This window comes from Labeo rohita, chromosome 23 (assembly GCF_022985175.1).
Source record: "Labeo rohita strain BAU-BD-2019 chromosome 23, IGBB_LRoh.1.0, whole genome shotgun sequence".
NCBI classification, from domain to species: domain Eukaryota; kingdom Metazoa; phylum Chordata; class Actinopteri; order Cypriniformes; family Cyprinidae; genus Labeo; species Labeo rohita.
The window spans coordinates 10,210,647-10,354,825 of NC_066891.1; the positions used below are offsets into that span (position 1 = coordinate 10,210,647).

At 35.4% G+C, this 144,179-nt stretch overlaps 8 protein-coding genes and 1 long non-coding RNA gene across 10 annotated transcripts in view; 4 read left to right on the forward strand and 5 right to left on the reverse strand.

Moving 5' to 3' along the window:
* Window positions 1-14,540: 14,540 nt before the first annotated feature.
* LOC127154919 (rhamnose-binding lectin-like) lies at window positions 14,541-26,764 on the reverse strand. The gene is made up of 16 exons (XM_051096796.1): window positions 26,697-26,764; window positions 26,589-26,612; window positions 26,399-26,464; window positions 26,190-26,325; window positions 25,977-26,086; window positions 25,801-25,845; window positions 25,407-25,524; window positions 25,195-25,304; window positions 21,406-21,500; window positions 19,775-19,897; window positions 16,311-16,368; window positions 16,204-16,227; window positions 16,031-16,087; window positions 15,662-15,797; window positions 15,427-15,536; window positions 14,541-15,055 (listed from the first exon to the last, which is right to left on the reverse strand). Exons 1-16 carry the CDS (start codon window positions 26,725-26,727, stop codon window positions 14,973-14,975), a joined length of 1,326 nt encoding a protein of 441 aa, XP_050952753.1. The 5' UTR covers window positions 26,728-26,764; the 3' UTR covers window positions 14,541-14,972.
* On the reverse strand, window positions 19,640-21,207 carry LOC127155161 (uncharacterized). The gene is made up of 3 exons (XR_007825538.1): window positions 21,162-21,207; window positions 19,775-19,897; window positions 19,640-19,666 (listed from the first exon to the last, which is right to left on the reverse strand). It is a non-coding gene; the product is annotated as an uncharacterized LOC127155161 (long non-coding RNA).
* A 13,390-nt stretch (window positions 26,765-40,154) lies between the features above and the next one.
* On the reverse strand, window positions 40,155-42,103 carry LOC127155155 (L-rhamnose-binding lectin CSL3-like). Its single transcript, XM_051097199.1, has 9 exons — window positions 42,050-42,103; window positions 41,942-41,965; window positions 41,732-41,797; window positions 41,523-41,658; window positions 41,310-41,419; window positions 41,134-41,178; window positions 40,756-40,873; window positions 40,542-40,651; window positions 40,155-40,321 (listed from the first exon to the last, which is right to left on the reverse strand). Coding segments are annotated over exons 1-9 (642 nt in total). The 5' UTR covers window positions 42,081-42,103; the 3' UTR covers window positions 40,155-40,319.
* A 5,620-nt stretch (window positions 42,104-47,723) lies between these two features.
* On the forward strand, window positions 47,724-52,537 carry si:ch211-66i15.4 (uncharacterized protein LOC560315 homolog). The gene is made up of 7 exons (XM_051096800.1): window positions 47,724-47,798; window positions 50,898-51,021; window positions 51,103-51,239; window positions 51,324-51,422; window positions 51,500-51,627; window positions 52,096-52,213; window positions 52,357-52,537. The coding sequence occupies exons 1-7, from the start codon at window positions 47,724-47,726 to the stop codon at window positions 52,420-52,422; spliced, it is 747 nt and encodes a 248-aa protein (XP_050952757.1). The 3' UTR covers window positions 52,423-52,537.
* Window positions 52,538-53,102: 565 nt separating this feature from the next.
* Window positions 53,103-57,825, reverse strand: taf8 (TAF8 RNA polymerase II, TATA box binding protein (TBP)-associated factor). The gene is made up of 8 exons (XM_051097197.1): window positions 57,624-57,825; window positions 56,936-57,095; window positions 55,565-55,663; window positions 55,369-55,431; window positions 55,144-55,268; window positions 54,893-55,040; window positions 54,654-54,796; window positions 53,103-53,749 (listed from the first exon to the last, which is right to left on the reverse strand). The coding sequence occupies exons 1-8, from the start codon at window positions 57,669-57,671 to the stop codon at window positions 53,609-53,611; spliced, it is 927 nt and encodes a 308-aa protein (XP_050953154.1). The 5' UTR covers window positions 57,672-57,825; the 3' UTR covers window positions 53,103-53,608.
* Window positions 57,826-59,718: 1,893 nt separating this feature from the next.
* On the forward strand, window positions 59,719-79,084 carry ankrd52a (ankyrin repeat domain 52a). Its single transcript, XM_051096007.1, is given in 29 exon segments — window positions 59,719-59,871; window positions 60,502-60,585; window positions 60,773-60,851; window positions 62,595-62,665; window positions 62,827-63,027; window positions 64,062-64,149; window positions 64,277-64,419; window positions 66,458-66,670; window positions 66,780-66,858; window positions 66,934-67,048; window positions 68,595-68,677; window positions 68,879-68,996; window positions 69,198-69,266; window positions 69,446-69,586; window positions 69,679-69,741; window positions 71,055-71,166; window positions 71,270-71,341; window positions 71,512-71,713; window positions 71,800-71,887; window positions 72,277-72,394; window positions 72,473-72,692; window positions 72,786-72,873; window positions 73,275-73,361; window positions 73,472-73,617; window positions 73,738-73,820; window positions 73,915-73,997; window positions 74,162-74,253; window positions 75,767-75,924; window positions 75,926-79,084. Coding segments are annotated over 29 exon segments (3,216 nt in total). The 5' UTR covers window positions 59,719-59,844; the 3' UTR covers window positions 76,019-79,084.
* A 6,157-nt stretch (window positions 79,085-85,241) lies between these two features.
* On the reverse strand, window positions 85,242-94,076 carry slc39a5 (solute carrier family 39 member 5). Its single transcript, XM_051096609.1, is given in 13 exon segments — window positions 85,242-86,226; window positions 86,387-86,577; window positions 86,661-86,741; window positions 88,437-88,583; window positions 88,664-88,721; window positions 89,564-89,683; window positions 89,771-89,940; window positions 90,041-90,218; window positions 92,319-92,463; window positions 92,690-92,913; window positions 93,293-93,452; window positions 93,894-94,004; window positions 94,006-94,076. Coding segments are annotated over 13 exon segments (1,806 nt in total). The 3' UTR covers window positions 85,242-86,076.
* Window positions 94,077-95,504: 1,428 nt separating this feature from the next.
* Window positions 95,505-107,528, forward strand: rnf41 (ring finger protein 41). 2 transcript variants are annotated; one of them, XM_051096610.1, is made up of 7 exons: window positions 95,505-95,651; window positions 98,003-98,102; window positions 101,354-101,469; window positions 103,376-103,647; window positions 103,855-103,990; window positions 104,133-104,236; window positions 105,286-107,528. In XM_051096610.1, the coding sequence occupies exons 3-7, from the start codon at window positions 101,380-101,382 to the stop codon at window positions 105,638-105,640; spliced, it is 957 nt and encodes a 318-aa protein (XP_050952567.1). In that variant the 5' UTR covers window positions 95,505-95,651; window positions 98,003-98,102; window positions 101,354-101,379; the 3' UTR covers window positions 105,641-107,528. The 2 variants fall into 2 exon arrangements, with proteins under 2 accessions (XP_050952567.1, XP_050952569.1); XM_051096612.1 differs by having other exon boundaries at window positions 98,007-98,102.
* Window positions 107,529-110,272: 2,744 nt separating this feature from the next.
* The window catches only part of dgkaa (diacylglycerol kinase, alpha a), a 39,657-nt gene continuing 5,750 nt past the window's right edge, over window positions 110,273-144,179 (forward strand). The window contains exons 1-19 of the mRNA XM_051096546.1: window positions 110,273-110,492; window positions 127,160-127,258; window positions 129,580-129,656; window positions 132,079-132,208; window positions 133,652-133,726; window positions 133,809-133,858; window positions 133,983-134,057; window positions 134,344-134,460; window positions 140,167-140,284; window positions 140,547-140,635; window positions 141,132-141,251; window positions 141,449-141,547; window positions 142,671-142,757; window positions 142,857-142,930; window positions 143,015-143,089; window positions 143,320-143,405; window positions 143,526-143,615; window positions 143,696-143,856; window positions 143,987-144,051. Coding sequence (XP_050952503.1) covers window positions 127,183-127,258; window positions 129,580-129,656; window positions 132,079-132,208; window positions 133,652-133,726; window positions 133,809-133,858; window positions 133,983-134,057; window positions 134,344-134,460; window positions 140,167-140,284; window positions 140,547-140,635; window positions 141,132-141,251; window positions 141,449-141,547; window positions 142,671-142,757; window positions 142,857-142,930; window positions 143,015-143,089; window positions 143,320-143,405; window positions 143,526-143,615; window positions 143,696-143,856; window positions 143,987-144,051 — 1,664 coding nt within the window. The 5' untranslated portion in view covers window positions 110,273-110,492; window positions 127,160-127,182. The remainder of the gene's footprint in view (window positions 110,493-127,159; window positions 127,259-129,579; window positions 129,657-132,078; window positions 132,209-133,651; window positions 133,727-133,808; window positions 133,859-133,982; window positions 134,058-134,343; window positions 134,461-140,166; window positions 140,285-140,546; window positions 140,636-141,131; window positions 141,252-141,448; window positions 141,548-142,670; window positions 142,758-142,856; window positions 142,931-143,014; window positions 143,090-143,319; window positions 143,406-143,525; window positions 143,616-143,695; window positions 143,857-143,986; window positions 144,052-144,179) is intronic.

The window sequence follows — 144,179 nt, forward strand, 5'->3', positions numbered from 1 at the left end:
AGAAAATGCAGCTATGAAAAGAGTCAGTCAACCACCTGAGTGAAACCATCAGTGCTGTCTACAGCTTATACTAAACCTCTGTTTTGTTTGGTTAAATGTACGATACTTGTATTGCCTTGGTCGTTGAACAAATGTCCGAATGCAGTCTCGGGTGAAAGTCTTGATGGTTAGGAGCAGTGGTGGTTTTGGAATCGCGATAAAGTTCTTCCGGGTCTGAAGAGTGATGAACTCCAAAGATGTTCTGACTCGATGGTGACTGGGAGTTTCTTCCCAAAAAAATGAAGAACCAAGAGCTGAGAGAGAGAGAGACCCAGCTGAAGTCCTGTGGTCTTTGGGTACTGGAAAGACAAGGCCTGGCACAAGCTTAGGGAGGTCCCAAAGAGTTCTAGCTCATCTTCTTAGGTTCTAAAAGAACTACTAACTGACTGAGGCTAGTCACTCATGTGAGACGAGTGAAGAAACTAAAAAGAAAACGCACAAAACTTTGTGGTCGAGAGCCACAGCTCTATATGTTCGGGCCTGTCGGGCCGCTGGGCACACCCTGTGCCGGCTCAGGCTCCCCGTGAGTCCTTCCACACAGGCAGCAATCAGAAGATTTTGCAGAAGAGGTGGGGGAAGACGAGAGAGAGAAGAAGCTTGTGGGATGCATTTAAGGTCTCTGGAGGCTGCACCTCCAGGAGGTCCAAGAGCCAATAGTGACTTTCACTTTTGGAGGGAAAGTTTACGACTCTTTGTCCCTGAGCATGGTATTTTGCATATGTAATTCGATTGGGTGTTGATGTAAAAATTACTGAGGTTTCTTAAAACACTAATATGTTGCATAGGTATCAACAGATAATATACAACATCTTTTAGATGATCAAAATACGAATTCAAAGAGACCAAACATGGCATAGGTGAGTTATACTACTAGTTATCTATCATAACAAATGCATATAATAGTGCACAATAAAAAAAATAAATAAATAAGGCAGTAATACTATACACAATGACCTGGGGCAGTCAAAATGTATGTTGGGACATGTGTAGTACATTTGTGTGAACTGGAGGAGAACATACTTTATACATCCACTAAAACCACCTGACATCACCAGATGTTGCATCATGTGTTTGAATTTGTATGTTGTCATTCATTAGAAGTGTGACTTAACTGTCCAAATGCTTTCTGGAGAAACTGTAAATACTACAAGCCTGTTACAGGCTAGTTCTTTTTCTGTCTCTGCTCCTGGCACACTCTTTATGAGGCATTGTTTGCTTTTCTATACCTACTCTACCAATGTTTTAGTAAAAATAATAATAATAATAATAATATTTAATGAATGGATTGTTTACATGCATCAAGTGAAATACAAAAAAAAAAAATACATTATAGATTATTCTACAAGAATCTGAGTTGTTGTTTTTTGTTTTTTACCAGATCTCTTGATTGCAGGGTAGATGGTGTTTTATTTTATTTTATTCAGTTTGATGTTCAATAACATTATAGTTACATACATTTACACAGATAAAAGTGTGTCTAACAGATTTATCTAACAGAGAGACTGAGAGAATCCCATAAAAGCACCTCAAATGAAAAAGGAAAAAGAAAAAGAAGTTATACTACACAAGCCTTTTTAGCATGATAAAGTTATTTTGTTTTGTTTTGCATTGTGACATTTATGATAGCCCATTTCTAAAGCATCTCTAAAGTGTCTAAATATTTTACTTCTTGAGACATTTTACTTCCCATTATTTTCATTTGTTGAAACATGATCATTACACCCTGCCTAATCAATGTGTAAGCTGTGAAATTACAGGTTTGTTGCAATCTTAAGTTTTCATTCTAAACCCCAGCATAGACTCTGCGTTAAAACAAATCACTGGAGAGTGAACTGATATTTCTCAGACCAAAAACAAGATTAGCAGCAACAATATCTATATATTTATGACTTTATCTTTAAATCTTTAATAAAGACTGTTTCCTTTTCACCCAAAACATTTAAAATACATTTAAGTAACAGGGTAGACACTAAATTATACAAAGTTGTGCATCACTTCCAGGTACTTATGGACACCGTGACAGGATCAGCGCGGGCATAATCTGCAGTACTTAATTGGCTTCTTCGCAATGCATCTAATGAAAGGTAAAAAACAAAGATTATTATTTGTTATCTACATACACTCTTAAAAATAAAGGTTGCCATAGAAGAACGTTTTTGTTTAAATGGTTCCATAAAGAACCTTTAACATCTGAAGAACCTTTCTGTTTCACAAGAGGTTCTTTGTGGCGACAGAAGGTATAAAAAGGTAAGAAAAAGATGGTTCTTTAAAGAACCTTTGACTGAATGGTTTCTTTGTGGAACCAAAAATGGTTCTTCTGTGGCATCACTGTGAAGAACCTTTTAAAGCACCTTTATTTTTAAGAGTGTAGCGTGTGTGTAGTGAAATAATTTTTGGATTAATAACTTTAAAATTTACCTTTAAGGACACAGACATGATACACCTCCAGGAATTTAAGTCCAAGCACAAGGATCAGAGAAAACTGAGTTCACTGCAGGAACAGAACAGCTCTTTCTTCTATCACACCTGGCCAGACAAAGACAGGATCTTGAGAACAGCTTCAATATTTCATTGACACAAATATTATATTTTTCTTGTATAAAATTTGATTGCAAACAAACAGTTTTTTTCTCTGCTATTGTTATTCCTACCAAGTGGACATTGTATGGAGGGATTTTCCTTGGAAGCATTGTCTGTTTGAGGTGGAGGCAGGTGGTATCCTATAAGTGCATGTTGTGCGATCAGTCCACCCGTAGTTGGCTATAATCACCTTTATTAATCCTAAAACTGACACATATAAATGATAATAATAATAGTAAATAAATAAATTCATTCAACCATTGATTTAAAAAATATTATGAGAGCTGTGGTAAAGTTTTGGGTCCAGGCTCAAGGTCTCCTCCTGATCCTCCTGTTCCTGTTCTCCTCTTTTCTCTTCCATTGTTTCCTATCTCTCTCATACTATCCAATTTGGGCACAAAAGGCCATAAATTTAACATAGAAATGACTGAATTACTCACTACAGTGGAGGCGCACAGATTGTCCTTCAGAGGCCACTGTTCTTTTTGCTTCTATTCCTATAGGGAGGAAACATGCAAGAAGATAATAAAATTCCTTAATTTTGTTCTGTACTTGAAAATCTGTTTTATTTATTGAGGTTGTACTTTATACATTAGTCAACTGCCATTCCTACCTTGTTGACACAGAAAGAGCAGCACTGAAAATCAAAAGAAACCAGCTGAAACACTGAATTGAACATTTAAAATCACTTAGGTTAAATTCTAAATCAATACTTACAACTGATCCAGCTTAGCTTTTGCACCAGCATGTTGAATGTGTGAACAAAAGGAAAACTCTAGACAGACCCATTATCATCGAAAATAACAGATAACAAATCTTTTGTTAATTGTTAACTTAGTTGATTGCACATTAAAAAAATGTTTTATGATTTGATATTATCCAATTTTGCCGCTTTATTGATCATATGTTTCATCACCTTTAATACCCAGCTGACCCAGACTTAATTTTTGGAAAAGTTGTTCCTGTTTTGGGATTTTATGATTTTGTGCACTCATTACTTCCCAGACTTTTCCAGGTAATACAAAGTGTTACGACAACTCTAAGAGATTGGCATGGTATATGGACAAGGCAATGGTGATGTATTTGGTCTTGGCAAAATAGATCTGCTACATTGCGGCTGCTGTAGAGCAAGTACAGAGACTTGCTGCTGCCAATACAGCAACAGACATGCTGTTTGCTGCACATACAACATACATGAAATTGCCCCCCAAAAAAGCAGGATACACAAGAAATTAACAATTCAAATAATATATTCATGCTGCTGAGTGTAAGACACTCAAAACAAGCAATTCTACTGCCAATATGTATTGCTACTGCTTCAAAAAGCCATTAGAACTGCATGCTTTACTATCATTGTGTGCCTGGGCTATCATGCTGAATGACTGAATCTCTGGCTCTTGTTATAATAAATGTAAGAATTATTGCCAAATGGGTGTTTTTATGAGTAGATATAGTTTTGTGATCTTTGGTTGGTCATAATCCTTAAGTATTTTATGAACCAATAAATCTCAAATATTATGTCCTTTATATTGTTCTTGAGTGTTGAGCATTCCTGATTGTTTATCTGCATGCTTTGATTGGAATGCAAATATTGGACATTTACTGTTTTGGCATGATTACAAATGCAAAAACAAATTTACAGTTTAGAAGAAACCTTTGAACAGATTGAAGATGTGTACATGTTTTCTTATTTTGCCTAAATATCTTTTTTTCTCTCTCTCTCATTTAGCACTTCAGAAGCTACAAAAGACACTTTCATGTTTCTTAGAAGACAAAATAAGTGATATTTACCCTGATCTTAAAATTCAGTTTACACCTCCCAGCTCTTCATGCAATAATTGTACTGGAGCATCAGTGAGCATTTGAACCTTCTGTAAAAGTTGCATATCCCTCAGTTGTCCTCAGTGTGAAAAGATGGATCTTATAATCACACAGTCACTGTTGGAAAGGGTTCAAATACACAAAAATGCTGAAAAAAAGCAGCAGGCAGTTCAACTGTTCAGGACAAACAAGGAACTCATGACTCAAGACTCATTAACAATGATCACTAAACAAACAAAAGGCACAGCTGTGGATCATTCAGGTAACAACACAGTATTAAGAATCAAGTGTATGTAATCTTTTGAACGGGGTCATTTTTACAAATTCAACTATCATTTTCACTTGTGAACTATATGTAAATGTCTTTTATGTGAAATATCTTATTCAGGTCAGTACTAAATAAAAAATAACATGTATTTTGTATGATCACTCTTATTTTGGTAAAATAATTAACATTTTGTCTTCAAGATGTATGTAACTTTTGACTTCAGCTGTACATGAAATTATGTTATGTGTATGCGGGCTTCCATGCTAAATGGCTTAACTCTAGTGGTCTATATAACTAGGTGTTCCTGGACTGTGGTAGTGAGGAATGAAGGGAGTCATGATTTGATTGGGAGTCATTTTCCAGCATCATCTCTGAGTCTTGTTATAATAAATGTAAGAATTATTTCCGTAAGCTGGGCCTTTTTATCTGTGGATATAATTTTGTGATCTTTGGTTGGCCATAAGCCTGAAGTGTTTTATGAACCAGGAAATCTCACATATTATGTCTTTTATATTGTTCTTGAGTGTTAAGCATTCCTGATTATTTATCTGCATGCTTTGATCATATATTGCACATTTACTGTTTTGGCATAAATGCAATAACAAAAACGCCTGCTGCATCTGATAAGATCTGTTCAAATTAAAATTCAGAGAAATGTATAAGCTTATCAGTGTCTAATATAATTCTTTACATATTATACTCCTATAAAACATATAACTGGCCATCTGTGTGTCAGACCCCTTGGACTGTTTGTGTTGGTTTTGCCCTTGTCACACCCCCATTTGGTCTGTTTAGTTGGTTTCTCCCTCTTGTGTCCATATATGGTCTTTCCTGTTCTGTTTCTTGTTAAGTAATTATTGGTTAATCACTCACACCTGTCGTTGTATTGTTAGCACTCCTTTATATGTTGGATTCTGTTCATTGTTCAGTTGTCGGATGTTAAAGTTATGTTGGCGTGTGTGGTTCCCTTCTGTGTCTGCCTGGAGTTACCGTTTGTGGATTATTATTAAAGACTTTTCGTTATATTCCGTCGTTGCTCGTCTTACTCTACACAGCCGTGACAGAACATCCGACCGTTATACTGTTTATACCGAATTTCCCTCTACATTTTATTTTTCCGTTTTTTACCAGTTTTTTCCCCATTGGACCTCGCCTCTATTAACGTTGCCCCAAGGAGGGGTAACACCTTTCTGGAAGGAGTTACCATCTTTATCTTCCAGGATGGCAGGGACCTGGAGGATTACGTGGAGGAGTTCGTCGGCACCTGCCACCGTGCCCTCTGTGATGACGTCTGCCTGATGGAGGGGTTTAGGTGTGGGCTGGACGATGACCTCTGCTTCGCCTTACCCAACGGAGATCCCTGCTGGACCTTAGAGCAATACATCAACCTAGTACTGTGTGCATGTGGTTCAACGTACACCCTAGGCGAAGCGGAGGAGGAAAACTATCCCCTTCAGCCACACCTAGCAGACGTCTCGCAACCAGACCCAGAGCCCAGCCAAACCACACCTCAACTCGCGGAGCCTGAGCCCGAGCCCACTGAGGACAGAGAGCCAGAGCCGAGAGCGACCGTGCCATCGCCAACGGGAGCGACAGTGCGAGAGATCACCACGGAGCCTGAGCCTAGCGAGTCCGACCAGGTGCGAGAGCCGACCACAGAGCCCACGACAGTGGAAGTTCCAGTTGGGCATGAGGGTGCTGAGGACAGCACCGCCCACTGCACTACTGCTGAGGGTAAGCAATCCCTGGATCTGGGACATTCTAATATGGAACTTGATTTGATTGGAACTTCCTGCCTGCCCTTAACCATCTGTCTACCTGGAACTATCTACCTGCTGGAATTTCCCACCCACCCACCCTCTGTTACTGCCATCAAGCAGCCCTGCTGCTTCTGCCATGCCACCGCCATTTCCTGACAGCCCCACTGCTCACCCTCAGTCCACCATCTCTGCCAGTCTCCATCGGCGTCATGGCTGGAGAATACCTCATCTCCGCATCCAGCCTCCGAATCCTGGGCTCCGCCTCAGCCCTTCGACCCAGCGGCTACACCCCGGCTCTCAGCTCCCTCGTCTCCACCATCGCCCGTCGGCCCAATAGCTCCACCGGGCTCCATCGTCCCTCCGGCTCCGCCTTGGTCGGTTGTCATCCCACCATCGCCTCAGGACTCCACTCCTTCGGCTGCGCCTCGTCGCTCCGTCCCACCGGCTCCGTTGGGCTCCTCCCTCCAGCTCCGCCTCAGTCCTCTGTCGCTCCGGCTCCACTGCGGCCCTCCGGATCTCCACCTCCGCCTCGGTCTCTAGAGCCTTGGGCTCTGCCTTGGCCCTCCGGATCCTCTGTGTTGCCCTGGATCTTCGGCTCTCCATCTCCGCCTTGGGCTCCCTCGGCCCCCTGGAGTCGTCAGCCCTTCCTCCACCATGGCTCCTCCCTCCGTCGGCTACCATCGTGGCTGCAGTCTGGGTCTCACCTGGCTCCTCCTGCTCCGGGTCCCTTCTGTCCCCTCCTTGGCTCCACCCTCCGTCAGACCCACCCTGGACACTTCTGTCTCCTCCTTGTCTCCTCCCTCCATCAGACCCACCCTGGACTTTGTTTGTCCTCCACTCCTTTGAGTCCGTCCTCCGCCTGAGCCTCCTCCCACACTGAACCTTTTGTTACTTTCCCCCTTTTTTTTTTTTTTTTTTTCTATGGCGTGAGGTCGTGCCTTCCGGGAGGGGGGTGTGACACTGTGTAGTGACTTTTGCTTTTGCCAAGGCGAAATAGGGTAGTGATGGGTACTAATGTCACAGATGATGTTATGATTCTTTTTGGATCATGTGTCAGTTAATGTGTGGTTATGAGTACATCACATAAGAAAGATTGGTGGGATCTCTAACTTGTAGAACCTCTCACTGTATTATCAACACAAGGAAGATGCAAGTTGTAATAAAATACATTTTATTAACAAAAGATAGGCAAGAGTAATCAACAGCTACTAAATGAATATCTAATGTAAGCTATATAATATCTAATGTAAATTAGAAAATCATATACTGATAATATACAACAATGCCAAGGTCTCTGGAAGAGGTTTGGAAGTGATATTTACGTTCTCTCTGGTTAAGTGAGCAGTCCAGTGGTGGTGTTCTTCTACTGGTTGCGCTGGTGGTAGTACAGTGGGGAAAGGAGCAGGAATCCGTTTCAACAGCCTTGAACATGAAGCGCTGTAGGATGCTGATCTCCTGGAACACTAAAGGGTCCTAAGATCTGGAACATGCAGATGTGGCCCTGGAGTGGGTGCTGAAAGTCCTTAGCTTGGAACACACAAGCAAATGTACCTGAAGTGAAGGTTTGCTCGCCAGAGCTTAACATTGTTGCAAATGCCTGTGTGTCTTCTGCCTCTCTGAGCTAGAGACTCAGAACTTGGTCAATCCGCTTCACCTCTCTAAGATGGAGACTCAGGATGTACTGTATCTGTTGTTGTCTCACTGGACGAAGACTCTGAACATAGAGTATCTCTTTCCTCGCAGGCTGGAGGATCAGAACGTGGTTGTATCTGTTGCTGCCTCAAAAACTGAAGACTCGGAATTGGTATCTGTTGTTGTCTCACCCTTGCGGGTCGCAGACTCAGAACTGGTTGATCTGTTAGTGTCTCTTGGATGTGCTGGAGACTCAGAACAAGTTGTTACTGTCTTTTCCCGCACTGGACTCAGACTCAGAACGACGAGTGACTTTTGGAAGGGTACCTTTATCCTCTTCCAATGAGGAGGAGATCGCAATGTGGCGCTTTTCCATTTCCGTGCTGTGATTGGTTGGTTCCATCAGAGTGGGGGGACACGTGGTGGCCCACCCTTCTTTCCTCCTGTGGAATTTATTTGCAAAGTCCAAACACAAAGTTAGAAAAGTGTCACTAAAGTTTTACCAGTGCGTTTCTCAGTTTCCAAACCATAACCCGAATGCATTTGGCAATGTTATGAACACATTAAGTCTAAACATGATGGGAAAAGATCGAACTGTCATGCATGTCATTCATTTGTCCATTAACAGCCAAATTTGTGTAAGATACACTACACATCGCTGTCACCAAGAATACTTATTTCTCTAAATAAGTACAAGATGTGTGTGTTGTAGTGTGCATCAGTTTTAAGGTTTGAAAACATAGTTATAATGGATTTGGATGGATCTCCATGATCTGTCGTTGTTTCACCCACTGCGCCCATCTGGAGGTCCTGAGGAATTTTTATTGTCGGTCACAATAAACAGTGCATTCTAATTATTTTTGGGATAGTCAACATCAACACTGTTGTATAAATGTACAGGCATGGAAAATAACGCTACAAACCAAACTGAAACCACGACCAGGGGAGCAGGTTGATGAGCTGAATAAGATATGTTGAATGTGTTGGTGTAACTCCAGAAACCAGATTGGGAGATACTTTAGGTGACTGTTACCCACTGAAGCTAAGCAGGGCTGAGCCTCGTCAGTACCTGGATGGGAGACCACCTGGGAAAACTAGGTTGCTGTTGGAAGAGGTGTTAGTGAGGCCAGCAGGGGGTGCTCACCCTGTGGTCTATGTGGGTCCTAATGCCCCAGTGTAGTGATGGGGACACTATACTGTAAAAAGCACCGTCATTCGGATGAGACGTTAAACCGAGGTCCTGACTCTTTGTGGTCATTAAAAATCCCATGGCACTTCTCGTAAAGAGTAGGGGAGTATCTCCGGTGTCCTGGCCAAATTCCCTCCTCTGGCCTTTATCAATCATGGCCTCCTAATAATCCCCATTCACTGAATTGGCTCTATCACTCTCTCTTCTCTCCACCTGTAGCTGGTGTGTGGTGAGCGCACTGGCGCCATTGTCCTGTGGCTGCCGTCGCATCATCCAAGTGGATGCTGCACACTGGTGGTGGTTGAGGAGACATCCCCCCCATATGATTGTAAAGCGCTTTGGGTGTATAGCAATACACAATGAAAGCACTATATAAACGCGATCATTCATTCATTCATTATAAAAAGATGCTGAACCACAGCTCCAGTAGCGTAGGTGCGTGGTAAAACGCATAGCTGTGACTTTTTGATTTAAATCCTACGTGGCACCTCATAGTTTGAATCCCCCTTTTTGCCGAACTTCTCCCTTTCAACATCACATATCAGATCGGAAAGGCGTTTATTTGAAATAAAATGAATATAATCGAAAAGTGTAAAATAAAGTCCCTCACGGGTGATGATTGGATTTAGGAGTAGGTGGGGGCAGCATCCATTTAATAATTTTAATAAAACAGATAATTTACGCTCAATTCGTTATTATTGCATACTCTTTTATAATGTACTGCAATACTGAGGTTCAAATATCTGCCACTTGCGCTAAGTGGTATAAAGAGCATCTAACTAATATTTTTGCAAAGAAAATAAAGTACTGCTATTTTGTATATGATCTCCCCATATTACAATGAAAAAGAATGTATAAGCTTTTATAAGTGTTTTTATAATTATTTAGCCTATAAAACATAAATAGACATCTATTTTTTATTTTAATCAATAATATGTTTTGTTATATACAGTAACATTTGCATCAACTCATTGTTGCATACTGTATAATAAGCTGTGCCATGTCATATGATTGTTCAAAGGACATCAGTGTGTGTGAAGGAGGGGAGGAAGATTTAATTTTTAATGCAATTTATTTGTATAAAGCTTTTAGCAATAACAGTTTCAAAGCGGATTTAAAGAAAAGAGAAACATAGCAGTGCTAATGAAAAGGATGTGCTGCTTCTGCTCTTCCAGACTGTCTCCATACCGACTGATGCAGTGTGTGCTCTGTGACAATGAGACAGAAGCAGTTATAGTTATAAAGTTTTCACTGAGAGTCAAAGCATACAATGGACCAACTTTATGAAGGTGTTGAAAACCAATTCAGACCTCAGAGAAAATTTTCAAATAGACGTTATCTTTATCAACAAACTGCATATTTGAACAATATACAAGTACATTCTCGACTAAAACCCTCTTAAAACTATATCCCGTGACACAAAAACAGTAATATTTATAAAATGACACTGGATTTGGGTATCTGCCATGACACAAGCTGTAAGAGGTACCACAAGCGGAGTGATACGATTACAAACTGTGAAACAGCTGTTGGAGTTCTGATACCACTCTAATATCGCACTCTTTAATTTTCCATCAACTAATTTTTTCGTCCAGCGAACATTCAGTATAATTTTATATCAACTTTAAGAAATGATATTTTCTTGGCCACAGAAAATAACTTTCTTAAAGTACTATTGCATTTAGAGCAGTGGTTTTCAAACCAGCCCTGGAAGCACCCCTGCCCTGCACATTTTGTATGTCTCCCTTATTTGACACACTCAATTCATGTTGTGCAATTTCTACTAACAAGCTGATGATTTGAATCAGGTGTGTTAGATGAGGGAGACATACAAAATGTGCAGGACAGGGGTGCTTCCAGGACCAGTTTGAAAACCACTGCATTAGAGCATGTAGTTCTGTAAAGGGACATTAATTTGCAAGGCAGAATCAGAATCAAAACTCATGTAATTTGTGCACAAGAGTTTTATTAACGAAGGACTAACACATAACTAATGTAAACAAACAAACATAAAGTCACTCATACATGGGAGAAGGGCAAGTGAGAAGCATTTAGAGAGACAAGAAAATGTCGCTATGAAAAGAGTCAGTCAACCAAGAGTGAAACCATCAGTGCTGTCTACAGCTTATACTAAACCTCTGTTTTGTTTAGTTAAATGTACAATACTTGCATTGCCTTGGTCGTTAAACAAGTGTCCGAATGCAGTCTCTGGTGAAAGTCTTGATGGCTTGGAGCAGTGGTGGTTTTGGAATCGCGATCACGTTCTTCCGGGTCTGAAGAGTGATGAACTCCAAAGATGTTCTGACTCGATGGTGACTGGGAGTTTCTTCCCAAAAGAATAAAGAAGAACCAAGAGCTGAGAGAGAGAGAGACCCGGCTGAAATCCTATGATCTTTGGGAAATGGAAAGACAAGGCCGCAAGGCCTGGCGCAAGCTTAGGGAGGTCCCGAAGAGTTCTAGCTCATCTTTTTAGGTTCTAAAAGAACCACTAACTGACTGAGGCGAGTCACTCATGTGAGACGAGTGAAGAAACTAAAAAGAAAACACACAAAACTTTGTGGTCGAGAGTCACAGCTCTATATGTTAGGGCCTGTTGGGCCCGCCGGGCATGCCCTGTGCCAGCTCAGGCTCCCTGTGAGTCCTTCCACACAGGCAGCAATCGACTAAAGAAGAGGTGGGAGAAGACGAGAGAGAGAAGAAGCTTGTGGGATCCATTTAAGGTCTCTGGAGGTCTAAGAGCCAATAGTGACTTTCACTTTTGGAGGGAAAGTTTACAACTCTTTGTCCGTGAGCATGGTATTTTGCATTTGTAATTCAATTGGGTGTTGATGCAAAAACTACTTAGGTTTCTTAAAACATTAATATGTTGCATAGGTATCAACAGATAATATACACTATTTTTTAGATCATCAAAATATGAATTCAAAGAGACCAAACATGGCATATGTGAGTTATACTACTAGTTATCTATCATAACAAATGCATATAACAGTGCACAGTGAAAAACACAAAAAAATACAAGGCAGTAATACTATACACAATGACCTGGGGTGGTGTGCGATAGGAAGGTCAAAGAAAGCTTTGTCTGTGAATGAATAGGAAAAAGTTCTATAGGCAATAGAAAAATTTCTATAGGCATTGTGTCTGTAAGTGCTGTTTCTGAGATATTCTGTATATTTGTTTCATAATTAATTCTTATAATTAACTCCATAATTTCTTGTATTAATGTATTTGGTATTCAGTTGAAATATGTAAATATGTTGTAATGTGATGTAAATTCATTTGGTGCACTTTAAACGTAAGGTGCGGGAATGCGTCACTTTAACGGAAATGACGTGCTTGTTAGACGCCCCCGATGGACTGATGATGAGCGGACGCATCTCAAGGCTTTGCTAAGTTTAAATACGTTTAAGTTTAAAACAAGGGCTGTCGTAAGTCAAAAGGTCAGCAAAGAAGACTCTCATAAACTCTTAAGAACTCTTTTTATGACAAGCGGCCAACAAGGTATTTGTTTCACATGTTCAATGTATTGGACGACTGTGTGTTGTGTAATTTCTGATGTCTTTGTACTATGCTCATTTACGAATATAGTTCTCACGGCGTTGTGACGTTACGGCGCAAAAGACAAAGAAGACAAACCCAAGAATAAAATGCCCGTTCTAAAGAACCAACCTGTGTCTGTGTTGTCGTGAAGAGAGCTACAGTGTCTTTCCTATGGGCAAATGTAGTGTGCTCTGCTTGCATTCCTTGAAGCAATAAAACCCATGTTATCAGATGGTCGCCCTGGCAGCTGAGCCCTTTTGGGGAGTTAGTTGCTTTGGGGGGGTTGTCTCCAGAACTCCAGCATATAGCTGGCTTGTTGGTTTTAAAGATTATTTGTTAAATGTAACAAATAACTGTATGTCTGATTGGTCCAGATGCTACATTATTGTGCTTTTTTATTGAAACTCTCACAGCAAAATTACAGTACTGTGGCTAAAACATGGTAAGTGTCATGTTTACTCTGTTTTAACTTCAAATTTCACAGGTAAACTGCAGTTACCAAGGTAAAAACATGATAAGTGTCATGTTTACTGTGTTTTAAGTTTAAATATCACAGTAAAACTGCAGTTACTGAGGTAAAAATATGGTAAGTATCCTGTTTACTGTGTTTTAACTTCAAATATCACAGTACAACTACAGGTGCTGTGGTAAAAACATGGTAAGAGTCCTGTTTACTGTGTTTTAACTTCAAATATCAAAGTAGAACTACAGGTACTGTGGTAAAAACATAAGTGTCATGTTTCCTGTGTTTACTGTGTTTTAACTTAAAATATCACAGTACAACTGCAGTTGCTGTTGTACTGCAACCTGTGGCACACATAAACTGATGGCAAATATCGCGATGTGTGCTGAATGAGATTTCATAGCGATGATCATCTCATGTCCTTCGCGTCTGTGTTTTGACGCCAAAAGTTTCCCATTAAAATCAATGTAGGTCCCAGTTCGTCGATATAGTGACGCCGAAGGGCACCTTTGACGTCTTCATAGTGATGTTCAAGGCCCTTGACTGTTCTGCAGTTTTTGACACCTTGGGAGTGAGAATGAGTTGCAACAGTTTACAAAACGGGTTTGTTAGGTTTTAAATGCTAAAACTATTTATATTGTTCAAAATGTATGTTGGGACATGTGTAGTACACCTGTTTGAACTGGAGGAGAACATACTTTATACATCCACTAAAACCACCTGACATCACCAGATGTTGCATCATGTGTTTGGATTTGTATGTTGTCATTCATTAGAAGTGTGATTTAACTGTCCAAATGCTTTCTGGAGAAACTGTAAATACTATAGGCCTGTTACAGGCTAGTTCTTTTTCTGTCTCTGTTCCTGGCACACTCTTTATGAGGCATTGTTTGCTTTTCTATACCTACTTCACCAATGTTTTAGTATAAAAAAATAAAATAAAATATTAATAATAATAATAATTAATGAATGGATTGTTTACATGCATCAAGTGAAATACAAAGAAAAAAAAAACGTTTTATAGATTATTCTACAAGAATCTGAGTTGATGTTTTTTTGTTTGTTTGTTTTTTTTTTACCAGATCTCTTGATTGCAGAGTAGATGGTGTTTTATTTCTTTTTATTCAGTTTGATGTTCAATAACATTATAGTTACATACATTTACACAGATAAAAGTGTGTCTAACAGATTTATCTAACAGAGAGACTGAGAGAATCCCATAAAAGCACCTCAAATGAAAAAGGAAAAAGAAAAAGAAATTATACTACACAAGCCTTTTTAGCATGATAAAGTTGTTTTGTTTTGTTTTGTTTTGTTTTGCACTGTGACATTTATGATAGCCCATTTCTAAAGCATCTCTAAAGTGTCTAAATATTTACTTCCCATTATTTTGATTTATTGAAACATGATCATTACACCCTGCCTAATCAATACGTAAGCTGTGAAATTACAGGCTTGTTATGATCTTAAGTTTTCATTCTAAACCCCAGCATAGACTGCGTTAAAACAAATCACTGGAGAGTGAACTGATATTTGTCAGACCAAAAACAAAATTAGCAGCAACAATATCTATATCTTTATGACTTTATCTTTAATCAAAACTGTTTCCTTTTCACCCAAAACATATAAAATACATTTAAGTAACAGGGTAGACACTAAGTTATACAAAGTTGTGCATCACTTCCAGGTACTTATGGACACTGTGACGGGGTCAGCGCGGGCATAATCTGAAGTATTTAATTGGCTTCTTCGCAATGCATCTAATGAAAGATAAAAAACAAAGATTATTATTTGTTATCTACATACACTCTTAAAAATAAAGGTGCTGCACATTGCCATAGAAGAACTTTTTTTGTCTAAATGGTTCCATAAAGAACCTTTAACATCTGAAGAGCCCTTCTGTTTCACAAAAGGTTCTTTGTGGCGACAGAAGGTTATCAGGCTTCAGATTACAAAAAAGTAAGAAAGAGATGGTTCTTTAAAGAAACTTTGACCGATTGATTCTTTGTGGAACCAAAAATGGTTCTTCTATGGCATTGCTGTGAAGAACCTTTTAAAGCACCTTTATTTTTAAGTATGTGTAGCATGTGTGAAGTGAAATAATTTTTGGATTAATAAATTTAAAATTTACCTTTATGGACACAGACATGATACACCTCCAGGTATTTATAAGTCCAAGCACAAGGATCAGAGAAAACTGAGTTCGATGCAGGAACAGAACAGCTCTTTCTTGCATCACACCTGGCCAGACAAAGACAGGATCTTGAGAACAGCTTCAATATTTCATTGACACAAATATTATATTTTTCTTGTATAAAATTTGATTGCAAACAAACAGTTTTTTTCTCTGCTATTGTTATTCCTACCAAGTGGACATTATATGGAGGGATTCTCGCTGAAAGCATTGTCTGTTTGAGGTGGAGGCAGGTGGCATCCTATAAGTGCATGTTGTGCGATCAGTCCGCCCGTAGTTGGCTTTAATCACCTTTATTAATCCTAAAACTGACACATATAAATAATAATAATAATAGTAAATAAATAAATTCATTCAACCATTCATTTAAAAAATATTATGAGAGCTGTGGTAAAGTTTTGGGTCCAGGCTCAAGGTCTCCTCCTGATCCTCCTGATCCTGTTCTCCTCTTTTCTCTTCCATTGTTTCCTATCTCTCTCATACTGTTCTATTTGGGCACAAAAGGCCATAAATTTAACATAGAAATGACTGAATTACTCACTACAGTGGAGGCGCACAGATTGTCCTTCACAGGCCACTGTTCTTTTTGCCTCTATTCCTATAGGGAGGAAACATGCAAGAAGATAATAAAATTTCTTAATTTTGTTCTGTACTTGAAAATCTGTTTTATTTATTGAGTTTGTGCTTTATACATTAGTCAACTGCTATTCTTACCTTGTTGACACAGAAAGAGCAGCACTGAAAATCAAAAAAAGAAACCAGCTGAAACACTGAATTGAACATTTGAAATCACTTAGGTTATATTCTAAATCAATACTTACAACTGATCCAGCTTAGCTTTTGCACCAGCATGTTGAATGTGTGAACAAAAGGAAAACTCTAGCATTCTCTTAAGAATGACACATGGTATTTATAGTAAAGACAGACCCATTATCATAGAAAATAACAGATAACAAATCTTTTGTTAATTGTTAACTTAGTTGATTGAACATTAAAAAATGTTTTATGATTTGATATCCCATTTTACCGCTTTATTGATCATTTGTTTCATGACCTTTAATACCCAGCTGACCCAGACTCAATTTTTGGAAAAGTTGTTCCTGTTTTGGGATTTTGTGCACTCATTACTTCCCAGACTTTTCCAGGTAATACAAAGTGTTACGACAACTCTAAGAGATTGGCATGGTATATGGACAAGGCAATGGTGATGTATTTGGTCTTGGCAAAATAGATCTGCTACATTGCGGCTGCTGTAGAGCAAGTACAGAGACTTGCTGCTGCCAATACAGCAACAGACATGCTGTTTGCTGCACATACAACATACATGAAATTGCCCCCCAAAAAAGCAGGATACACAAGAAATTAACAATTCAAATAATATATTCATGCTGCTGAGTGTAAGACACTCAAAACAAGCAATTCTACTGCCAATATGTATTGCTACTGCTTCAAAAAGCCATTAGAACTGCATGCTTTACTATCATTGTGTGCCTGGGCTATCATGCTGAATGACTGAATCTCTGGCTCTTGTTATAATAAATGTAAGAATTATTGCCAAATGGGTGTTTTTATGAGTAGATATAGTTTTGTGATCTTTGGTTGGTCATAATCCTTAAGTATTTTATGAACCAATAAATCTCAGATATTATGTCCTTTATATTGTTCTTGAGTGTTGAGCATTCCTGATTGTTTATCTGCATGCTTTGATCATATATTGGATATTTACTGTTTTGGCATGATTACAAATGCAAAAACAAATTTACAGTTTAGAAGAAACCTTTGAACAGATTGAAGATGTGTACATGTTTTCTTATTTTGCCTAAATATCTTTTTTTCTCTCTCTCTCATTTAGCACTTCAGAAGCTACAAAAGACACTTTCATGTTTCTTAGAAGACAAAATAAGTGATATTTACCCTGATCTTAAAATTCAGTTTACACCTCCCAGCTCTTCATGCAATAATTGTACTGGAGCATCAGTGAGCATTTGAACCTTCTGTAAAAGTTGCATATCCCTCAGTTGTCCTCAGTGTGAAAAGATGGATCTTATAATCACACAGTCACTGTTGGAAAGGGTTCAAATACACAAAAATGCTGAAAATAACAAAGAATTTGTGGGATCTGAAGGATTTTTCTGAAGAGCAGCAGGCAGTTCAACTGTTCAGGACAAACAAGGAACTCATGACTCAAGACTCATTAACAATGATCACTAAACAAACAAAAGGCACAGCTGTGGATCATTCAGGTAACAACACAGTATTAAGAATCAAGTGTATGTAATCTTTTGAACGGGGTCATTTTTACAAATTCAACTATCATTTTCACTTGTGAACTATATGTAAATGTACTAAATAAAAAATACCATGTATTTTGTATGATCACTCTTATTTTGGTAAAATAATTAACATTTTGCAGAGTCTTCAAGGTGTATGTAACTTTTGACTTCAACTGTACATGAAATTATGTTATGTGTATGTGGGCTTCCATGCTAAATGGCTTAACTCTAGTGGTCTATATAACTAGGTCTTATCATAACTGTGTGTCCCAAGTGGTTCTGTGTAGCACTGGTGTCCCTCAAGGAACAGTTTTAGCTTCGTTTTTATTTACTTTTTATACATCTGATTTCCAGTGCAATTCCAAAAACTGTCATCTCCAGAAATTTTCTGATGATTCTGCAATTGTTGGTTGTATTAAGGATCATGATGAGAATGAATATAGGGAGCTTTTAAAGAGTTTTATGGACTGGTGTAAAACAAATTGTCTTTGGCTTAATGCTAGTAAGACCAAGGAAATTGTAGTTAATTTTAGTAGATATCCTCAACAAGCAATGGCAGTGAATATACATGAGTCAGAAATTGAGATTGTTACGTCATATATAAGTATTTGGGTGTATATTTGAACAGCAAGCTTGTTTGGTCTGACAATACGACACAGGTTTACAAGAAGGGTCAGAGTCGCATTCATTTACTAAGACGACTGAGATATTTTGGTGTATGTCAGGTACTGTTGAAGACCTTCTACGATTCTGTAGTATCATCTGTGATCTTGTATGCTGTCACCTGTTGGGGAGGGGGATTGCTGGAGAAGGAGAAGAACAAACTCAATAAGCTGATTAAAAAGGCAGGTTCTGTTGTGGGTTGTGTGTTACCCACTATTGATGAGATGGCACAGGATAGAATGACTGATAAATTGGTCAGTATAATGAATCAAGATTGTCATCCTCTTCATGAAACGGTTCGAGCCTGTGCGAGTTCCTGTAGCTCAAGATTAATTCATCCTCGGTGCTATAAGGAACGATATAAAAAGTCATTTTTGCCAACAGCTATTAGATTTTATAATTAGTGTCACATTAGATGATTTATATAAAATCTTAAACTATATTTTTGTATAACATGGTGTAATGTGTAATTTGATGCTTGATAGCAAGGTGGGTTTGTATGAAATATGGTATTGTGCAGTATTTTTATTTATTTATTTTTTTTTTTTATTATTTTATTTATGTGATGAGCTGTGACATGTGACATGTTTCCCTTTGGGATTAATAAAGTAACTCAACTCAACTTATTCAGGTCAGTACTAAATAAAAAGAAAATAACATGCATTTTGTATAATCCCCTTTATTTTTGGTAAAATAATCAACATTTTGCATATTCTGCAAGGTGTATGTAAACTTTTGACCTCAACTGTATTAGAGACCTTCCAGGCACATTACTTTTTACTGAAACGTAACTAACGCAGTAGTGGGTGAAGTAAAAGAGCACAAGACACACGTTCATAATGGAGATGTTTGCTTCATCCCCACATTCTGGTTTAATTTTCAACTTCTTTTGAAACGATGCCTTAAAATGAACAATGAAAGACATGTAATACCGTCATTCACAAATGAGTAACAAACACACACAAATCAAAAGAAAATGTCACATTTCTGATGAGTTGTTTAGAACTGTAAAAACTAAATGATATTTTAAGGGAAGGCTTATCAAAACAAACTACCAAAAATAAACTGTAAGCTGTGTTGCACTTTAGGGAAGTTGCCTACTTGAATTCCCTTGAATATTTTTCAGATGTACAGAACAGTCTGTCATTCTATAAGAATCAAACGTCAGTAACATGATGGACCACTGCGCATTTCCAAATTGCAATTATTGAAGACTCTGGTTCCTCGTATGTTCGCTGTAACTTCAAGAAGCACAATGTGATTAGCACATGCTAAGTCATCATCCATCATAACCAGATGATGTAGAAGTAGCAGAGTCAAAATAACAGTTTTTATTTTTTCCTTCTCACTTTGGGCTTTTTGACTGGCCGAAGATATGGGTTGTCAATCATGTTTTCCTCATTGGCCTTCCCTGAAGGCACAGCACCACCAGGCGGCAGCACTACGTTCCCCTTATCTGCACTGTGGTCATCCTAGAAATTAAAAATAAAAAAATGATTCATTAAATGAGTCACTATTAAAATAAATGAATAATAAATAAATAAATAAATTAGTAGTGTGTGGCAGTGTTTTGAAATCAGGAGTTTTTTTTTTGTTTGTTTGTTTGTTTGTTTGTTTGTTTTGTACATCAAATACATTTTAAGCATTTTACATTTATTCCAAAATAATAAATCAAGGCTGTAACAATTTAAACAATATTTTATTTGTGAATTTATGTTCAGATATTCTTTTTAATAGTTAACTTTTATCTGTTTTTTTTTTATTTTTGAATCATCAAAGTAAAATCTGTAAATATTGGTCACAGACATGGAGATTTACTTTAAATTTCACAAAGCTGATAACTCACTAAAAACTCCCACAGATCATGTTTTCATGCCATTTTTCGTCTTATTTTGATGTAACAAGTTAGTCTTCCCGTTAACCCCATTATATTGTTCATTCAGACTGATTCGTGAATGTGGAACATGCACAAACACAAGGGGGGGTTTTTGGCATAAACAAATCACAGCCGAACATATCCATTCATATCAATCATATTGCACTTTCCCCCATTCATTCTCAATTACCCCCAGTAAACTGCACGCTTTAGGGGTCTGTTAAAACTCCCGTTGTAACTTTACCTGTTGGTTTCGCTGTTGGACAGGATTCTTTAGAAAAACGTTTATACACTTTTTAATGTTATATTTGTTTGTACTACAAATTTTCTCATCCAACATTTTGAGGAGGCACTGCCTCCTTGTAGGAAACGCCCCTGATAGATAGTGGCTATGTTCTTGCATAAACAATCTGACAAGAGAAAATGCATCATGCTTGCCTGAATAATGTTACTAGGGTTGTTCTCTGTGTCTGTCTGGTCGTCCTGCTCTGATGAATCTGTCTCCTCAAGTGTCTGAAGCTCGCAGAACCCGAACTCTTTCCTCGAGTAATCTGCTTCATCTCACGTTTGTCTGCAACATCCCTATCATACTGATGTAATATAGTTGTGCGTGCATATGAAGTAAGTGTATTTTGCTGTTCTTTATTTAAATCTGCCGATTGTTTTCATGCCGCGAGTGAAACTCATTTAGCGCTATTGCGCCATATGTTTGTGCGTGTTTACGGCATTATATAGTGGATTTGTCACCTTTAAGCTTGCTTTTATATTCATCATAAATGATGCAAGTAATTTCAAGTGTTTATTGTGAGATATGTCATTATTTTATCGTGTTATTTCGTGACTAATAACTTGCTGTTTACCATATCTTAAACCCGTGCCTCCAGTCACGTCTAGTGTAGTAATGGCGCCATCTAGTGGGTTGTCCTAGAATAACTGCTCTAATTATTGCACAGACAGGTGTTAAACTGCTTTAATTTGCATTTTATTTTATACTCGAAAGGATTGTTATTGCATGATAATTGTTTGTAAATGATATTTAAGAATTTACTCATGTAAGATTGTATTATATATTTTTGTATTCTGTTCTAGAGTCACAACTTTTACCATCAGTAAACGCTTTACTGAGATTCTGAAGTCTGGGCTGAATTCTTCAAGATGTCCTTGCACAGTTCTGACCGACTGTCTGCAGGGGTTTGAATCTACCCGAATCAGTGTTAAAATCTGAAACCTCAATTACAGAGACGCTTAATATAGAAAAACACATACAATGAAATGTTTGCTCTGTAATTTAAATTAATTAATTGCATAAATATTAAATAAATGTATATAAATCGGAACGGAAAACAACCCCCAAGGAACACGATTTCTACTGAAGGGGGCAATATGCTATTCAGCCAGCCCAGAAACCATAGGTTTAGAGTGGATAGTGTAGATTAAGTCAAAGCCCAAGAAAATTCATAATAATAATACCAGTAAATCAATTCAGATCGCTGCGAGGAAAATATAAGTATTATGGCTGAATGCCATGCTGAGATGCCATGCTGCATTGTACAATACAGCTCGAGTACCTTATTGCTTATAAGGTTATATTTATGTATATTTATTTATGTATTGGTTTGTTACTTTTTAAAATAAATTAAATGCTGTAATGTACAATAATCCTCATTCATCAAGCATCACACAAGTAATCACTGGCTGTTCATATTATGTGAATCTACAGCCATACTCAACTAAAAAATTATTAATGGCACTGCATTAGATAAGTATGTGTATATAGTCTTGGGCCATTAGTATTTTCACCAACAAAAAAAAAAACACTGCCATAATTGTAAATTGATATTTCCTTGTGACACACAACAACAAAACAGAAATAACTGACTAAAATAAAAACAACCTATATTTTATTCACAATAGAAAATAAAAAGAAACATATCAAATGTTTAAACTGATAAAATATGACAAAATAAGTTTTTGAATTTGATGGGCGCAAAATATCTCAGAAAACGTTGGTACAGGGCCATTTTTACCACTGACATATAAATACCACAAAAACATTTAAATAAAATATTGCTGTTAAACAATAAGATTATTGGAATGTATTTTACAAGAAAACATTTAACTAAATTAAAGCTTAATTAATCCAGATGTAGCAATAAAAAAAATCATGATCATAAACTAATCATAAGCTTTTGTTGATTGTTACCTTGGTTTATTGTACATTGCAATTGTTTATGATTCTATAGTTTCACACTCCCAGGGCTTTTCCAGATCATGTTGTGTGCTCATCCTGAACAGTCACGTAAAGTATTTCCCTATCTGGTTTCTGGAGTTACACCGACACACAATAAGCATTTTTCCCATTCAACATATCTTATTCAGCTCATCAACCTGCTCCCTGGTCGTGGTTTCAGTTTGGTTTGCAGCATTTTTTTTCCCCATGCCTTTACATTTATACAACAGTGCATTCTAATTCTTTTTGGTATAGTCAACATTATAAAAGATGCTGAACCACAGCTCCAGTAGCGTATGCATGGTAAAACGCATAGCGGTGACTTTTTGACGCGATCAACCTTGTGTTGATAAGAGAAGTTTAAATCCTACGTGGCGCCTCATAGTTTGAATCCCCCTTTTTGCCGAACTTCTCCCTTTCAACATCACATATCAGATCGGAAAGGCGTTTATTTTAAATAAAATGAATGTATTCGAAAAGTGTAAAATAAAGTCCCTCACGGGTGATGATTAGTTGGGTTTAGGAGTAGGTGGAAGTGCCATACATTTAATAGTTTTAATAAACAAGATAATTTACACTCAATTCGTTATTATTGCATACTGTTTTATAATGTAGGGGAGCGTGGGGCACAACCTAAAACTTTTTGAATTTGTATAAATCCACGTGGGGTTCAGAGCATAATTTTTTATCTATGTTTCTAACTTGTCTTGTACAAATATGTCGCTTTGTTTAATAATTACAGTGTATACGTTTTTCGTTATTTACCTCAAAAGAAAGTAAGTGAAAAGTGACAACATGCCCTGTATGTGGAGTACAATATAACATGACCATATGACAGCTTAAATGTTATCTGATTGAATGAAAAAAATATACACGACAAACTAAATTATTTGGTCAATAAAATTAAATGATTAACTTTTTTAAAAAAATAATGGCTTTTTTAAGAATTAAAAAAAAAATCTAATTTTTGAGGTTTACAATGAACACATCGCAACCATGCATGGGACGGCCCTTATCGCAAAACACAGCTATGCAGTATAGTTCAAAATAATGTAAGCAAATAGATGAAACACATTAAGACATTCAAAAAAACACTCCCTCCCTCCAAACACAGCTCTCATAGAACACGAGACACATAAACAAGCCAAAATGCTTTACATGTCTTGAAATAATAATTTCTCAGCATTAAACATCGATTGTGTGTCTTTATTTCACATGTTGTGGTTTCTTTTTAAAATCTATAAAAGTAAATAGTGGAAATTACATGGCTAATGTCATAGAATATCATAGTTTATTAATAGCGGGGCAGATTGTAACGCAGTGTTACAACTTTCACCATCAGCGCAACTGGAATATAAAACTGGTTAGTGTCTTCTGCTGACTTGCCAAGAATTACTAAACTATCTAAACTGATAAACAACAGATTGGTGATTAAAATAATAGCAGATTTGTCTCATTTTAAATGAATACTATAAAACTGAGAAGAAAAATTTACTTCAGCCAGAAATTTACTTTTACTATGGTAAAATAAATATTCAGCGATATCTTCAAAAGGCTTTTGAATTTTGGCGCACTTTTTTCTATGTGTAGTGTTGCCATGGCAACTAATAAATACCATAAATTTGGTTATGCTAGCATGTGTGAAAATATTTAAACCATGTGTGTTACAATTAACCCCGCGTTAGTTTGTGCCCCGCGCACCCTACTACAATACTTCACATATCTGACACTTGCGCTAAGTGGTATAAAGAGCATCTAACTAATATTATTGCATAGAAAAAATACAGCTATTTTGTACATAGAAATAGAATCTTTTGCTATTTGCACCTAGTGCACATAGCTGCTGCCAATAATGTAATGTTATAAATGTAGGCCTAAGAATTATTTCCATATTCTGGGCATTCTTATCAGTAGATAGTTTTGTGATCTTTGGTTGTTCAAAATCCTGAAGTGTTTTATGAACCAGGAAATCTCAAATATTATGTTTTTTTATGTTCTTGAGTGTTAAGCATTCCCGATTGTTTATCTGCATGCTTGCTGCATCTGATAAGGTCTATGATCTCCCCAAATTACAATTAAAAAGAAAGTATAAGCCTTTATCAGTGTTTTATAATTATTTAGCCTATAAAACATAAATGGACATCTTTTTTTTATTTTAATCAATAATGTTTTGTTATATACAGCAACATTTGCATCAACCCATTGTTGCATACTGTATAAAAAGCTGTGCCATGTCATATGATTGTTCAAAGGACATCAGTGTGTGTGAAAGAAGGAGAGGAAGATTTCATTTCAAATGCAATTTATTTGTATAAAGCTTTTAGCAATAACAGTTTTAAAGCAAATTTAAACAAAAGAGAAACAGAAATGGCAGTGCTAATGAAAAGGATGTGCTGCTTCTGCTTTTCCAGGCTGTCTCCATACCGACTGATGCAGCTTGTGCTCTGTGACAGTGAGACAGAAGCATAGTTATAGTTATATAGTTCCATTGAGTCAAAGCATACAATGAACCAACTTCATGAAGGTGTTTTAAAAACCAATCCAGACCTCAGAGAAAATAATGACTTGTGAAAATGTATCAAAAACTGCCATTTGTGTTTAATATAATTCCCATTACTCTAATAAATAAAGGTCAATGATAAGAATAAATGTTTTTTAATCACAAGCTTTTTCGCAGGAATACGTCACTTCCAGGTACTTATAGACGTTGCCACATGGATTGGAGAACACCTGATTTGAAGCATCTATATCACAATACCTCTTTCCATTGCACCTTACAAAGAAAAAAAAATCTTATTGCATTTCATTTTTGTTAATTTTGCATTGTATGATTCTTAAAGGATTCTAGTCTAAATAAATTACGTTTCTGCTCTACCTGGAACGCATGCCAGTGGTCTGAGGAAAGTAACAGACTGATTTTCCTGTTGCATGGGGGCAAGTTGAAAAATCCCGCCGTCCATAATTGGCGTGATGAACAGAAATAAAACCACTGTCTGAAACAGAAAAACTGACGTTGATGAACACTGTTTCAGTCTTTATATTTCAAAGCTTTGCATTTCATTAAATGTGTTATGTGCTGTTTCTATGTAATTATTTGTACAAATTTACCAGCTATTTCTGAATGAAAAATATCACAATTTTTTTTTACTTTGCTGGTTACATTTACACACACAATTTGTTTATTAATGAGACTGATAACTGCTTTTCACTACTGAACTGATACCTAAGGACTAAACATATGCATAAAAAAGAAGTGAGATAATTCTTACCACAGGCAATGACACTTTGGAAACTTTCACAAGTTATACTTTTTTCTAAAATTATTTAGGTGGAAAAAAGGAACAAGGGTCAGTAATATTATCAAAATGATTTACCAAGATTGTTAAGATTAATTGTCAACTTTAAAATTTAGGTTGAAAATGATGTGATCAATCCATTGACTTACGCAGTTGGCGACACTCATAAGACACTTTCAGGTATTTATAAGTCAAAGAACAAGGATCGGAGAAAACTGAGTTCTCTGCATCAACAGAACAGCTTCCTCTTCCATTACACCTGATTCAGGGACAATGACAAGTACTTGAAGATACAAAAGGGTTAAACATTTTTCCTGCTCTTGCAAAGTAATACAATTTTCTCTGCTATCAGTTAATCCTACCTAACACTCATTGTACGGAAGGATGTTTCTTGGTAGCAGTAAACATTTGAGATCTGCTGAAGTGGTTTTCCTTCTGAGCAAGTTGATATATCAGTCCGTCCATAGTTGGCATCCAAGATATGTATGAATCCAGAGTCTTACACACGTAAAAAAACCATGAGAATCATTGCTAAGTTTAAACAAACCGTATGTGAGACTAGATTACTCACCACATGTGAGATACGCATTTTTTCCTTGACAGACCACTGAATGTTTTGTTTGATCATCTGCACATGCTGTTCAAGTGAGAAAATTTGTAAAAAAAAAAAAAATAAAAATAATAAAATTCTTGAAATAAAGTTATTGAAAAGTCTGGCTTCATTAGATTTAACTGCATTGTACATTAATGGCACATCTTACCATGTTGACACAGCAACAGCAGGACTGTAAACATCAAACAGAAACAAATACTGTATTGAAAATACTGAACCTAACAAACTGAATCAAAGACCAAAAAACAGTACTTACAAGTGATACCGCTTAGCTTTTGCACCATCATGATAGATGACTTGTTTTCCTGTAAAATGCTACATTTATGTGCAGATGGTATTTATAACATTCACAGCAGATCTTTCATCATAGTAGTCTATAGATAACAAAGATGAGTTGCACTTAATAATCTTGATTTAGATCAAACAGGGTTCCCACGCTTCTTGAAAGTACCTGAAGCTGGTGTTCATGAAAGAATGGGAACCCTGTTATAAGGATCAGGGCATGATTACATAAAACAACACTTTTTAGCATGGATAAGCTATAGGGAAAACTTAACCCATTACAAAAACCACAACATCCAGGTTGCATTAATGACTTGATGAACAGCATATTCTTATTTGTACTGACATAATATATAGTTGTGAAAGGCAGGTTCCGTGAGTTGTGTCAAGTTTTGGTGCATGTTAAAATATGATAAGATGGGCAGGCATCTTGAGAGCTTACTCATTCATACTTTGACCACCAGAGATGTTTCATCATCTAGCAGTTTGTGTCAGACAAGGTTACTTCTAGTTTTTGCAGACAGTATGTCTTAATCTGAATTTTAACTGCACAAACTGTGTGCAAATTTGTAACACATGTAAATATGTATCATTGGTTGTTCATGTATCTACAGCCACGCAATTAATTTTAAAGAAATAGGCTATAGCACTTTTCAAGCAAAAGAATTCGCCAAAAAAACTGAATTGGAATATGGTTACATGCCAATCAGCTAATCAACTCAAAACACCTGCAAAGGTTTCCTGAGCCTTCAAAATGGTCTCTCAGTTTGGTTCACTAGGCTACGCAATCATGGGGAAGACTGCTGATCTTACAGTTGTCCAGAAGACAATCATTGACACCCTTCACAAGGATGGTAAGCCACAAACATTCATTGCCAAAGAAGCTGGCTGTTCACAGAGTGCTGTATCCAAGCATGTTAACAGAAAGTTAAGTGGAAGGAAAAAGTATGGAAGAAAAAGATGCACAACCAACCGAGAGAACCGCAGCCTTGAGAGGCTTGTCAAGCAAAATCGATTCAAGAATTTGGGTGAACTTCACAAGGAATGGACGGGGGTCAAGGCACCAAGAGCCACCACACACAGATGTGTCAAGGAATTTGGCTACAGTTGTCATATACCTCTTGTTAAGCCACTCCTGGGCTATGGAGAAGAAGAAATGGACTGTTGCACAGTGGTCCAAAGTCCTCTTTTCAGATGAGAGCAAGTTTTGTATTTCATTTGGAAACCAAGGTCCTAGAGTCTGGAGGAAGGGTGAAGAAGCTCATAGCCCAAGTTGCTTGAAGTCAAGTGTTAAGTTTCTACAGTCTGTGATGATTTGGGGTGCAATGTCATCTGCTGGTGTTGGTCCATTGTGTTTTTTGAAAACCAAAGTCACTGCACCCGTTTACCAAGAAATTTTAGAGCACTTCATGATTCCTTCTGCAGACCAGCTTTTTAAAGATGCTGATTTCATTTTCCAGCAGGATTTGACACCTACCCACACTGCCAAACACACCAAAAGTTTGTTAATGGCCATGGTGTTGGTGTGCTTGACTGGCCAGCAAACTCACCAGACCTGAACCCCATAGAGAATACAGGTATGTGCCAAAAAAATAGAATATTGAGGGAAAGTCCATTTATTTCAATAATTTGTTTCAAACAGTGAAAGTTGTATGTTATATTAGTTCATTACACACAAAGTGAAATATTTCAAGCCTTTATTTGTTTCAATTTTGATGATTATGAATTAAAGACAAAAAAACGCAAATCTAGTATTTCACAAAATTAGAATATTTCATGTGACCAATAAAAAAAGGATCTTAAACATATGTTGGCCTTCTGAAAAGTGTGTTAATGTACTGTATTATGTCCTCAGTACTTTGTTGGGCCTCCTTTTGCACTAATTACAGCATCAAGGCGGCGTGGCATGGAGGCGATCAGCCTTTGACACAGTTGAGGTGTTATGGTATCCCAGGTTGCTTTGATATTGGCCATCAGCTCGTCTGCATTTCGGGGGTCTCTGTTCCCTCATCTTCCTTTTGACAATACCCCATAGATTTTCAATGGGGTTTAAGTCAGGCGAGTTTGCTGGCCAATCAAGTAGAGTTATTCCATGGCTATTAAACCAGGTACTTGTAGTTTTGGCTTTGTGGGCAGGTGCCAAATCCTGCTGGAAAATAAAATCATCATCTCCAAAAAGCTTGTCGGCAGCAGGAAGCATGAAGTGCTCTAAAATTTCCTGGTAGACAGCTGCGTCGACTGTGGACTTGATAAAAGACAATGGACCCACACCAGCAGATGACATGGCTCCCCAAACCATCACTGACTGTGGAAACTTCACACTGGACTTTAAGCAACTTGGGCTATGAGCTTCTCCACCCTAGCATGTCTAGTCTCAGTTCGGCAGCCGCAATGGAAAGATATGCTAAAACGCGAATTTGTGATCTGAAACAATGGCCGCAGCACCTGAAGGGCTAGGGATAGAGTCACCAGATGTCCCGTTTTCCTCGGTAGTCACAATTCGTTGTCGATTAACTTAAAGTTAGTGAAAGCGGGATAGGCAGAATCGTGCTGATAGACACACACCAGAATTGTGCTCTCTCATGCAGGCTCCACTTCTTCTGTTCTCTGACAGCGCACGATCAATTCTCAGTGCTCAGATGCACATACAGTAGTCCAAATGTCTATTATGTTGAATATCTCACGTAAATTATGTAAGTTATGGCTTAAGTGAACATAAACAGGTGGGCAAAAACTGAATGTGTCAGTATTATATGCATGCCTTCCGTCTTAAAGGGACAGCATTCCTAATTAAATACCTATCCGTCATTAATGTTAACCAACAAAAGATGTTAAATAAATGTATAGCTTACATGTTAATTAGCTTACTGTATCTGAAAATGAGTTTAATTTGTATCTCTAGTGTATTTGTCTTACTGTGCCTCTTTTTCAAAAATTATAAATGATATATATATATAAATTAACAACTATAATTATAATAATTATATAATAATAAGTAAAAGTACTAATATAATGATAAGTACTCCTTTTTCCAAACTGTTAAAGGGATAGTTCACCCAAAAATAAAAATTGTGAATTTATTCAAGTTTTCCCAAATTCAATCCTTGATTCAAATTTATCATAAACTTTGATTTTTGTCTAAAGAACTAATGATTATTTTTGTTTGAAGACTAAAATAGCTACCAAAATAAATGCTGGTAACTTTAGTTTGACTAAAAGCAATGACTAAAAGTTGACAAAAATGCAATGACTTTTCGTCGGCTAAAACTAGACTAAAACTATGATAGACTCAAATGACTAAAATGTGACTAAGACTATTAAGCATTTTAGTCTCAAGATAAAGACTAAGACTAAATCAAAAATGCTTGTCAAAATTAACACTGGTTAGTGGGGAAATATATTTGGGTTGGGTTGCCAACTCTCACGCATTTGGCGTGAGACACACGCTTTCACGCTCTGACTCTTCCCTTGTTAATCTCACGCCAAATTGGCAACCCTGCTTGTGATTTTAAAAGTTTCAGCTTTCAAATGTAGTAAGTTTTAATACTAAATTCAAACAATAAATACTGTTTTGGCGCACTTAATGTGGCGTAAATCGTAAAATGTTGTGCTTCTGTTAACGCCAGAGCCGTTGAAAAACAGAGCTGCGAAAAGCGCTGATCTCGCCGGCGTCGCCACGCGGTCACGTGATTCACGGAGCTCTCCAAACAAAAGAGCGTTGACAGTATATTGGAATGTGTTTAAGTAGGATAGCTTCATTATACAGGTATTTGCAGCAATTTTAGTAAACATTAAAGCATATTATGCATGGATTTTTACGTCGATGACATTTACAGTATTTTATTCTGGAGAGTGATGGAGAGGCAACCCTTACGAAACCGAACATGGTTACTATAGTTAAACCATGGTAGCCACAAACTAACCATTGTCTTGCTATACTAACCATAGTTTAACCATGATATTTGTAGTAAAACTATGGTCAGTGCTTGAAGTGGGCCAGCACTTCTGTATTTTAGCGTTTTGCGTACGGGCACTTCTGACTTGTTGCCAGTATTCAGAGTCACATGGAGTACCGGTACTTCTTTTTTTCCCACTTCAAGCACTGACTATGATTATACAAATGGTAATCAATGCGCCAAAAACATGGGTACTACACTTACACTGTAATAAAAGCATGGTTAATTTTTGTAAGGGTTAATATGGTTTTCTTGTATTTAACCCTCAGATATTGCTTACTTATAATGTGACCATACAGCTTATCTATATTTCAGTTAAATAAATGTATTTTAGAAATCTATATTTTAGTTCAATAATGTTTAATATTTTAAGGAGATCATTTAGTACTAAATACTATTTGTCCAATAAGTATGGTGCATTAATGACTTTATATATATATATATATATATATAATTTTATAATTCTATTACGTATATTACAATAAGTGTAGTATTTAAGCTTAAATAGAGAAAAGGGTTTTGAATTCCTATGCAAAGAGGCACATTAGAGTCATTTTGTGGTCAGAAAAAAAATCATTTTCATTTGTGATGCCATGGTTTACCCACTAGATACCTGTATGGCTCTTTACTAAATATACATGTATCTAGAATATTGCAGGTCATACCTGCTTACTTATTTTTAAGTTTTTGATTTGAATAAATATTTGAAATGATTAAATACTATATTTATAAATGTGAAATTTAAAAAGTTATTAACTTACATCCTTTTTTAATGATACTCGTATAAGTACACAATATGAATGCAAGCAAATACTGAATTTAAACAGTTTAAAATGGTGCTAAAAAAAGCAGTCAGCTGCATTTTTATCCCCTTATCCACCTTATTTCTCAATGAGGAAGTAAGCTGTTTTCTGGTAATGTGTTAGACGTCCGGTTCATGATCCACCATATAGGGAAATAATGAGAAGAATATGGAAGTGCAGTAAATGGTAAAACATATTTTCAAAATATTCATGGGTTATTTTCTTTTTTCATTAGAATTATTATAATCTCATTTAATGTGTAGGATTATAATTCTGAAAAGTATGTCTCTGTGTTGTCTTGATACCTAATCAGGTGACCATGTCATGTGATAAATTGATTGTTTAAATGGATTCTGAGTGTGTTTGCAAACTGACACCCTGATGAAGGCAAGTTAGCCGCAACGCGTCGGTGCATGTTTTTAATTGTAAAGCCATGTGAATAAAGGCTTTTTATTTTTTCTACTAAGAAGATTTTCGAGTGCCTTGGTTTGTTGAGTTTTTTTGAAAATGGTAAAACAGTTTGCACTACAAACCAGTGTGTTCATAATTAAGATAATACATTAAAATAATATGGTAAGACACAGCAGTTTGTAATATCCAGCAGCAAAACAAGCTTTTTGTACAGCTAAACATAGCTGGAAGTGGATGAGACCGGACACAAAAAAAATTACAAATGGCTGCACCCACTCTTATGGGAAAAATAAGGTAAATATGTACAGTATATACATATATATATATATAGATATGAAATCGAGATCACCACCACCCATCACTGTCTCACTCCAAGCTGAACTTAAAAGTTGGCAACCCTGATTTATTTATTATTCATGTACACACGAAAGGGAACTATAATTATAGTAACATTTCAGCATGTTGAAAATTATTCATGTTTACGCAGAGAATATGATTAATTGTTTTCTGTTTTTGTTTTTTTAAAGAAAAGCCAGCCCTAAAATGTAGTAATAATCTGCGTTTTCATGAGAAACTGTCTGTATGTAGGTCCATATATAGTATAGTCCATTATACTACACTTTCTCTGTTTCTTTTTGCATTGCGACATTCATGATAGCCCTCATTTTACTTTCTGAGACATTTTACTTCCCATTATTTTCACTTGCTGACACGTGATCATTAAAAGTTGCCTAATAAATATGTAAGCTGTAAAATTACAGTTTTGTTATGATCTTAAGTTTTCATTCTAAACCCCATATTTTAATTTATTGTTTCGTCTTTTTGTCTCACTGAAACAAATCACTGGAGAGTGAATTAATATTTTCCAGACCAAAAACAAAATTAGCAGCAACTACATCTATAACTTTATCTTTAATCTTTATCTTTTTTCACCCAAAAGATATCAAATACATTTACGTAACAGGGTAGACACTTAATTATACACAGTCGTATCACTTCCAGGTACTTATGGACACCGGGACGGGATCAGCGTGGGCAGAATCTGAAGTGCTTATTTGGCTTCTTCGCAATGCATCTTATGAAAAGTAAAAAAAAAAACAAAGATTTTTATTTGTTATTATGTACACTGCATGTGTGAAGTGAAATAATTTTTGGATTAATCACCAACTTTAAAATTTACCTTTATGGACACAGACATGATACACCTCCAGGTATTTATAAGTCCTAGCAGGATCAGAGAAAACTTAGTTTGATGCAGGAACAGAACAGCTTTTTCTTACATCACACCTGGCCAGACAAAGACAAGATCTTGCACAAAATTAGATTGCAATCAAACAGTTTTTTTCTCTGCTATTGTTAGTCCTACCAAGTGGACATAATATGGAGGGATTTTCCTTGGAAGCATTGTCTGTTTGAGGTGGAGCCAGGTGGTATCCTATAAGTGCATGTTGTGTGATCAGTCTGCCCGTAGTTTGCTTTAATCACCTTTATTAATCCTAAGACTGAAACATATAAATAATAATAATAGTAAATAAATAAATTCATTCAATCACTCATTTAAAAATATCATGAAAACTGTGGTCAAGTTTTGGGTTCAAGCTTAAGGTCTCCTCCTGATCCTGTTCTCCTCTTTTCTCTTACATTGCTTCCTGTCTCTCTCATACTGTCCTATTTGGGCACAAAAGGCCAAAAATGTAACTTAGAAATGACTGAATTACTCACTACAGTGGAGGTGCATAGATTTTCCTTCACAGGCCACTGTTCTTTTTGATTTTGCTTCTACTCCTGCAGAAAGGAAACACATAAAAAGATAATAAAATTATTTAATTTTGTTCTGTACTTGAAAATCTTTTTTATTTAATGAGGTACTTTATACATTAGTCAACTGCCATTCTTACCATGTTGACATATAAGAGCAGCACTGAAAGTCAAAAAAAAAAAAAAAACAGTTGAAGCATTAAACTGAACAATCATTGAAGTTAAATTCTAAATCAGTACTGTTGAATGTGTGAACAGAAGGAAAGTTCTAAAGTAGACACATGTGCACATGGTATTTATAGTAAAGGGAGATCCATTATTACCTGTAAAAAAACAGATAACAAATCTTAAATTGTTATCTTATCTTGCAAATGTTTTATGATTCGATATATTATCCCATTTGACCATTTTATTCATATGTCTGATCACCTTTAAGACCCAACTAAGACTCAGTGTCTGGAAAAGTTGTTCCTGTTGTGGGATTTTATGATTTTGTGCACTCACACTCCCAGAGCTTTTCCAGGCCATGTCTTGTGGTCATCCTGGGCAAAGTGTTTTCTGATCTGGTTTCTGAGTTACACTAACACAGTTCTGTCACAACAACTCTTAAAAGCGAAGTCCACTTCCAGAACAACAATTTACAAATAATTTACCAACCCCCTTGTCATCCAAGATGTTCATCTCTTTCTGTCTTCAGTCGAAAAAGAATTTATGGTTTTTGAAGAAAGCATTCCCAATTTTGAACTTGCAAAATGCAGTTTAAATGCAGCTTCAAAGGGCTTTAAACGATCCCATCTGCGGAAGAAGGTCTTTGGAAAAACAAAAATTTGTATACTTTGTAACGGTGGTGGCCCCCAAGCATTAAAAAAAGAGTATTTTTAAAGTGAATTTGTTCAGGCGCCAGCCAGGATTAATCCTGACAGAATTTTAAAATAACCCAGGATAGCCAAACAGAAAAAAAACATGTGTTACAATGTTGAGTCACAGAAATGGGGAAAAACTCTGTCCCATTTCACCAGGGAAGATTTATTCCACAATGCAGAGTCAAAAAAAAAAAAAAAAAAAAAAAAAAAACTTGTTTGAAAAGGAACAAGAAAAAAAGAAAAGAAATAAAAATAAAAAACTAGATGAGTAAAGTTTGAGAACAAACTTTAAGTTGGCTTGAGAAAGCCTAGCCTAAAAGTTTGAAGCAGTTGTAAAAGTATGAAAGCAGCTAGCATGATTTAACACATTGCTTACATGATTTAATATGGTTTAGCATGATTAGCTTGTTGCTTGTATTTTTACAATGTTGTTAGCATAATTTGCAAGTTACTAGAATGTTGTTAGCATGTTTCGTGCATGATTAACATGTTACTAGCATGTTTCTAACATGGTTAACATGTTACTAGCTTGTTGTTAACATATTTCTAGCATGATTAGCATATTACTAGCATGTTGTTAACATGATTGGCATGTTGTTAACATGATTGGCATGTTGCTAGCATGATTAGCATGTTACTAGCGTATTGATAGCATGATTAGCAAGTTACTAGCACGTTGTTAGCATGATTAGCATGTTGCTAGCATGTTTCTAACAGGATAATCATGTTGTTATCATGTTTCTAGTATGATTAGCATGTAACTAGCACATTGCTAGCATGATTACCAAGTTACTAGCATGTTGTTAGCACGATTAGCATGTTACTAGCACATTGCAAACATTTTTCTTTCATGATTAGCATGTTTCTAGCATGTTGCTAGCATGATTAACATGTTACTAGCATTTTGTTAGCATGTTTCTAGTATGATTAGCATGCTAGTAACATGCTAGTCATGCTGGAAACATACTAAAAACATTAACATGAATAAAAACATTAACATGATTCTAGCATGATTAACAATTTACTAGCATGTTGCTAATATTTTTCTAACATGATTAGCAGGTTGCTAGCATGTTTCTAGCATGATTAGCAAGCTGTTAGCATGTTAACAAAAAATGTCATTTGCCCACTGGGATTTCCAAAAAGGCACATCCTCATGTTGTGAGTCTCTTGAAGAAAACAAAAATCAGTTTTATACTCTTTGGCAACAAAAAATGGCTTTCCATTTTAAATTGTTACTAGCATGTTGGTAGCATGATTAGCATGTTACTATCATGTTGTTATCCTGTTTCTAGTATGATTAGCATGTAACTAGCACATTGCTAGCATGATTACCAAGTTACTAGCATTTTGTTAGAATGGTTAGCATGTTGCAAGCATTTTTTTATCATGATTAGCATGTTACTAACATGTTGCTAGCATGATTAGCATGTTACTAGCATGATTAGCAAGTTTCTAGCATGTTGCTAGCATGCTTAGCATGTTACTAGCATGTTGTTAGCATGTTTCTAACATGATTAGCATGTAACGACCACATTGTTAGCATGGTTACCAAATTTCTAGCATGTTGTTAGCATGCTTAGCATCTTACTAGCATGTTGTTAGCATGTTTCCAGTATGATTAGCATGTAACGACCACATTGTTAGCATGGTTACCAAATTACTAGCATGTTGTTAGCATGATTAGCATGTTACTAGCATGTTGTTAGCATGTTTCTAAAATGATTAGCATGCTGCTAACATGATTATCCAGTTACTAGCATTTTGCTAGCATGATTAACATGCTACTAGCATGTTGTTAACATGTTTCTAACATGATTAGCAAGTGTGGGTTGCACACTGTGCTCCAAGGCCTCGTCTGTCCACAAGTCTGTGCCAGTGCACCCGGAGGTGGCAGCTCCTGCTGCAGAACCTCCTAAGGGGGTGGCGTCCACCAACAAACTCCCTGCCCGTCCTGTCACGGCTATGGAGGCCGTCAATGAACTCTCTACCCGTCCTGTAATGACTATGGAGGTCGTCATAGAACTCTCTGCCCGTTCTGTCACGGCTATTGAGGCCATCGGTGAACTTTCAGCCCATCCTGTTACAGTGATGGAGGCCATCACTGAAGTCTCTGCCGTACTGTCACGATGATGGTGGCAGTGTATGAACTTTTAGCCCTGTCTGTCATGCTTACGGAGACTGTTAATAGGCCCACTGTTTTCCCTGCCTCTCTCTTTGTTGCTCTGTCTGCCTCTTCTGTCCCTGTTTTCCCCAGGTCCTAGTCCATGCTGTGGGTGTCTGTTCCGCACTGGTGGTTTTCTGCTTTGTCAGCTCCGCCCTGGTGGTCTTCTGCTTCGTCGGCTCCGCCCTGGTGGGTTTCTGGTCTGTCAGCTCTGCTCTGGTGGGTTCCTGCTCCATCTGCTCTGCCCTGGTGGGCACCTGCTCTGTCTGCTCCGCCATGGGTGTCTTCTGTCCTGTTCTGGTGGTCTTCTGCTCCGTCGTGAAGATTTTCGGTCTCGTCTGCCCTGCTGTGGTGGTCCCTAGCTCACCCTGTTCTGCCGGTCCTGCCTCAGTCCCCAGGTCCTCCACATGGACCTGGCCCTCCAACCCTCGCCCCCACTCCCCTGGATTGTTTGTCGTTCGGAGCGTCCGGAATCCGCTCTTTTTCAATTCTATGTCGTAAATCTGGTCCGTCCGTTTCCCGTCTCCCTTGCTTCGTAATACTGTTATTGTGTAATTATTTGCAAAATGTGCTAGCAATTTCCGAGCAAACATTTAGTGTCAAGGTCATTCATACACATTCATACTTTGACCACAGACGTTTCTTCATATTGTGGCTTGTTTCAGACAAAGTTACTTCTAGTTTTTGTAAACAATATGTCTTAATCAGAATTTTAGATCTAAGCGATTACACTTCAACTGCACAAACTGTGTGCACATTTGTATTATTGGTTCATCATGTATCTACAGCCACACCTAAAATGTGTGAATGTCGCTAAATTAGATAGTAAACCAACTCAAAAATAATTTATTTAAAAAGAACTAGGCTATAGCACTTTTTAAGCAAAGCAATTCACAAAAAAACTATATATATACAGTAAAAGCAGTAATATTGTGAAATATTTTTACTATTTTAAATAACTGCTTTCTATTTTAAAATTCAGCTTTGAAAAGACTGGACAATTACATTTTAATTGTGAATGTAAATATATTCAAATAGAAAGCAGTTATTTTAAATCCTGTATTTTGGATCAAATAAATGTAGGCTTATAGAGATGGGAATTCTTTAAAAACATTTAAAATCTTGCTGTCCAAAAACTTTTGACTGGTAGTGTATATGGATCACTAATATAAATAGTTTACTTACCTTGAAATGTTTTAGTTAATCGGCATGTGGATGTTTAATGTATGAGATTCCACTGTTGTAGTTTTCCCTTCACTGAAGAACCCAATGTCTAAAAATAAGTATAAACACATTTAGTACACATTTAAAAAACATGCAAATCTGTCATAGCTTTATAAGAGAAATGGCTGTAATTAGAGGCTATTCTAATATATGCATAACAATATTCAATATAAATAAACCATAAAAACACTTTTAGTGTTATTACAATTAGTACTCGCTTTCCAAACAACTGACGCTTGCCCTGTTTTGACCAGCAGGCGTCGCCGTTGTGTCACGAACGATTCGAAGCAGTGAATCATTTTGAGAAGCAATTCGTTTAATTGATTCGAAACTTTGAAAATCTTCCTTTCTCCCATCACGTCTTTCTTTTGGGAAAAATTCATTATTTTAGACTTTTCTAAACAGAGAATTCGCCGAATTTGAGTGCATCTCTCTGAGCTGCCGCTGAGCTAACCTTACATGCTGGACTAAAGTTGAATGGTCCGTGCGGCGCGGTTCAAATGAACACCAATGTCTCATTTAGCATTAGCCATTTCCCATATATAAAGTTAAATGTGATAATCATTAGTGCGACCAAACAAACTGTAGTCAGAAACCGTACGTCTGGAACCCTTCATCAGCTGTAAAATAATACTAAACCTGTAGTAATGGTAGACAGTGATTTCAGTAACATAAGTAGTCCTATATACATTTCACCATACATTATTAACGTTAGGTTACTGTAATACATCTCTAAACAGTTTTACTACTTTCTGCTACTTTTTATTTACTTTATTACTGCTAGCGACCTAACTGGGACAGCTAAGTTAACGTTAACGTAACGTTATTCATTCATTTACAATCGAGCTCATTCTCCGCAGTAACGTTACAAAACACTGACTAAAGGAAACTACAACTTCGTTAAAAAACAAACATGCAACAACAAAAGTTTAATTTTGAAGTGCATTTCACGTTCTGTTCTTCTTATAAGTATAATATTATAAGAGTTATCAAAACCCAATTTCTTACCGAATACTGATGCAGCAGCAGCTTCTTCTGTTGTCAGTCACCGTCGTCCGTTAAAATTTGAACTGTCGCCGCGGGAACCAATTAAACCCAATGCTGGGTCATTATTAAAAACAACCCAACGATGTTTTAAAAAATATCCCAACGTTTAAGAAAATAACCCAACATAGTGACCCAATATGTGTAACCCATCTATTGGGTTAAAAAAATAACCCATCTATTTTTGCTTTGTATCAAAAGATAATGAGACGCCTAATATAGAAAACCACATACAATGAAATGTTTACTCTGTAATTGAAATTAATTAATTGCATAAATATTAAATAAATGTATATAAATCGGATGTATATAACTTGATGGGCGCAAAACATCTAAACAGGGCCATGTTTACCACTGACATATAAATACCACAAAAAATGTAAATAAAATATTGCTGTTAAATAATAAGATTATTGGAATGCATTTTACAAGAAAACATTTAACTAAATTAAAGCTTAAATAATCCAGATGTAGCAATAAAAAAAATCATGATCATGAACTAATCATAAACTTTTGTTGATTGTTAACTTGGTTTATTGTGCATTGCAATTGTTTATGATTCTATAGTTTCACACTCCCAGGGCTTTTCCAGATCATGTTGTGTGAACAGTCACGTAAAGTCACACCAATACACAATAAGCATTTTTTCCATTCAACATCTTATTCAGCTCATCAACCTTCTCCCTGGTCGTGGTTTCAAAGGTTTTTTTTTATTTGTTCATGTCTTTACATGTATACAAACATGCATTTTCATTCTTTTTGGGATAGTCAACATTAAAAAAGATGCCTACTGAACCACAGCTCCAGTAGTGTAGGTGGTAAAACGCATAGCGGTGACTTTTTGATGCAATCAACCTGAGTTTGATAGTATGTGTTGATAAGCGAAGTTTAAATCCTACGTGGCGCCTCATAGTTTGAATACGTTGTTCTTGAGTGTTAAGCATTCCCAATTGTTTATCTGCATGCTTGCTGCATCTGATAAGGTCAATGATCTGCCTAAATTACAATTAAAAAGAAAGTATAAGCTTTTATCAGTTTTATAATTATTTAGCCTATAAAACATAAATGGACATCTATTTTTTTATTCTAAGCAATAATATGTTTTGTTATATACAGTAACATTTGCATCAACCCATTGTTGCATACTGTATAAAAAGCTGTGCCATGTCATATGATTGTTCAAAGGACATCAGTGTGTGTGAAGGAGGGAAGGAAGATTTCATTTCAGATGCAATTTATTTGTATAAAGCTTTTAGCAATAACAGTTTCAGAGCAAATTTAAAGAAAAGAGAAACAGAAATAACAGTGCTAATGAAAAGGATGTGCTGCTTCTGCTCTTCCAGGCTGTCTCCATACCGACTGATGCAGCTTGTGCTCTGTGACAGTGAGACAGAAGCATAGTTATAGTTATATAGTTTTCATTGAGTCAAAGCATACAATGAACCAACTTTAAGAAGGTGTTTTAAAAACCAATCCAGACCTCAGAGAAAATAATGACTTGTGACAACTTATCAAAAACTGCCATTTGTGTTTAATATAGTTCCCATTACTCTAATTAATAAAGGTCAATGATAAGAATAAATGTTTTTTACTCACAAACTCTTGCGCAGGAATACGTCACTTCCAGGTACTTATAGACGTTGCCACATGGATTGGAGAACACCTGATTTGAAGCATCTAGATCACAAGACCTCTTTCCATTGCACCTTACAAAGAAAAAAAAAAATCTTATTGCATTTCATTTTTGTTAATTTTGCATTGTATGATTCTTAAAGGATTCTAGTCTAAATAAATTATATTTCTGCTCTACCTGGAACGCATGCCAGTGGTCTGAGGAAAGTAACAGATTGATGTTGCTGTTGCATGGGGGCAGGTTGCAGAATCCCGCCGTCCATAATTGGCATGATGAATAGAAATAATGCCACCGTCTAAAACAGTAAAAACTGTTTCAGTCTTTATATTTCAAAACTTTGCATTTCATCAAATGTGTTATGTGCTGTTTCTATGTAATTATTTGTAAAAATTTACCAGCTATTTCTGAGTGAAAATTATCACAATTTTTTTTTATTGAGCTGGTTACATTCACACACACAGTTTGGTTATTAATGAGACTGATAACTGCTTTTCACTACTGATCTGACACCTAAGGAGTAAACATATGCGTAAAAATAAGTGAGATAATTCTTACCACAGGCAATGACACTTTGGAAATTTTCACAAGTTATGCTTTGTTCTAAAATTATTTAGGTGGAAAAAAGGAACAAGGGTCAGTAATATTATCAAAAGGATTTACCAAGATTGTTAAGATTAATTGTCAACTTTAAAATTTAGGTTGAAAATGATGTGATCAATCCATTGACTTACGCAGTTGGCGACACTCATAAGACACTTTCAGGTACTTAAAAGTCGAAGAACAAGGATCGGAGAAAACTGAGTTCTCTGCATCAACAGTACAGCTTCTTTTTCCATTACACCTGATTCAGGGACAATGACAAGTACTTGAAGATACAAAAGGGTTAAAAATTTTTCCTGCTCTTGCAAAGTAATACAATTTTCTCTGCTATCAGTTAATCCTACCTAACACTCATCGTACGGAAGGATGTTTCTTGGTAGCAGTAAACATTTGAGATCTGCTGAAGTGGTTTTCCTTCTGAGCAAGTTGATATATCAGTCCGTCCATAGTTGGCATCCAGGATATGTATGAATCCAGAGTCTTACACACGTAAAAAGACCATGAGAATCATTGCTAAGTTTAAACAAACCGTATGTGAGTCTAGATTACTCACCACATGTGAGATACGCATTTCCTTCTTGACAGGCCACTGCCTGTTTTGGTTTAACATTTGCACATGCTGTTTAGGTGACAAAATTAGTAAAAATTTTAAAAATGTAAAAAGTAAAATTTCTTGAAATATTACAAAAAATATTGAAATAAAATTATTGAAAAGTTTGGCTTTTTTAGATTTAACTGCATTGTATATTAATGCACATCTTACCATGTTGACACAGCAACAGCAGGACTGTAAACATCAAAAAGAAACAAATACTGTATTGAAAATACTGAATCTAACAAATTGAATCAAAGACCAAAAAACAGTACTTACAAGTGATACCACTTAGCCTTTGCACCATCATGGTAGATGACTTGTTTTCCTGTAAAATGCTACATTTATGTGCAGATGGTATTTATAACATTCACAGCAGATCTGTCATCATAGTAGTCTATAGATAACAAAAGAGGAAATTACAGTTGCACTTAATCTTGATTTAAAATTTTAGATCAAACAGGGTTCCCACGCTTCTTCAAAGTACCTGAAGCTGGTGTTCATAAAAGAATGGGAACGCTGTTATAAGGATCACAGCATGATCACATAAAACAACACTTTTTAGCATGGATAAGCTATAGGGAAAACTTAACCCATTACAAAAACCACACATTAAACCAGGTTGCATTAATGACTTGATGAACAGCCTATTCTTATTTGTGCTGACAAATCTATAGTTGTGAAAGGCAGGTTCCATGAGTTCTGTCATGTTTTGGTGCATGTTAAAATATGATAAGATGGGCAGGCATCTTGAGAGCTTACTCATTCATACTTTGACCACCAGAGATGTTTCATCATCTAGCAGTTTGTGTCAGACAAGGTTACTTCTAGTTTTTGCAGACAGTATGTCTTAATCTAAATTTTAACTGCACAAACTATGTGCAAATTTGTATCGTTAGTACAGCCACACAATTCATTTTAAAGAAATAGGCTATAGCACTTTTCAAGCAAAACAATTCACAAAAAAGGGTTTTTTAGGTTTTAAATGACAAAACTATTTACATATATTGCTCAAAATTTATGTTAGAACATGTGTACCCCCTTGTGAACTGGAGGAATACAGACTTTATACATCCACTACAATCACCTGACATCACCAGATGTAGCATCACGTGTTTTGATTTGTATGTTGTCATTTAATGCAATGGCTTTCATTCATTTGAAGTGTGACTTAACTTTCCAAATGCTTTCTAGGCCTCTTTCTGTCTCTGTTCTTGACATGCTGTTTATGAGGTATTGTTTGCTTTACTACACTTACTTTACCAATGATTTAGTAAAAATGCACATGCAAACAACTACATTATTTATTTTAAAATGATCTCCAAAGTATAAACGTGTGTATTTTTCTCTTCAGGAATCTCTTGGTTGTTGTGACTAAGTGGATTCCAGGCTGTCAGTAAAAGTCAGATAAATATGTTTTAGTGCACAAAATTCATTTTTATTGTAGACAAATTGTTACAAAAGAAATAAAAATTGAAATAAAGACAACTCTTGCGTTGTTCTCTGACCAGATCTCTTGCTTGTTCTCAGTTAATGAGGTTGGTGCTGAGTTTCCTTTCAGAATAGATGGTGTTTTATTTCTCTTTAGTTTGATGTTCAACAACATTATAATTATACTTACGCAGATAAAAGTGTGTCTAATAGACAGAGAATCCTACAAAAATCACCTCAAAACAAAAGAAAAAGCTTTCAAACGTTCACTTTATACCTACTTGCCTAACAAACCCTTAATGTGGCAAAACGGACTAAGGTGATAAAGACCAAATTCAGTATAAACCTTATTGTTGACAAACTATATACCAGCAGATTTGAACGCGCAATAAGAAATGCATTAAGTGATATTAAAAGGACCAATTCTTTATAGGCAAGCAGAACACAGTGCGTTAAACAGACCTTTTCCTCCCGAAAAAAAATCAATATTAAAACGCATAATGTAGCATAATGGACAAAGACAATGATATAAAAGGGCTGTAGAGATTATTCTCTATGGGAAAACATGAATAAACACGGCGTTGCGTGTATTCTGGGCTCACCCGCTTGTCTGTAGCTGTTTTAATAATGAAGAGGAGCATATTAAGTTTAGTCTATCATCTTAGTCCACATTATGCCACGTTTTGTGGAGGAAAACACTATATACATATACATTATATTGATAAACTGTATATCGAATTTAATCTTTTAATAACACTATCTTAATACATTAAGCCATATTAAGTGTTAAAGGTGAAATCCACTTCCAGAACAACAATTTACAAATAATTTACTCACCCCCTTGTCATCCAAGATGTTCATGTCTTTCTTTTTTCAGTTGTAAAGAAATTATGTTATGAAAACATTTCAGCGTTTTTTCCATATAATGGACTGCTATGGTGCCCCGATTTTGAACTTCCAAAATACAGTTTAAATGCGGCGTCAAGTGATCCCAAATGCGGTTTTGAACGATCCCAGCCGAGAAAGAAGGGTCTTATGTAGCATAACGATTGGTTATTTTAATAAAAAAGAATACAATTTATATACTTTTTAATGCCAAACGCTCGTCTTGTCTTACTCTGCTTGGACTGTTTTTGTTCCGGTTCGTGACAGTTAGGGTATGTCGTAAAACGTTCCTCCTCAACTTCGAAATCGTCCTATATCGCTGTTTTACCTTTTTTGTTAAGGGTGTTTGATCTTCTTTGCATGTTTACGTTGCAAATACTGGGTCGGTACTTCTGCAGCGATGTAGGATGATTTTTGAACTGATTTTTGAAGAAAAAACGATGTCTTGAGTCAGAATACACAGAGTTCATGGAGATAAAAGGCAAGATGAGCGTTTGAGATTAAAAAGTATTTAAATTGTATTTTTTTAATGAAAATAACCGATCGTTTCGCTAGATAAGACCCTCCTCGGCTGGGATCGTTTACAACCGCATTTGGGATCGTCTGAAGCCGCATTTAAACTGCCTTTTGGAAGTTCAAAATCGGGGCACCATAGCAGTCCATTATATGGAGAAAAATGCAGAAATGTTTTCCTCAAAAAACATAATTTGTTTACGACTGAAGAAAGAAAGACATGAACATCTTGGATGACAAGGGGGTGAGTACATTATATGTGAATGATTGTTTTGGAAGTTGACATCTCCTGGTTTTCTTCCGGAGAAAAACGCTGAGAGACTTTGCGCATTGCGTTCATATTCTGCCGTTCTGTGGCCACGGATTTGCAGGTCTTGTCTTTATCTCCTACAGATGACTTGCAGGACCCTGTACATTTTGCTAATAAATTCGTTTTAATCATTTAACCACCACAGTGTCTTGTCTCCATTGGCAACATGCACGATTTGTGTGGATTGCAAGTGACGTCGCAGGTAGCAGAGAGTGCAAGTGACGATTGCGAGTGACACTGTAATTTAGTTTCTTTTTTCTTATCTTCACCACCTGGCTACTGTTGTACAATGCTGAGATGTTCAATTAAATAATAATAATAAATAAATAAATAAAATAAAATACAAATAAAAAAAGTCTTCCAGAAGTGCTGGTGCCTGAGGAAGTGGCACGTCTGAAAATGCAAGTGTGTCTGCAGCCAGACCCTATTGGAATTTTAGGTTAGTGGGGAAATATATTTATATATTACGAATGCACACAAATAACATTTCAGCAGGTTGAATATTATTCATGTTAACGCAGAGAATATGATTAATTGTTTTTTTGTTTTTGTGTAGCAATAATCTGTGTTCTCATGACAAACTGTCTGTACGTAGGTGGCTAACCGGAAACTCCCGAGCGGCGTAGAACGCGGCAAAGTAGTTGTGCAAGTAGTCCATTATACTACACTTTCTCTTTTTCTTTTTGCACTGCTACATTCATGATAGCCCACATTTTACTTTCTGAGACATTTTACTTCCCATTATTTTCACTTGTTGTTGACACGTGATCATTAAAGCTTGCCTAATAAATATGTAAGCTGTGAAATTACAGGTTTGTTTTGATCTTACGTTTTCATTCTAAACCCATATTTTAATTTATTGTTTTGTCTCACTGAAACAAATCACTGGAGAGTGAATTGATATTTTCCAGACCAAAAACAAGATTAGCAGCAACTACATCTATAACTTTATCTTTAATAAAATCTGTTTCGTTTTCACCCAGAACATATCAAATACATTTATGTAACAGGGTAGACACTTAATTATACATGGTCGTATCACTTCCAGGTACTTATGGACACCAGGACGGGATCTGCATGGACAGAATCTGAAGTACTTATTTGGCTTCTTCGCAATGCATCTTATGAAAAGTAAAAAAACCAACGATTATTATTTGTTATATCTACATAGCGTGTGAAGTAAAATCATTTTTGGATTAATAACCAACTTTAAAATTTACCTTTATGGGCATATTTTGGATATATTTTATGGATATTTGGATATATTTATAAGTCCAAGCACAAGGATCAGAGAAAACTGAGTTCGATGCAGGAACAGAACAGCTCTTTCTTCCATCACACCTGGCCAGACAAAGACAAGATCTTGAGAACAGCTTTAATATTTCATTGACATAAAAATGATATTTTTCTTGCACAAAATTAGACTGCAATCAAACTGTTTTTTTTTTTCTCTGCTATTGTTAATCCTACCAAGTGGACATAATATGGAGGGATTTTCCATTGTCTGTTTGAGGTGCAGCCAGGTGGTATTCTATAAGTGCATGTTGTGCGATCAGACTGCCTGTAGTTGGCTTTAATCACCTGATCCACGTCTCGGCTGCACTTTTGTTCACTCGTCCCCCGACTGCAGCCACCGAACGTTACTCTCACCTACATTTTAGCTAATGTTAGCATCTAAAACGTGCCCAACGTCTACACTGGATGCAGCACGTCACGACAAATCCCAGAGAGTTAACTCCCTGTTAACTCCCTGAATTCCCTGTTCTATTGTATTTCTGACGTAGTTCAAGCTCTTTGAAATGTACAGTAGGTTCAGCATCCAGTAGGGTGGGTTTTTATCCCCTGTGGGGCAGTTTTGTCTTGCCACATAAGCAGCCACTTGTTTCCTCTCTGGGCCCTGGTCCCAAACTCGTTTCATATCTTTCCAGATACCATAACTCTTAGTCATATAGCTGTAATCCCAATTAGGATCGCCCCATCCTTCTTTGACTTATAGCCAACTGCATGCCATGATCTGTAAATGAACCCTCTCGTGGATACGGTGTTTCAATTTGCGGTTTCATTTTTCTGACCATCCTGCCATATTACTGACATATGGTTTGGTATAAAATCCCTGACTATTTCTGTACATAAACTCAACTGGTGTTTCCCCTGGTAGCGGTCTCGATACTGAACCCCCCACTTTTAGGAGTTAGTATTAGCGGTTAGTAAGCAGTATAAATTTTCTGCACTCTATTGCTCAACCTCATTTGTAGTACATGTATCGCATTGTGACTGTGGGTGATGGTCCTATATTTCGGCTCACACAAGACTTAACGCTCTGATCACTGCTAAATCACCTTCTTTTGTTTGGGTGCTTATCTATTTCTTATTCTTATCTTATGCTTAGCTTATGTTCTTATTTCTTTTGGGCTCTCGCCAAACTGTATTTGGGTCGCCTCTAAAGCACCTTCTTTTATGTCACAATATATCAACATGCAGTAACAATTGGGAAAAAAAAATCACAAATATGTGATTATTATTGTTATTTATTTCCATTTTTTATTATTATTATTCCCACAAAATAAGTTTACGCTGATGTTATCCAAGAAATACAGTGTGATCAGTACTGTATATCCAATCACTTTCCACGCTAATAGTTACCAAGTAACTACTGTTGCCAGCCGAAGTGTTACAACAATGGGAAAAAAAGTTCCACTAACGGGTAGTGATTAACCAGTTAGGATCCTACAAGGGGCAAGTGCTGTATTTCCTTCAAGAAATATCCAAAAACACTTACGCCCATTTATCATAGGCCCTTGCCTGATCCCCGGCATGTCTTTTCCACTCGATCTCGGGACAGTGTTCCCGGTTCGTAGGGAGATTCGGGATTCAATCCCCCCTTCACAGGTATACACTACCGTTCAAAAGTTTGGAGTCAGTACATTTTTATTGTTTCTTTTTTTTTTTTTTTTTTTTTTTTTAAAGAAATTAATACTTTTATTCACCAAGGATGTATTAAGTTAATAATTAAGAGTTTATTAAAAGTTAATAATAAATAATTTACATTGTTATAAAATATTTATATTTTGAATAAACACTGTACTTTTAAACTTGTTATTCATGAAAGAATCCTGTCCTGAAAAAAAAAAATCACAGGTTCCAAAAAATATTTGGCAGCACAACTGTTGATATTATCCAACACTGATCATTCTAATAATAAATCTGCATATTAGAATGATTTCTGAAGGATCATGTGACACTTAAGACTGGAGTAACAGCTGATAAAAATTCAGCTTTTCATCACAGGAATAAATTCTATTTTAAAGTATGTTAAAATAAAAAACATTATTTTATATTGTAAAAACATTTTGCAATATTACTGTTTTTTTTCTATATTTTTAATCAAATAAATGCAGCCTTGATGAGCATAAGAGACTTCTTTAAAGACTATTACAAGTCTTACTGACCCCAAACTTTTGAACGGTAGTGTATATATACACTATATTGCCAAAAGTATTCGCTCACCCATCCAAATAATCGGAATCAGGTGTTCCAATCACTTCCATGGCCACAGGTGTATAAAATCAAGGAACTGGGCATGCAGACTGTTTTTACAAACATTTGTGAAAGAATGGGTCGCTTTCAGGAGCTCAGTGAATTCCAGCATGGAACTGTGATAGGATGCCACCTGTGCAACAAGTCCAGTCGTGAAATTTCCTCGCTCCTAAATATTACACAGTCAACTGTCAGCTGTATTATAAGAACATGGAAGCGTTTGGGAACGACAGCAAATCAGCCACGAAGTGGTAGGCCACGTAAACTGATGGTTACCAGGAGAATGGTACTTGTCTGACTGCATTGTGCCAAGTGTAAAGTTTGGTGGAGGGGGGGATTATGGTGTGGGGTTGTTTTTCAGAAGCTGGGCTTGGCTCCTTAGTCCCAGTGAAAGGAACTCTGAATGCTTCAGCATACCAAGACATTTTGGACAATTCCATGCTCCTGACCTCAACCCGATAGAACACCTTTGGGATGAATTAGAGCAGAGACTGAGAGCCAGGCTTGTCCGACATCAGTGTGTGACCTCACAAATGCGCTTCTGGAAGAATGGTCAAAAATTCCCATAAACACACTCCTAAACCTTGTGGACAGCCTTCCCAGAAGAGTTAAAGCTGTTATAGCTGCAAAGTGTAGACCGACGTCATATTGAACCTCACAGATTAGGAATGGGATGTCACTTAAATTCATATGCGAGTCAAGGCAGGTGAGCGAATACTTTTGGCAATATAGTGTATATAAAAAATAAATAAATAAATGAAAAATAAAATTCCTTAATTTTGTTCTGTACTTGAAAATCTTTTTTATTTAATGAGGTACTTTATACATTAGTCAACTGCCATTCTTACCATGTTGACATAGAAAGAGCAGCACTGAAAGTCAAAATAAAAAAATAAAAAAAACAGTTGAAGCATTAAACTGAACATTTAAAATCATTGAAGTTAAATTCTAAATCAGTACTGTCGAACGTGTGAACAGAAGGAAAGTTCTAGAGTAGACACGTGCACATGGTATTTATAGTAAAGAGAGATCCATTATCACCTGTAAAAAAACAGATAACAAATCTTTAGTAAATTGTTATCTTATCTTGCAAATGTTTTATGAATCGATATTATCCCATTTTACCATTTTATTCATCATATGTCTGATCACCTTTAAGACCCAACTTTTTGTGGTCATCCTGGGCAAAGTGTTTTCCAATCTGGTTTCTGGAGTTACACTAACACAGTTCTGTCACAACAACTCTTAAAGGAGAACTCCACCTCCGTTTTGTGTGTACTTCAGCTCAAAAAGATAGGATATGGCGAAAAACTACATCTCATTTTCTCCTACAACTTCAGAATGGTCCAACATTGTTGTACCTTTTTGTTTGTAAACAGCAGTTGACTTTTTATTTCCACTTCCTTAGTCTTTGCACGTTCGATTTGTAAACACTGGGTCTGTAGTTCCATCTACGTCACACGTAACCTTTCGATGTGTTCTGCAGTACGTAGCGTTGTAGACGTGCATCCCAGAGCTAGTGCTACACAAGCTTTTGTGCTTAAAAAGTATACAAATTTTTATTTTTAGAAAAAAATGACAGATCGTTTCGCTAGATAAGACCCTTCTTCCGCAGAGCCCTTTGAAGCTGCATTTAAACTGCTATTTGCATATTAAAAATTTGGGGTACCATTGAAGTCCATTATATGGAGAAAAATACCTTGCTGGCCTTGCTGGAGCATCGTGCAAGGAAAATTAAATGCTTTTCTCAAAAACCATAATTTCTTTACGACTGAACATCTTTAGACACAAACATCTTGGATGACAAGGGGGTGAGTAAATTATTTGGAAATTGTTGTTCTGGAAATGGAGTTCTCCTTGCTCTCCTGGTTATTCATACACATTCATACTTTGACCACAGATGTTTCTTCATATTGTGAAGATGTTACTTATAGTTTTTGCAAACAATATGTCTTAATCAGAATTTTAGATCTAAGTGATTGCACTTCAACTGCACAAACTGTGCACATTTGTATTATTGATTCATCATGTGTCTACAGCCACACCTAAAATGTGTGAATGTCGCTAAATTAGACTGTAAACCAAGTCAAAAAGAATTTATTTGAAAGAAATAGACTATAGCACTTTTTAAGCAAATCAATTCACAAAAAAAAAATATTTATATATATATTGTTCAAAACTGATGTTGGAACATCAACTTTCATTCATTTGAATGCAACTTAACTTTCCAAATGCTTTCTGGAGAAACTCTAAATACTGTAGGCCTTTGCCTGTTACACCAGTTCTTTTTGTGTCACAGTTCCTGATACGCTATTTATCAGACGTCATCGTTTGCTTTACTATTTACTTTACCAATGTTTTAATATAACATTACATAATTCATTTATCTCTTAATTAATTAATCTCGTTTACAAATTAAATTCATTTTTGCTTGATCGAATTATAGCCTAGTGCTTATCTGCACAACTTCCGAATACATCGGAATTCCATTTGATCCACATCATCAGCATTCGTTTGCACCTGGATACCATGACAACCAGTAAACATCAGGACGCTATGACGACACGGGGCGCAGGTAATTTATCCATAACCGGACAAAACTACATTGTTTGCCTTCAAAAGTGAATTTCACCGTTTGTTTTTATCAACTTTCTAGCTCCATGGGTCGCGTTCGGCAGCTGCCAGGAACGTCTCATGTTTCCAACACACTTCGCGCGTGATCGCATGGGCAATGAAATGCTTGCGCTCTACGGTTCCAGTGAACTAGGACCCGGATGTTACGACAACCACACGGTGAGTACGCAGGAAGGCAGAGCAGGTAAAAACTTATAAGTCGTCGAACGTGTTATTCTTTTTACCTAACTTAGCAGTTTCCAGGTGGGCAGTCTTATATATGAGCTCCAACACAGACCTGAGAGTAAGAGGGGATATGTTTTAGGGGCACGTACTGCACCACGCTTTCTGCCTCCAGTTAAGGTAGCTACAGTTTTATGTGTTTTTAAGGTAACATCACAACCATTTATTTTATTTTAATGCATTACCTGTTTTTATAGACGGCCACCCCTTCACCACAAAAATACCAACAAGACTGGACTCGGTTTAAAGTGTGTCCACCTGGAAAAGCACCTTTCAATAGTACCACTGTAAAATTAAGACCCTCAAATACGGACTCCGGCCCTGGGTATGATTATTTTTACCATTTGACTATGAGTGTATCTGGTAATAAATGTGTGTTCTGGTAATAAAAAACCTGGTAAGCTGGTAGTTCTCAATTTTTGACTGCAGGGCCTGCATTGCCCTTATAGAGAACCCCAGGTATTAAGACTTGTATGGCTTAATAAAACATAAATGATGTCTCCTAAAATATGTAGTAACCCCATGAAAGACTTACGTTATAGAGTGTTTTCACAACATGTCATCAATCGCCATGTTGGCAGCAGTAAACATAAACAATGCCACTGAACCGAACAAAACTTGCTAATTTTGCTGATTAATGCTGCTGAAAATGGTCAATTGTTGTCATGTTTTGGGCTGTACTAATCGGTTGGATTGGGAAAGCATTTCAGTATATGCAAGAACATCTTAAAACATTTAATTCCAGGTTTAAATTACTTGAATCGCAGATTTTCAGTGTATATCCCTTTTTTAGTCCAGGGGCATATGTTCATGACACCATCCAAAGCAAAAAAGTGTTATGGCCTATGAAATTCGGCTCTCCAGACTGGTCAAAAGTGCCATCACTGGAGAAACGAGCACTGCGTACAGAGGTACGGATACGCCTGACATTCTTCTACAAATTACAATTCAAAGAAACAAAACAAGTACATGCACAGTTAAAATGTTTTTCTTAACTGATATAGTTTTTTTCCCCCTCCATTTTTAACTTGTGATGTGTTTTGTGTCCATGCAGCTCATCCATGACAAAGAGTTTAGGAAACAGAGGAACAGGGTGGCATATCTAAGCTTGTTTTACTGATGCTACTACAAAAATGTAATGTGATTTTCAATGTATACAAACATTAAAGCTTTAAAACACAAGTTTTCCCATTTCCATTTCATAACATGTCCAGTTTGAAACCATGTTTTTGAGGTGTCATGTACAGCTGAGGTCAAAAGTTTACATACACCTTGCAGAATCTGCAAAATGTTAATTATTTTACCAAAATAAGAGGGATCATACAAAATGCGTGTTAGTACTGATCTGAAGAAGATATTTTACATGAAAGACATTTACATATAGTCCACAAGTGAAAATAATAGCTGAATTTATAAAAATGACCCCATTCAAAAGTTTACATACACTTGATTCTTAATACTGCGTTGTTACCTGAATGATCCACTGCTGTGTTGTAGTGATGTTTGTTCATGATTCCCACAGAAAAATGCTGAAAAAACAAAGAATTTGTGGGATTTTTCTGAAGAACAGCAGGCAGCTTAACTGTTCAGGACAAACAAAGGACCCATGAACAACTATTACTAATTCAGCTATTATTTTCTTTTGTGGACTATAATAATCCACAAAAATATAAAGTGTAAAATGCAAGGTGTATGTAAACTTTTGACCTGAACTGTATTAGACACGTTCCAGGTACATTACTTTTTACCGAAACGTAACTAACGCAGTAGTGGGTGAAGTAAAAGAACACAAGACACACGTTCATAATGGAGATGTTTGCTTCATCCCCATGTTCTGGTTTAATTTTCAACTTGTCCTTTTGAAACAATGCCTTAAAATGAACAATGAAAGACATGTATTACCATCATTCATAAATGAGTAACAAACACACACAAATCAAAAGAGAATGTCACATTTCTGATGAGTTGTTTAGAACTGTAAAAACTAAATGATATTTCAAGGGAAGACTTATCAAAACTTATCAAACTACCAAAAATCAAGAGTAAGCTGTGTTGCACTTTAGGGAGGTTGTCTACTTGAATTCCCTTGAATATTTTTCAGATGTACAGAACAGTCTGTCATTCTATAAGAATCAAACGTCGGTAACATGATAGACAACTGCGCGTTTCCAAATTGCAATTATTGAAGACTCTGGTTCCTCATATGTTCGCTGTAACTTCAAGGGGCACAATGTGATTAGCATGTGCTAAGTCATCATCCATCATAACCAGATGATGTAGAAGTAGCAGAGTCAAAATAACAGTTTTCATTTTTTCCTTCTCACTTTGGGCTTTTTGACTGGCCGAAGATATGGGTTGTCAATCATGTTTTCCTCACTGGCCTTCCCTGAAGGCACAGCACCACCAGGCGGCAACACTACGTTCTCCTTATCTGCACTGTGGTCATCCTAGAAATTAAAAAAAAAAAAATAATTAATTGAAGTAGTCATTATTAACATAAATTATTAATAAATAAACAAAAATATAGTGGTGTGTGACAGAAGACAGAAATCAGGAGGCAAAGTCCTCAGTTTTTAATTTTATTTTATTAATTTTTTTTTTTTTTTTTTACATCAAATGCATTTTAAGCATTTTACATGTATTCCAAAATAATAACTCAAGGCTGTTACAATTTAATATTTTAATTTTGAACTTATGTTCAACTTTTTAATAGTTAACTTTTAATAATTTTTTTTAATTTTTCGGTTAATCAGTCACTGAACCTCGATAAATACTGGTCAAAAACATGGAGATTTACTTTAAATTTCACTAAGCTAATTACTCAATAAGAACTCCTACAGATCATGCTTTCATGCCAATTTAAGTCTTATTTTGACGTAACAATTGTGCAAGTTGTTTACTTACTTTTTAAAATTCATTTAGACTGATTCGTGAATGCGGAACATGCACAAACAAGGTGGGATTTCTTGTATGAACCAATCATAGCCGAACATTTCCAGTTATATCAATCATATTGCACTTTCTCCCATTCATTCTCAATTACCCCCAGCAAACTGCAGGCTTTAGGGGTCTGTTAAAACTCAATGGGCTCAGGGGAGGCGAGAGAGATGCAGACTCCTGTTGAAACTTTACCTCCTGGTGTCACTGTTGGACAGTGTTTCTTTATAAAAACTTAGCATTTATACACTTTTTAATTTTAGATTTTGTAATAGTAGCGTTGTTTTATTTTTGTACTACAATTTTTTTCTCATCCAATATTTTGACGAGGCACTGCGTCCCTTGCCTCCTCTGATAGATAGTACGTATGTTATTGCATAGACATTCTGACAAGAGAAAATGCTTCATGCTTACCTGAATAATGTTACTAGGGTTGTTCTCTGTGTCTGTCTGGTCGTCCTGCTCTGATGAATCGGTCTCCTCTAGTGTCTGAAGCTCTAGTTCAGACGGCAGCAGGGCGCTTAGGTAAGGGATGGTGCTCGGCTTCGCTGCAATCACTTATTAAACACAAAAAGATAAATAACCACTAGAAAGTCAAAAGGGCAGTCAAAGTATAACAGAACACTGGCTGTATTTGGGACAGAAAAACTCACATGGGAATGCACTGATGTCATCCTTAAAAAGGCTTTGCGTCTCTCCTGTCTTGGCCATGAAGCGTGTGAGCGCGCGCTCCACATCTCTCCTCTGTGATGCCGCCTTCTCTCTCACCACCTGGTAATCTGACACAGGCTCTCGAAAGGTCTAAAACACAAAAATGTGAAGCAGAAAGTGTGCTCTTAATGTTATTTGCTGTTAAGATGAAAGTCATACAATAGCACAGCATCAAGTGAGCAGTGTAACTCACTGGTGTTTTGATGTATGTATGAGGATCTGGGAATTCTGGGAAGTGGCTGGGGATGTACGTCGGATGAGTGCGCTTCTGTCCAGCTGTGAGGGCTTTTGGGACCACTGGAGCATTTGTTATTGGAGCTGTTACAGAATCCAGAAGTACATTTAAACAGGAACATAGGATTTATACAGCAGATAATATAAGATAAACCAATAGATTAGTAAAAAATAGTGCACCTACGTGCAGTTATAACCATCCTTTGGGATCTTTTGGCATACACTGGAAGAGTATCTACGTTAAAACCTGCAATTGTGGAAAAAGTAAACCTCAGAATTAGTTAAAATCTCATTAACAGATCAACATGGTTTAACCACATACAGAAGTGAAATCTTTATATTTTCTAACAATAAATATATTGATAAAAGAGGATACCAACCCATTTCGACTAGTGCAATGACCACATCAGAGAGTGTAGGGGTGCTTCTAGCTGTGTGCTCACAGGTTGCCTTTGCACAACGCCCGACCTCAGTTATATCTATCAAAAAATGAGACGCTTAATATAGAAAAACTCATACAATGAAACATGTTTACTCTGTAATCGGAATTCATTAATTGTACAAATATTAAATAAATGTATATAAATCATATACAGTTGAAGTCAAAAGTTTACATACACCTTGCAGAATCTGCAAAATGTTATTTTATCAAAATAAGGGGAACCATACAAAATGCATGTTATTTTTTATTTAGTACTAACCTGAATAAGACATTTCACAAAAAAAAAACGTATAAAAAAATGATGCTGTTCAAAAGTTTACATACACTTGATTCTTAATACTGTGTTGTTACCTGAATGATCCACAGCTGTATTTTTTTTTAGTGATAGTTGTTCATGAGTCCCTTGTTTTTCCTGAACAGTTAAACTGCCTGCTGTTCTTCAGAGAAATCCTTTAGGTCCCACAGATGCTTTGATTTTTCAGCATTTTTGTGTATTTGAACCCTTTCCAACAATGACTGTATGATTTTGAGATCCATCTTTTCACACTGTTGACAACTGAGGGACTCATATACAGCTATTACAGAAGATTCAAACACTCACTGATGCTCCAGAAGAAAACACAATGCAGTAAGAGCTGGGGGGTGTACACTTTTGAACAGAAAGAAGATGTGTACATTTTTCTTACTTTGCCTAAATATAATTTTTTTTCCATTAAGTACTCCCCTTCAGAAGATACAGAACATACTTCCATGTTTCCGAGAAGACAAAATAAGTGAAATTTACCCTGATCTTCAAATTCAAAAAGTTTTCACCCCCCCAGCTATTAATGCATTGTTTTTCCTTCTGAAGCATTAGTGAGCATTTGAACCTTTTGTAATAGTTGCATATGAGTCCCTCAGTTGTCCTCAGTGTAAAAAGATGGATCTCAAAATCATACAGTTACTGCTGGAAAGGTTTATTATGTTTAACTGTTTAGGACAAACAAGGGACTCATGAACAACTATCAATAAACAACAAACACAGCTGTGGATCATTCAGGTAACAACACAGTGTTAAGAATCTTTTGAACGGGGTAGTTTTTATAAATTCAACTACTATTTTCTCGTGGACTATATGTAAACGTCTTTTATGTGAAATATCTTACTCAGGTCAGTACTAAGTAAAAAATAACATGCATTTTGTAGGATCCCTTTTATTTTGGTAAAATAATTAACATTTTGCAGATTCTGCAAGGTGCATGTAAAGTTCTGACCTCATATTTTGGTCAAGGCTCACATGTGACCCACATAAGATAAGTGAAGGACTCACAGCTCTGCATCATCTCAGTCAGTGTCTCCACCGCTGCTTTCTCAGCGCTCTCAAAGCCACACTCTGTTAACAGAGAGCTGACCACCACCTGCAGTGTGCGTCTCCGTGCCAGCTGATAGTTCTCTGTAGGACTTGTGCTGGCCTTACTACTCCCCGAGCGCTGCAATTATTAATCAAAAGACAAAAGAACAGAGTATTAAAATTCAGGATGTCCAAGTACAAATGTTTGACTTTCTCAAAACCAAGTTTTTTTTAAAGGTTCTAATAAAAATGTTTAAACCAACACAAGATTTTTTTTTTACTGGTCAGACTGGGAGACCAGCTTAAACCAGGTAGAGACTTTTTTAGGGATAGGGGTGGCTGCCCTCCTAAACGGCATTTTTAGGCATCATAAGTGTGTTCCAACAGCATATGATCACTAAAAATTAGTGTCAGGCAAGCAAGACCACTTGGTTTAATGCTGATAGACACTGAAATGTTTCTAGATAGCCTCACTACATTTATTGTGAGGCTATTATATATTTACGCATAACAATAAAAAGACAGATGTGTTTTTTTGTGTGTGTACTTTTAAATACATATGACACTTAGGCCCTTAAATGTGTTATATTTAAACAAACTCATAAAGTTAGTGTTGTCTGGCTAAGCTAGCAGACTGTAGGCAACAGAAATGAAAGGAGATATTTACGCTTCCGGAGTTTAAAGATCCGCTCCCCATCACTACAGAGTCCGCCATTTTTTAACTCTAATGTTTTTTCCTCTTGTGTTTAGTACTCGCAAATAAACTCATTGTGCGTTCGGCATTCCCCAATAACTGTATTGGGTGTTTTATATTTGGTGAAAATGGCAACCCTATCAAAATTTCCAACAGGGCCACCGGAAGGTTGTTGTTTTCGCAGCGTTTCCAAAATAAAAGTCACAAATCATTGCAGCCTTATGGAGTGGGGAAAACAATGAAATAAAAGATTATAATTTTGTGTGTCATCTATATGCCATATTGTACTGTTAAAATGGAAGGGGGGGAGGATCAATTTTAGAAGAACTGTTTTAAAATATAGCAGAAATTGTTGTTTGGATACATGGCCTGTTATTTGAACAACAACAACATATTGGAAGTGTCTCTCCTCCACTCATGTTTAAAAAGCATGATTAAGAAACTATTTATGTGAAATGTTTTCAAATAGCTGAAACAAAAGAGAAGAGGGCAGTATACACATGAATTACGTTATGAAAAATAAAAAAGATAACACAATAAAACCACCCTTCAGTACGTATTCATCTTATTACTATACTCATATATTTTCAGCCATAGTTTTTAACAGTATGAATAAATACATGTACACTAGATTTTTTTAATGTTAAAGAGGTCTCTTCTGCTCACCAGGCCTGCATTTATTTGAGCCAAAATACAGCAAAAGCAGTAACATTGTAAAATATTTTTACGATTTAAAATAACTGCAATATATTAATATACACTACCGTTCAAAAGTTTGGGGTCAGTACATTTTTATTGTTTCTTTCTTTTTTTTTTTTTTTTTTTTTTTAAAGAAATTAATACTTTTATTCACCAAGGATGTATTAAGTTAATAATTAAAAGTTTATTAAAAGTTAATAATAAATAATTTACATTGTTATAAAATATTTATATCTTGAATAAACACTGTACTTTTTAAACTTGTTATTCATGAAAGAATCCTGAAAAAAAAAAAAAATCACAGGTTCCAAAAAATATTTGGCAGCACAACTGTTGATATTATCCAACATCGATCATTCTAATAATAAATCCGCATATTAGAATGATTTCTGAAGGATCATGTGACACTTAAGACTGGAGTAACAGCTGATAAAAATTCAGCTTTTCATCACAGGAATAAATTCTATTTTAAAGTATGTTAAAATAAAAAACATTATTTTATATTGTAAAAACATTTTGCAATATTACTGTTTTTTTCTATATTTTTAATCAAATAAATGCAGCCTTGATGAGCATAAGAGACTTCTTTAAAGACTATTACAAGTCTTACTGACCCCAAACTTTTGAACGGTAGTGTATATTTTAAAATGTAATTGATTCCTGTGATCAAAGCTATATTTTCAGCATCATTACTCCAGTCTTCAGTGTCACGTGATCCTTCAGAAATCATTCTAATATGCTGATTTGAAAAATATTATTATTATTATTATTATTAATATTATCATCAATATTTAAAACAGTTAAGTACATTTTTCAGGATACTTAGATGAATAAAGAGATCCAAAGATCAGCATTTATCTGAAATAAAAAGATTTTGTAACATTATACACTATAAAAAGTTGGAGTTGGATAAGTTGGATATACATAATTTTTTTTTTTTTTTTTTTAGAAAGAAATTATAGAAATTAATACTTTCATTTAGCAAGGATGCTTAAATTGATCAAAGGTGACGATAAAGACATTTATAATGTTGCAAAAGATTTTTATTTCAGATAAATGATGAATATGTATATAAATATGTATATAAATTTTTACTGCTTTGGCTGTACTTTGGATCAAATGAATGCAGGTGAGCAGAAGAGACTTTTTTAAAAAAAATTTACTGTTCAAAAACTTTTGACTGGTAGTGTATATAACCAACTTTATAGTTGAATGTACTTTATATATCATAAAAGGTTCCCTTTGCAGCGGATAGTGTATTTAGGCCACCTAAAAGTTTGAAAGCCATTTTTTCAGTGCGAGGTTTGGTTCACGGGCATTTATTCTGAAAGTTGGTGCTGCAGGCGGCCATCACGCTGGTGTCGCTATTTTCAACTGCCTCACCAGCTAAAGACTCACTCATCACGTCTATAATCGCAACACTAGATTGTTGTCTTGGTTTCCCAGCCTCGATTCCTTACTGATGAGGGACTTTCGGCCCGACTGACACAGGGAGATGGGGGTACTCAATATTTCAGACCAGGTGAGGAATATTAAAACCCCACGAGTGGCGTAAATCAAGCATTTTGTTGTTCGCTCGCTGCGCTTCTATGCAGAGCCTGATATGTTAGCTAGCTCCCTGACGATGGATTAGCACATTTCCTTATTAGTTCTCGCATCAAAACCTGTGTGTTCGTCATGCATTTAACTATAAACCTCACGTTTGTATTGTACGATACGGGTTGGGTTAGCAAAGAGGGGTTAAAAATGAAAAATAACCCTATTATCACGCCCAGACGTTAGCATGCCTGCTAGCCTAATGAGCTGGGTGTCAGCCAGCCGCATAGGAAAACATCTATTGTGTGTTTTTGTTTTAAAACGAACACGTTTATCAATCTTTTTAACGTATACTCCGTCTTTTATCAGGTGATGCCTTTATATAACGATACTGTATGCTAATTTATCATATCTACGTAGATACAATTGCAGTGTGTTGTTTTGTTGCAGCTGTCTTATGATTATAGTCAAATATGTAGAATCATAAAGTTATACACCTCACAGTTGACACTTAAAGTTATACACTGTGATCAGAAGTTGCTCAAACGAAAGGTTTGAATTTGTTGCCATGTTTCACAGCAGTGTCATAACATCCACCCTTTTTTCCCTCCTCCAGCCGCCTCTGGTCCAGGCCATATTTAACAGAAATGTGGATGAAGTGAAGTTATTTTTGCACAAGAAAGATGAAGTCAATGCACTGGTATGTTCTGAATGGTGTATTTTAGTTGTGAGCATGAATTATGTGTCTCATCTGCATATGTGATGTCATAACTGTGGACAGATTGTCCGGGTGGCTGTACATATGGGCTGTGTGGGCCTAATAGAAAAAATGCCAGTGTGGAAAGGAAATAAAAAATCTGTTAACCTTTCCTACTTTCTCGTGTCAGGACCAAGAGCGCCGCACACCTCTTCATGCTGCTGCCTGGCTGGGGGACGTTCATATAATGGAGCTTCTCATCAACGCAGGTATGAAGTTAAGCAGCAGTGCTGCTGCCACATGCAGTCATGGTTTTATTTATTAAACAGATAGCTTAGCTATCAAAAGCTGATTGGTCAATAGAGCATTCAAGCCTTGTTAAAGTGCGCAAAATAGTAACATTTATGGCGTGTCACACCCATTCGCCTAAATAAAATCTATATAAGGGTTTCCCAAACGGGTTCAAGAGTTAAAGAAAAGCTAATAATTAACAAAATCGAGTGACGCATTACAGTAAACAAATAGGCAGTGCAATTAATCAAAGTAAAACTAAAATAATGGACAGAAGTTTACATGATTTCACCAATATCCTTCCAAAATAAATGGATTTGATGTTGAAAGCTTGATGGTTTGACTGTTTGAAAGTGAATAATTTAAGACACACTGTTGAAGTCAAAAGTTTACATACCCCTTGCAGAATCTGCAAAATGTTAATTGTTTTACCAAAATAAAAGGGATCATACAAAATGCATGTTATTTTTTATTTAATACTGACCTGAATAAGATATTGCACATAAGAGACGTTTACATATAGTCCACAAGAGAAAATAATAGTTGAATTTATAAAAATGACCCCGTTCGAAAGTTTACGTACACTTGATTCTTCACCCCCTTGCTTTTAATGCATCATTTTTTCCTTCTGAAGCATCAGTGAGTGTTTGAACCTTCTGTAATAGTTGCATATGAGTCCCTCAGTTGTTTCTTAAAATCATGCAGTCATTGTTGGAAAGACTTCAAACAAGAGACTTAGGAGCAAATATTACTAAACAAACAAACAAAAAAAAAACCCACAGTATTAAGTGTGTGTAAATCAAACAAGCGTATGTAAACTTTAAAACAGGTTATTTTTATAAATTCAATTATTTTCTCTTTTGGACTAAATGTAAATGTCTTTTATGTGATGTATCTTATCCAGGTCAGTACTAAATCAAAAATAACATGCATTTTGTATGATCCCTCTTATTTTGGTAAAATAATTAACATTTTTCAGATTCTGCAAGGTGTGTGTAAACTTTTGATGTCAACTGTAATTTGAAAATTATGCCATTATGAAAAGAGTCTCTATTTTTTTTTGTTTTTGTCCGGATGTTTTGGCAGTAGCAATAGGAGACATTTTCATATGCAGTGAGAGTTAATTCAAATAGTAATATAATGACAAAAATAATCAAAATATATATTGTTTTCTAATTCATGCTGCCCAATTTTAAAATATAAACAGTTACAACATTTACTAAAAAATATGACACATTTTTACCATTAATTAACACAAGAACAGTAAATGTGCAAATGTGTTGATACACATGTGTTGACTACAGTGCTAAGTTCTCAGTAGAAAAAATGAATATTTAGAATTAAATTTTTAATTGTGGCTCAACCAATGTTGTAAATTTGTGACCTGTTTGGAAACAATCATTATTTTTACAATTTGCTGACGCTAACGGTGCAGAAATTACACACTTCACCTTAGATTAATTTGCTAAGTGTTTTAAAAAAATAAATCATGTCCATAATGCTTTTATTACTTGTTAACTATCATATATAAACGTTATGGTATGAGCGGCTCTGCTTTATTGTGTATAGCTCTGCTGCGTGTCAGGCCTAACAACACCCTTTAGCCATGAATGAATTCGCAGTGTAGCATGGCTTGTTTTACATTACTGCTTAAGTGTTAGTCATTTATAAACGTCATTCTTTAAATCAGTTTTCTTCCTTTTTTTGGTTTACCTAACTAGGTGCGAATGTCAATGCAAAGGACCATGTGTGGCTAACACCATTGCACAGAGCAGCTGCTTCCAGGAACGAGGTAAGCAGCCTGTGTATGATTTATATGCCTGAGTGAAGGCTCAATCTGAGTAACAGCTTACTCACGCCATTGTTTAGCATTTTTAGCAATTTAATGATTCATGCATTGTTTTGTTTTTGTCTTTTTTATTTTTGAATTAATTTATTTATTTTTTTACCCAGAGGGCCGTGGGACTGCTGCTAAGGAAGGGAGCTGACGTTACCGCGCGGGATAAGTTCTGGCAGACACCACTGCACATTGCGGCGGCCAACCGAGCCACGCGTTGCGTCGAGACCCTGCTGCCCCATGTGACCAGCCTGAATATGGCCGACCGCACAGGCAGAGCGCCCCTGCATCACGCTGCTCAGAGTGGATACCAGGAGGTAGGGTGGAATTACTCATCTAATGCACTTGGGTGAATTAAAAGACAGGGTGGGCCACTTCGGCCCTCAAAATGTTTGTTTTAGCTCTCCGCAAGATTTCGAAAGTGCGAATTGCCATTAGAGCAAATACAGACACTTCTGTTTTGATGTAATATTTTATGAAACCTTTGCTGCATTTAGTCTGTATTTGGAGCTGTTGTATAGTTGTCACAAAATCAGATGTCAATAGTAGATACCAGTATATTACAATTAAAATCTTAAAATATAGTAATTTAAATATTTTGAAATATCTGTATGTTTAATGTTTAAGATAACTGCACATTTTGTGCAGTCACAATAATTATTAAATATTTTATAATATTTGTATTTTTTTTTTTTTTTTAGTATATTAAATATTTGTGACCCTGGACCACAAAACTAGTCTTAAATAATACAGGTATGTTTCTAGCAATAGCCAAAAATACATAGTATGGGTCAAAATGATTAAATTTTCTTTTATGCCAAAAATCATTAGGATATTAAGTAAAGATCATTTTCCGTGAAGATACTTTTTTAAAATTTCCTATAGTGAATATATCAACTTAATTTTTGATTTGTAATGTGCATTGCTAAGAACTTCATTTTAAAAGCGATTTTCTCAATATTTTGATGATTTTTGCACCCTCGGATTCCAGCTTTTCAAATAGTTGTATCTCGACCAAATATTGTCCTATCCTAACAAACCATATATTTTTTTGTTATATTGAATATATTCAACTTTTTAAATATAATTAAGATTTACAAAGATTGAATATGAATTTTTTTTTTTTATTAAATTATACAAAAATTATATTACTACAATAAAAAAATAGCGATTATCTTGCTACTGAAATACCAGTCCTTTTAACTTCCTTAGTGCCATTTTGGGTTTACATCTGAATCTGTATATATTAAAACTATGACTTTGCCTTTTTAAGTTCTCCTGGGTGCCTCTAATGCACAGATGGTTTTAATAAACAGATACAATGTGACTTTGTGCTTTTGCTGCCAACTAGATGGTTAAATTGCTGCTGAACAAGGGAGCCAATCTGAGTGCCAGTGACAAGAAGGACAGGCAGCCCATTCATTGGGCAGCTTACCTTGGTAAGTCCATACTTCTATCTTTCTGAAGTGTTGTAGGTGTTTTCTGTAGCTAAATAGTTATTTTCCTTTAGCTGCTTAGTGGTGTTCCTGGAAGTTGTTGTAATACTAACCTGCTTGTTTTTCTCAGGACATCTGGAGGTGGTTAAGCTGCTGGTGTCTCAGGGCTCGGATAAGAGCTGTAAGGATAAGCGGGGATACACCCCTCTCCACGCTGCTGCTGCCAGTGGCCACGTCGATGTGGTCAAGTACCTGTTACGCAATGGAGCCGAGGTCAGTTTGATATTAGTCTTTCCAGTTTTCTTTTGAACAGTTAAAACTGATTTACAAAGATTAAGTGTCTGGTTTCTTTGATGGATTGAAAATATGAGCAATATGGGGTAAGGCATCAGAAATATGAAGTCAACCATATTTAAACATTATGCATTTGGACAGCATGACATTTCTAACCCACATAAATGTTCCCCAGCAGCTATTAGTTTCTAGACCATGGGTCAAAAATGATTGTAATGCAGAGTGTTTTTACACAAATCTTGTAAAAAAAAAAAGTGAATTGGATGTCCCTGGGTTTGCTCTACTTCAGCCATTAGTTCATTCACAATATTGTTTTCTGAACCCATCTGATGTTAATGTTTTTTTTTTTTTTTTTTTTTTTTTTTTTTTTTTTTTTTTAATCAATGTTATTGGTATAGTATCATTTTACTATTAAAAATAATTTGGCAGATAATCAAATGACTTGTCAAAAAAAGGATCAGATTAGGTATATCATAGCTAGGGGTGGGTGATATGAACAAAATCTTAAATCACAATATGAGTAATTTTTAGTCCTGTCAAAAATAGCATGTTAACGTAGGTGATTAATTTTTCCAGTTAAAAATATTTAGTTAGCTACCTCACTCACAACTGCTGCTTCTATCTCTTTTTCTTGACAGGAGTTGCGTTTATTTAGACACAGAACGTCTTTTCGTAGTGCACGCTTTTCAATTGCATGTGCAAATGCAGTGGTGCACGGTGTCAGAAGTGCAAATGAAACTACGAGCATGCAATGTCATAGTTATGTCATAAGTTAAGTCATGAAGTTACCAAAATGGCAATTAAAGCTTCCTTAAAACTTTGCATGCAAGTATTTGTTATCGGTGAGCCAGATTTAAGAACATGTCTCTGAAATATTATTATTTAAATATTATTATTTATTTATAATACTTATTTATTATAATGGGTTTATGTAATAATTGTCCCAGGTTCACTTAAATTATTATCTTTTTTTTTTCTTAAGTCTAATAAATGTTAAAATTGATAGCTCTCAGTTTTACTGTAATGTTGAATAGCTATCAACATGGTTAAATATTAGGAAAAAGTTTTTTAAAGAGACATCAGTAGTACAACTATTAGTAATACTGACCTTCAGTCATTAAAAAGATGACATTAAACAAATATTTTAAAATATTATTCCAATATATAAAATTTGAAATTTTGTAATTCTTGTCACAAGTGTCAATATCACAAACAGTCAGCGATTAAATAAGAATAAAAAATTCCTTTACAAGCGATAGGACAAAAACTACAATAGCACAAATAAGAAATGCTGCGTACATTGTATAAAGTAATAAAATGTATAAAAACGCTCTATATTCTTCACTTCACTAAATTTAATATATATATGTCTTATTAAAGTTGCAAAAGTCTAGAGTAAGAGATTTTCTCTTTTGTTGTTTGATTAACATGAATGACAGACTGCAGGAAATTAGACTGCTGTCACTTTAAGAGCTGCGCTCATCCAATATACTGTTACACATGTTTTCTTTCTTAGCTGTTTGCTTTCACTGAAGACCTAAATTACTGTGTTTATGAGGATACTTGCAGACGGGGCTTTTTTTTTTTTTCCACATACAAGTGACACATAGCTCCGTTCAATACTCCCACACTCTGTGAACGCCATCTTCACGCGCACGCCTCTCTGACAGCGCTCAGAAACTCTGGAATGAGTTCTCTTTTGATGCTGATTGCATTTCAACGGCTTAAAATCACTTGTTTCTAAACTGAAATGCTTAAATAAGATACATTTTCATGACCACATAGGACCGCAGCGTCACGTGAGCCTGTAACCGTGTTTGAGATGACATACCGGAGCATCCGTTCAATCACCCACACCTAATCACAGCCATGACCTATGATTTTCTAATTGCAAGATGGTGCCAAAAATCTGTAGTGCAGGATGAGTCATCAATATTTTGGTCTATTTTCCTGGTTAAGAAAGTTGGTTGATCCTTGCTTTACAGGATTTTTTTATTCCGTGTTGTCTGTTTCTCAGATTGATGAGCCTAATGCCTTTGGAAACACTGCTCTCCATGTGGCCTGCTACACGGGACAGGAGGCCGTAGCCAATGAGCTGGTCAACCGTGGGGCAAATGTCAACCAGCCCAACCACCGTGGCTACACGCCCCTGCACCTGGCTGCCGTGTCCACTAACGGGGCTCTCTGCCTGGAGCTGCTGGTCAACAACGGTGCTGATGTCAACATGCAGGTCTGGATAGGGCGTGGTTTATTAAAACAGTGCTCTAACTGGATGATCATTTTAATGTTTTTAGGCTTTAGGAAAGATGTTTTTTTAAATCACTTTTTCTTCTCCACAGAGCAAAGAAGGGAAAAGCCCTTTGCACATGGCAGCCATTCATGGACGTTTCACTCGTTCTCAGATCCTCATTCAAAATGGTTAGTTACTACTTTCTATTTTCACTTGATTTCTAGCTCCTTCTTCAATATTTAACCCCCTTCTTGTTTTCTCAGGTGGGGAGATAGATTGTGTGGACAGATATGGCAATACTCCTCTTCATGTTGCTGCTAAGTACGGCCATGAGCTGCTTATCAGCACCTTAATGACAAACGGTGCTGACACAGCCAGGTAAAGAACCATGCGTTTGTTGAGTGACACTTTTAGGTCTTTTTCTTTTTTCCTTTGCAGTGAGTGAAACAATGTCATCTCTTACAATATAACAACTGCATAATGTAATTATTATACAATCTTAAAGGAGAAGTCCGCTTCCAGAACAAAATTTACAGATAATCTACTCACCCCCTTGTCATCCAAGATGTTCATGTCTTTCTTTCTTCAGTTGTAAAGAAATTTGTTTTTTGAGGAAAACATTTCAGGATTTTATCTTCATATAATGGACTGATATGGTGCCCCGAGTTTGAACTTCCAAAATGCAGTTTAAATGCGGCTTCAAACAATCCCAAATGCGGTTGTAAACGATCCCAGCCAAAGAAGAAGGGTCTTATCCAGCAAAACGATCGGTTATTTTCATAAAAATAATACAATTTATATACTTTTTAATGTCAAATGCACGTCTTGTCTTGCTCTCCCTGAACTCTCCTTGTGTATTCTGACATCTCAAGACAGTTAGGGTATGTCGAAAAACTCCCATCTCATGTTCTCCCTCAACTTCAAAATCGTCCTATATCACTGTTTTACCTTTTTTGTTAAGGGTGTTTAGTTTAAATTATAAATTATAGTACAGTCAAACCAAAATTTGAGACACCTTCAACATTTCTCACATTATGACAGTTTATTTACTATGGTTTAGAAAATGGTAATAAAATATGACAAGAACTCAGAGTTAAACTGCGTCAGAACAAATTCGTCTTGATAATGTCAGAGAATTTTGATAGAAAGGTATGTAATGGATTACAATCAACCAAAAATTCAGACAACTGTTAGTATGACAATATTTGTACAATTCTTAATACTGCGTTGACCAATTACCAAGCAAAGCTTAATTTTGTTCAGTGTGTGTTGTGAAAAGTTTGCATTAGCAATCACGTCATTTTATGTAATATTTTCTTTAAAATAATTTAGTTGAAGTCATTTTAGTACTTTAACTTATTCAGTTAGTTGCCAAGAATACATATTTGCATTTTGTAAGTTTGTTTTTCATGTATTTAGCTTTATTGCAATTACAAAAAAAACATTTTTTCATGTGTTTTAATGAAAAGTATATTTTAAGTATTTTGTATTTTATATTATAATACTCTTACAAATAAACATGTAATGCAAGTCATTGCAAAATGTTGAAATTTCTATCACTACATTCAAAAATTCCAAAAATTACCCTTTTCCTTCCTTGTTCATGAAAATGTGCAGCAAAATATGGCATGGCAATGGAATTGTGCATTAATAAATACATTTTGTGGCTTATGTTATAGACATTTCCTTCCAATTTCAGTTAATAGCAGACACCTTGACATAATTAGGTGTATTTGTTTAATGTGCATCTCATTCTTATTGTATTTCTGACAGTTTAGTTAAAAATGGCACAGGTTACCCCTCTACACAACGAAAAGGAATTTGCATTTACAAGGAAATTGATTTTAATCTCCTGCTAGTTTGCATGTTATCTGCTTGTGGCATGTGTAATGAAATAATTTGCTTATTTGTCCTCTTTGTACAGACAAGGGATTCATGGGATGTTTCCTCTACACTTAGCTGTGCTCTACGGGTCCTCTGACTGTTGTCGTAAGCTACTTTCCTCAGGTATGCACAATTTCTTTCTATACAGTGACCGACTACAGCAAGAAAATAAGTTTGTTTCTAAACTATATTGTATATCATGATAATGCCATGGTACTTTATTAGTGATGGATTGAAGTCTTAAAGCAGTCCGTTTACTGCTTTTCACATGATTGATTTGTTGCCAGCCAAAGTGGCTAACTAACGTTGCATTGCCTTTTGCAGGTCAGCTCTACAGCATTGTGTTGTCAATGAGTAAAGAACACGTGCTCTCAGCCGGATTTGACATCAACACCCCAGACAACTTTGGGAGGACCTGTCTACACGCTGCTGCCTCTGGAGGGTGAGACTGCAGCTCTACTTAGAAAGAGCTATTTAAAAAGCGACTGTCCCACTTTTTATATCAGGTGTCCCCGATAATACAGTTTTATGCGCACAAATGCCAACCAAGGTCGTTTTGCTGATCTGACTCAACAGACAGTATTTGAACGGAATTGAAAGATGATTAAAAGATTTATGCTTGTTCTTTATTCTCTCCATTCAGGAATGTTGAATGTCTTAACCTGCTTTTAAGCAGCGGAGCTGACATGAATAAGAAGGACAAGTTTGGCAGGTACAGTTGTTTTTACTTTGATTAAATAGGATGCTCACAATTTCTGTCATGATCATAATTGAAGCGTGCATGGTGAAAATGTTCCTTTTATCCTCTGGATTTGGCATAAAATATGGAATTTTTAAAAAAATAGATTTACCTGTATGTTGAGTATTTGAGTTTCTGTGTCTCTCCACCAGGACTCCTTTGCACTATGCAGCCGCTAATGGGAGGTATCAGTGTGTGGTGGTTCTGGTAGGAGCGGGGGCGGAGGTCAATGAGCGTGACCGCTCTGGCTGTACACCTCTACACTACTCGGCTGCATCAACTGCGTTCTGCAGGTGAAATGCGCTCATACATGCCCACACATCATCTTGCATCTAATAAATATAATGGTGTAAACAGCATTGCTGATGTCTGGTGTCTTTCTCAGAACGGACCGACCCCATGCCAGCACCCATCAGAACCAAGAGGATGGGGAGAAGGAATCCTTTCTGTAAGTCTACAAATACTTTCTTCTTAAAGGGATAGTTCACCCAAAAATCAAAATTCTGTCATTAATTACTCACCCTCATTTCGTTCCAAATCCGTAAGACCTTTGTTCATCATCTGAACACAAATTAAGATATTTTTGATGAAATCTGAGAGCTTTCTGACCCTGCATAAATAGTAATGCATCTACCACCTTCAAGGGAGGTCGTAAGAACTTTGTAAAAATAGTCCATCAGTGGTTTAGCTGTAATTTTAGGAAGCTATGAGAATACTTTTGGTGTCATGCATCATGGTACTCTTGTGAATGAGCGTCTTTTGTGTTCTTTGTGCACAAAGGGTGAGTAAATAATGACAGAATTTTCATTTTTGGGTGAACTATCCCTTTAAAATTATTTGACGCCTGTTTTGTTAAAGTTTTGTTAAGATGGCTTTTTTATTAGATTAACAGTGCTCACACTGGTATATTACATATATGTCAAGTAATTGTCTGGAGTGGAATTATGGGTACGATAATGAGGATAATGTCAGTTGTCCTGTGTAACATTTTGTGCTGTGCAGACCTCTAGTGGTCCATTAAGGTACTGCATGGTGGTGTAAACTAAGATCTGGGAGAAAAAAATTGTAGAAAATAAGTAAAAAATCTGTTTAATTGACAACGTTACAAGGTGTTAGTAAAAAATATTAGGCAGCACAACTGATTTCAATGTTAATGATCAATTGATGATTGAGGATCAGCAAATCAGAATATTAGAATGATTTTTAAACTCATAAATTCATGTTGAGATTGTGTTAAATATAAAATTTTGAATATAGAAATATTAAATGGTTTAAATAACTAAAATTATTCTTTAAAAATGAAGGTAAAACTGCTAGTAGGTGGTGGCAAGTCACTGATTTAATTACTGAATAATTCATTTGATTAATTTGAACGACTGATTCATTCAGGAATTAAGCAAGTGAATGTCTTTATGAATGGGTAGTTGATTCATCAACTCACTAGATTCGTTCAAAAACGCACTTTCATTCATAAACGAAATAACGCTGTGTTTGAATGGAGATGCGCAGTGGCTTAGCTGTGACTTTGTTTCAAACTATTTCTGTTGATGAAATGGAGCAAAAATACGTCAGTGTTATAGTCAGACAATGTAAGTCACTTAATATTAACTTCTTGTTTACTGAACTGTTGTATTACATCAACATCATCTTAGTCCATTGCAGTCTTGCAAAGTTATTTTAATTATTACAATGAGGAAAGTTGTTGAGTTATTTCAGCTTATCATTTCAGTCTTTGAATCCTATGTGTTTTGCTACTTTCAGGTGTGTGGAGCATTTGTTGGATAACGGTGCTGATCCATCTCTGTGCAACACTAAAGGATACAGTGCTGTGCATTATGCTGCGGCCCACGGCAACAAACAAAACCTGGAGCTGGTGAGACTAACCTTTCACTCTAGTATCGTCCACTGTGATTTTTAACATTTTATTACAGTGAAACATTTCATAAATGCTTTATATTTTGCTTTTGATTTTGTAGCTTTTGGAGATGTGCTTCAACACACTAGGAGACAAGGATAACAATGGGTCCATCAGCCCACTACACTTGGCGGTATGTACAAAACGTCAGGTTGTGTTTACTCAAGGTGTAAAAATCAGCAGCAATGGAGATCAGTACATATTTTTTAATTCTACAGGGAACTGCCCCCTGTTCGTCCAATAAATATAGATATAATGAGCTAAAATTAGCGGAAATTACTTCAACTCTTCTTTTGCTTTCAGGTGGAGTCAGGTCACTGGGAATGTGTCACCGTGTTAATTGAGTCTGGAGCGTATGTGGATGCCTGTGACCCGGTGGGGCGCTCTGTGTTGTACGTGGCCTCTCAAAGAGGACATTCTCGCTGCGTAGAGCTGCTGCTCTGCCAATCAGCATCTTGCCTGCTCTCAGAGCACCGCAGCAAATGGGGCCCTCTTCATGTTGCAGGTACAGAGAGCGTGTATGTGTAAATTGGCTTGTGCATCTTGCCTTTCTGTGGGATTTTGACAAGTTGCTGTGTTTTTTGTTGACAGCTGCCAACGGCCACTCAGAATGTCTACGGATGCTGCTCTGTAGCGAGGGGGGAGCCGACCTTGCTAATGTTACAGATGCCGAGGGACAGTATGTATGAGCTGATGGCTCTTTTAGTTTATCTTTTAGTTTCTTTTTGCTCATATTTACAGCATTCTTTATCAGGGTGTCCGCGGGTCCTTAAAAAGTCTTAAATTCAGATTAAATAGGTCTTAAATATTTTTGGTCACATTACTGCTAAAATATGTTCAGTCTGACAGACCCAATGACTGTTAACAATCATTGGACAGACTGAAGATCTTTTTTTTTTTCTTAAATTTTTGGTGGTATTAAAAAGGTCTTAAAGTGTGTTAAATTTCACTTCTTCATACCTGTGGAAACCCTGATTATTAATAAATAAGGTAATGACAATTTAAATTTAATTTGTATTTTCAGTTCACTTTTTGATATTCTCACTGTTTACCTCTCTGTCTTCATAGAACTCCACTAATGCTGGCAGTGCTGGGGGGACACACTGACTGCGTGCATCTGCTGCTGGAGAGAGGAGCTTGCCCTGATATAAGAGACAGGAGAGGAAGAACAGCCTTACACAGAGGGGTGAGAATCTGAATCATTAGTAAAGTTTACGCTGTAGCCCTCATAATGGGAGGTTTCTAACCCGGTCTGTCTTTGTAGGCGGTGATGGGTCGGGAGGACTGTATAACCGCCCTGCTGTCCCACAACATCTCAGTCCTCAGCAGAGATTTTCAGGGGCGAACCGCGGTCCATCTGGCTGCCTCTTGCGGCCATGCTGACATTCTCTCCAATCTTCTTTCTGCTGCTGACCACTCCCATCCCCACGACCCAATCACAGACCGCCACGGCTACACACCTTCACACTGGGCAGCCTATCACGGTAAGAGCTCAGACCTTTTGAGACCCAATGACTTGTTCACATTGCTAAAACTGTCGTAAGTTAAATGGGTGACGTGCACTATTTGTGAAACAGGTCATGAAGACTGTTTGGAAGTTTTACTTGAACTTAAACCATGTAGTATCCAGGAGGGAAACCCCTTCACCCCACTGCACTGTGCTCTGTGAGTATTGTTTTTTTTTTTTTTGTTTGTTTGTTTGTTTTGTTTTTTTTATGTGCAATAATTTGTGGGAAAACAGAAACTGAATTGGGTCAGGGAAATTAATAAAATGTCAAAAAGTCATGGACATGACTGATTATAAATAATTATAGTAATTATCCATTTTTATTTTCTGGTCATTATGTTTGCAGTTTGTTTTACCCAGATTACTTCAGATTTAAGCCATAAATAGCTGTGGTATAAAAAAAGCTTACTATTTGAGGCAGTTCCACCTCTATGGTTCACTATAGCTATACTACGGTTCTAGGGTGTGTGGTTGTGGGGTTTTTTTTTTTTATTTTTAAAAAGGGGGTCACATATTTTTACTAATCGCCATGCTGCATGTTCTTGTCATCCCGTTGCAGCATTAATGGCCATAGTGGTTCTGCAGAGCTGCTGTTGGAATCCAGTGTTTGTAATTCGCTGGTAAACATCAGGGATGCCAAAGGAAGGTTGGTGCAAGTAGTTGTTAAAATACAATTGCTGTTTATTAGATGTCAAGTAGTTACACATTTAAAACCAGTACTAACTAAATAACTATGTTCTGGCATCTTGCACTCAGGACCCCGCTTCACGCGGCCGCAGTTGCCGAGGACGTGGCTGGGCTGCAGCTGGTTCTGCGGCACGGAGCTGACATCAACGCCGTGGACCACTCAGGGCGTTCTGCACTGATGGTGGCCGCTGATAATGGCCAAAGCGGTGCTGTGGGTAAGAGATGCACCATGTGTGATATGAGTAATTCAAGACTGAAACCTTCTGACGTTGTGAAATGTGATTCTGTAGAGTTCTTAGTAGTAATTTCAGATATTTTGTTGTTGTTGTATGCAGCCCTGTTGCTGCACAGAGCCAAAGCCGACCTGTCCCTCCTGGATGTGAACAAGAACACTGCCCTGCACCTGGCCTGCAGCAAGGTAACAAACACCGCTCTATTTAAACTTAATGCTGATTAACTCTTGATCAGATTTCTCAGATGTTGTGCATAACGGTTTTTGTCTGCATTTGAAGGCTCATGAAATGTGTGCCATGCTGATCTTGAAGGAGATCCACAACCCTATCCTCATAAATGCAACCAACAGTATGCTTCAGATGTGAGTGTCTTTGTCCTAGTTTGCAAATACGGCTATAAGTATGCCATTATGTATGGCTTTGTAGCATTATCGTAACACACAAACTACACCCTGCAATACCCTGTTCACTAAACTGGACAAACCTTTTAAAATCATTCTTAACTTTTTCTTTATATGTATATAAGGCCCCTCCACATTGCCGCCAGGAATGGTTTGGCCACCGTGGTTCAGGCCTTGCTGAATCGTGGAGCCACAGTGCTGGCAGTGGATGAGGAAGGTAAGACAGGCTTTGCTGTGATTTTCCCAAAGTGAATTTGCAATACAATACAGACAAATTCACGTTTTGCATTTTTGGGCAGATAGCGTGAGTTGCTCTCAGCAGTAATGACAGGTACAAGAACTAATGTTGGGAGTAAAAAGTGAATTGTGCAATTATTGGAAATGCTGTATTATTACTGGTGAATTTAGCATACTAGTAACAAACTTTACATAAGAAATTTGCTGTTGTGAAGATGGCAAATCTGTTGATTATCGCCTTACCTTTTTTTTTTTGTTTTTTTTTGTTGTTACTCACCCTCAATCATTTGGATGAGTACAATCGCCATTACATTAAAAATTGTTCTGGCTCTTCCAAGCTTTATAATGGCAGTGAATGGGTGTTGAGATTTTGAAGTCCAATAAAGTGCATCCATCCATCATAAAAAGTATTCCACACTGCTCTGAGGGTTAATAAAGATCTTTTAAAGTAAATCAATGCTTTTGTATAAAAATAATTAGAAATGGACCTGATGCTGACGTGAAATGTTTACAAACACTATAAACATAGGCTAGACTATTTTAGTTCCCCTCACTCCATAAAAAATAATTTCAATTTAACGGTATTCAGAAAAGAACAAGGATGAAAAATATAAGAAGCCAGGCTATAGAGACGACAAGCCAAAACAAAGTCATTTAGGCTAAAGCGAAACTGAAACTAACTTTGGGTCTCTTGTTTGGCGTAATATCACGGTAATACATTGATAATGATTAAGCAGGGGGTTTTTTGGGGGGTTTTTTTTTTTGTTTGTTTTTATTTTTTTTCCTCTGGCTGACTGTCAAGTTAGCTCTTTTTTTTTATTTTTTTATTTATTTATTTTTTTCTAATAGTGAAAAAGACGACTCCTAGTCATACTGATAATCGAAACTGTAAACGGTTTGCTTTTATTTGTGTACATTCACAATAAAAACAAATCTTTGTTCTTTGTATATGTATATATGTATGTATGTATGTGTATAAAATATAATATAATATAATGTAATATAATATAAAAAAAATGTTTAATTAATCCCTGGAAAACAAATTTAGGTATTTTTTAACGGGTCACAGACACCTTATCCTTTGTAAAATATTATAATCTTGTTCGTTAACGGTTAATAACCATTACGTTGACTGTCGGCCAGGAAAAATAACCGAAAAGAACATATAATGCAAATAACATCAATAGGGATAAGTCACTTTGGAATATAAATCACAGCACATTTGTAACCAAGGACCACAAAATCAGTCAATTTTTCAAAACTGAGATTTATAGATTATCTGAAAGCCAAATGAAAATTTCCTTACAATTTTTGGCATAAAAGAAAAATCTGTACTTTTGACCTATACAATGTATTTTTGGCTTTTGCTACAAATATACCTGTGCTACTTATGACTGGTTTTGTGGTCCAGGGTCACATATGATGTAACCTCTAAATTTCAATGAGTTTCTCCTCCGCTAAAATGTCCCTATTGTGTTTTTGTCACATCACAGGTCATACGCCAGCCCTGGCTTGCGCATCCAACAAAGCTGTTGCCGACTGCCTAGCTCTCATTCTGTCAACCATGAAGCCTTCCTCCTCCATGCCCTCCTCGTCCTCACCGTCTTCTCCCAGCCTCAACCTGCTCAAGCACTGTGGCATCACCGCCGCCTGCCCCCCCTCTGCCCAATGGAGGCCTTCGCCATGGTTACGGCAAAGATCGCCATGGTGCTACTATTGGCTTGGATGGCTACTTGACCGAGTGAGGCATTCTTACTCGCTAAAAAAAAAAAAATGGTTTGGTCCTCTCTACACACCTAGATAAACCTATATGCAATTACAGCCACACATCCCTCCTGTGCCAGTATCAAAGCTTTTCTTCACATCTCAGTAGAGAGCGAACACGAGAGGACGAGTTTAGCTAATTATAGCTATTTATTTCTATTTATTTTCCCCCCGCTTTTCCTTTTCCCCCCCTACTCCCCTGACTCCCATTTTAGATGCTGTCCATTTAGTCGTAAATCTAAAATCTAAGCCATCTATTCGAACCAGTATCCATCACTGGCGAGTCAGTCCTTTATTTCTTCTCCATTCGCCGTCGATTCGACTCGGTTCATGTTAGAATTATGCAGCTGTGTGTCTCCATGGTAACAGTGATAATGGATGGGTTTCCATATCATGCCTCCTATTTGCGTGACGCTGTGGCCTTGCATAGGAATTTACAGCCTGCCCTGAGGAACAATTTAAACGGGTTACACTAGATTTGCATGAATTTGCGGGACCATGTATTTGATAGTGGTCTTGTTTGTGTGTTTGTGTGCGTGTGTGCACGTGTACGTGTGACATCCACTTTTGCGCAACAGTCCAAGTTTTTCATCCCATACTTGATTATTACGTTTCAAGGTTTTTATGTGAGGTGCAATCTGATTTAGCACAGATCAGGAAAAATAAACCTAACAGAATCATGTTGACAGAAGGGAAACCGTACTACCTTAAGCCAAAAGACCAATGACCTCCTGAGAGAGGGGTCTGATATATAATGCTTGTTTACTTGTTCGAGAGAAAAGGGATGGGGTTTGAGGTGGAAAATTCATATTAGGTTTACAATGAAGGTATTAGGTAGTCCAGATCACTGTTTGTAGGTGGGCATGTGTCATGATTTTGGCCGTTTAAACAACATGAAGATGCTACACTAAGGAAGTATAGAAAGCACAAACGTCATTACAGATGCAAACGTCATACACAGTACCTGCTCCTTGGGACCTCTTATTTTTTTGTTTCTGAGCCTCATAATATATCTTCAATTTAATCTACTGCTTTGCTATAATATTTAGTGTGGAGTTGCTTTCACAGTGCCTACTGAATTTAGTTTCGTCTACCTAAGGCCCAATCAGGCGAACACGCCATATGCGCTCCCTAAAGTCGTCGAAATGGTGCTTCGACCGGTGAAACATAGGTTGAGTATTTCACTAAAATCTGTTATTGATCACCTAAAATAGATGAACGTGCGATTCATATATCAGAACCCACTTGGGTTGTTTTTGACTTTGGGGAGCGTATATGTCAAGGCTGATTGGAGCTTTTTTACATTTGTTTATGGTGTTGGGGAGCAGTCATGGGTATGACCAAAGCCGAGCGATTTCTAAATACCATTTTATTAGGATTATCCCAAAAAAAGGCAGCATCATTAATTAAAGTACTGAAATAATAGTCACCCCTGCCCTTTTTGAAAATGCTTCCTTATTGCCAAAGGTAGATTAATTAAAGTTAAGATTGTGCTTCCATTAGGTTTTTTGCACCTAACACACAAAATAAGAACATTGTGAATGAGTGTTCAAAACATCCCTTTTTTTGTTTGTGCACCACAAACAGGCAATATATGCTCAGTCAGTAATGAGACAATCAGTTGAAAGGGCTTTTAATTTTGCCATAGATTTCTTTTTTCCTAAACAAACAAGCGTCAACACATTTTTCCCAATTAGGAAGAGCTATATCCCGTAATTCAAGACATTTTATGAATTAATGCATACTTCAGGCGTGAAATGTGGACTTGTTCTCAATTGCTTTCATTATTTCAGTATATCAGGATTTTAGTGATAGAGTAGATTTGAAGTATTGTAACATGAACTGCTATTTAATTGGTGAATGAAGGTGTGTAGACAAACAAAACGGTAATGTTAGATGTTTAAAAGGCTGTGTGGAGAGCATATTTATACTGATTTGTGACCGTCAGGTTTTGGCTGCTTAAACAAGTTTCTCCACTCCACGCAGACCTGATATAAAGCACTTGCTTGTTAAGTAACACAAAAGGATGAAAAAAAGTACGCTTTTGCATTTATCACAAGCTGTAAATGGGCAAATATCTGACCTCTACTTGCAAGAGTACAAACGTGCATGTGTGCAAATCAGTTATATCGCAGTGTTTTTCTAAATGGGCTACATGACTAAGAGGAAGTCCCTCGTGGGAATTAAATTCGAGCTTATTTACCTGTACTTGAGAGCTTGACTTTATCACGTACAATAACTTTTGCTGCAGTTTGGTGGAGGGAATCAGTGCGTGTGTCTAGACAGCACAGGGTACGATAATGAAGTGCAAGTTGATGAGCTTGAAGTTATTTGCACTGCCAGTTACACTGCTTGTAGTTGTACAAAAAAATATTATTTATAAATTTAGTCTAGATAGTCATACCACATTAGTAGTTGAGTTCGAAAAACAAGTGCCCGTGGAGCCTGTGATTAGTAATACATTTCATTTGGTGCAAGAAAAAGTGCTGCTTTCGATTGTATCTTGGAGCTGTTTTTTTTTTTTTTCCTTTTTTAGAGGTGATCTTTGTCTATTTATTAGCGTAAAAATAATTCTTATCCAGCCAAAACAAACTAAAATATTTGTTTTAATTCCTCAAATTTCTAATTGTCTTATTGGCATTGCACTAAAATCGTCGAATTGTTTTGTCGAATGTATGCCATGATGGTAGCAGCTTGCTTCGATGTTGGTAAAAAACTAAAAATAAAAACTTGTATGCAGTAGTTAGCGATTGAAATAATTAGCTTGACAACAGGAACTTTGGAACTGAACCCTTTCAGATGTTTTAATAGACTGAGTTGGTGCATTAGGTGTTCTGTGTACGAACAATAAGGGAACCGGTCACAAAGTGGCAAGACTTTTTTTAGGATAGAAAGGGGAGTTTCTTCCCTGAAAATCATTTAGTGCCATAACTTTTTTTCTTTTCTCATTTTGATACGTTTGTTAAAATGTGAATGAATGATTCCTTGGGTTCAGTTTTTGAGTGTGCGTCAAGACCATTACCAAAAAAAAAAAAAACTAAAAAGAACGAAGTCCAAGCTAACATAAGCTACTGTGCCCACATAGTGTGTTAATTATTGTAAAATGCCAGTACCGTTCACAATCAGACTGTCTAAAAAATGCCAGTATATCGTAACTAAGCTATACTGATGGGCTGGTTAGCCCTTGGTGGAGCTCGTCTCCATCTGAAAGCTTTCATGGCTAAGCCATAACTTAGCATTTGCCCTTATAAGTAGCCGGATTTGAGTCATTCAGTCAACGGCTCCTTCAAAAACAACATGTTCCATTGTAATCGATAGTTCCCGTAAGCGTTGATAATTGAGGTTTATTTCTAAGCAATGGAATTACGAAACGCCTTAATTTCATTAATAACCGAAGGGCAAATTTTACCAAAACGACACATTTGCATAGCTTTTCTTGTTTTATCAGCTTGTTTTTACGCAACTTTTGCTATGAAGGGCCAGCTTTCATTGCCTGTAGACCAAGCTATAATGGTTGCAGTTACATGCAGGCAGTTGGAAACTAGAGTCGTCTAATAATTGTAACCATTTTGTTGGAAAGCAGATTAATTGTAGCTAACTCAGTGTCCTTATTGTATGTCCATCCTGGCGGTTTTGTATCGATATCTTTTGTTTTTTCTTCTCGCAAAGGTATTAATGGCTGATAGAATGTCTGATTTACCTCAGTGGACCTCAGCGTCCCTACTACTTGAAGACACATCCATTTAAGGCAATACTCAAAACACCCGTTTCATTTAACCTACGTCTATCTCCCAACTTTTTGCCTTAAGAGGAAACAGTTCAGCAGTCGCAGCACTTGAGAGATTTTGTCGTTAACCTGGGATCTCGTTTCGGCGAGGTTCGTAAGAAGCACACTGTTCTATAGGTTGTTTTGCTGAAAGATGTACCATAATGGCCTCTGGCCTCAAAAGAGTCATTTTCATGGAATTTATTAGAAGTTTTTGCACTAGAGCATAGGAAAACGTGTCTTTTTGTTTAATACGTACGGAACAGCTGATGTTTGATCAACTCGTTAAGCAAAAATCCAATAGTAATGTTGGGTCTAGCTTCTCCTAAATGAAACTGATTTCTAAAACACCATGGGAACACGGGTAGTAGAAGATTTGGGAATACATCTAAGAAATAAAAGTATGATGAATTCTTTTATACAAGAGAGAGTAGATGCATTTTCTCCCCTTTTTTCGTGTCTTAGTTGAAACATTTAGGTCGTAGTTACTTGTGTGATGTTATAAATGCAAATATTTCTAACAAGGTAAATAACAAGAGCACAAGAAGATGTGCTGTACATAATTCCTCAAGAAGTGTGGTAAGTGTGGACATCTTACCTCGTAAACTAGCTGTCCTTAAAATCTATCGTGCTATACATACTGGTACATGAAATTTGGGTGGGCTTTTAGCTACGCATGCAACTGGAAAACCTGAGGTCCGTTCCGAGGCCTTGAAATTGGAAAACGTTGGCGTTTTCATCAAAGGGGTGCTCTTGAACTTGATGATGTCCTTCACCCTGGCTTAGTGTTCGTGTTTCTACTCCGTAAGCGCTACTAGTTCAAATTGTAAATCTGCAAGCGAATGATCTAATCAAAAATAGCTGCTTTTTGTCGTTCTCGCCAGCAGCTTGTTTTCATAAGGCTAGTTAGAAGACCGCCGGAGCCTGACTGAATGGCTGATCTGACAGGGCACCTAGGGATCCCTTTAAAACCATTTTCATATTTAAAAAAGAAAAAACTATGCAGGAATCTTTCTTTTTATCTCGCAGAGTTGCATAGAGCTTCAATCACGGACCTTCTGTAAATCTTAACACCGACCTTGCTTGTTGGCTTCGGTTGAGAAAATGACTGCTTTGCGTGGCATGCTGCTATTTCTTTGGAGTCTGTAAGCATCTTCATCATCTCTTTAAAGTACTACACTTTGTGACGAGTATGTGGGATTGTGCCTTTTGTTATCAAGTACATGCCACAGGGTATGGTCTTCCATTAACACCTTTAGTGAGCCTTATGAATGAACAACTGTTGTACGTTTCAAAGCCACACGTCCACGTGGTTGCGTTTTGAGCCGTCGAAACTCGCGATCAAATTTCTCACCACACCGCAGATGAATAAACAACCTTTGTAAGTCGAATTCAGCTATTAGCGGCAAATCGGTTCTAGCTAGTGACCTGTTCAAACTCTGTATGAAAAAATAAAACGTGTTTAGTTTTACGTGTGAACTCTTTAGTGAAGTAGATGTGTGCCGTGTCGTTTTTGTGTGGTAATGCATTGGATTAGTTGTAACCCAGTGTCTTGTAGAATGTTGGCATGACTCCTTTTCTCTATGTTGTATTGACGTCAAAGTATCCACCTGAAATGGACTGAAGTGCAATAACTTTTTTTGTGCGCCATAGTATCCTTAATGGAGGAAAATGCCCTCTTACATCATCCATCGTGGTTTTTTTTTCTTTCTTTAAGCAGGGTATTTTATTTCACTTATTTATTTTTTTCCGATTGTACAAATTTGAACTCCTTCCTGCTTTGCCTCCATAAGTGGCACTTTCTTGTGGAATGTACAATGGACTTGGTGGAAACTGTGATAGGTGTCAAAGCCTTATCAATACTTTTGCTTACTGGAAAGATGGCATTTCTGTTTGCTCACTGGTAGATAGGTCAGAGAGTGCCGTTTTCCATGTACCTTCTCCAGCGCCACTTAAAGTCAGTGTCTGCTTTCGTGGCATGTTTGTGTGTGTGTGTGTGTGTGTGTGTTGGGGGTGTTTAGACCTGTTCATTTACCTCTAATCAATTGATTTGATACCAAAAGCGAAGCGCATTGCCTAGAATTACAGTTCTTTTTTGGATTAGAGATTAGAGAATGGTATCTTGAATGTTGTTGTTATTGTTGTTGTTGTTGTTGTCACGAGTGAAATATGCAGGGTTTTATTTCTCCCCATACAACATTTGAACTTTGGGCCATATGTTATGCGGTACCAAAGAACGTTTCATTGCTGATCTTTGGATCAGTTTTTTTTTTTTTTTTTTTTGATCTGACATCATAATCCCAAAATGTTGTTTAATGTCTAAATAAGTTGAAAAATTACAAAAAAAATTGAACCTGTATCATAAAGAAACATTCCTTTGAATTTCATTGTACAAAACACGTACCGCTGACAACCAGAAGTCATATAATAATCTTACTTTAAGGTCCTTCGTTTTGGCTTCAAGCAATCAATGATTTCATATTTGATATCACAGGGAGCACACTGAATAAAGTAGTATTTCACAACATAGGACCAATGTATGTCTCTAGAGATGGCCACTTGATTTCATTCAAGAACAAGCAATACAAGTATCAAGAGACAATTGTATATTTCTAAATATAGATTTGTTGGCTCTGGCTGCTTTTGCCTGGCCTGGCACCTTAGGTTAACACCCTCTTCTTGTAACTGAATCCGACATAAGAGATTTCAGTGCTGAGAGAGCCTTATTTCAGTCAAACTGAATGTGAATTGGAATGCGTGCAGGATTTGGCCATTTCGACACGACTGGCTTTAACCGAGCGGACGTCCTGCGTCCCGCGTTTGAATCCAGTTTCACTAGGACCCGCCGTCTTTAAGACTTTCCAAAAGATTGCTGTTACAAAAAAAGCAAAAATGCTACACCGTGGCTGCGTTTCCATCGCCAAAATGTAGGAACGAACGACTGGGATGCGCCTATTTTCGCTAATACGGGGTTACACCGTAAGTCACTGCTTCCAAGCTTTGCTTGAACTTTGAACATGCCAAGTATTTGAAACACATTACGACGTGAAGGAAACGTGACCCTGACTTAAAAAAAAAAAAAAAAAAAAACACGAAGCCACTGCACTATTTACTTGAGTATTGAACTCCAAGCCGTTCTCCGCGAATGGTTTCGGCGATGGAAACGCGGCGAGCGATCGTGTAGGGCAGCACCCGGTGTGTATGTGTTGTGCGAGTGCGACGAACAGGGGTCATATCAACCCTGTATACCTCATCGACATATCTGCAAATATTCTTATCCTGTCTTTAAGTTGAAAACTTCGTGTAGGAGATACCATCACCAGCAGAAGCCTGGGACCATTGCAGGGTCTACGACATCACACCGATTCCGTATATCAACCAATAAGATCACCACTTGCTTGCCGCTCCGCTTCAAGCCTGACCCATCGGTTTAGAATTAGCGAAACGTGAGGCATTTTAAGTAGCATTATCCTACCTCTGTGTTACAGCTTGATGCATTGAAAAAACCACCAATTGTTGACAAATGGAAATATATATGTATATGGAACAGATATATAACTTATAACCAACAATCGGTGATATAAGACAGCAGTTAGCGTACTTGACTGTGTGTCTGTCTGTGTGTAACATGATATTTGATATAAGTGTATACACAACAGAGTACCACTGGAATGTGAAGCCAGACTGTATTATGATTTTGTTTTTCTTTCAATTCAACTTTCTCCCCATGATATTTCAAATGATGTCATATGTGTCTTGCCTCTGTCGCTTCTTCCTTTGCTTTATTTTGACAAAACAGGGAAAAATATCAGCCTATGCTAGCTGGCGTTGACATGCGTGCTCGTTTTTCCCTCCGTTTCTTTCACTTTCTCACTTCTAAATGTTCACTGTGAGCGCTCTGAACTCAAGTTTACAGCTCTTCATGGTATGTGCGTGTATCTGGTCGAGTTCAGTAGAGTGCGTGGATGGTTGTATGACTTTGGTACTGAAGCAACAACTCAATTTTCTACTGGTGGTGGGGGTTTGAAAGGGGGTTGGTTGGTTTGAGTTATGCACATTCATTCTGTACTAAAATATGGGGTATGTCGAGTTCCCTAGCCTTATGCCCTTCCAAAAAATAAAAACACAAAAAAACACTACGCCACCGGTCACTGGCTAATCCGCGTTAGCTGTCCGCCACCCTGCCAACTTTGTACCTCTGTACATATCCATTTTGGACCTGGGGGCACGGGGCGAAATCGGTGGATTCTGCCTGAATCTGTATAGGACGGTCACGTGACCCCCTCCTAGACTTGAGGAAGGTGAACCCTCACCCTTTCAACCCCACAAAAAGACCTCAAGCCATTCATTTCCTTATGTGACAATGCAATCCTGAAAGCACTTTGCCTTGTTAATTCATAGTATGAGCTTGTGAATGGTTACTTGTTACTAACAGATGTGAAACTCTGTACATGTATTTAAGTAAGAAAGAACATAATCATTTTTAATTTGAGCTTATTAAAAATGAATTGGTCTCTCTGACTTTAAAGACAAAAAAAAAGAAATCCCATATGTTTTTGTTAGTCAGGTTCATGAACTGCTGCAGCCAGTAGGTCTTGTCATTCAGTATCGTGGCTTAGAATTGGTAATGTTGAAATAAAATGCTATTGCTACATACAAGTCGTTGTGTGCGTGTCTTCTGTTGCTCTGAATACGACTAAATATTACATGATATCACATCATGTAGGGATTTGAAGGGGTCATCGGATGCGAAATTCACTTTTACATGTTGTTTGAATGTAAATGTGTGTTGGCAGTGTGTGTACACAACCACCCTATAATGATAAATATACACCCAGTGTTTTTTAAATCCCTATATATCATAACCCCTTTTTCAGATCAAGCCATTCTGTGATTCTTGGCTGTGACACGTGTCGATCTACCTAAATGCATCTATGTTTGCACAAATCATTCGTGATCCACCTACAATAGTGAGTGGGTTTTTTTTTTTATGAATTTTTGCAAATTGCCTTTCCTAATAATTTGCTAGTTAGCAAGTTTCATGGCTAAATTTGGCTAAACTTCACAGTTTCTCAGAGAACTATTAGCATTTACTGCAGAGCTCATTAGCATTTAAAGGGCCATGCACCAAAACGGCTTGCTCTGAACAGAGGTGTTTTTGACAAGGCAAAATGGGTGTTGTTTTACATTACCACTGAGAAATTTTAACCAAAGTATGTTATAGACTTTTCATTGAGACCCTAAAGAATCCTATCAACTTGTGGAAAATGGGCATCCGATGACCCCTTTAAAGGAGAAGTCCACTTCCAGAACAACAATTTACAAATAATGTACTCACCCCCTTGTCATCCAAGATGTTCATGTCTTTCTGTCTTCAGTGGTAAAGAAATTACGGTTTTTGAGGAAGACATTTCAGGATTTTTCTTCATTTTAATAGGTTTAACATTAGATTATTAGCTTGGAAAATACGCTAATTTGACTAGAAACACTGGAGACCGGAAATGCAAAGCATTCTTCAGGTTAAAAATCAGGCTGACGTCTGTGTTCAGGAAAAACGTCTATATAGTTTTTTTTCTAGAACAAAAAAAATGCAGTTGTGACTCTCAATTTTAACTTTTCAAGTCAAAATGCCTTACTTTTCATTAAACTTTAGGGTTTTATTTAGAAAAATGTTTTGTAGCTTCGTAAAGTGTTATTTTGCAATAACTGCTTGAAATTATTAAAATTTAAAAATTCTGAAATTGCAACTAATAATAAATTATAACTAAGGCCATGACTTCATGACTACTATAACACTGACATTATGGTTATTTTAAGGATGGATCATTTTTGTCATTTTAACAACCATGTTCAATACATTTTTTTGTTTTGAAAAGCAATTTTTAAGTTGCAAGACATTTATATGATACATGAAAAACATACTGACAATACAGCAATCACCTCATAAGCCAAGTGAGCATTGCATCAGTCCCAAAACACACTCATCATTCTTATAGTTGAGCCCTGGAATTTTCTGTAGATGTCATCATTCAGTAAGACAAATTCAGAAATTCAGCTTAGGTTGAGAAGTAGTTGCCCAAGGATGTGTATATATATGAGTTCCTCCCACTGTATCTCTTTTTATAGCAATCCATCCAGTGCACACTCTTCAGTTTATCCACCCAGTACCTACACAGTAGTTCTTTATGGAATGAGGTATGTACATAATACTGCCGTTTGAATGGAAATTCTAGTGTGACATCCTGAGGATCTCATTTGGATAGTTTTCATATCCTAGACTTCTCCTAGGCTAACAGCAATATGGTCCTCAAAGAGGGCGATGCAAAGCATGATGGCGCCCCCTATCAACAGGCCCAGACTCTGCAGAAGGAAGCACTTCGGAGGGCTCAGAGATCCAGCATCTCCATGAAGCATTTCAGGCATCTAGAAATACAAATTCACAACTTTAACTCATATTCTAAATCTATTATTTTACTATATATATCGTACTATATATTATAAGTATTCAATATGACTATTATGTTAGCTTTTATAAGACAAAAATTGATTAAAATGACTGTATTTTGGCAATCAAGATAATTACCATGTCAGCAAGAGCAACGTAAAGGAAGACCCCAGCGGTGATGGTGAGAATCCAAGGTGAGTGTGTTGCCCACTGGTTTCCCAGTGCTGTTCCTGTTAAAACACCTACAAACCCCAGCAAAGCAGAGATGATGCTAAACACAGCCAGTCTGCGGACAGGCCAGCCTGCAGCTAACAGCACCGCCAAATCACCTGCAGACAGAAGCAAAGAAATGTATATATGAAATATCGATCATTCATTATGAACATATATAATAGAAACAACTCAATCATACCTAACTCATGAGGAAGCTCATGGCAAAACACAGCAATCGTAGTGCTGAGTCCACCGGTCAGACTCTGAGAAAATGCAACACCTAGAGAAGAACAATGTGTAAGGTAAATATATTAAGATTAAAGTGTCAGAATTTTTTAAAGGTTTTATTCCTAAGTATAAGCAGCTGTATGTAGTTTTGTGTATTTTGCGTCTTTGCGAACCATTAACCATTGTCGTAATTAGAGGTTTTTGTTTTTTTTAACATTGTAAACTTTTTATATTTTTAATTTGTTTCCAAATCAATTCACATTTCATCTTAGGAACGCTTCCGCCTTCCGTGTCCATGAACCTAGAATCGCATCTCTTTTCTTTTTTTTTTTGCATGTGATTAATTTAACCATTTAATTAAAGTTCTATGTGATGTATGAGTCAGTGTCAAGCTGCGTTGACAGCTGCAGAGGTGTTTTTTTTTTTTTTTTTTTTGTCGTAATTACAGTGTCGTAATTTCGTACCTGCTTTTCAAATTTTCATACTCCCAGAACAGACGTTTGGTCAGAATGATTTTGAATCTGATATTCAAGGTAAAAACGTACATACAGTTGGTTTACATGTGCACTAAATGAGAGTTTTATGTTTTATTAGCTCTTATATCAGTGTTTGTCAGCTTCTTCCTATTATTATTGTTATTGTTATTTAGCTAAATTATTTATATAATGAGTGTACATAATTGTAAACAATTTAAATGTTAATTTTAAAATGATTACTTAAAGGGACAGTTCACTCAAAAATGAAAATTCTGTCAATAATTATTTACCCTTATGTCGTTCCAAAGTAGAAGGCTTTTTTTTGCACACAAAAAGTATTCTCGTAGGTTCATAAAATTAAGGTTGAACCATGTCACATGGACTATTTTAACAATCCTTAGTAAGTAGTCCTTACTAGAGGTTGACCTGATGAATCGGGAATTATCGGAACTATCGGTTATTGGCAAAAAGCCATGCCCATTATTTTTATCCGGGTTGGGTCTGTCGCTGGAGGCTGAGAAGATAGTCATTATACAGCAAAGTCCCTATCCACATGTTTCCTATGCCCCATGAGGCCTTGCGTCAAAAGTGGGTTCCGGTTCAAAATAAACAAGCGGGACGCAACACTCATTCATTGAACAGTTGACAGGAGTGACAGGCAAATGAAGCCTTGTGAAGCACAGAGACTTTCCTCTGACTGTTTCGGGAAAAGATTTAAAGCTTTGAGAGTGTCGAAAACAGTGTGATCTGGTGGTTAGTAAAAAATAAAGCAGCCAAAAGACTAAAGCCCCATCGGAAGAAGCATTCACTACAATTTCCATAGATCAGTCCATGTTATATGCACAAATAAAATCCTAACCGTCTGTGTGTTTGTTGAATTTCTGACTGATAAATTAATTTACCCATTGAACAGTGCCATTAAATGCCAGTACAAATATCAATATGATGTAATAGAAGAATAATGTACACATATATTAATTGCATATGGCATATATTTAATTTTCCTGAAATAATTTGTATTCTTCATATTACTTGTATGAGTGGGTATTTAAAAATTTAATTATTAAATAGGTCCCAATGAAAATGTACTCGCAAAGTAAGATCTTTGGGTCGAACATAAGGACACGCAAAGTGAATCGCGTACATGACTGGACAGAAAGTGAGGCTTCTACAAAAGTGATTTCTACATTAACAAGCCTCGAATGACATTAATGACAGAATTTTGAACTATCCCTTTATAGTGCCTTTAATCTGTAAAAAATTTTATGTACCAATTGCTAGTCCATCTGTAAGGTTATGTATCCCATCTCCCATGACCACCATCCATGCCATGCTTCTGATGCCTATCTTCCCTGGTCCAGGCTGCCCATGAGAATGACCATGCCCTGAACTCTCATTCTGATTGGCTGTTGAGGTACCTATGACAGAGTCCAGATGAATTTATACGTTCCATAATCATGAATGATTTTCTTTGTGATTTGTCTGAAAATAAACATACCCTGCAGTGCATCCATCTCCCTTCCAGACTCTGCATCATGTTTCCTTTTCTTTAAATTCTGTTTGAAAAAACAATAAATAATCCATAAATGAAAAACCTCTCCACATTTCTTTCCCCAAAATAAGGATTTTCCCTTAAAGGGATAGTTCACCCAAAAATTAAAATTAGCCAATGATTTACTCACCCTCAAGCCATTCTAGGTATATATGACTTTCTTATTTTAGACGAATACAATCAGAGTTATATTCAAAATGTCCTGGCTCTTCCAAGCTTTATAATGGCAGTGAATGGGTGGTGAGATTTTGAAGTCCAGTAAAATTCATCCATCCATCATATAAAGTACTCCACATAGCTCTGGGGGGTTAATAAAGGCCTTCTGAAGCAAAGCAATGCGTATGTGCAGGAAAAATATCCATATAACTTTATAAACTGTTGTATTTATTAACTGTCATACACACGTTCATCACCCGAGCTTACGCTACGCCAACCTCCTACGTCATCTAATGGAACGTCACTCTCTCATAAACTCACATACAACAGTTAGCAGCTAGAGATTACGAATTATAATTTTTTAAATATGGATATTTTTCTTACACAAACGCATTGATCTGCTTTAAAAGGCCATTATTAAGCCTCCGGAGCTGTGTGGAGTCTTTTTATGATGGATGGATGCACTTTTTTGGGCTTCAAAATCTCAACACCCATTCACTGCCATTATAAAGTTTGAAAGAGGCAGGACATTTTTTAATATAACTCTGATTGTATTAATCTGAAGGAAGAAAGTCATATACACTGAGGATGGCTTGAGGGTGAGTAAATCATGGGGTCATTTTTATTTTTGGGTGAACTATCCCTTTAAGTCAGCAGGACATAATTAAAGTCCCACTGGATAAAACTTACCTTGAAATGTTGTTTAAGTCCCAGAAGGCTCTCAAAGGCAAATAGAAGGTAAAGCCCTCCCAACACACTCAGACCCTTGAAAATAGCATCCTGATGTTCAGTGTGTTGACTGAAGATGGCCTGAAATCACAAACAACATACATCTATAGCATTTGAATTATTACAGAGTAATTATATGCTTGTTTAATTTTGTATTTTGTTTCTTACATGGGGCAGGAGGTGCAGGAGGGCATCTCCGCATAACGTTCCCACTGCCATCCCAGCCATCGGGCACAGGAATATTTGAAGGACAGAAGGTTGAAGCAGGGGTGCCAGTCCCAGGGCAACCAGGGAAGGCAAACTGATAACAAAGAGTGCCAAGGAGGCCCATCCTAGTGCTAAGATACAATGACTTTGTTTAACGTACTCTATCATAAATAAAAAAAACACAGAATTGATTCTGATATCACACTTCAGAGAAACCGTTTACACACACACCTCTCAGGAAACCCTCACTGGTTTGGCTTCCTTGTGATTGCTCCTCTGTGTGCCGCAGACACACTCCACTGTCAATCTGGTACAGGAGGGCAGGGCACAGGAAGGTGAAATGGGCAGGAGTGATATGCGACGCTTGGCCCAGCCCAAAGTTCCACAGGAGCTGGGTAACGTTTAGACACTGCGATAAGGGGATAAGAAATGTGACATTCAGATTCAATGTTATTACATGGCTTTCTGGAATACTCAAATCTAATTGGTCAATCCTAGCATTCAGCTGTTAAATAATATGTAATATCCTCAAATCAATACCAACACCAGACTGTACTGCTGTAGTCAGAAGGTAAATCATAAAAAAGTTGAAATCTTGAGATACAAAGTCACAATTATGACATACTATAGTTATGTTAAAATTTTTCACAGCATAATCACCACTCTCTTTATTCATTTTGTTAATCATTTTAACTTTTATGTCATATTTTTGATGGCATAACTTTGACTTTTTATGTCATAATTTGTCATATTTTGTACTTTTTATGTGCAATTATATAATTTCATTTTTATGTTAAAATTTTGACTTTGACATACTTGTATTTGTACTTTTTTCAACTTTTTGTACCAGAAATATTTTTGTCGTAATTATTTTTTTTCCATAATTATTGTTTTTTATCTCATAATTGACATTTTAACACAATTTTCACAAAATTTCAATATCTTATGTCATAATTTCGACAAGTCATAACTGTGTTTTTATATCGTAATTGTTCACATATGTTAGAATTATGACTTTCTATTTCTTAATTATGACTTCAAATTGATTTTTTGACTTTTTATCTAATAATTATGACAGTGTTTGTTAACTGATGTTTATGTCAGTTTTGACTTTTTATCTTATAACTGACTAAATATGTAATGATTTTGAATTTCTGTCTCATAGTTAAGACTTAGTATGTCAAAATTTTCACTTTTTATGTGATAATTATGAATTATTTATCTCATAATTTCCGTATTTTAAGTCATATCACTTTTTATGTACAATATTTGACATTTTAACTCATAATTACATTTTATAGCATAATTTCAACTTTTATATAATCATTTTGACTTTGTCATGTTTGTTTTTGCAATATTTCAACTTTGTTATAAAGATTTATTTTTATCTTATAATATTAATGTTTTTGTTTCAGAATTATTACTTTTTATCTCATAATTTGCATTTTAACATCATTTTGATATTTTATGTTATAATTTCAGCATGTCATAATTGTTTTTATATCATAACTGTTGACATCTACTAGAATTATGACTTTCTATTTCATAATTATGACTTCAGATCATAATTGTGACCTCTCACAATTATGCCCGTTTGTCAATCTTGACTATGTCAGAATTTTTACTTTTTTAATCATAATTATGACTTTTTTAATCTCAGAATTTCTGTATTTTAAGTCATATGACTTTTTATGTACAGTATATAACATTTTACCTCATAATTTCACATTTTCATAATTCTGACTTTGCCGTATTTGTTACTGTAATATTTTCAACTTTTGTGCCATAAATATTTATTTTTATCACAAAATTTTAAACAATTTTTGTTGTCGTTTTTTATCTTATAAATGGCATTTTAACAAATAACACATTATTTTATGTCATAATTGTGTTTTTATATCATAATTGTTGAAATATGTTAGAATTATGACTTTTTATCTCATAATTATGAGTGTTTATGTCAACTGATATTTATCAATTTTTACTTTTTATCTTATAATTCACTCAATATGAATTAATTTTGACTTTTTTTATGTGGAAGAAAGTGGCTTCTATACTTACATATGTATTTACATATTGCAAAAATATGTTTTATTTAGATGCTCGTCACAGCATGGGCTTGTTTGCTGGTGGTCCAAAAAGACTTTTTGACATGTTCCACCATCAAGATCTGATTAACCAGCGTCACCAGAAGATTTGTGTTGTTTAACCAGCTTTGCCAGTTTTTCTGCCAGAGTTTTGTTCATATATCATATTCTGCCCACCCGCATTACACCAGCACTAACCGGCTCAAACCAATCTTTTTAACAAAGTCCTCTTATGTGTTTATCTCTCTCCAAAATAGTTTGTGTACCTCACACAGAACAGGAAAGGACAATGAATTGAATTTTACTGTCTGCACACCTCAAGATATCAACAGACCTTTGGTCATATGATAGTGAAGAGAATTCAGTAGCAGACTTTGTCCATTTGTAACACTCTAACAGGAAGTTCAGGAGTAAATACTCACATTCCCATGAAGGTGTTTCTTTGTAGGATGGTCTGACAGTGGTGACACACTTTCTTCCAGTTTGTGTCCTAGACCAGGGTGTGGAAAATAGTCTGAGTGACCCCATTCTGCAGGAGATCCGCTGAGCACTGATTCAATGTGTGGTCTAGGATGGAATATTTTAATGGGTTAGTCATTGGAATGAGCATAAAACTATATCTGAAATCTATAAACAATAACCAGGGAAATTCAACTCTGGTTTTGTGGGAATAATAAAAGGTTACATTTTTAAAAGCTAGCTTTATAGTCAATAATCACTGTCACAGTGTAAAGAAGACTGAAAGGAGATTAAAAATGTAGAGAAGACTACAATAATGCTTTAGCCATCTTACTTCTCTTTGAGTGGAGGTGAGTTTGTGGTCCTTTGAGGGTGATGATGGTCTTCATGTGAGTGGGAATGGGGCTGTGACTGAGAAGAATGTTTCACTCCACCATGTCGGATCTCCAGGACACTGACCTCCCCAAGACCTAAACTGCCTAGCAAATTCTGCAGACCCTCATAGGTCAAAGTCCCATTGTCCCCATACTGAAGGAACAGGCGTTGCAAATAGTAACCCTTAAGAGAAGATCAAATCCGAATGACTATTTTACCAGCAGACATCATTTTCAAACTCCACACATGTTAATGGCTTTATGATAGTGCTTTGGTGTCATAAACTTAATCTGCAACCAAAAAACTCCAATCCATGAATTTCAACATACCATCCTGAAGCTACAACTCTACCTAGTTAAATTTGATTGATTGCATCAGTCATTATTGATAAGGTTTTTGCACTCAGTGTAACCCTCAAGCAATCTTCTTACGTTTTGAAAAATCCCTCAAGGAATGTGGCAGATCTACTTTAGCAGACATGTAGGGACGAGTAAATAACAACAGTCAGTCAATTCTCAAAGACAAGCAGCAAAAACAGTATGTTTTGACAGAATCATGGTACCTGCTCTTCAAAAGCTTCCTCTAAGTGTTCCTGTGTAGATATGACTCGTGTGCTCTCATTCGACTTGTTGACCTGGATGTGTGTTGCCAGTATTGGGATGGTTGGTATCAACACAGAAATCATACAACGGCAGAGCAGAAGCTTCAAGCCCAGATTCATCCTTAGGAAAAAATGCCAATAAATATGAATCACTTGTATGTCAATAAAACACATTAAATTAAACAAACACAATTCAATAGGCATTTCTACATGAATTCCAATTACAGCTGCTAAAAATATATTACGATCCATTCTGTACAAATCATGAGTGAGAGCTCTAATATCTCACATGTTCGATCTACATCGAAATGAGGTTTAAAGGAGACAAAATTGAGACTTTTACTTAAGTTTCCCATCATATTTCTCTCTCATATGTTTTTCTTACAGTTTAGATGCATTCGAAAGTCAAGTATGTCTAACAGGATATTGTATTATATTTCTAGAAACGTTCAGAGCTATGAAAGAGCAGCATTTGATCAATATAAAGAAACAAAAACTTTAGATAAAGACTATTAAATCAAAAAAAGCGAAAAATGTATGCTTTAATTGATCAGTTCTTTACCAGACTGTTTGTCCACCCATGATTTTCTGCAGTCTCTTAACCCTGTTACATGATCTCCAGTATCCTCTCAGTATCCTAGTGTTTAAGCATGAGGCATGGTGCATTGTTTTATGAGGAGGAAGTTAATGTTTTACCAGCAGGCAGCTCTCGAAGCCTATCAGAGATCACACGACGGTAAGGCATTGATCAACTTTGTTTACCTCATGACTGTGTGATGTAAATTCAACACATTCTCACTCCTGTCAAATATATTGAAGTACTGGCCCACTGCAGACCTACTCAGACATGTCCAAGTACAGTTTAAGTCAAAAGTTTACATACACCTTGCTGAATCCGCTAAATGTTAATTATTTGACCAAAATAAGAGGGATCATACAAAATTGCATGTTTTTTTATTTAGTACTGACCTGAATAAGATATTTCACATAAAAGACGTTTAGTCCACAAGAGAAAATAATGGTTGAATTTTAAAAAACGACCCCGTTCAAAAGTTTTAATACGCTTACATACGTTTCTTAATACTGTGTTGTTACTTGATTGACCCACAACTGTGTTTTTTTGTTTAGTGATTCATTGTTCATGAGTCCCTTGTTTGTCCTGAACAGTTAAACTGCTTGCTGTTCTTCAGAAAAATCCTTCGCCGTCCCGCAGAACCTGATTTTGCCAAGTACAACATGTTCCTGAATCAACATCTTTGTTGACCCTGGAACAACATTGTGATTAACCAATCAGATCTGAAAAAAACAGTTTATAGTTTTTGTAAAGTTTAGGCTTACAATAACTGTTTGCTGCTTGTACATCAAACTCAGCAAAATCAGGACGTGCTTCAGGTCCCACAGATTCTTTGATTTTTCAGCTTTTTTTGTGTATTTGAACCCTTTCCATCAATGACTGTATGATTTTAAGATCCTTTTTTTTTTCACACTGAGGACAACTGAGAGACTCATATGCAACTATTACAGAAGGTTCAAACGCTCACTGATGCTTCAGAAAGAAAAATGATGCATTAAGAGCCGGGGGGGGTGAAAACTTTTGGAATTTAAAGATCAGGGAAAATTTAACTTATTTCTTCTTCTGGGGAACATGTAACTATCTTCTGTAGCTTCTGAAGGTTAGTACTGAATAAAAAAAAATGATATTTAGGCAAAATAAGAAATAATGTAGACATTCTCATTCCGTTCAAAAGTTTACACCCCGACTCTTAATGCATAGTTTTTCCTTCTGAGGCATCAGTGAGCATTGTCCTCAGTGTAAAAAGATGGATCTCAAAATCATAGCCATTGTTGGAAAGGGTTCAAATACACAAAAATGCTGAAAAACCAAAGAACTTGTGGAACCTGAATGATTTTTTGTATGATCCCTCTTATTTTGGTAAAATAATTAACATTTTGCAGATGCTGCAAGATGTATGTAAACTTGTAAACGTATGTAAACTTACACTGTATCTGTTCATACTGCATGTAGAGATAGATAGATAGATGATTAAATTTATTTTTTAAATAATTCCTGCATAAGTCAAATATATAGATACTGTTAGATTAGTATGCATGCAATATATTTAAGAGTACATCAGGGTATAATTGCTCCTCCACTAATACTACTGTCCTGTAGGCGCAGCAGCAGATTCAGCCAGACTTCATCCGCTCGGCTCAGGAAGAGAAATCAGCCATCTCTCACTCAGATCACTGCAAATATCACAGCCTTCAAATCCAGAAATCACATTAAACCTGGGAGGAATACCGCGATCTACGGGAACAGGTATTACAGTCCTGCTGAGTGATTTTAAACGCTTTTTTATGTCGACATGTAAAATGACCGGATAGTAGCACACAAACTGGCCAATACAGTACCAAAAGATGAACACAACAAGACGTTATTTGACCAGAACAGTATTTAAATGACATTTACAGGGGTTTTAGTGGTGGCTAGAATTTGTAATGTGACATTTAAGGACGTGTGGTGTAATGTTTAGAATAAAGCTGCTCTTTCGGTATGCGTCAGCTAGTTGGATTTCATGCTAGTTAGCCACGCTAGCTCCTTAGCATCAACGCATACGCTTCAAATGTCATTTTACAGTGAATAAAAGACATTTAAGACATTCGTTCCTTTTTATATGCAAAAAACACGAAAGCCGTTAGGAAGGCCCGTGGCTGTGATTATTATGTGGGTTGTTTTTGTAAAACACCGTTAGCGAGCTGGCTAATGCTAAGCGCCTACTCGCTCAAACACCTCAGCAGACGTGTGTTTCAGGCTGGCAGAAGCCTTTTTACATCGCCAGGAGGTTTAATAGCTATACAGATGTTTGCAGCTGCCCTGTCCTGTCTGGTTCATTACTGTATGTATTTTGGCAGAAGTACAGTTAGCCTGTTTGAATCCAGCATTGACATTGTGTTCATATTCATGGCTGTCTGTACTACCCCTAACATTATTCAGTATTGTATGCTGAGAGATAGGACTGTCATGTTTATAGAAAGTATTTATATGTATAGCACAAAACCATTCATAAGGGTCTTTTTTTATGAAAATAGGACAATATTTTGCTGAAAATCTGGAATCTGAAGGTGCAAAAAAATCTACATTTTGAGAAAATCGCTTGTCCAAATGAAGTTCCTAGCAATGCATATTACTAATCAAAAATTATCTATATTTATGGTAGAAAATTTACAAAATATCTTCATTGAATATGATCTTCATTGAATATCCTAATAATTTTTGGCATAAAAGAAAAATTGATCATGTTGACCCATACATTGTATTTTTGGCTATTGTTACAAAAATATCCGTGCTACTTAAGACTGGTTTTGTGGTCCAGGGTCATACATATGTGTGTGTGTGTAGATAGAGAGATAGATCAATATCCAGATAAACACCATACCAGTACCATTTTGCACCATCAAAACAGCTGATATGTTAATATATGGTCTCATACTTCAATTCAGGGATTTGTCAGACCAATACATGGTCCAAAATTTCAAGTAGTTGTTTATTTAATGGAACAAAATGCTTTTGACACTTGTAAACGTGTGCTAGTGCAGCTGTGCACTCCCAAACGTGCTCTTGGTGATCATGCATCCGTGCCACTAAACTAGATCTTTACTGAATAAAAGCGATGAACGTCATCGCTGAAATGGGGGTTGAGGGGGGAATGTGTTAAACCACCCACACTCTCCCCCACCGTCTGCTTAGACAAGCTAAAATTAGGTCACCACCAGCCTACCGGGACTCAACACCACCCCTCTCAGAACTGTTATGAATCTGAAAAGATGCTGTGTCTACATAATGCAGCCTATTTTTTTGCTTTGGATTTGTTTTAGCAAATTAAGAAAATTGATCCCAGCATTCTCCTTCTTGTATTTTATAAAGTACTAGATTCCAAGGACTATGAAAAATATGTGCTGCTGGATAAAAGTGCTTTACGTCACATACGTCTAATCCTTGCTGACTACATCTGCTTTTGTTTCAGTAGGACGTGAGAAAGCAAGTAAAAACTCATCGTTATAATGCTAAGGTGTAATGGATGGTTACCAGGGTGTTACTCTGTGTGTGTTAGGGTGTTCTGGGTGGCTGCTTACTACCAGCCCAGCCACAAGCCTCTATGATGATTTGGCCACTATATATGGCTTAATGTAAGTCTATGGGATTTTTTGGCCTGGCAGGCAAACTCTAGATTGGATGAGCCACATTCAAGTCATTGTGCTATAATTGCTGTTGAATTTTTGCCTACTGATGGCCACCCAAATCTATTTTGTGTAATTTTCACATCACCGTCCAGCCCAAAGATTACATGTGGATGTGCGACTTCCACCCATATGTCATTGGCTTCTTAAATGAGTTGGCTCTTAATTCAATTGCAATGCATCAAGGCATTAATGGGTTTGGATTTCCACTCAAGATACAAAGTGGGAGGAAAAGCATCCGTAGGCTTAAATGATGACTGCTGTAGTATAAAAAACATTGAAATGGCAATGGACTAATTGACAGTAAATATGCCAAAGTTGTCTTCCAGGAAATGTTTCAAACAGGATTTTTAAATCTTAATGAAATTGCTTTGGAATAAATAGCAGTGTATTGATTGCATCATAATGGATGTCTTGTTTTCTTTCTTATAGGGAGATGTTCGGTCTTGCATCGTAAGGAAGATCGCCTTGTCCACCTGACACATGAGGAGGACTCATTGTACAGGGATCATGAGGGCTGTGCTTTAGTGAGGTATGAATGCACATTTCTTCTGAATGTTTCACCTGATGTAGTAGCCAAGAAAATGTCTTGTAATCCTTTAATGCTACTGTGTGTTATATAATCGCTCGGATCATGCATATTTCATAAAAGTTAATGCATTTGAGTATGGTTTATGTCTTTAGCGCTCTGTGGTGCCAAAAGTTCTGTTCTCTGACAGTTCTAACACATATGTAATTTATTGAAACCATGTATTGAAATGATACTGTTAATGTTGCCATCAATATATATGCCATGTTAATGTTGCTGATGTGGCTTTAAAACGTAAATAGGCCTAAATAAATAAACATATGTAATTCTGTTAATAACTTACTGTGGCTAAGAACTGCTCTTAATTGTAGTCTAGGAATGAGTTTATTACGGCTGGGTAAAAATGATTGTTTTCTTGATTTTAATGCACTCTCATTTTTTATGAAACAATGATGATTCTTAAATAAAAAAATAACAAAAGTGTAAAACTTACCGAAATCCATATCCTATCTTATGTAATCACTCAATCAGTGTTTCAACCGTGGAAAGACAGCAATATAACTAAATGTCATGTAACATCATGTTTACCTCAGAAAAAAAATACATTTGTGATCATAAACTCTCTAGTAAGCTAGAAAATGAACTCTAGAGAAGAGCATCATATAACACATTCAATCTAATTTTTACTGTTCGTCAATGTTTAACAGATATATAACAGTGTATTTTACAGCAGTAGTTGAGTGGGGTTTTTTTCCTGAGAAAATTTGCAATGTACTGTACCTGATACATCCAAAATAATCAATACTGAATCGGAAATCGAATTGAATCGCTAGATTGTGAATCAGAATTGAAGTTAAATCATGAAATTTGCGTCAAAACCCAGCCATAGAGCTTATCTTAAATGACTGATACTAAAATAGTAAATTGGCACTGAAAACAGTGGCACTCAAATATGTTCAAAATATGGCACTGCAGTCTCTTTAAATTAAAATTATTATTCCCTTCTACGTTTACTTGCCACAAAGTGCTAAATAGGGATGCACAATATTGGATTTTTGCCGTTATCTGATTTGCTGATATATTTTGACTCATTTTGGCCAATAGCCGATGCAGATGCCGATATATTTCCTTTTGTTTGGAAATTACACCAAGTCTCTCCTGTGTGGAAATTATAAGCAAATAATTTTTATTTTGGCTGTCTTTAACAAGAACTTATCTGTTAAAATTAAATAAACAATAATGAAGTTCTTTTATAATTACAGTACATTGAAGCTTTGAAAATAACTGTAAATAAACTATATATCAATTGCTGCTATTTTTTTCCCAGAAAAATGCAGCGGTATCTTTAACATTTTATTTTAAGATTTAACATTTGTAGATGTTAAATCTGCAAATGTAGTAAATTAAAAAAAAAAAAAAAAAAAAACAAAGTTGTACAATTCTGAAAATCTTTTAGAGCTCATAATTTTAAAACATATAACATTACACACTGATGAATAAATCAGTTTATGTATAAAATTATTTAATTTACAGGTATCATGTTTGTGTTTATTAATTTTATGTCTTTATTTTTTAATGTAAGCTATAGCTTCTGACCTTTAAATCAAAACATACTCATGATTTTATGACATTAATTACTGCTTTATTTAATCAGAAATACAGTCTAAATGTTATTTGTGTTTTACTTTTTTTTTTTTATTAAAAGTAGGCCTACAGTGCCCCCTACGGAATAAAAACTCCTTACCGAACGAGCATTCGGACCATTAGGCTGCCACTGCTCTTATCAGCTCTTATCGGCAAGACATATCAGAATAATTTTTTCGATTCTGATATCAGTCCGATAACATCATGCATCCCTAGTGCTAAGTGATACAGTCACAAGCAGCCATGATGTATTTAATGTTAAATGTACAGCTACATGGAGCGTAATTTTCCTGCCGTAACATTTCATTATGGAAAAATGGAAATGACTGATGTGTTCACACTGCAAGCCTTAGTGCTCAATTCTGATTTTTGTATCGCTGTTCACATTGTTGTTTTAAATGTGGCCAATATCAGATTTCCAGTGTGAACAGATAGAGGTTCTAACCTGACCTGCATGCGCAAAAGAACAACAGAAACAGAAGTCAAGTAAGCAAAAAAATTTGGATTTGGAGCCACATTTGCCTGCAGTGTGAACATAGCCAAAATGTCTTGATGCTGGTTAAAGCTGGTTAGGACAAAACTGAATGTTTAACCTGTCGTTTTTATCATGTCAAACCTGCTTTTAGACACTAATTGATTAATGATTGGCTTCCAGTTTCCTGTTTCTAAAAATGAAGTCAGAAAAGAAGTGTTCCATCCTCACAATATTAATCTTAATGCAATCTCTAGGCCACTCAAAATGGTTTCCCATTATGCTGGGTTACTAAGTGGGCCGCCAACACTTCGCAGTGGATACATATTTCTTCAACGCCGCATTAGTAATCTCATACCAGCATACACACAAACACAGACACAGCTGTGTAGAGTGTCTCTACAAAGAACAAAAAGAAGGTCACCTTTGTACAGGAAATGCGATCACGTTACATCTGTATTGTAGCAAGACATTGAGCGCCTTCCATGTTCAGCTCAAAATGCCATTTTCATTAAACTTCTATCAGTTTACTTTTAGTGCTTCTAAGGAGTTTTGTGATATTTGTTCTGAAACGTTTTAAAACATCACTTACGTGCTCTTGGCGCAAAGGCTGTTCCACAAGCGAAGCGAAAACCTTGTTTTGGCCAAATTTCAGTAGTATCAACAGAATTGAAGTATCGTAAAAAAGTTCAATCTAATTAATTAACTGTTTATCCTATATTTGCGTGAGCAGTGTTTTTAGGCTTTTTAAAGTATTGCATTGCATTAAATAGCACAGTTTGTAAGTACATAAAACATTATTGAAATCATATCCTGCTCTCAATCTGGTACCACATTTATGATTTTGATTGTCCAGAAGATGTGCATCTGAATATGTTATCATTTGGCATATTTGATTGTACTTTTTATACCAGCTGTCCAAAAAAAATGAAATCTTGAAATCTGTCCGAGGGCTACTTTCAGTTCTTCTGTTCCTGTGCTGGTTTTGTGTTCACTAAAAATGGCCAACGAAGTCTGAGTTTTCTGTTTCATCCTGATGTACATTCAGCTCTTGCGTCTCTGTCTCAGAGGCGATTGGCAGGCATTTGATTGTACCGGCTGAGTTCTCAACGCACTCTTTCTACCTGTTTCATTTCAGATATCAAAGGGTTCTGGTAATGTGCCATGGGGTACGACGTCACCAGGTTCCAAGGAGAGGTGGACGAGGATCTGTTGTGTCCCATCTGCAGCGGGGTGCTTGAGGAGCCGGTGCAGGTCGATATTTACTTTCATTCAACCTAGAACACCTTGAGAAAGTCACAGAGGCTCAACCTCTGTCACGACATTATGAGCTTGCGGTTATTAGATATCATTGCTCTAAGATCGTTGTGTTAATGTGTTTCATTAATAAAATTAATTTTAAAATTATGAAACTATTAATACAGTTATTTAATACTATTATTATTATTATTATTATTATTATTATTATTATTATTATTATTATTATTATTAATTTAATAATTAGCATTAATAATATTAATAAAATACTAATACAATTAATTTTATTAATTAGCATTTATAGTATTTATTAAAATCAACAATAATATAACATATACGTATATACATATATATGCATATACATATAACTTATTATAATTCAGTTAGTAATTTTGTTAATAAAAATTTGAGAATTGTTTATTATTATTATTATTATTATTATTATTATTACTATAATTAAAATTAATAATAATACAGGCATTATACAATTATTATTTCTTAAAATCAACAATAGTACTATAACAACAATAATACTTTATTGTTATTAAATTAATTATTTTAAAAATTCTACATTTAAAAAAGAAGAATCATTCAATTAAATAAAATGAATATTAATAAAACAGTAATACAATTATCATTATACATTTTTTTTAAAATCAGTAATCAATAAAAATAATACTTTATTATTATTATTATTATTATTATTATTCATAAATATTTAAATACATTTAAATTGTATTAATAATTAATAAAAATAGTAGAATTGTTTGATGATGATTATTATTATTATTATTAATTCAATAATAGAAATTAATCATATTAAAATTATTTCTTAAAATCAATAATAATATAATAACAATAATACTTTATTATTCAATTAATTATTTATTAATTAATTGAGAAATAGTAGAATTGTTTTATTATTAGTAGTAGTAGTAGTAGTAGTAGTATTTTCCTAAATAATAGTTATTTTATTAATACAAAATAGTAGAATAGTTTATTATTATTAACAAGTTAAAATATATTAATTAATATTAATAAAAAAAATACAATTGTTATTATACAATTATTAATATTACTTAAAATCAACAAAAGTAATAGTACAAAAATACTTTAGTTATTTTATTAATTAATAAAAATAGTAGAATTGTTTGATTGATTATTATTATTATTATTAATTCAATAATAGAAATTAATCATGTTAAAATTATTTCTTAAAATCAATAATAATATAATAACAATAATACTTTATTATTCAATTAATTATTTATTAATTAATTGAGAAATAGTAGAATTGTTTTATTATTATTAGTAGTAGTAGTAGTAGTAGTAGTAGTATTTTTCCTAAATAATAGTTATTTTATTAATACAAAATAGTAGAATAGTTTATTATTATTAACAAGTTAAAATATATTAATTAATATTAATAAAAAAAATACAATTGTTATTATACAATTATTAATATTACTTAAAATCAACAAAATAATAGTACAAAAATACTTTATTTTATTAATTAATAAAAATAGTAGAATTGTTGTTTATTATTATTATTATTATTATTATTATTATTATTATTCAAATTATTACATCAGTTTTTATTATTACTATAAAAACAACGCAATTATTATATTTTTCAATTAATATCATCATTAATTATAAAATGACAACAATAATAATACTTTATTATTATTATTATTATTATTTCTATTGGTGAAGTTTGTTATTACTTTATAAATTACTTTGCCAGTAGATTTATTTTGCTGTTGTTGTTTTGTTTTGTTTTGTTTTAAACATCAAAACAATTACACAGTGCAAAATGTGTTAAAAAAAATGCACTTCAGTTATAGCAAGAAAAGTCAATGGGCATTGAGTTACACGCTGATCAATCTGTCTGTTCTCTCAGGCCCCGCATTGTGAGCATGCTTTCTGTAACGCCTGCATCACACAGTGGTTTGCACAGCAGCAGATCTGCCCCGTGGACCGCACCGTGGTGACTCTTGCCCATCTACGACCCGTTCCCCGCATCATGCGTAACATGCTTTCCAAGCTGCAGATCTCCTGTGATAACGCCGGCTTCGGCTGCACAGCCACCCTTCGGCTCGACCAGCTGCAGTCACACCTCAAGGACTGTGAGCACAACCCCAAACGTCCCGTCACGTGTGAAGAAGGCTGCGGGTATCTACCATATTCATATAGTTCTCACTTATCCCTCTTAACATGTGCTGTATAGATGTGTTTGTCCGTAGTGCCGTGGTTCACTGCTTTCTCAGCGTCTGCATCATGCTTTTTTTTTAATGCAAGAATGCATCCTGTGTGAATAACCCTTAATTGTCTTTAATGTTTGTTTGACATTTTAATCACATTTGCCTTTTTTCTCTGCAGGCTCGAAATGCCCAAAGATGAGATGCCCAATCACAACTGTATTAAGCACCTACGCAGCGTGGTGCAGCAACAGCAGACCAAGATCGCAGATCTAGAAAAGACTGCTGCCGAGCACAAGCACCAACTTGCAGAACAGGTCAGACCTATGTATATTATGCCTTATCAAGGGGCTGCTGTGATGTCAGAGTGAATTTATTTGAATATAACATCTTGGATTCTTTGCTCTGATCAGCAAAAACCACACTCTTTTTAATTTGCACATGATTTCTCTTTTTCAGAAACGTGACATTCAGCTCCTAAAAGCTTACATGCGAGCGATACGCAGTGCTAACCCTAACTTACAGAACCTGGAGGAGAGTATAGAGTACAATGAGATTCTAGAGTGAGTGATGTGTTCTTCTCCTGTGTCTTTTCATCATGCATACACACACACACAAAATAAGCAATTGTATAACAATATGCAGCAATAATTACAGTAATTAATTTAGTATAATATTTGCATTGATACATGTACAGGATACATAGGCATACTGTTTTGTTTAAAAAAAAAAAAAAAAACAATAAAAACATCTGCCTTTACTGACATGCCTAATAATAAAGATATATTTATGTTGAGATGTTAATGACAAATTATGTAGTCAGAATAATAACTACAGTTTACATTTATATTCAGTCTTACAACTATATTTTCGAATTTAATTCTATTCATTCAGGCTTTTAATTATATATTCAGATTTACATTTATATAGTTAGATTTATTACTATATATTCAGATTTACATTTATATATTCAGATTTCTGAATCTATATTCTGATTTACTTCTGTATATTCAGAATTCTAACTATATATTCTGATTTACCTCTACATTCTGGTTTATAAATATATATTCTGAATTACTTCTATATATTCACAATTTACATTTATATATTCAGACTTAAAAGTATATATTCAGATTTACCTCTATTTATTCATGATTTACATTTTTATACTACAATTTGTATTTATAGTAATATTATTACAATTGTAATGTTGAAAATGGTTATGCTTTTATTTTATTTGAATTTTTTTAGATTTCTTTGATGTCTAGAAAGTTCAAAAGAACATTTATTTGAAATAGAAATCTTTAAGTCTCTTGTCAGTCTTGATCAATTTAATGCATCTTTGCTAAATAAAAGTATTAATTTCTTTTTAACAAATTGTAGTGACACGCAACTTTTTAAAACTTATGATATATTGTGTATATGATATATTTGTCAAAATAATAAGGCCAAGGCCATATCCATAGTTATTTGTATTTTTCTGTGGATAAAATACAACTCTACTATGTAAACCAAGACTATGTAAATTACTTACCGTTGAGTAAGTAATAATGCTAATTCCATAATTGCCAATCAGATGACTCTCAAACTAACTACTCTCGTGTGGCCACAGGTGGGTCAACTCTCTCCAGCCCGCTCGCGTGACCCGCTGGGGAGGAATGATCTCCACGCCCGACGCCGTCCTCCAGGCCGTCATCAAACGATCGCTCATAGACAGTGGATGCCCGTTGTCGATCGTCAATGACCTCATCGAGAACGCCCACGAGCGTAACTGGCCCCAAGGCCTGGCCACACTGGAGACGCGGCAGATGAACCGCCGATATTACGAAAACTATGTGGCCAAGCGCATTCCGGGAAAGCAAGCCGTGGTGGTGATGGCCTGTGAGAACCAGCACATGGGAGAAGATATGATACTGGAGCCAGGGTTGGTTATGATCTTCGCTCACGGCGTCGAGGAGATCTTATAGTCTGTACATAGGTGGGTGCCAATGATGAAAAGCAGAAAAGGGGTTTACAGAGACTGAATTGGTTCCCCCCTCTAAAAAAAGAAATTAGCAGTTCATCCCACTAATAAATGTCAAGACCTCTTCGGGCAGTCGTTACCTCAAATTTTAAGGAAGGACACACGTGGACTTCCAGCATTCCCTATTCTCTTGCCTTAAATGGACATTTTTCAAAAAGTGGACCCTAATGACTAAAACCAACTTGAAATATTATCAGGGACGATGGTACACGTACGTTTTAACATTAGCATTGAAATCAAACGGATTTGAAGTGATGTCTAATTTCCCCTTTAACATTTATTTCCCTTGAGAGCAAATATATGTCACTCACAGCTTAAGACGAGTTAAGATTCCTGTAAATACAGATGATTAAGAAATATAGACAAATATGCTATCTGTTCTTGTTCTGATAGAGTAGTGGACATTTTTGCCGTCTTCATCTCAGTTTGCTATTTAGACTAGAGTGTTTTATCTACCATGGATCTCTTTTATTTCAATAGAGCTATGATTAAAGTATGCTAGATACAGAACTCTGCTCGGTGTTTGCACTGTGTGGTGATTGGAAAAACAAGATGAATCTCGTTTTGTGAAGATGTGTGTTTTTCTGGAGTGATGGAGAGGATGTATATGATGGAAATCAACAGCTGATTTGATATCTTTTATTTGACTCTTCAATTCAATTTTATGTTTTTAGTTATTTTATTTTATTATTTTCTACTGGCATCACTGGCTATTAATAATCAGAACCAGATGTTTCTTCTTCAAGGTGGTCTTAGTGACCTCAACGTTTTTTTTTTTGTTTGTTTGTTTTTTTCCCCCTAGTGCATTCACCATATGCAAACCCATAAATGATGGATGAAAAGCTTATGAATCGAACATGAAGTATAAAAACATTGTGAAAAGTGACCAAACCACAGCTGATGTTTGTGTGATCTCCTGCAGATGCTCTACCATATCCGGACCTGTTTACTGTGGTTTACATCCGAACTGTTTTTTATCCATCATTTGACGAATTTCAAAGAATAAAGCGAGACGGAACGGTTGAATGTTTGTGTATATTGTGCAATTGACTGGATAAGAATTTATTTTGCATATTATTTGACGTACTTTCGTTGTACATAGTTGATTTAAGAATTGGTTTGATTTGTGTTGTACGATAGTCGTCTCTGCAACCAAAGTGTTTTGTTGTGTTGTATGCACATCGTGCTTGCTTTTTTTGTTGTTGTCGTCGTTGCGCGGACACGAAAATGTAAGTTCAGCGATTCTGAAATGTATCTTGTGTCACCTGCTTCAGTGTTACATAGACCTGAATGCTCGTTGCGTTGTTTACAGTAGCTTTTTTGCAAAGAGCTGAAAACTAAGGACCGAGAATGTTTTCCTCTGCAATATTCAGCCAGGTCTATGTGAATTAGGGAGAAACGTCTGTGAACTTTGCCTTATCACACTTCATTGCATGATCGCTGTGTAATATGTCACATGGCTTCTCTGCACATCTTGTCGCAGTCACGCCCTGAAGCTGGAGAGATTAAACATGACCCAGTGTGCTTCACTTCTTGGTTCTGATGGAGGTGATCGCCTTCAGTATCATTCACAAAATGAAAGTTCACATTTTTGCGTTCGATTCAATGAGACCGATGCATCATCTCTTACTGGACACGCAAGACTTTCTTGACTCTCAGGTTTTATCATCTGATGTCAGGGATGAAACGTTCAAAGAGCTCATGTTTCCCGCTGCAGCATTGTCCGTGGATGTGGCATTCTTCTGTTTGTTTGTTTTTCGTCTTTTATTCTTGCTTTTGTGCTGTGGGTTACTGACAGAATATGAATAAATATCATCGATTTTGCAATACGACACTGGTGTCTTTGTCTTTATTATTCACATGGTAGCAGGAACTTCTTGTTGGTTGTTGTTTACATCAGCTGTTTTAAAAGTGACTAATGCAATGCTAACCAGAACAGAGAGCTTACTTCCTCATGTTTGCTGTTTTTCCTCTCTTCGACCACACAATGTCACTAAAGTCCAATTTAACTGTTACAATAAGCAGTCCAAAAAGTTTTTTTGTTGCCATATACCATTAACTGTTATTATTGCTATTTGGTGACTCTGGTCATTTCTGTGTGCTGATCTCAGTTCAGTGTTTTGAAGCCAAATTGCACATATTCACATTCATGCAGGAATAATCCATCTGTTGTTGGTATTTTCTTTGACCAGCCCATAGCCACTAATGCAGCAAGTCATTTTAATCCAGCCTATTATCGTACCAGTGAGGATCGGAATGTCACAATGTTTTTCCAGCAACTCTCATTACCAGCTTCTGCTCAACACCAAATACACTGACTGCTCTCTTTTTTGATGATAATATTCTCTTTGTGTATTGCATGTACAGTATGTATGCGAAATCTATCCGTCCATCCATCCATCCACTTTTCATTCTGTTTATCTATCTATCTATCTATCTATCTATCTATCTGTATCTGTGTATCTGTCTGTCTGTTGTTCTATCATCCATCCATGCATCCATTCGTCTGTCTGTCTGTCTGTTGTTCTATTGTCCGTCCGTCTGTCTGTCTGTCCAATCATCCATTTGTCTTTGTTGTTATATTATCCGTCCGCCCAGTCCTCCGTCTGTCTGTCCGTCTATCATTCATTCATCTACCCATATGTTTGTTTTATCATCCATCTGTCCATATGTCTGTTGTTCTATCGTCCATCCATCTATCCAACTATCTATCATCCATCTGTCTCTGTCTGTTGTTCTATCATCCCTCTGTCTGTCCGTCCATCCATCTATCCAACTATCTATCATTTGTCTGTCTCTTGTTCTGTTGTCTGTCCATCCGTCTGTCTGTCCATCCATCCAACTATCTATCTAATCCATCTGTCTGTCTGTCTGTTGTTCTTTCGTTTGTCTGTCCATCCTACTGTCTATTTATCTGTCTGTTGTACTATCATCCGTCTGTCTGTCCGTCCAATCCATCCATCCGTCTGTCTGTTGTTCTGTCTGTCCAATCATTCATCTTTCTGTCTGTCGTTCTATCATCTATCTGTCCATCCGTCTGTCTGTCTGTTGCACTATCGTCTATTTGTCTGTCCGTTCAATCCATCCGTCTATCTGTCTCTGTTGTTTTATCGTCCGTCTGTCCAATCATTCATTTCTCTGTCTGTCTGTTCTTCTATCATCTGTCCATCCATCCATCTGTCCAACTATCTATATATTCATCTGTATGTCTGTCTGTTGTTCTTTTGTCCATCTGTCCAATCCATTCGTTTGTCTGTTGTACTATCGTCCGTCTGTCTGTCCATCCAATCCATCCATCTGTCTGTTGTTCTATCATCTGTCTGTTCAATCATTCATCTTTCTGTCTGTTGTTCTATCATCCGTCTGTCCAATCATTCATCTTTCTGTCTGTCTGTTGTTCTATTATCTGTCCATCCATCCATCTGTTCAACTATCTATATATCCATCTGTATGTCTGTCTGTTGTTCTTTCGTCCATCTGTCCAGTCCATTCATCTGTCTGTTGTTCTATCATCTGTCCATCCATCCATCTATTCAACTATCTATATATCCATCTGTATGTCTGTCTGTTGTTCTTTCATCCATCTGTCCAATCCATTCGTCTGTCTGTTGTTTTATCATCCGTCTGTCCAATCATTCATCTTTCTGTCTGTCTGTTGTTCTATCATCTGTCCATCCATCCATCTATTCAACTATATATATATCCATCTGTATGTCTGTCTGTTGTTCTTTCGTCCATCTATCCAATCCATTCGTCTGTCTGTTGTTCTATCATCTGTCTGTCCAATCATTCATCTTTCTGTCTCTGTTGTTCTATCATCCGTCTCTCCATCTGTTCAATCTATCCGTCTGTCTGTCTGTTGCACTGTCCTCCATTTGTCTGTCCATCCAATCCATCTGTCTATCTGTCTCTGTTGTTTTATCATCTGTCTGTCCAATCTTTCATCTCTCTGTCTGTCTGTTGTTCTATCATCTGTCCATCTATCCAACTGTCTATATATCCATCTAGTTAGGATTTCATTCTGATAAAAAACAGTTAAAGAGTTTTGTTTTATGTCTCCCTAATAAATAAAATGGTCCTTAATCCCTTTCAAAAAAAAGTAAGGATTTGTTTGGAGCTATTACAATCTGGTACCACAAATTCCTATATCAGTTAAGCAAGCTTTTGGCAATCAAATATATTGCAGCTTAATTATATGATAACTGTTAAAGCAATTGCACAATTGAAAAGTACAGATATAAATACAATCACTCAGATGCCAAACGTCATACTGAATGTAATGGTATGTGATGATGACACTTAGTTTCACACACACAATAGGTTAAATGCCACACCACCCTGTTGATTGTAGATATGTAGTAACCAAAAAGTTTTAGCTCATTAATCATTCTTACATATCTATCTATCTATCTATCTATCTATCTATCTATCTATCTATCTGTCTATCAGTAGAGTTAGTGTGCTCGATGAGAAGCACTCAATACACACACAAGCGTGCGATCAAAGTGCATCACTCAGCTCAGACACATGAGTGCGGGCGGTGCTGTGACTCTATGGGAGTGTCACTCACAGTTAGGCGTGTTCACTTCACTGTCAGTTCTCCACCGGACAAACACAGCTTAACGCTTTCTCACAGACGAAGCTGGTTCTGTCTCCGTCGCCACTCAGTTATTAATTTTTTTAAGCGCTGAAGCAGTTTTCGAAGTCCATCTGACACTGGCGATTTTGCTCTTGGCGTCTATTTTAAAGATCAGACAGAATCACTAACCGGGTGCTGCAGACCTCAAGATATTAAGGTAAAGCCAACGTTCATTTTTGTGGTAAAACGAGAGCGTTTTAGAGAAGTGACAACCTTTTAAACAGTAACAGTGATTTTGTACTGTGTTGCATGTAGTTTTTATGCATGATTTCTTATGGTAGCGACTCAGAAGGTTGTCTCAAAACGTCTGACTCTCCAAAAAGCGTGTTCGAACGTTTGTGTCGATGCCTAGAATGCTGTCTAGTTAACGATAGGAATCGTAAGGAATTTAATGATTCTAAATTCGATTCGTCTCAACGAGTTCGGTTCCATTTAGAATTCCTTTCTTTTGAGATTTGACATAGATATGTCTTTTTAAAGGTTCGTATTAGATTTACTGCCCTCAACAGTTGTTAGTAAATGATAAGAGAATCTCAGTAACGTTCAAAACAATGTTTAACAAATTTGCTCAAAAGAAACTGAAAAATGAAAAACTTTTTAAAAATGCCTTTTCGTAGACTTTCCTGGCTCTAAATATTACATTAAAATTCTAAACCAACAAAATGTATACCATTTTATGAAATAAACTCAATACGTGCATCTTAAATTTCTGATATCATATGAATATTAAATAACTCATGGTGTTAACATAACATGATTATGAAATTATTAAGTTGCGGTTCAGTAAATGAGTAATATATCAGTAATTGTCACTGATTCTTACGTGTTTTTGATTTACTAAAAGAATCGGCTCATAAGATTCATTCTTTCGACAATCAATCTGCATTGTTCGCTCTGTATGTTTGTGATTCATTAAAAAGAACCGGCTCATATGAGTCATTTGTGTAAGAATCGAACAACTGTTTGCTGTTTCCGACTGTAAGTTCAGTAGTAGTTTTGGAGTGAACAGTAAAGCATTGAAACTGTTTTTTAGCACGCCGTTCCATATAAATGAATGCTCACTCGACCGAACTTAATGAAAATGATTCGGTTTAGTGAACTAAAGATAGACAGCTCACTAGAGTTTGAGACACAAACTAGTTGTGCGATTCTCCTTCATTTTTTGTAATGCACAGAGCAATCTATTTTTAATTGTACCAGTTAGCAGCATTTTGGTGGTTTTCCTCCTCGCTTCGAAGTTGTTGACTCGTCGGGTTGTTTTGTCACATGCATTGTTATTCTCTTTCACTGAACTATTTGCATAGACTGTGGATCCTGAGTCATACTGTTATGTTAAATGATTGGAAATTACTGTTTGAAGATACAAAGACTTGGTTCTCCAATGTACATTAAAGAATGTCATGCTGGAAGAACCCAGTTTAAGATGTTTTGATGGTCTTACGTGGATTAGGGTGGTCTAACTGGTTGAGCAGTCTGATCTGGGTTAAGATGGTCTCCCAATCTGACCAGCCAGAAAAGTACAATCAAAGCGGCCTAAGACGTTTTATTCCGTGTACCATGACACTAAATATGACTGAATTTTTTTCTATTTAATTTTTTACTTTACTTTAATTTCTTCACTATAGGTTTCTGAATGTCTAAATGCCCGCATCTAGACTATCTTAATAATACAGAGTTTATGAAAATATTCATTTCAATGTTTTATTGATAGGCTTCCAAGAACTGTGAACTGATTATGTAATTCATCCTCTTTCATCACTATAAAAGATTTCAACTCTTCCAGTTAGAAAGACATCATATTTATAGCAGACTGGAAGCATTACATTTCTATCACTATAGTTCGGGTCACGACATGAGTCACGACAGTTGAAGTGAAGGCTTTTGAAGTGCTCTTTCGACTCCCCTGCATTTGCACCTTTTTGCCAAATCACTTACAAAGTCAGTCATTCTTGTTTTTCCACTCTTGTTTCTGCTGTCGTGTACAAAACTTATCCGGCTCAGTGCAACATGGTAGTATTTTAGTTTGCGGGTTTGTATCTCTGACTCATTTGAAAGCCTATATTAAATTTGTGGATGTCCCTAAAGAAATTAAATGTCCTAATTTAGTCCCACATTCTCTCCGGAGCTCGTGGCTTAGCTTACCTGATAATGGTAACTCATTCTCTAAGGAATCTCTAGCCTTATGGGCTTGGCTAGAAAATCATAGGGTTGGTTTACTGTTTTCCCAGTAATCTCCTGCTTTTATAAGTCATGAGCCAAGTAGTGAAAACTAGACTCTGGAATAGCCCATCTTTCCTAAAGCTCAGTCATGATCTAAGCACGTTTACGCAACAGAAACAGAGGAAGGTCTAGCTTTGTGAATGGAATGTGGGTCAATATTTATTTCACCACAAATTTCCTCGCTTTTAACAGGGCAAATGGTAAGCACTTATTAATCTCTAAGAAGTGAGGGAACAAAAACTGGATATTGCTGATCCAAACAGCTTGTGTGTTTCCATATTTCCATAACACCACCATCTTCTTTGGCTTTTATAGAGTAGTTGTAAATCAGAATGGTGCAGATTCGTAACAGTATCAGGGCTGCAGACAACAACGGATGATGAGGACATGAAACATTTAGCAGCCAAATGAAGTTTCACAAATGTACTAATTCAACAAACATTTCACAGAATCGCTTTTTCGTTTTACCATAACAAAAACTAATTCAGTGTTCAGTCAGGGAGTCATTCATGAATTAACAACTTGGAATGATTGACTAAATGAGTGAGTCTGACTCATTTGTTAGTTGTTGTTTCGTGAATCTTTCGACTGACTTATTAAAAAGAAAAAAAAAATCACAAATTAGACTTGACTTAACTCATCTTGCTACTGTGTTGTGTCACACTGGTACTAGCAGATGAGACTGTATATTATAGATATATAGTCAAATTTTTGTCGCACTTTTAATATTTGAAGGCAAAAATGGACTATAAAATAAAATAATTCTATTATAATTTATCTTAAAATACACAAATGTTTATTTTAGGTCTAACATTATAATAGTAATATTACCTATTTTGTTTGATATTTCAATATTTAGTTTATTATTATTAATAATAATAATAATAATAATAATTTATTTGTTGCATTTTAGTGTTAGAAGCAAATGTTAGTACTGTAATGTTTTAATTGGACTATCAAATAGAATTATTTTATTATAATTTATATTAAATAGACCCATTTTTATGTAATATTATAATAGTACTGTAACCTATTTTGTTTAATATTTCAATATTTTATTTAATAATATAATAATAAAAATAATAATAATAATAATCTGTCACATTTTTAAAGTTTGAAGCAACAAAAAAGGCCATAAATGTTGTAATTTTTCAGCTAGACTATAAAATAAAAAGATTGTATTATAATTTATCTTAAATGCACACATTTTTATTTTAGGGTAATAATATAATAGTATTATTGCCTGTTTTGTTTAATATATTCAATATTTTATTTAATAATAATAATAATAATAATAACAAAATAATAATTTATTTTTGTCACATTTTTATTGCTTGTAAAATAAAATTATATTATATTATTATTTATCTTAAACATTTTTGTTTTAGGTGTAATATTGTATACTAATATTACCTATTTTTAATATTTCAATATTTTATTTATTAATATTATTATTATTATTAATAATAATTTATATTAATTTATTTTTGTCACATTTTTAATGTTTGAAGCCAAAACAAATGGCCATAAATGTTAGTACTGTAATTTTTAAATTTGACTATAAAATTTAATTATTATATTATTTATATTTATTTACCTTAAATACACACATTTTTTAGGTGTAATATTATAAGAGTAATATTACCAATTTTGTTAACATTTTTAAAATATTTTATTTAATAATAGTAATTATAATAATACTTTTTTGCTCCCATTTTTAATGTTTGAAGCATAAAAAATGGCCATAAATGTTAGAGACATATATTTTACAGTAACATTGATGTATAATCACAACATTCTTGACCGCACCTGGAGCTTTTGTTTTTTGCGAATGCATTTTAATTCGCCCTGTGAATGTTCATTGTACAATAAAACCTTATGGGGATAATAGTATTGTACTGGTTGTTTTTATTGAAGTGAAGTGTTTCGGTGTCATTTAGGCTGCATAAATGTAGTAATTACATGCACAAATGATATAATTACATGTCCTCAAATGTTTCAGTCGAGTCCGTTTCAGCTGCAGACAGTCTATGATTCCTCATGCCCTCTTATGTACACGGTAATGAAGTCTAAACGGCTTCGCCCCGTGGCTCTGACTCTTGTTGCTGCTCTGTGTAGGAAGGAGACTAGCGCAACAGTTGCAGCGTGTCTGCTGTCTGTAGTGCTCTCTCTCTCTCTCTCTCTCTCTCTCTCTCTCTCTCTCTCTCTCTCTCTCTCTCTCTCTCTCTCTCTGTGTGTGTGTGGGTGTAAGTACGTTTCTAACATGTGTCTCCTCGAGCGTGTGCCTTTGCACAGACCGCGCAGCAGGCTTTTCTGGAGGAGGATGGTGTGCACTGCTGCTGTGCAAGCTCAGGCGTGCCTGCGGGTAGTGAGTAACTTTGAAAGGGTTTCCTGCACACCGCTGAGGTCCCTTTGCTTTTACGAAAAGCTCGTCCTGCCACAACTTACACAGTCAATGACGCTTTTTCCATTGTAATGCAACTTGTAGAAGACGAGCAAGGAGCCGAGGGAGGTGAAGCACAGCTGCTGTTCTCAGATGAGGTGTGACTTGTGCTGCTTTACAGTTTGCGGCCTGTTTTATGGCACATCTTGAACTTTGCCTGCCATTTGTTTTGCAAGCTGAGTGAAGTGAAATCTTTCGACACTTGGGCAGAGAGGGAACCAAATAAGTCTACTTAAGTCCAGTTTACATTATGTCATGTTTGAGGTGGATAAATGCACGTTACGTCGCCACAAAGAAATAAAAATCATCTGCTTTTGTTAAGGTGAATGATTCACCCTTACATCAGCAGGTGGAATGCAAAGCAGTCTGTTTGAAGGTTGTGTGTGCTGAGAAGCATGCGTAGGTGGAGCGGGCCAGCAGGGGAAGACCCGCGACTGCTGCCCGGGTTTCCTCCCCCTCATCCGTCTCTCCCCTCCTCCCTTCCTCATTCTCGTCCTGTCAGTCACCCTTGGCAACGGTCTGAGGCAGCGCAGCTGATGGGGAAACTCTTTCCAGAGCCGCTGGGATTGGCAGTCCTTCCTACTGACCAGATGTACACTGTGTTTCCTTGAAAAAGCTGCAATGGCTTGATTTGATTTTACTTAATCTAATACAGAGCAGCTCATAACCAGCAAAACGAACATTTTCCATCAGAGCCAGAAGGGAAACCCATGAAGGGAAAATGATAATTATATTTATTGGTCACACAGCCAATACTGATGTCAGTTATTTTATTTTTAAGTGGGTTATTACCGAACTGCAGACCTATTTTTCGCATTTCCTTTGTAATATTTCATTACAACAACAGTGCATTTATTTTAATATTATTATACTTTATGCCATTATATACAATCTCAGTAACACTTTACAATAAGGTTCATTAGTTAACATTGGTTCAAGGATTAGTTCACTTCCAGAACAAAAATTGACAGATAATGTACTCACCCCCTTGTCATCCAAGATGTTCATGTCTTTCTTTCTTCAGTCGTAAAGAAATGTTGTTTTTTGAGGAAAACATTACATATATCTTAATATAGTGGACTTTAGGGGTGTGACGAGATACGTATCCCACAAGACGAGACACGAAACTGGGTTCACGAGAACAAGAAGAGACAAGATTTTTTAACTTTTCTTAAGAAATCCTCAATGATGAAATATATAGGGAAAATTAAAAATTCATTTTAATGAATTATATGGAGTAATAAACAACATTTAAACAAGAGCTTCTCGATTCTGGATAAATTGAGAATCCCAGTTGTTTTTAATAAATTGGAGTTCATGATTCTCTCACGATTCTGGAGAAAAAGATTAGAAAACTAAACAAAATAACATAATTTACTAGTGGTTCTGACAAACTGTTCATTGAAAAAAACATTCAATGAAGGAGTCATTGTCTCACTTCATTGAGACTTGACTGAAATCTCCTGAATGAATGATTTAATTGCTTTCTCACGGAAGAGGATAAGCGTTACTATACTTACAAATGTTAAGATACCTTCGTTTTGATCGCTACTGTAGACAATAAGTGTTTATACCCGAACTATAAACATTTATCCCAGTACTTTTATTATTTAAATGTGTGTAACACAGAAATAATGATTATAATGTGTTTGAAAAGACTGTTTGTGTTGCTCTTTCTACGTTCACATTTACCCCGACCCTGTGATTCATTAACATGGGCAGCGACAAAACCTGCTTCTCACGCTCCACTGACACTTGCGATGTGAAACAGTCCTAATAGACACAGCTAAATTGTTGTCATTCACGAATACGATCGCGTAGGTGTTTGACTCCAAATCTTGATATTTTAAGTATTAATCTGCAGCTCTTATGTAAACAAAGCAGCTTTTTTGCGAGGATATTGTCAAGAGATCTCGTCACATCCCTAGTGGACTTCTATGGTGCCCCCCTGAGTTTGAACGTCCAAAATGCAGTTTAAATGCAGCTTTAAAGAGCTCTACATGATCCCAGCTGAGGAGAAATGGTCTTATGTAGCGAGACAATTGGTCTTTTTTTATTAATATTACAATTTATACACTTTGTTTAACCTTTAACGCTGTGTAAACTGTCCAGTCATGACAGTTAGGGTACGTCTAAAATCTCCCATCTCATTTTCTCCTCCAACTTCAAAATCACCCTACATCGCTGCAGAAGTACCAACCCAGTGTTTACGAAGTGAACAGAAAAGATGGTCAAACACCCTTTACAAAAAAGGTAAAAATAGCAATGTAGGACGATTTTGAAGCTGGAGGAGAAAATGAGATGGGAGTTTTTAGACATACCCTAACAATCATGACCGGAAAAAAAGTTCACACAGAGCTAGACAAAATGAGCATTTGAGGATAAAAAGTATATTAATTGTATTTATTTTTTTTTTTTTAGAAAATAACCGATCGTTTCGCTAGATTGTTTAGAGCCGTTTGAAGCTGCATTTAAACTACATTTTGAAAGTTCAAACTCAGGGCACCATAGCAGTCCATTACATGGAGAGAAATCCTGAAATGCTTTGCTCAAAAACATAATTTCTTTACGACTGAAGAAAGACCTGACCATCTTGGATGACAAGGGTGTGAGTAAATTATCTGTAAATTTTTGTTCTGGAAGAGAATTAATCCTTTAACAACATGCACTAAGAATAAACAATACTTTGTATAGCGTTTACTAATGCATTATTCAAATCATATGTTGTGTTTGTTAACATTGGTTAATGCACTGTGAACTAACATGAACAAACAATGAACAACTGTGTTTTAATTAACTAATATTAATAAAGATTAACAAAATAGTGTCATAAATGTTTTGTTCATTGTTCGCTCATGTTAATTAATACATTAACTAATGTTCACAAATGACACCTTATTGTAAAGTGTTACTGCAATCTCTAATCACAATATATAATATTTGTTTTATTTCCTGAATTTTGACACAATATTATATTATATTATATTATATTATATCAGAAATACAGTAATAATATTTATTTATTCATTTTTTATGCCATTATATAAAAGCCAAATCTAAATGAATCAATCTAAATGCTTGCAATTTTATCTTTAAAGTTTTTTAAATAAAAAAAGCTTAGTAACACTTTACAATAAGGTTCATTAGTTAACATCAGTTAGCTACTTTTGTTAACATGAACTAAGAATGAACAATACTTCTACGGCATTTATTAATCTAAGTTACGGTTATTTCCGCATTGACTAAACTAAGTGCACTGTGAGCTAACATGAACTAACAAGGAACGGCTGTATTTCTATTAACTAACATGAACAAAGACTAATAAATACTGCAATAAATGTATTGTTCATTGTTCGCTCATGTTATGTAATACATTAATGTACACAAATGACACCTTATTGTAAAGCGACTGCAATCTCTAATCACAATATAAATATAATATTTATTTTATTTCCTGAATATTGACAGATATAATAAATAGTTAAACTACAACAATAAAAATGTATTATAGTAGTAATAATAATTATTTATTTAATTAATTGATTTTTTGGTAACACTTTACAATAAGGTTCCATTGTATTAACTAACATGAACAAACAATGAACAGTACATTTATTACAGTATATATTTATCTTTATTAATGTTAGTTAATAAAAAACTACAGTTGTTTGTTCATGTTAGTTCACAGTGCATTAACTAGTGTTAACAAGCACAACTGTAAAATGTAATTTTAATAACGCATTAGTAAATCCTGAAATTAACATTCAAATTAATAAATTTTAATAATAAATTAATATATATTTTTAATTTTTTATGCCATTATACATATGCCAAATCTAATCTAATCAATATAAATATTCTTAGTATCGCTATATATATACATACAATAATATCTAAATCATTCAACTACAACAATAAAAATGTATTATAAATACAGTAATAATTATTATTATTTATGGCATTATATAAAAGCCAAATATTTTTTAAATCTAAACTCTTCAATCTCATTATAGAAAATCTATAAATCTGTCAAATCTATTATAGAATCTATATAAATATATCTATTTAGTATATAAAATAATAATACAATTTATTTCTTTATGTATTTATTTATTTTATTTATTAAATGTTATTAATATTATCTTATTTTTCTATTTTTTTCTATTATTTATTAAATCTGTTATATAATCTATATAAATATATCAATGCAGTCTATATATACACTACCGCTCAAAAGTTTGGGATCAGTAAGACTTGTAATGTTTTTTAAAAAAGCCTCTTATTCTCATCATGACTGCATTTATTTGATCAAAAATACAGAAAAAAACAGTAATATTGCAAAATGTTATTACTATATAAAATAATGTTTTTTATTTTAATATACTTTAAAATATAATTTATTCCTGTGATGTAAACAGTGTTTTTTTCATCTACTGTTACTCCAGTCTTAAGTGTCACACGATCCTCCAGAAATCATTCTAATATGCTGATTTATTATTAGAATTATCAGTGTTGGAAACATTTTTGCTGCTAAATATTTATTTGGAACCTGTGATTCTTTTTTTCAGGATTCCTTGATGAATAACAAGGTAAAAAGAACAGCATTTATTCAAAATATAAATCTTTTCTAACAATGTAAATCTATGCTATCACTTTTTATTAATTTAACACATACTTGGTGAATAAAATTATTATGTCTTTCAAAAACTGACTCCAAACGTAGTGTAGATTGTTAGAAAACCTTTCTATTTTAAATAAATGCTGTTCTTTTTAACCTTTTATTGATCAGAGAATCCTGAAAAAAGTATCACATGTTCCAAAAAAATATTAAGCAGCACAAATTTTTTCAACATTGATAATAAATCAGCATATTAAAGTGATTTCTGAGGAATTATGTGACACTGAAGACTGGAGTAATGATGCTGTATACACACACACAAAGAAACTTGCAAGACAAGCAAAGGAAACTCATTTCTTCATTATGTCTTCTGAGTTATGAAAGAGCAACCTTTGAGCAATCACATTCTCCTCATGCAGGGAAGGAAGGGAAGAACACTTGAATATATAAACTCTTGCAGACACAAAGCAGCAGTTTGACTTGACACAGGGTGACAGTTTGTACAAACAGCACAAAGCCTCAGAGAGTATTGTTCCTAAATATAGCTTTAAATGGCAATGTAAATGCAAATAATACAAGAACAGCTAATATTAGATCACTAGAACAGGTTTGTAAACGCAGTATTTTTATCTCGCGTGGGAATCACTCACCGCACCTAGTCAATGTTGCGTTCTAAGTCCAGCTTTTCTGGTAAAGTTGGTTGGAAATGCAGCATAATAAGTGAGGTAATGAAAGGGGCTGGGTGATTTACTGCCCTAATTGAATTTGTTGGCCTTATGCAACAGTCATTTACATTGTTGCATGTTTTCTCTATGATAGTTCAGTAGTAGTTGTACCTGTACCTGTCTTGATTCTCATACCTTTTTTTTTTTGCACCTCATATTTTAAAAATAGTGTACATGGGCTATTTGAACATTTTCGCACTGAAGGACTATTAAAGAAGCACTCCACTTTTTTGAAAATAGACATATTTTTCAACGCCCCTAGTTAAACAGTTGAGTTTTACTGATCTCCGGGTCTGGCGGTAGCACTTTTGGCATAGCTTAGCATAGATCATTGAATCCGATAAGACTGTTAGCATCTCGCTCAAAAATGACCAAAGAGTTTCGATATTTTTCCTATTTAAAACTTAACTCTTCTGTAGTTACATCGTGCACAAAGACGGACAAAAAATGAAAAGTTGTGATTTTCTAGGTCGATATGGCTAGGAACTATACTCTCATTTTGGCGTAATAATCAAGGAACTTTGCTCCCGTACCATGGGTGCAGGAGGCGCAATGATATTACGTAGCCATCTACTCTGCCGGCTGCAACTGTGCATCTACACAAACTTAGTGCCGGTCACTTTCAGGCGCTGTGTAATATCATTACGCCTGCTGCACCCATGGTACGGCATCAAAGTTCCTTGATTATTACACCGAAATGAGCCATATCAACCTATAAAATCACAACTTTTCATTTTCTGTCAGTCTTAGTACACAATGTAACTACAGAAGAGTCAAGAGACAAGTTACATGAAACTAACTACTACAAACACCCACTACTTCCTTAATGTTACTGACATTTCTGTAATTCTGCTGACATTTTTACCTGTATGGTTTGGGATGACATAAAGATTATCATCTGAAGAAACACATGACTCTCATGCACTTGTGGGGGCTGCCAAGTGTAATATTAGAGTTACAGAGCAAACCGTGATATGCAGCTTCAAATATATTTACTTTGTGATAAGGAAAAGCTGACTGTACATTATACAGCAAGTTATGCTGATAATTAATGACATAAATAACAATGAGTACAATTTGAGTTGATATGTAAAATATTATATGTATATATTATTGGTTGTCTGGGGCTAAAGCGGTAATTATAAAAATATAAAAATGACCTGAGAGCCTTGTAATCAATAATGAGATCCAATTGAGCCCTCATATATGATGGAAAAAACGGATTATCCACCTGGGCTAATAGACACATTGACATGAATAAATGTGCATTTTTATTGTATAAATAACTGGCAGCTATTTCTGAATACATGAAAACAATTTATAGTCCAAAAGTGTGATGTTATAGTTTGCACCTTGTTTTTGTGGGTGATCTGAAACTCTGTGTTCTTTGATCCGAGCCAAAAAGAGCCCTTAGAGCTGTGTTTTACAGGACTGAGTGTTTGGTGAAGCAGAGATTTGTCTCCCTCCATAAAACAGAGAGCTATGCATGCAAATAAGTGATGAGGAAGCCCAGAATCAAATTACCACGCTTCTGTGCTCAACCCAAACAATTAGAGATTCAGAAAGACAGAGACAGATGAGAGAGAGACCAAGACCTGCAGCCATCAGCTGTTGTAAACTGCAGTGAACTGACTGTTAAAACTGGTGTGAAATAAGACTGTCAGTTTCAAATATGACCGTCCTGTTGGTGTAGTGCTTATTGTCATTTGCTTGAATAGAATGAGAAACTGTCATAATTCACACCAAACACGTAAGACTGAAAAAACAAGGTAAATATGAAATGTTAAGCAAGATAAATAGTGTTTAGCTTAATCGTGATTAATCGCACCCTTTTTGTGCAATTAATAACTATTACTCACACACTTATAATAGATTTAACATTGTAATTTATTTACAGACCTGTTATAAATACCTAATTATTTTTCTTATTAGAATATCAATTTATTTTAATCGATATCGAAATCCCAAGAATCGATTAGTCTAGCCTGTTCAAAGCAACGCACCTCCCATCCAATAAATCGCTGTAAGCATTGTGATCAGTTAGTTTTGATATAAAACAAAGTCTCAGATTTCAAATTTTGTTGGTTTCATTACAGTATTCAAACAATAAATGCCGTTTTGGTGCTGTTTTAATGTGGACTGACAGATCGCTGTAGCGCCTCAGTTCAAAAGAAGAGCTGATAATCGTCAGCTGATAATCTCCTCCGCTTTAATACAAGTTTCAACGCGAAATAAACATTAATAAATGCCCAAAGGTATGTTAAAAGAAAGAGTACAACTTACCGAAATCGACATCCTGTCTCATGTAGTCGCTCAATCAGTGTTTCAACGGCGGAAAGACGTCAGTATAACAGCTTGTAAACAATGTCACGTAACGTCACATTTACCTCAGGAAAAAACATATTCAGTTACCATACGCTCATTAATCAGTTAAAACATATTCATTGTAGCTTTTACAGTTCTTCAGTGTTTCATTTATGTTTAAATATATCCGTCAAGATCTTATGACAGACACAGTTTAAACGTTTATATTTCAAAAAATGAATTGGAGTAGAAATATGTAAGTATTTTTTTTAATGTAGGTATTTGTATACGAATCAGTTCATTTTAACCTTCAGTATCACAGTAATGTAGTACCGACTAACGTTCATCTATATTTCACAGCAGTTTTTTTTCCTTGAGAAAACTTGGCATGTACTGTACCTGATATATATCTAAAATAATCATGAATCAGAATTGAATAGAATAGTGAAATCTGTGTCAAAACCCAGCCCTATTTCTTATAGAGAAAATGATGCCTGTTTTAGGCCCAGTAAAAGTTTTTGCATTTTACATTATTTTCAAAAAATAAAAAAATTATATGTATATATATATACGCTACCAGTCAAACGTTTTTCAACAGTAAGATTTTTTTTGTTTTTAAAAGAAGTCTCTTCTGCTCACCAAGCCTGCATTTATTTGATCCAAAATACAGCAAAATCATTAATACTGTGAATTTTTTTTATTTTTTTTTTTAAATAACCGCTTTCTATTTGAATATATTTTAAAATGTCATTTATTTCTGTGATCAAAGCAAAATTTTCAACATCATTACTCCAGTCTTCAGTGTCACGTGATCCTTCAGAAAGCTGATTTTCTGCTGAAGAAAGTTTTCGTATTATTATTAATTGATTTACTGTTCAAGAAACATTTATTATTATTATTATTATAAATTTTTAAAACAGTTGAGTACATTTTTTTCAGGATTCTTTAATGAATAGAACAATCCAAAGATCAGCATTTATCTGAAATTAGAAGCTTTTTATTATATTATTTTATTATAGAAATTATTACATTTATGTAGCAAGAATGCTTTAAATTGATCAAAAGTGATGATAAAGACATATAATGTTACAAAAGATTTCTGTTTCAAATAAATGCTGTTCTTCTGAACTTTCTGTTCATCAAAGAAACCTGAAAAAATCTACTCAGCTGTTTTCAACATAATAATAAACATTTTTAGGCAGCAAATCAGAATATTAGAATGATTTCTGAAGGATCATGTGACTGAAGTAATGATGCTAAAATTCAGCTTTGAAATCACAGGAATAAATTACATTTTAAAATATATTCAAATAGAAAGCAGTTATTTTAAATAGTAAAAATATTTCAGAATTTTACTGTTTTTGCTGGATTTTTCATCAAATAAATGCATGCTTGGTGAGCAGAAGAGACTTCTTTAAAAAACATTAAAAATCTTACTGTTCAAAAACTTTTGACTGGTAGTGTATATTATTTAACTTGTAAAGTACATTTGTAAGTACACATCGCAAAAAGTAATATCTGTACTGAATTCAATTCATACTGGTTTTTCTTCAGAATTTTCTTATTTGTATTACGTAATGCGAATGATAATTTTTTCATGATAATAAGACTTTCCGTCTAAGAGGATATACTCATTCGTCATAAAAATAGTCCAAAAAAATAATCTTTCTTCTATCTTTCCGAAACAATTGATAAGACTGCAGTGTGTATGTAAAATAGTCTGTCATGCACTGGTTAGCTTCCGCTGTTGACAGAAAAGTATTGCTTTTGTTTTCCCAACTTTCTCTCTCTCACACTCACACACACACACACACACACATACTCCCACCCACATATACACGGAATAGGCCACACAAACAAAGTTCCTAGGCAACGACACTAACCTTTTGAGGGAATTAGCTGAGAACGGTGTGACCCTTTGTTAGCTCACATCACATGAGAGGAGTGGGTGTACGGGCCTCATCCTCTCTGCCTTTTCTGTGGTATCAGAGTTTCTGAGCTCTTTCATTCGAGGAAGAACATAAACTGGCTTTGCACCATCGTTCTGTTGTTTTCATGCTAACAAATTTTCACACAAGGTTAGGTTATAGTACTCCTCCTGTTGTTCAGACGAGAGCTTTGCATATGTTTGTTTGTTGGTTTTAAATATGTGGCTAGTTTTCGGTGTTCACAGACACACGCAGAGTCACTGTTATTAAACTTTTACTCCTGCTACTATTATTAGTTGCTAAAAAATAGATCTCCAGACATAGACATGCTTTAAATAGGTCACCCATTTATTCTCCATCAAAGCTGTGTTTGGCTTGTGTTAAAAAGTTTGAAGACACCTTAATGAATGTGCACAGGAAGAAAAACTTTAGCCTGGGATTAGCATACCAAGATCTCCCTAGACTGCCTTTTGCCTTAATGGGAGTGCTGATCCATTTTCCATTACCGATGAGACCCAGAAACATGAGGTTTCTGTATAATACACACACAAAAAGAGAGATATTGTGTCTCATTTAGCCTCAGGTCCTTGAATCAATGCTATATGCACACTGACCATTTTTAGTCTTATCAGATGACATTTAATATGTTGTGCAATACTGTTCATTCTTTTAACAAATAAAATAGTAACTCTTTCTGCTGGTGTCATACACAGAAACACAAGATGAATCTTTTAATTGGGAACAACCTTTTTGTTAGTCATGTTATTTATGAGGGTGTTTTCTGCTTGCATAGTTTTGGTTTCTTGAGTATGTCGTAGTGACTTTGCTATGTAAATGGATGACTGATGATGTGACATGCTGTTTTACATAGCCAGGCTGGCATATAATAGTGTCTAAAAACAATGTCTTTTAACATGATATAGCAATTAAATACATTTTTACTTTTTTTTTATTATTTATTTATTTTTTGTTAAAAAAGATAGATAAAAAGATGTTTTTGAAACCAATCTCTTATGCTCATCCAGACTGGATTTGTTTGATAAAAACTACAGTATAAACGGTAATATTTTGTAATTATTATTTAAATTTAAAATAACAGTTTTCTATTTGAATATATTTTAAAATGTAATTTATTCCTGTGATGCAAAGCTGAATTTTCAGCATCATAACTCCAGTCTTCAAGGTCACATGATCCTTCAGAAATCATTCTAATATGCTGATTTTCTGCTGAAGAAAGATTTCTTATTATTATTAATGTTGTGAAAACCATTATACATATTTTTCATATTTTTTTTGATGAATAGTCAGTGCAAAAGTACAACATATTTTAAAATGTAATTTATTCCTGTGATTTTAAAGCTGATTTTTAGCATAAATACAGTCACATGATCCTTCAGAAATCATTCAAACATTTTGATTTTCTGCTCAAAAAACATTTATTATTATTATTACGTTAAAAACAGCTGTGTCTAATTTTTTCAGGTTTCTTTGATGAATAGACAGTTCAGAAGAACAGCTTTTATCTGAAATATAAATCTTTTGTAACATTATAAATGTCTTTATCATCACTTTTAATAAATTTGAAGCATCCATGCTAAATAAAAGTATTAATTTCTATAATTTCTTTCCCAAAAATTATCTCCAAGCTTTTTAATGGTATAGTGTTTAATGTTACAAAAAATTTTATTTCAGATAAATGCTGATCTTTGGAACTTTCTGTTCATCAAAGAATCCTGAAAAAATGCACCGTTTTAAATATTGATGATGATAATAATAAATGTTTCTTGAACCGCAAATCAGCATATTAGAATGATTTCTGAAGGATCATGTGAAATTGAAGACTGGAGTAATGATGCTGAAAATGTAGCTTTAATCAGAAGAATAAATTACATTTTAAAAATAATTAAAATAGAAAACAGTTATTTTTAAGTAGTAAAAAATATTTTTATTTATTTTTATTTTTATTCAAATTTTAACTTTTTTTCTTTATTTTGGATCAAATAAATGCAGGCTTGGTGAACATTAATAATCTTGCTGTTCAAAAACTTTTGACTTGTAGTGTATATGCTGCAATTTCACTCATTTTTATAATATCCAGAATCCAGAAAAGGGTGTGACTTTACAGGACATATTTTTCCTCTGTTTGTGCATGAATAGTAAATTATTCAGACACATTTTTGGTTTGTGCTCAGCCTGAAAGAATAATAATAATTCAAAAAATGAACTTTGAATTATTACGTTCTTTCATAGTATGGTTCTCCATATTCATGGACAATTTTCACATAGTATTAGATTGTTCACACAAAAACGCAACAGTGATTAATTTTGTCTGTCATTGTTGTCAAAGCATTTATGGTATGTGCCAGAGGTTATGTTATGAGAATGACAGCAATGTGCATGCTTTGTATTCGCATAATTGTGTCAAGGCCTGAAGCTTTTCTTTCATCATCAGTATCTTAATGGCAAATGTGGGTTTTCTGCTCACTTTAAGTGCACGGAAACATCTTAATGCATAAAAAGTGAAGATGGATATGGCTTTCATCTGTGTGTTTTCCTCTCGCCAACCTTTCTTTTTGACTCTTTCAGTGTTGTTCAGAGGCTCTGGCGTCATGTCAGACCCGGGCGAGTCGGATGACAGAGAGCTGAGGCCGGTAGACTTCATCCAGCTTCAGCAGTACATTGACTGTAAGTCTGTGATGCCCACACATCCCTCCCACTCTCACTAAATGCTCGGCCTCATTACAAACCGTGACTCATGCTCAGTCCTTAAGTGCGAAATGACACTTTATTCTCAGGGTCGAAAAAACATGCCAGTCGTGTGCATCCAAGACATCTGTGAGCCGGTTTACTTACAGTTTTACATGCAAGTATTTTATACATGCACAACTAGTGATGGGAAAGACTGACTGATTGACTTGATTTACATTTTGATAATGACACTAAAATGAAAATGTATTTTCTGCTTTCTTATTTTAAAGTGTCTTTGTTGATGTGTAAGTGTACCTTTATTTATCTTCAGAACATAAATTAAGATATTTTTGATGAAATCTGAGAACTTTCTGACCCTCATAAATATGTTAATTTTTGTTCCGATGATGAATGAACGCCTTACGTGTATGGAATGACGTAAGAGTGACTAATGAATGACAGATTTTTAATTTCTGGGTGAATTATCCCTTTAATAATGGACAATGATGGAATGATGGATGAGGATTTGATGTAAATAAAACAAATTACTGAAGTACATTTGACAAGAAAATACTGTTTCTGTTGTTTCTACTTTAAAATTTCATATTTAATTCAGTGTTAGCTGCCGTTTCTTTGTACTTGTTTGTGAAACACCATTTTTTGTTTTCAATGTACGCTTCCAGTGAAAAGTTTTTCAACAGTTAGATTTTTAATGTTTTTAAAGAAGTCTCTTCTGCTCTCCAAGCCTGCATTTATTTGTTCCAAAGTACAGCAAAAACAGTAAAATTTTGAAATATTTTTACTATTTAAAATAACAGTTCTTTATTTTAATATATTTTAAAATTTAATTTATTCCTGTGATTTCAAAGCTGAATTTTTAGCATCATTACTCCAGTCACATGATCCTTCAGAAATCGTTCTAATATTCTGATTTGCTACTCAAAAACATTTATTATTATTATTATTATTGTTTCTATTGATCAAAGAATCCTGAAAAAATGTACTCAGCTGTTTTAAATAATAATAATATAATAATAATAATAAATATTTCTTGAACAGCAAATTAGCATATTATAATGATTTCTGAAGAATTATGTGACGTGAAGAATTATGTAATGTGAATTTTATTGTTTTGCTGTACTTTGGATCAAATAAATGCAGGCTTGGTGAGCAGAAGTGACTTTTTAAAAAAACATTAAAAATCTTACTGTTCAAAATCTTTTTACCGGTAGTGTATATAATGCATTGTCATGTCTTTATCATATAGGGTATGTTTTAATATATTGGATAACATATTTAAATCACTAATATTTAGCTTTAAGAGATGAAACAAACTTCTAAAATGAAAAATAATAATAATAAAAGTTTTTGTGTTGGAATAGCAATGCCAAGATCATGGGTTCAGTTTCCAAGAGAACACACAAAATTTTTAAAAATATATATATATATCATGGATACCTTATTGCATTGTATAAAAGTGTCTGATAAATACATCAGTGTAAATGTAAATAAAAGATGGATGGATTTCATGGATTTAGATCCATTTCATTTTTTAAAAGCCCTTCAAAATAAATTTCGCACTAGTAAAGTATATACTGTAATATATTTAGGATTTAAATTTAGCATAATAATTAGATGGCCTTAACTACTATGTACTTACATTTAAATTAATCATTTGATACAGTGCACTTATTGTGCACGTAAATGCTTTTACATTGTACTTATATTTTAAAAATAGCTACATGTAATTACATCTGTAATTATTTTCTGTAATTACATTTATAATTACACTGTTGACCTATCCCTTACACCTTAACCCACCCTTAAACCTACTCATACCATCAAACCTGTCCCTAACCTTACTTGTATCGCATCTCAATAGCAGTGTAAGTGTTTTGCAATACAGTGTGAACACAATAAGTACATTGTTCCAGGAATAAGAGGATATATGCTCACCCTGTTTGAATGGACATCAATGGAAAAAGACATTTTTTTTGCTGTCACATCCTGTAGTTGCAGTATCTGACCAGCAGGGGCTAACAGGGTCATGCTAAGCAGCCAAAGGTTGACCCCTTGATTGCTACATCAACCTGTCACATGTACGATTTAAGGATTTTTATACAGTAAGGTGTTGTAGATACTAAGTATGTACTGAGTTCCTGCTAAGCTTGTTTTTCCTGCAGAGTTGATGCAGATACAGTTCATTATAAGGTGTGATGTTTGTGGTTCTGTGTGCCAAAATGTCATCTTGTCTTTTTTTTTCTTTTCTTTCTCTCTGTCTTTGCTCTCTCCCACTCGCCCTGTCTATCTCTTTGCAGACTGCAGTCTAAAAGTAAAAGATGTGTTAAAGGAATTCAATGCAGATGGCAGGTTAGCCAAGTACAGACATGGAGAGGTGAGTGAACAGGCTGCTAGGGGCCAACTGTCAGCACTCTGCTTTTACCGCATCTTAGTCCAATTACCCATGAACAGATCCATCCATTTCTGTAATGTGAATCACTTCACGTCTGGTTAAGCATATCTGAGCTCATCCGCTGGACGATTCATGTAATGCGTACCTGCTTAGTCAGTGAATGTCGTGTGTACCTCAGTACCAATTTTAGCACTGTGTCCCACACAAAACATTAAGTGAAGCTTTAGTAGGCGGTTGCCAGGACATTTTTATGTAGTTCCTATTCTCCAATGCTACACATTTACTAGGATATTCTGGTGACCCACATCAAAAAAAGCTGATCCCTAAGTAGTTATGATGCAAATTACAGGGATTTTTGACCCGTTTTATCTGGCAAAAACAGGCAAAATCATGTAAGAGCTTGTTTTCAACAATCGGCATGATTTAACTCTATAAAGCCTTGTGTATCATGTTTAATATATGAATTTCTGAGGTCTCTAAAATGGTCTCAGCATGATATATCATATTTTATTAATAAGTAAAAAACATTTTAGTATAATTCCAAAAACACATCCACATCTTTTAAGATGAGATCAAAAGTTACATACACCTTTTCAGAATCTGCAAAAAGAGAAAATAATAGTTGAATTTATAAAAATGACCCTGTTCAGAAGTTTACATACACTTGATTCTTAATACAGTGTTTTTACCTGAATGATCCACATCTGTGTTTTTTTTGGTGTGTATTTTTTTGTTTAGTGATGGTTGTTCATGAGTCCCTTGTTTGTCCTGAACAGTTAAACTGCCTTCAGGTCCCACAAAATCTTTGGTTTTTCAGAATTTTTGTGTATTTTGTGTACATGTGCTACTATTACAGAAGGTTCAAACGCTCACTGATGCTTCAGAAGGAAAAACGATGCATTAAGAGCCAGGCGTGTAAACTTTTGAACAGAATAAAAATGTGTATATTTTTCTTATTTTATCATATTTTTTTAATTTAGTACTGCCATTCAAAAGCTACAGAAGATATTTACATGTTTTCCAGAAGACAAAATAAGTTCAATTTACTCTGATATTCAAGTTCCAAAAGTTTTCACCCCCTGGCTGCATTGTTTTTCCTTCTGCATTTGAACCTTCTGCAGTAGTTGCATATGAGTCCCTCAGTTGTCCTCAGTGTGAAAAGATGGATCTCAAAATCATACAGTCATTGCTGGAAAGGGTTCAAATACACAAAAATGTTGGAAAACCAAAGATTTTGTGGGACCTGAAGGATTTTTCTAAAGAACAGCAGCCAGTTTAACTGTTCAGGACAAACAAGGGCCTCATGAACAACTATCACTAAACAAAAAAACACAGCTGTGGATCTTTCAGGTAACAACACTTTTTAAAAATCAAATGTATGTAAACTTTTGAATGCTTAATTTTTATAAATTCAACTATTATTTTATCTTGTGGACTATATGTAAGTCTTTTATTTGAGATGTCTTATTCAGGTCAGTACTAAATAATAAATAACATGCATTTTGTAGGATCTCTCTTATTTTGGTAGGATATAAAGCACATAAACATGTAAATGTATTTGAATACTAGCACAAAATATATGTGTTTGAAATACATTTTATAATACAGCTTATCATCCATGCCTGTAGTACAGTGTAGGACGAGCTACACACCCAAAGTTTAATGCTTCCGATCACAATTGTAATAGTTAAACGACAGGAAGTTCAGTGTAAAATGGAAGGAGGTTGCTCTGAAGTCATAGGATTATAGCTCTTAAAAGATTTGCTATTCAGACACGCTCGTGTTGCAAAGATTTAGTCCGTATACCTGATATGTGCACTAGTTTTTCAGCTGACTGTGTGCTGACTTGGCTTTCAAACACTGTAAATCAATGCTGCAAGAGTTTTGTGTCAGTCATTTTTGTGTTTGTCTTACTCTAGGCTTTATATTTTGCTTGCGCTTGGTGACTAAAGCAAAATAAACAATGAATTATGTCATGAAAGTCTTATGTATGTCAGTATGGGAGGAGTATCTGTCTGTAACATAGCCTATATCTCAGATTGAACAGGAGTATCCTGAGGCCTTTAAAGTTTGAATACAACTTGCTTGGCTTTTTTTCTCTTATTAACTCTGTTAAAATCTAGGACAGGAACAGCAGGCACTGTTAGTAGAACTAGGATTGGGTTTGTAGTGCAGAATCTAATTGGATCTCTGTTACGTCCCCTTGAGAAGGTTCCAGATAATTTTATGACTTTATTAGTTTCCAATAATGTGTGCTTTCTGAATGATTACCAAAATAGATGTTATTAAAAAGCCTGATGGGGTATTCCAAAAACTAAGTGAGTTGGTGGTTTGTATTTGTGTTTTGTGTTTCTTAAAGGCATAGCAGACTCATCTTTTATTGTACAAAATGATTTGTCTTTAGTGCATTGATGAGGAAGGTTTCCGCCTCTTCCTGAAGACGTATTTGGAGGTGGAGGACTTTCCAACGGATCTGTGCCAACGGCTGTTCAGATCCTTCCAGAACTCAGAGTCAGCAAAATCAGATGAAAACAGTAGGTTATGAATATGCTTGTATATGTATGCATACAGACACTACCAGTCAAAAGTTTTTGAACAGTAAGATTTTTAATGTTTTTTTTAAAGACGTTTCTTCTGATCACCAAGCCTGCATTTATTTGATCCAAAATACAGTAAAAGCGGTAATTTTGTTAAATATTTTTACTATTTAAAATAACTGCTTTCTATTTGAATATATCTTAAAATTTAATATATTCCTGTGATCAAAACTACATTTTCATAATCATTACTCCAGTCTTCAGTGTCACATGATCCTTCAGAAAGAATTCCAATATGCTGATTTGCTGTTCAAGAAACATTTTTTATTATTTTTTATCAATATTTTAAACAGTTGAGTATGTGTTTTTTAGGATTCTTTGATAAACAGGAAGGTCCCAAGATCAGCATTTATGTGAAATGAAAAGCTTTTGTAACGTTATACACTATACTATTCAAAAGCTTGGAGTCAGTAAATTTTTATGGGAAATAATAAATTAATGTTTTTGTTTAGCAAGGATGCTTTAAATTGACCAAAAGTGATTATATAGATATTTATAATGTTACAAAATATTTGTGTTTCAGGTAAATGCTGTCTTCTGAACTTTCTATTCATCAAAGAAACCTGAAAAGAAATCTATTCAGCTGTTTTCAACATAATCACAATAATAAATGTTTTTTGAGCAGCAAATCAGAATATTAGAATGATTTCTGAAGGAAAAAAATTCAGCGTTAAAATCACAGGAATAAATTACATTCTAAAATATATTCAAATATTCTAGGCTATTTTAAATAGTACAAATATTTCAAAATTGTACGGTTTATGCTGTATTTTGGATCAAATAAATGCAGGCTTTAAAATCATTATCAATTCTCAAATAAAGTAGTGTGGTTTCCACAGAAATATTAAGCAGAACAACATTAATAATAGTGAGAAATGTTACCTGAACACCACATCAGCATATTAGAATGATTTCTGAAGGATCATGTGACACTGAAGACTGGAGTAATGTCTGCTGAAAGTTCAGCTTTGCCATCACAGAAATAAATTATATTTTAAAACATATTACAATAGAAAACAACTGTTTTAAATCAAAACAACTTTACAGTTTTACTGTATTTTTGATTAAATAAATGGATGAGCGTAAGCCGCTGATTTCAAAAGTATCTAAAAATATTACCGACTCCAAACTTTTGAACGATAGTGTGCATGAATCAACCAATTTAGTTACATTACTGGGACTCATTTAATTTTTTAACACTTTTTCATTTAATACAAGTTAAGCAGGATCGACTTATTTTTTACTAGTCCCTCAGTTAATAAAAAGGAATTATTCTTTTACACTCTAAAATAAGTGTTTATTTTTAATAAAAAGGCATGTAATGAAATTAATGGAACAATGGATTTCTTGTATTCTGAATATCTTTGCTTTCTCTCTTAGGGGAAGTCTTTCTAAAGGATGTCTCCTGTTATTTCTCTCTCCTGGAAGACGGGCAGCCCAGGGACAAACTTGAATGTAAACATCAATTTTTGCCACTTTGAATATCTAATGATTGTTTACATCTTTGCAATAATTCACCATGTCTTTCCCTTCACAGTTGCGTTCAGGCTCTATGACAGAGATGGCAACGGCGTCCTGGACAGTTCGGTGGGTGGTCTAAGCCTGAAATATAATCTACTTCCAATTCCTCATTATGTAACAAAACTGAATCATCATGCTTAAATTACATCTTTCAGTAATAACTGTAACCAGTAATGTTTCTGAAAAACAGGAAGTGGACCGCATTATTGCCCAGATGATGCACGCAGCAGATTACCTCGGTTGGGATGTGTCTGAACTGAGGCCTGTGAGTTACGTTTGTGTATGTGTAATATTTCCCGAGATGACGTGAAATGCCTATGCTATTTTCGAGCCTAACCACACCTTGCTGAAGAGACATTCCTCCTCCTTTAGCATGAATCAACTTGTCAGAGAAAATAAGGAATGGAAAAAAAGGAAACTGACAAGATTGTGTAATGTTACTCCTTGTGATTCAAATAAAGTGATGATTTAGTTACATCATATACAGGTTACAACAGACATATTAATACAAAAACATGTGCTTTCTCATTGCATACTTTACTTGTTCTCAGGTGTTGAAGGATATGATGACAGCGATTGACGCAGATAGCAGTGGAACGGTGTCATTACAGGAATGGGTGGAGGGGGGGATGAATAACGTCCCGCTACTGGTTTTGCTGGGACTGAAGGTAGGAAAACACAAGCATAGATTCTCAGATTTTCAGATGCAATGTCAGACCACTGCTATTTTTGGAGTGTACAAGAGTACAACTCAGATTACACTGCTCAGAAGCAAAAATAAACAAAAACTTCAGCAAACACTGTAAAATTTAAAAGATGTATGTATTTATTGCGTTCTGTCCTTCTGAGGTTCTGTTGTCTCGCTCCTCTCATTATATTTTACCAAAAGCCTGCTGACTTTGCACTAGTGCAAGCAACAGTGACATTTTTAACACATGCTTACATGCACTCACACACTTACTGTATATGCACATAACATACCCAAAAGCATATCAGCACTTTTATTTTCATTTATTTATTTTTTTGTTCATTTGTATTTTATGTCTAATTATTATTTTTTTTATTTTACAATTTATTTTATCATCATATAAGAATGATTTCTGAATGATCATGCAACATAGTACTGCAGTAATGGCTGCTGAAAATTCAGCTTTGACTTTGAAGGAACATATGATTTTAAATATCAAAATAAAATAAAAAAGTTAAATAATAATAAAATAAAATGTAAATAAAAGTATATTAAAATGGAAAATGGTTATTTTAAATTGTAATAATATTTTATAATATTACTGCTATTACTTAAAAAATGTAAAGAAATTTATATTTATTTTTTAATTTAAATATTAATTATTTATTTATACACCTTTTTTATTTCTGCAACTACTCGTTCTGAAATTTGGTTGACTCTTCTATCTGTTCATTAGTTCATTGTTAAAGTTTTATTTTTAACTTTGAATTATCTTTGAACTCTGTTTTCATAAAGGAAAAAAAAAGTAAAGAAAGTTCAAAAATCATTAAAAATAACCCTTACCAACTATTTAGTTACACACCTTTATGCACAGCCAAATACACATTAGCATTATTTCTACTAATTTTTAAAATTTATTGTTTAATTATTTTTATTTTTAAAATAATTTATTTATATAAATAAAAGTTTTTTTTAATTTAATTTAATTTAATTTTATTTTGTGTTTAAATAAAAGCACCACATCCAATAGGAATGATAAGAATTGTAAGCATTTACAGTTACTAATACTACAAATACTATGCAACATAGTATTGGGATAATGGCTGCTGAAAATTCAGCCTTGACTTTGAAGGAATATTTTATTTTAAATAATAAAAAACATTAAATTAAATTTAAATAAAAATGTTTTCATAGAAAGACAATAAAAATATTGTAAAAATTTTTTTTTAAAAATCATTAAAAAAAAAACCTTACCAACTATTTGGTTACACACCTATATGTACAGCCAAATGCACATTAGCATTATTTTTACTTATTTTTTAAAATGTATCGTTACATTATTTTTACTTACATTTTATTGTTTTCATTTTTATTTGTTAAATGTTATTTTTATTTTATTTTATTTTATTTTATTTTATTTTATTTTATTTTATTTTATTTTATTTTATTTTATTTTATTTTATTTTATTTTATTTTATTTTATTTTATTTTATTTTGTTTTATTTTGTAAATAAAAGCACAACATCCAATAAGAATCCTTAAGAATTTGTCAGTGGTAAACCCATATAGATTTTCTATTCATTCAAATTTTACACCACATATCTATAGTGGTTCACAACCAGGAGGCATATACATAGCAGCAGAAGAGATGCACATTGACTTGTGAATCTTTGCAAACCAGACATCCCTTGCATCTCATTAGCACGTCATGCATAAGATCTGCATGACATCTCATTAAAAAAGGCATGCATCTGAAGTATACCCCTGCCATGCATCTTTTCACACAAGCCACTTGGCAGCTTCAAAATGCAAGCTCAAGCTAGCATCCAGCAAGTAACACTAGAACAGTAGCTGGCTTCACACTCCTCCGGAGGGGGAACATAAGCTATTCAACTCCCAAGACTTATGTGTCTGTCCATGCTGTGCTAGTGCATGACCTGGAGACAAGCCACAGAGTTAACAGCTATGTTTTCCATGACTAAATACATCTAAATATAATGAAACCTTTAAATGCTAAGCCAGTGTCAATTTCACACTAGAAATGCGTGTTTAGCACTAATAAGTATGGTTCACAGTTAAACCACATAGGCAGAGTCAGTGCGGAAGTTACAACTACAAGACATTCGTTGTCACGTAAATTCTTTTAAACACATGATTTTTTTAGTCAGCCTAAACTTCTATTCTCAACTGTCTTGCGTTTGTGTTATGGTCATGCTTAACCATGTATCAAAGCCAGGGACTTCCCCATGTGCTATTTCCACCTGCCCAAGTGGCACACGGGGGCTATGCTGAGCCATCAGGCCCAGTTACAGCATGGCTGTGTGGGCTACAGTTTCTGACCTCCTGTTCGGCCGCCTAAAGTTCCCGCCTGAGTCATCCAAACCAATAATATTCTGAATTATTAATAATTTTTTGATGTGACTGCGTGAGTCAATGTCATCAGCCCACCCTAACCACCTCCAGCCGGCAGCTGAATTCATAAAGAATAGCCAGTAGGTGTAAGATAAGGAAGCAATGTGAAATAAACAAGAAAAGGACACTCTTGTGAGTCACTGAGAGCAGTTCAAAAGCACTTTCCACCGTCAAGCATTTAATTTACGATTATGTCGTCATCTGTTCCTTTAATAGATGAGTACATTTCGTCTTATTTTCTTGAAGGTGTTTGTTCGAAACTAAAAACCGTGTCATCATTTATCCACCCTAATGTTGTTCCAAACCCATTTGCTGTTATTTTTGTATGTGAAACACAGGAGGGAAGTTTCTGGTGAATCCTCACACATGTTTTTTCCCTACGACAACAGTTTTTTTAAGCTTCAAAAATCTAAAAATCACCAAGAAGTACTATAAGAGTGACTCAACTGATATTTTAAGTCTTGTAAAGTCATACAGTAGCATTGTGTGATGATTTACAGGTAAACTTCCCCTCCATTACAGCTAGTAAACTGAGTCAGTGAGTTGAACTTAACAGATTAGTTCACTTCCAGAATGAAAATATGCAGATAATTTATTTAACCCTTTGTCATAAAAGATGTTCTTGTCTTTCTTTCTTCACTTGTGAAGAAATTGTTTTTTTTGAGGAAAACATTTTAGGATTCCTCTCAATATATTGGACTTTTATGGTGCCTCTAAGTTTGAATTTCCAAAATGCAGTTTAAATGCAGCTTCAAAAGGGCTCTAAACGATCCCAGCTGAGGAAGAAGGGTCTTATCTAGCAAAATGATCGGTTATTTAAAAAAAAAAAAAAAAAAAAAAAAATTATATATATATATATAATTATTTTTTATTGTTTTTTCTTTTTTTTTTTTTTAAGAAAAGGACCACATCCAATAGGAATCCATAAGAATTTGTTGGTGATAAACCCATATAGATTTTTGATTAATTTTAATTTTACAGCACATGTCTGCTGTGGTTTACAACCAGATGGCATATACATAGCAGCAGTGAGATGCATATAAACTTGTGAATCTTTGCAAACCAGACATCCCATAAGAATGATTTCTGAATGATCATGCAACATAGTACTGGAGTAATGCCTGCTGAAATTTCAGCTTTGACTTCTAAGGAATATTTTATTTTAAATATTAAATTAAAATAAAAATATTAAATGTTAAATAGAAATTCAGTTCAGTTAAAATACAAATATATTAAAATGGAAAATGGTTATTTTAAATTCTTATATTTATTTATTTTTTATTTAAATATAAATTATTTATTTATTTATTTATTTATTTATTTGCTTTTTTTTCTGCAACTACCTGTTCTGAAATTTGTTTGACTGTTCTATCTGTTCAGTATTTCAGTGTTAAAGTTTATGAAAACTCTGTTTTCAACTATAAAATATTGATTAAAAAATGTAAAGAAACTTTTAAAAATCATTTAAAAAAAAAAAACAGCCAAATGTACATTAGCATTATTTTTAAAATGTATTGTTTATTTATTTTTTAAACTAATTTCATTTTATTTTTTTACAGAACAAAAATGTACAGATAATTTACTCAACCCTTTGTCATCCAAGATGTTCTTGTCTTTCTTTCTTCACACATGAAGAAATTATGTTTTTTGAGGAAAACATTTTAGGATTCCTCTCAATATACTGGACTTCAATGGTGTCCCTTGAACTTCCAAAATGTAGTTTAAATGCAGCTTCAAAAGGGCTCTAATCCGATCCCAGTCGAGAAAGAAGGGTCTTATCTAGCAAAACGATCGGTTATTTAAAAAAAAAATACATTTACATACTTTTTAACCTAAGGTAGGTAGAAAAACTCCCATCTCATTTTCACCTCCAACTTCAAAATCATCCTACATCGCTGTTTTACCTTTTTTTTTAAAGGGTGTTTGATCTTCTTTGCATGTTTACTTTGTAAACACTGGGTCGTTACTTCTGCAGCGGTTTAGGATAATTTGGAAATTGGAGGAGAAAATGAGATGGGAGTTTCTCGACATACCCTAACTATCTTGAACCGGAAAAAAACAGTTCACGCAGACCTAGATAAAACGAACGCTTGAGGTAAAAAAAGTATGTAAACTGTAATTTTTTTGAAAATAAGCAATTGTTTCGCTAGGTAAGACGCTTATTCCTCATCTGGGAGCCCTTTAAAGCTGCATTTAAACTACATTTTGGAAGTTCAAACTCAGGGGCACCATAGAAGTCCATGATATTGAGAGGAATCCTGAAATGTTTTCCTCAAAAAACATAATTTCTTTACGACTGAAAAAAGAGACATGAACATCTTGGATGACAAGGGGGTGAGTACATTACCTGTAAATTTTGTTCTGGAAGTGAACTTCTCCTTTAAGAACAAAATCCCATGTTTAGATAGTAATACAAAAATATGGATGTCTACTGTATGTTTAAACATTTCATACAGTGGGCTTTTACAGCTCTTTTACAGCAGCTTTAGTTTGCAAACAATGGACACTCATGACCTAAATATGATTTTCATTTACAATAATAAATGCTGAAAGAGGCTGCAAAGCGATCCAGACTTTTATATGGATTTAAAATCAATGATCGGTATATTGCAATGATTACGGTAGTGAGCCTTTTAAATAGGGGCAGGTTTACATTTGGAAACATCGCACTGATTAAGGGTTAAGCCCCAAAACGTTTTGCGCTCTTGTACTCTTTGCACTTTATTTGTGGCCTCTGGACAATAAATTCACATGAGCAGTTTGGTCTATTTTTTGTGTGCGGATCTCATTTGTTTTTGTTGTTTCAATAATAAATGCTAAAATTTTCGCATTGGTAACTTACTGTTCACGCCATCAGTCATGCGTGCATTCAAGCTCTGAGAATCTCTCGTTCTTGGAGAGACTCGCTTTCATTCGAACATTTGGATCAGCGAGTTGTTGACGCAAGAACAGCTGCAATCAAGCCATTTCGCAAATCACTCATAAGATTTAACAGGTTCATTGAAAAGAATCAGCTTGTTCATAAATCCGACACCGCTATTACATCTCGCAGTGTGTAATGATTTCTCTAGTTCAAAATAATGAGGAACAACATGTTTTTATGAAATGTAGTGAGGTAAAAGTAAAAATTTCCCAAAATAAAAATACTCCACTAAAGTACAGATACTTGAAAATGTACAGTAAAATACAGTAACACTCTGGCTATACACAGATTCAAGGAAGGTAAATAATTTGCTTCTTGTTCTCTAACACAATGTTTTTCTGCTTTCCCAAGATGACTCAAAGAGACGGCCAGCACCTGTGGAGGATGAAGCATTTTAACAAGCCTGTGTACTGCAACGTCTGTCAGAATATGCTGCTGGGGCTGCGCAAACAGGGTCTCTGCTGCACCTGTGAGTGGAATTCTGGGTAATTTACAAGAAAGGATCACAGATTGCTTTGCAAATGTAACCAATATTTCCAGACTGCCTATAAAATGTTTCATTTTAGCAATTAAAATGCTGAAATATTCAAGATGTATTCCAGAAATTGAATCTGCCAATATGTGTCATGGTTTATCTACCTAGTTATGTACAGTAGTTATGCATAACCTTGCAAACCCATATGTGTAGTTCTGATCAGTTTGGGATCACAACCATTTATTATCATACACAGGCTGCAAATACACAGTCCATGGCCGGTGTGCAAATAAAAACCCGGCTCCGTGCACCCGCACATATGTGATGTCAAAGAAAGAGACAGGGGTAAGAACACCTTCATTTCTTTTCTTTTCCTTTTTTTAAATTACATTTAAAACCAATACCTTTAAACATTTTAGAATTGTATGACCTCACTGTAAACAACATAAAAAGTAACGTGCATAAGCTTTTAAAAAAAAGTGCACAAACAACCTTAAATGCTAGCTGTAAATGTGATATATTATATATAAAATTGTATATTGAAAAGTCAAATAAATTTAAAGAATACATTTTTAATAAGTACATCTTGTTTAAATAATGTAAAAATGGCCTGCATGTATTTAAAAAAATAACAGTTTATTTATTATTCAACTGGGAAGATTGTCCCAGGTCCTGTGATGAGGGTGTCTCACCAAGGTCCTCTATTGTAGATCTTACTTATTGGGCCCAGGGCAGACAGAGCCCGCTTTAAGCATCTTCTAAGCTTTGTACTTTAGTACTGCCATCAAGTGGACACTGGAAATGTAAATAGCATATGCGCATCTAATTTGTTTGCATGCAGATTGCGGCCCATGACTGGGTGAGTGGAAACTGTGATTCTGGGAAATGTGACAGGTGTCAAAAGAAGATAAAGAGTTTGCACGGGCTCACTGGGAAACGCTGTGTCTGGTGTCACACCATGGTGAGATTGGGACTTTCTGAAAAGCTGCCGTACAATATACAGTTGCTGAAAATCTTGATATAATAAGAGATATGAGACTTAGCAGCAGTGCACAAGAAATGCATTTGAATCAATGTTGATAAAATGAAGCTGGTCAGTTTGTTCACTCTGGATCATAGTTTTTCATGCTTTATATGCCTTTTACTGTTATATTTTAGAGACATGATGAGTGTGCAACCCAGGAACCATTTGAATGTAATTGTGGCCCTTTCAAAGATCATATCTTACCACCTTGGGCCATTTATCCAGTCATCAAGGTAATGCAAATTAAAGTCTCTCTGAAGGACTCGAGCAAAATACATTTAAATATATGCCTACATGTACACTTTTATTATTTTATATTTAATGATTATAGTACACTACCAGTCAAAAGTTTTTGAACAGTAAGATGTTTTTTTTAAAGAATTCTCTTCTGCTCACCAAACCTGCATTTATTTGTTCCAAAATACAACAATAGCAGTAATATTGTGAAATATTTTTACTATTTAAAATAACTGATTTTTATTTGAATATATTTTAACATGTAATTTATTCCTTAAACAAAGCTGAATTTTCAGCATCATTACTCCAGTCTTCAGTGTCACATAATCCTTCAGAAATCATTCTAATATGCTGATTTTATTATTATTATTATTATTATCATTAATATTTAAAACAGTTGAGTAACTTTGATTAATAGAAAGATGCAAAGATCAGCATTTATCTAAAATAAAATGCTTCTGTAACATTTTAGAGTTCGGAGTCAGCATAATTTTTTGGGGTAGGGGGAGAAATTATAAAAATGAATACCTTATTGAGCAAGGATGCTTAAAATTGATCAAAAGTGATTAAAAAGACATTTATGTTACAAAAGATTTCTATTTAAGATAAATGCTGAACTTTCTATTCATCAAAGAAATCTGAGAAAATTCTACTCTCTGCTGTTTTCAACATAATAATAATAATAATGATAATAATAATACTTCATTTTTTGAGCGGCAAATCTGAATATTAGAGTGATTTCTGAAGGACCATGTGACTAGAGTAAGGATGCTGAAAATGTTGCTTTGAGATCACAGGAATAAATTACATTTTAAAATATATTCAAATAGAAAACAGTTATTTTAAATAGTAAAAATACTATTTATAAATAGTAAAAATATTGCTATACTTTGGATCAAATAAATGCAGGCTTGGTGAGCAGAGGATATATATATATATATATATATATATATATATAGTTGTCTATTAAATGGTAAATATAGCTTGCAAAGCTCCATAGCATGCAAAAGAACTAAAAACAACACGATTAGATGGTCTTAATGGTTAAAAGATTAGAGTTCTGCTTAAATAATGATTTCGTTCTCCATTATACCTTCTGTTCTTTGTTTCCTCACTTAGGAGAGGCCAAACTGCGTAAAGAACGGCTGCGCATTTGCAAGTGATGACAGTGACCACAACACTACACCTGATGGACAGGTACTACAGGTAAGACACAGTCTAGATAGTCTATTATGTTTCAGCTTTCCCAGGCAAAGACAGAAGATACTAAATGAAACTAATGCACAACTTCCTGTACCCAAACAGATAAACCCAATTTCTGACACTCATCCTCTTTTGGTGTTTGTGAATCCTAAAAGTGGCGGTAAACAGGGAGAGAGGTGAGAACACTTATCTAATTGCCTGTGTGTTGTAGAAATGCGTATTTGAAATAATTTTTACTCACAAAAGATATGTTTTTACAGAGTCCTTCGGAAATTCCAGTACTTGTTGAATCCTCGGCAGGTTTATAACCTTTCCAATGGTGGACCAGGACCGGGGTAAAGATTTCACTCCCATTTCAGCATATATGTGTCTTTATTTGTGTCCTGCATCCATTTGGTTGGACACCAAAACTTAAAAATGGACTGAGATTGAAAAATGCATGATGTTTAATCAACAGTTTGCATTTCATAGATATGGATGGAGATATAATAGGTTAAATACTTAAACAGAAGCTTGTTAAAATTCAAATGGTTGTAATCTATATTATCTTTTATTTCCAAATCAGGTTATGTTTCTTCAGAGATCTGCCGAACTATAGAATATTAGTTTGTGGAGGTGACGGCACAGTTGGCTGGATACTTGACGCTATAGGTCAGAAACAAAATTAAACGTACATCTGTGAGACTATGAGACTTGCAAAACCATAGAGGATATGTATGTTTAGCTCTCATTTCACTTTCAGCCAACTGTTCTTTTCAATTCCTCTTAAAGATAAGGCCAACTTGCCAATACGCCCCCCGGTGGCAGTGCTTCCTCTCGGCACAGGAAATGATCTTGCACGCTGCCTTCGATGGGGAGGAGGTGAGCAAAAGCTGAACTTGAAACTTGAACATATGCTTTCATGGCTATGTTTAGAGTTTCTCACGGTTATAATGTTGTAGGTTATGATGGAATGGATCTGGGCCGGATCCTGAAGGACATTGAGGGCAGTTCTGTGGTTCCGATGGATCGCTGGAGCGTACAGGTGACCCTGGAGGACAGTCAGGAGAGAGGTGACCCTGTGCCCTATGAAATCATCAACAACTACTTCTCCATTGGAGTGGTATGACACATACAGTACAGCATTCATCTGAAATATGACCTCTATTATGTAGTTTCGATCCTCTCATTTCCTTTTTGTTATTTAACTCACAGTGTGTTTATCATTATCACTGTTGTTGTTTGTGGAACAGGATGCCTCCATTGCTCACCGCTTTCACACCATGAGGGAGAAACACCCGCAGAAGTTTAACAGCAGGTGGGCATGTTGCACACTAAGACCCCACAGAGCTACTCATCAATATGTATTTCTAAAAAAATAATAATTATATACACAAAATCCATCACCTGATTTTACATTTACATTTAGTCATTTAGCAGACGCTT

Coding starts and splice junctions, on each gene's coding strand:
- LOC127154919 (XM_051096796.1), bottom strand. CDS start 26,727: ATGATGGTGCAAAAGCTAAGCGGTATCACTT. Junction 15,537..15,661: donor CTCCATATAATGTCCACTTG/GTAGGAATAACA, acceptor TTGTCTGGCCAG/GTGTGATGCAAGAAAGAGCT. Junction 15,056..15,426: donor TCATGTCTGTGTCCATAAAG/GTAAATTTTAAA, acceptor ATCTTTCATTAG/ATGCATTGCGAAGAAGCCAA.
- LOC127155155 (XM_051097199.1), bottom strand. CDS start 42,080: ATGATGGTGCAAAGGCTAAGTGGTATCACTT. Junction 41,659..41,731: donor AAATGCGTATCTCACATGTG/GTGAGTAATCTA, acceptor TACGTGTGTAAG/ACTCTGGATTCATACATATC. Junction 40,652..40,755: donor ACCACTGGCATGCGTTCCAG/GTAGAGCAGAAA, acceptor TTTCTTTGTAAG/GTGCAATGGAAAGAGGTCTT.
- si:ch211-66i15.4 (XM_051096800.1), top strand. CDS start 47,724: ATGTCTTTTCCACTCGATCTCGGGACAGTGTTCCCGGTTCGTAGGGAG. Junction 51,240..51,323: donor GATGTTACGACAACCACACG/GTGAGTACGCAG, acceptor AGCAGTTTCCAG/GTGGGCAGTCTTATATATGA. Junction 52,214..52,356: donor AACGAGCACTGCGTACAGAG/GTACGGATACGC, acceptor GTGTCCATGCAG/CTCATCCATGACAAAGAGTT.
- taf8 (XM_051097197.1), bottom strand. CDS start 57,671: ATGGCGGACTCTGTAGTGATGGGGAGCGGATCTTTAAACTCCGGAAGC. Junction 55,269..55,368: donor AAGGATGGTTATAACTGCAC/GTAGGTGCACTA, acceptor ATTCTGTAACAG/CTCCAATAACAAATGCTCCA. Junction 55,041..55,143: donor ATACATACATCAAAACACCA/GTGAGTTACACT, acceptor TTTGTGTTTTAG/ACCTTTCGAGAGCCTGTGTC.
- rnf41 (XM_051096610.1), top strand. CDS start 101,380: ATGGGGTACGACGTCACCAGGTTCCAAGGAGAGGTGGACGAGGATCTG. Junction 101,470..103,375: donor TGCTTGAGGAGCCGGTGCAG/GTCGATATTTAC, acceptor CTGTTCTCTCAG/GCCCCGCATTGTGAGCATGC. Junction 103,648..103,854: donor ACGTGTGAAGAAGGCTGCGG/GTATCTACCATA, acceptor TTTTCTCTGCAG/GCTCGAAATGCCCAAAGATG.